Source organism: Vipera ursinii, assembly GCF_947247035.1.
Source record: "Vipera ursinii genome assembly, chromosome: 7".
NCBI lineage: Eukaryota > Metazoa > Chordata > Lepidosauria > Squamata > Viperidae > Vipera > Vipera ursinii.
Window position 1 is genome coordinate 42201266 of NC_139521.1, and position 119892 is coordinate 42321157.

General features: G+C 38.7%; 2 protein-coding genes across 10 annotated transcripts; one reads left to right on the forward strand and one right to left on the reverse strand.

The window, feature by feature from the left end:
* Positions 1-3276: 3276 nt before the first annotated feature.
* LARP1B (La ribonucleoprotein 1B) lies at positions 3277-107016 on the forward strand. Of its 9 annotated transcripts, XR_014493027.1 has the most exons (21): positions 3277-4011; positions 17919-17984; positions 23533-23588; positions 24841-25012; positions 25229-25375; positions 25482-25625; positions 26952-27120; positions 27541-27685; positions 28701-28875; positions 36419-36588; positions 37241-37615; positions 38294-38408; positions 39541-39752; positions 40056-40162; positions 42649-42809; positions 43343-43487; positions 46946-47055; positions 47138-47265; positions 47611-47851; positions 49729-49795; positions 106975-107016. XR_014493027.1 is itself a non-coding variant. In XM_083367314.1 (20 exons), the coding sequence occupies exons 1-20, from the start codon at positions 3675-3677 to the stop codon at positions 65010-65012; spliced, it is 3069 nt and encodes a 1022-aa protein (XP_083223440.1). In that variant the 5' UTR covers positions 3277-3674; the 3' UTR covers positions 65013-65049. The 9 variants fall into 9 exon arrangements, 8 of the variants coding, with proteins under 8 accessions (XP_083223440.1, XP_083223438.1, XP_083223439.1 ...); XM_083367314.1 differs by lacking the exons at positions 49729-49795; positions 106975-107016 and adding an exon at positions 64978-65049 and having other exon boundaries at positions 47611-47710; XM_083367312.1 differs by lacking the exons at positions 49729-49795; positions 106975-107016 and adding an exon at positions 51782-51864 and having other exon boundaries at positions 47611-47710.
* Positions 52380-69169, reverse strand: PGRMC2 (progesterone receptor membrane component 2). The gene is made up of 3 exons (XM_083367327.1): positions 68774-69169; positions 57353-57508; positions 52380-55748 (listed from the first exon to the last, which is right to left on the reverse strand). The coding sequence occupies exons 1-3, from the start codon at positions 69141-69143 to the stop codon at positions 55651-55653; spliced, it is 624 nt and encodes a 207-aa protein (XP_083223453.1). The 5' UTR covers positions 69144-69169; the 3' UTR covers positions 52380-55650.
* Positions 107017-119892: the final 12876 nt, after the last annotated feature.

Genomic DNA, 119892 nt, shown 5'->3' on the forward strand with positions numbered 1-119892 from the left:
GTCAATCACCTTTAGATATCTAAAACCTTTCATTATATAGGCCATTCCAGAGTTGTCACAGATAATCTTACAGACCCTACTCAAGCAACTCTTCTGTGCTATGTCTTGGATGGGAGAGAGGGAATTTAGGGTGTGTTCACTTATATATTTCATATTCCAACTGGAATCAGTCCAATTCCTTACATCCTTTAATAATAAGTAACTTTTGGTCCCATATTTCCAAGAGAAGCTAGAAGATGCACATCTCTGATGTTACGAACATACTGTTAGTTTTACATATTTTGTTACATAAAATGAAAGCTACTGACAGTTGTTAGGTTGTAAGGAGCATAACTGCAAGGACTCCAGGCAGTCACCAGGTGTCAACACTGACTTGAAGATACCTCCCACACACAAAAAAAATTAAAAGGTGGAACATTAAATAAAAAAGGGACTGAGATAAAAATGAAGTTTTTCTAATTTCTCACTAGCATTTAAACTGAAAGGTTGCTTCAAGTAAAACTACATTTTTATACTACTGTCTTGCTTTTAAAAAGCATTTGTGGGGAGGGGGGCTTGAGAAACTTACTCTTGATTAGTTGTGGAAATCTTGCCCAATATTCTGGTTATTGCCTCTCTTAAAAGTGCAACATCAAATCTGTGTCTGTCACTGGAACCAGAGATGAACTCTTCCGAGCTTTTGGACTCATGTTGGAGCTCATCTGCAGGTAACTTCTCTATACTGGAATATGTGCTTTGGGCTATTCTGTGAGACGTGTATATTCTGAGACATGTATATTTGCCGTCATTCTATTAAAAGTAGTACTTACACTCATACAGAGCACTAGTACCAGTGCACTCTGATTAGATTGAAAATGTTTAAATGCCATCTGTCATAGAAATTAAGCCACCAAAACTGTTTTCATAGTAATAAACATTATTTCTGTAACACTAATTGTTTTGATAGAAGCAGAAGTGTGCTTTTATGCTATACTAGACAACCCATATCCCATTCAATCATTGTTTCAAAGATATTTCCTTACCTAAACAGAATGACCATGTGTGGGCAAAAAAGCAAAAACAGATCCCATGTGTGGGATCTGAAGTGACTTCCTGCTGGCTTTCCCAATAATTTTTTTCATGGGAATCTAGCAGGGAGCATCAGAAATCTTCCTTCCTTCCTTCCTTCCTTCCCTCCCTTCCCTGCCATTCTGTCACAAATTTCCTTACTTGCCTATCTCCCTCCCTAGAATTCCTGCTAGCTTCTCATTTATATTTCTTTTGGGAAGCTTGCAGAAAGTCGGTGCGAAGTCAGCAGGAAGTTGTAAGTGTAAAGCCAGCTGGCAGGTTAGTGGCTGCCATTAAAAGAGGGAGGGAGCAAGGTAGCACATAGGGTTGCAGGTCAGAAAGAGGTGCCACCTCTTTCTGGGAAGTGTGTGTGGGTATGTGCCAGAAATGTGCAGGTCAGGGTGGTACATGAATGGGCAGCATAGGTAAGAAAAGAGTGCCCTGGGGTGCAGTATAGGTGCTGTGCAGACCAGGGAGGGTGACCAGTACAGCAGCAGAAGTGAAGAAGTGTCCCAGGGGTATATAAATGGCTGTGTGGGTCAAATAGGGCATGTGGGGGCTGCATGGGTCAAGAAGAATGTATGGGGGGGATCATGAATGTGTGAGAAGTACCATATAGGTTGGGGAGGGCATTGGGAAGGGTTAGCATGGGAAGGGTACCTGGGGGTGCTTGGGAGTGTGCAAGAGGTGCCTTGGAAGTTAGGGACATGTAGGGGGTGGGCCCAAACAGTGCTGTGTTAGTTGGGAAAGGCACATGGAGGGGGCAGCACACGGAGTTAGCATGGGCTGGAAAGAATGTTAGAGGTTCCTTCTTGCCTGTTCTTTCATCATCCCTCTCTTTCCCTTTCCAGCAGACAGGTAAGTGGGAGCAACTGGGTGGATGAGGGAGTAATGGATTGGGAGACTAGCTGGGAAACTGTCACAAAAGTTTGAAAATGAAAATCACATGACCCCAGAAGCAGCCAGTAACACTGAAGCAGCAACAAAATTTCATTCCCTCAAGTCATTAGTCCCAAATTGTGGACACACTTCCACTGCCTTGGTGGAGCAAGGTGTGTGTGTGAAAGCACTAATAAGCAGGCATATACATAGAATGAAGGCTACTGCTAAGCTTGTAAGCCGCCCTGAGTCTTCGGAGAAGGGCGGGATATAAATGGAATTAAAATAAAAATAAATAAATAAATATGTTAGTTAGCCCATTTGAAGTATCTTGGTTTAAACGTAGTTGCCTATGATGCATCATTCTGTCCAGTTAAAGATCACAAGAGTCATATTTTAGTAGTATATAGATATAAGTATCAGTTAAGTGAACACACACAAAATGTACATTTTGTCTGAATTGTATTTTATATTTTCCAACAACTATAAGTAACACCTCTGACTTATTTTGTAGACTTCATAAAATGGATTACGGTATTTATAAAAAGTGTTTTTATGCTTCTAAACACGTAGGAATACAGCATCTAAATTGTGTTTTTAAGTAAGTTACTGAAAGAATTAGATGGTCTTCTGATGGAACCACCATGATGATCCTGGAGAGATGGCTAGGGAATTGTTTGAAAACTGGTAAAAAGAAAACTTCAGCATTCAATAGTCCAGTCAGTCATTCTAGAGCAGGTAATTAAAAAGAACTGTGTGTGCCTGGAAAAGTGTAATTACCAGAAATCATATATCTAATTTTATCATCTCATCTTTATTTCAGTTAAGCATTATTTGACAAAGCACCCCGTGATTTCGATTCGTAAGCAGTTAAGCGTGGGCAAAAAATCGCATCAGCTGATACCTAACTAGTTCACAAATCGGTGCAAAAGTGGGCCATCCATAGTTCTTTCTCACACCGGAAAGATGTATCAAAAATGCGAGTCCTAGATTCGTTTTTTTCCCAAGGCTCCTTCGTCAGGACAACTTAGTTCCCTCCTTATCTCCCGTTCAGAGATAAGGAGGAAAAAAAAATAGGTTTCATCCCTTTTGATTCAATTCTCCCCCATTTGAGCGGGGGTTGGGGGAAGAGAAACAAACAAAATAAATAAGAACACGCTCCACTCCGCGCTGCTGGCCGTTGTGATGTCACAACGGATCGAAGAGTTTGAAGGCTCCACCTTTCCACGGCGATCGCCTTTGCTGACTTAGTTCTTCGCCTTCCCTTCTTCCTTTTATTCCCTCCTTGTGCGCTTTATCCCCGCCCCTTTCCCACCCACCCTGCCCCTCCCCCGGCGCGAGACAGCACGCGCGCGACAGCTGTGACGGTGTTAACCGGGCCCTCGAAAACTGACTCTCTTAATCGGCCCCTCCTCGTCGGGAACCCTAGTTTGTTGTTTGTTTGTGTGTTTTTTTCCCGCGCGCGCGCTACGCGCGGCCTCTCCCTTCCTCCCCGCCGTAGGGCGGTGGCGGTTGAACCACCCCTTGAGGTGTATGAACGACGCCGCCCCCGGAGGCCGCTGTTCAGGCGGGGGGGCGCTTCCCCTCCAGCCTCAGCCCCCGTGGGGCGGCCCAGGCTCGCAGCAGCACGGAGCTTCTCTCAGTTTCGCTCCGCTCTCTCAGCGCCCCGCTTCTCTCCCTACTGCTGCCCAGCAGGGAACAGAGGGAGAGGAGTGCGCCGGGCAGTGCGGCGGCTCCTCCTTCTCGGCATGTCAGCGGCTGCCTCGCAGCCACCATCTCGGGGTGCGGAGAAGAGTAATGGTGGGGCCTGGTTACTGGAAGAGAACCCTCGGGAGCCCTTCCTGCTTCCTTCCGGCCAAGTAACCGAAGCTTCCCGGGAAAGCGGCTCCGCCGAGGGCTTGCGGTTGCAACGGCAGCAAGAGGACAACGACGACAAGTGGCAACGGGGGAGGCCGCAGCCGGGTCATGTGGTCGAGGCACCGCCGCCGAGAGAGAATCCCTGGACGCGTTGGAAGCCTCCCCCCAACTCCGGTAGTAGTTTATCTCCTTCCAACGCTTCCTCGGGCGGCGAGTTAACTCCGCAGGGTGAGAAAGGCCGCTGCAGGTGGCGGGGATGGGGAGGGGGGGGGGGTCGGCGGCGGCGTTAGGTGGGAGAAGTTGTCAAATTGCGTAGCAGCGCTGCTTTTTTTTTTTTTTTCCTTTCTTAAGCTTAGGGGTGTCGACGGCGTTTCTCTCAAGTTTCTTTAAAGCTCCTCCTCCCTTCGCCTTTTAATATTGAACGCGAGGAAAAGGCGCGGGGCGTTTGTCAAAGCCGACCTGAAGAAATTTTGCCGTTCGAAGTTAACGCACGCGGTCAGATTAGGAAAGTGAGCCTGAAGGGGTGTGGCGTATTTGGGAGTTAGACGAGACGGAAGATTGGAAGGTCTAACTGGAAAGAAAACCGCTAGAGCAGGGGTCTTCAAACTTGGCCCTTTTATGACTTGTGGACTTCAACTCCCAGAATTCCTCAGCCAGCTTTGCTGGCTGAGGAATTCTGGGAGTTGAAGTCCACAAGTCATAAAAGGGCCAAGTTTGAAGACCCCTGCGCTAGAGTTTGTACTTGAGGTTTGGAGGTCTTTGGAAAGCAGCGATCGTCTGCTTAAGTGTTTTTAAACATTTCAAGAGAACCGAACACGCACACATTTTTAATGGGGGAACAGCTTGAGCTTTTTCTTTTTTTTTTAAAAAAAAGAGAATATTGCGATCCAACGCGGTTTTAAGAATATTTGAGATTTCTTCTGACGTTTCATATATTAACAAACCTTAATGATATCCGAGCTTAGTGGCAGGTGGCGATGTATTACAATCATTATTGCAGTCACACTAATTTCATCCCATTTCAATATTTGGTGGTGTAGGCTCAAGGTTGACTCAGCCTTCCATCCTTCCGAGGTAGGTAAAATGAGGACCCAGATTGTTGGGGGCAATTAAGCTGACTTTGTAATAATGCCGCTTGGGGGTGTGTGTGAAAGCCCTAATAAGCAGGCATATACATAGGATGAAGGCTATTGCTAAGCACATTGGTTTGTGCTTAAATTGTAAGCCACCCTGAGTCTTTGGCGGGATATAAATGGATTAAAATAAAAATAAAAAATAAAAATAGTCACTGAGGCAAAGGGTAATGGAATGCTTATCTGAACTTTAATTCAAACTTTAACCATATGTACTGAATGTATTCATTAGCAACAGAGTGAATCAGCTTGCAAAATATTTTTTTAAGGTTTGGAGGAATATTGATATTCTGCGTGAAGCTTAAGAAAATACTTGGAACTATAAATAACTTGATTGTAGATGATGGCTGAGCCAGTAATTATAATAAAGTATGCTTAAGGTTTTGGAATAACTGAAGTCTCTTCTAGTTATCCTGAGTCATAGAAGCTTGCTGAGTGATTTTGAGCTAGCCGTTGTATAGGTTCTATATTTTATTTTGGGGTGATATATGTTCCTTGATTTATTTGGTATTAAGATAGAATGTTTCTAGTTCCTCTTGTATTATAAAGCTACACATTTTTATGGAAATCTAGAATTCTGATTAAACCATTAGGAATTTAGTTCAACCCCTGCACTGCACAGGAAAAAAAAATCAATTAAACCATACTGAAGAGGTGGTTTTCCAGAGACGGAAAGCCTAGGCCCTACAGCCTCCACTGTTGTGAAAATCTAAGAGGTAGGAAATTTTTCCTGACATTTAAATAAAATCTAAGCAGCTCCAGTTTATGTAAAGTATGGCCACGTAGTTTCTGATTATTTTTCCTATGGCACCTTTTTATGTCCCTTACTACTGACGTGTCTTCCTTTGGTTTTTTTTCTTTATATTGAATATCCCAATTTCCTTCTGTCTCCCCATAGAGTATATTCTCAAATCTGTATCTTTGTCACCCTCTTCTGAGTCTATTCTGACTTATCGTTCTGGAAATGAGGTACTCAGTCAGTACCTCAAATGTTTTGCTGATGCAGAGTAAGGAAAAGATTTCATGTGTCTTTCATACAGTATTCTTGCAGTCCAGAATTGCATTAGATTTCCTAGTGTTTATCTCATCCTGCTAGTTCATGTTCAGCTTCCTGTGAATACCTGCACCCAAAATTATCTGCTGATGCAGTTCTTTACTTCCAAGCTATAAATCCTTTATTTTTGTGGTCCTTTTCCCTGTTGAAAAACATTGTATTCTTCTCAATCTAGTTTTCCAATCTGTCCAGATTAAATTACAATCTCTTTCTATCATCCTAGATATTGGCCAAATGTCTCAATGTAATTGTATCCACAAATTTGATGAGCAGCTCACCAATCCTGTTATCCAGGTCATTAATAAAATAAGACTAAGACTGATTCCTGTGAGATCCCACCGGTGACGGCTATCCAAGTTGATGCTGACTTTATGTGCAATTTAGTCAGCCAGTTGTGAATCTGTCTGAAGTGTTGCTCAAACTACCTAACAAGTTATCACTGAGGTCATGTGGAGTCTTGTCCAAAATTTTATGAAATCCAGGTAATGTATATCCACAGCATTCCTCTTATCTATGGACTACTTAGCCTGACATAAGAGATTTGTCCCACGTTATCTATTTTTGACAGTGCCATGTTTTTACTAGCAACACTGTTTTTGAGATGCTTATAAGTGGCTTGATCTATTATTGCCTGTTCTGATATATTTCCAGGATTGATGTTAGGCTCACTATAATTATTGGGATCCTCTTTTTTTCCCTTATTGCAAAGGTGGACTATATTTATCGTTCTTCAGTTTTCTGGCATCTTTCAACTTTTCTAGTAGGAGTCCCCAAATAAAATTATCAGAGATCCTAACTGCTCTTCAACCAGCTCTTCTTTTAGTATTCTGGCATGTATTTAATGTGACCTACGTATTGAAGGCATTCAAATTAGTATAAGATCTTTTACTACATCCTTACAGATCTGCATCTTCTCCTGTTATGTTTATCTCTGCTACTCAATCATTTGCTTTGAATATAAACATAAAGACAGATGATAATTGAGTTCTTTTGCTTTCTCTTGATAATCTACTTTCTTGATTTGCAGTAAGCAGTGAGCCCACACACCTTTATTTTCCTTGTTTTAGTGTATTTCTAGAATCCCTTATTACTGGTTTTGCTGTCTTTAGCTAGCCTAAGTTCATTTTCTGCCTTCATTCCTACATTTCTGAGTAGAAACTTTGTAGACTTATCCTTCCATTTCTAATAAGCTTTCTTTTATAGTCTCAGTTTCTTCTGCAGCTGCCTCTTCAACCATTTTGGCTCATTAGATATTTCCTAATTTTCTTTTAGTGACTAGGAAAGCCTTTGCATTACTTCATGCTGTACTCCAGTTGCACCCTTTCCTGAATCAGGAGTCCCTCTGCTCAGTCACTTATGCCCTGGTCCTCTCACACTTGAATTATTGCAATGCACTCTACATCAGACTATCCTTGAACATTCAGAAGCTACAATTGGTGCAGAGTGCAGTGGCGTGGGCAGTTCTTAGAGCCCATAGAGCAGGGGTGTCAAACTGCTGGCCTGCGGGCTGGTTTCATCATACCAAAGGCACGCCCATGCCTTTGCCGGCAATGCAAAAAGAGTTGCGATATGTCACAACACGTGACATGGCGAGTTTGACACCCATGCTGTAGAGTGTCCCATGTTACACCTCTGTTCCGTGAGCTTCAAGGGCTGCCTGTTTGCCTTCCATGTGCAATCCAAGGTGTTGGTAATCACCTTTAAAGCCCTGCATGGCATGGGTTCAAGCTGTCTGAGGAACAATCTCATCCCAGTGGAACTGGCCAGCTCCATCCATGTCAGCAGAAGGGAGATGCTACGGGCCCCATAGGTCAAGGAATTTTGACTGGTGGGGTCCAGGTGAAGAGCCTCTTCTGCTGTGATGCCTGCCCCTTGATGTAAGAACCGTTCCCACCCTTCTGACCTTCTGTAAGGGACTGCAGACCTGACTCTGCTTGTTGGGCCCCAATGGGATGTATCATGCTGGAGGTGGTTGACAGAAGATCCCCCCCTACCTCACGACATATCCTGCTTCTTTCTTCCTCCCCATATTGTGCCATTGTAATTTATTACTGTTATTAGGAATATTTATTGTTTCATGGTTTATTGTTCATGGTTTTATTGGCTTTTAATGTTTGTAAGCCACCCAGGGTCGCCTCAAAGTGAAATGAGTGGCAAACAAATCAAATAAATAACACAAAGTTGCACAAAGGCCCTCCTGGCCTTTGCTGCCACTCATTCCCCAAACAGGAGGTATGAGTTTAACCATCACTACTACCACCTCTGAGTCGCATAAAGGTTCTGTTAGGAATAGGGATAGGGATAGGGATAGAAAAGAGACATTGGAGGTCTTCTAGTCCAGCCCCCTGCTCAAGCAGAAGCTTAGACCATTTCAGACAAGTGACTGTCTAGTCTCTTCTTAAAATGTCCAGTGATAGAGTGCCCCCTGTGGTACATTGGCACCTGGCAGGTGGTATGCGACCATCCTAGAAAAGTGGTAGCGGGGGGAGGGAATGAGCTGAACCGGTGGCAGCACCACACAACCCTGAGCGAGAGATGGCTGGAGCTGCAGGGCTGTCAGGGCTCAGTAGAAGTGCCAGGATCAGCGCTTCTTCAGGGCTTTCAGGGCTCAGTGGAAGCACCAGGATCAGCGCCAGGCTCCAGCTGGAGCTCGGCACTGATCCTGGCGCTTCTGAGCCCAGAAGAAGCACTGATCAGCTGGAATGTTGCAGCATCTCTAGGGTCTTGTGATTTACATTCAGATGCTTGGCAACGGATTCATATTTATGACGGTCACAGTGTCCCAGGGTCATGTGAAGTGACCAAAACCTGCTGCAACCACCCAGCAGACGGGAATGAAAACCAAACACTCCCCACCCCACCCCACCCCCGCTGCCAATCCTCAACAGAAATGCTCACAACAATGAAAACCTCGGACAGGAGGAAGAGCACCGCCGGGCAGGCAGGCATGTGTCTTGCTCGGCTGTGGCTTGGGGGACACTTTTTCAGTGCCATTGTAACTTCAAACAGTCACTAAGCGAACTGTTGTAAGTTGAGGACTACCTGTACATCACTTTTTTCCTTTTTTGTTTTTTTGGGTCATCAAGTTTTTGACACCTTGCTAGGTGACTGGTGGTACTCAGATGTTGCCATATCCTAAAAGTGGTACAATGGGTGAAAAGGTTGAAAAGCTCTGTACTAGGTTGTATATCATTTTCTTCTCTTTGTTTTTTCACTTTATAAGCTAGCCATCTTCCTGGTTTATTTACATTTTCAAAAAAATTCTGTTTTGCTCTTTTTATCTGCTGTGTCACTTTCTGAGTCCAATAGATTTAGTTTATGTTTTATTATTTCCATTTCTCTTTTCAAAGTCCTTTTCTGCGGATTTTTTTGTAGTTCTGATTCTAACCTTCCAAATGTTTCTTTTAATAGTACCGTAGTTTCCGGCGTATAAGACGACTTTTTAACCCATGAAAATCTTCTCAAAAGTCAGGGGTCAGGGGTCGTCTTATACGCCGGGTGCTGAAACTTTAGGGACAGGGCTGGCTGGAAAACCTGGAGCGGATCTTCCATTTAGTCTGCGCAAGGAAAGCGGGACCAATTGGAGTAGAAGCTGCAGTCTGTGATTTTTTACAGGCTGGGGTCTGGGCGTCTTTCCTTCTAAAGTTGAAGAGCAGCTGTAGGCAGGTGGGGAATGCAAGAACAACTTGAAAGGCAGGTGGGGAATGCTGTAGTCAGAGCAGCTGCTTAGCTCTAAGGACACATTTGACTCAGGAACTGGGCGGGCTGGCTGGAAAACCTGGAGCGGATCTCCCATTTGGTCTTTTTTTTTAAATCCCATTTATATCCCGCCCTTCTCCGAAGACTCGGCGGCTTACAATTTAAAGCACAAATCAATGTGCTTAGCAATAGCCTTCATTCTATGTATATGCCTGCTTACTAGAGCTTTCACCCCCTCCCCCACAAGCAGCATTATTACAAAGTCAGCTTATTGCTCCCAACAATCTGAGTCCTCATTTTACCTACCTCGGAAGGATGGAAGGCTGACTCAACCTTGAGCCTGGTGGGATGAGAACCTGCACTAATTGCAGGCAGCTGGTGTTACTTAAGGCTCTGCGCAGGGAAAGCTTTAGAGTGAATTAGGAAAAGTGAAAAAGTGAATTAGGAAAATAGGAAACGGTTGCTGGAATTGGGTATGTGTAGTTTAACGAAGAGAAGGGTGAGGGGTGACATGATAGCAGTGATCCAATATCTCAGGGGCTGCCACAAAGAAGAGGGAGCCAAGCTATTCTCCAAAGCACCTGAAAGCAGGACAAGAAGCAATGGATGGAAACTAGTCAAGGAGAGAAGCAACCTAGAACTAAGGAGAAACTTCCTGACAGTTAGAACAATTAACCAGTGGAACAACCTGCCTCCAGAAGTGGTGAATGCTGCAACACTGGAAGTTTTTAAGAAGAGACTGGCCAGCCACTTGTCTGAAATGGTATAGGGTTTCCTGCCTTAGCAGGGGGTTGGACTAGATGACCTCCAAGGTCCCTTCCAACTTATTATTATTATTATTATTATTATTATTATTATTATTATTATTATTATTAAAGTTTAATCCACTTGCATTGTTTTATGTTTACATGTTTGATGACAAACAGCCTTATGTTTATAAGTGACAGTTTTCCTACTAAGTACCTGCATGCCATAAGCATTTGAATTAAAATTACCATATTAAAATCAAATCTGATGTTTTTTAATTTTTATTTGGTGTGCGTTGGAAGAGGGGTAGTCTTATACGGCGAGTATAGCCCAAACCCTATAATTTAACAGGAAATGTAGGGGGTCGTCTTATACGCCCAGTCGTCTTATACGCCGGAAAATACGGTACGTATTGCTGTCTTCTCTGTTTATTTTTCTTTGCAGTATATGTTATAGATATGCCTCTAAAGTATGCTTTGGCTGTATCCCATATATACTGCTCAAAAAAATAAAGGGAACAGAAAATAAGACATCCTACTATTAAATACAGTACATTGTGTTGTTTAAGTGTTCGCTTTATTTTTTTGAGCAGTATATTTTGTAATGTATCTTCTTTTTTGTTTTCTCTAAAGAAAAGCTCCATTTCTTTTTTCGCTAATTCTATGAATTCTCTTTCTTTTAATATAGATTGATTTAAAGTCCATCTTGGTCTTTTTTGTATTTCTCTCCATGTCACTTTTAAAGGGTTATGATCTGCCCATGTGCCTATTTTTATCTCAATTTCCTCAATTCAGATGTCATCCAGATCATATCAGTTCTTGACCAGGAGTTTTGACTGTTTGAATAAAAAGTGTATTGTAGTTTTTCTGGATTAATTTTCCTCCAAACGTCTTGTGTTCCAATTTCATCTGTCATATCAAAAAAATGTCCTAGGTAATCTTCTTCAGGTTTTTCTTGTTTTACTGCTTTTATAGTCAATTGTCCCATCAACTATCGCGGTTAAAGTCTCCTACTAAGCAAATATTTTGGCACTCCATTTCTATTATTTTTCTATGTAGGCTTTGATAGAATTCTTTCTGGTTATTGTTTGGTGCATAAATTGCTACTAACAATGTTTGGTTTTGGTGTAGATATATTTCTATCATCACAATTCTTCCTTCTTCATCTGAATAAACCATTTTAGAATCTATTGTCTCTTTAATATATACAGCAACACCTCTTTTTTTGTGATGCACTGATGCATAATAAAGTTTTCCAATTTTGGGGTATTCCAGTAATTTATGATGTTTTTTTCTATGTGTCTCTTGCAAACAAATTATATCTATATTCAATTTCTGTAGTTTCCTAAAAAAAAATTATTTCTTTTTGATGGGGAATTTAGTCCATTTACATTCACTGAGAAAATTCCATTTTCTTTCTCCATTTCCATTTCCATTATTTATATTTAAGTCTAGTCAATCTCGTAATCCTCTGTTCTCTGGCACCTTTACCCTCTTGTTCACCTTTCTCTTTCTGTTCTCCTGATTGTGTAGTTACTTGGCTTGTCTCTTCCGTTTGTTTCTGTTCCTTGCTCTCCTATTGTCGTTGTTGCACTCCATCTAGAATTGCTCGATTTCTTGCTTCAAAATCTTCTGCTTTCCAGATTGAATCCAATCGATACCTTGTATTATTCCAATTTATTAAGATGCCTTCTGGCATTAACCATCTAAAGTTTATGCCTTTTGCAATCAGCTTTATAGTTAAAAAGTGGTAGTGTCTTTGAGTATCTTATTCTCTTAGGTATCTGTTTTAAGACCACAATTTCTTTATTTTTATATTGTAGTGGCTCATCTCTCACTTTTCTCATACTTTACCTTTTGTTGTTTTCTTTATGAATCTTATATGGACTTCTCTTGGTTTATTTTTCCTTGCATAGTTTGAGTTCATTCAAAATATTTTGTCTATCTCCATTTGCATCTCTGTTCTGACTGCTTTCAAAGCTTCTGCCAGAAGTTCAGTGATCACAACTGCTATGTTTTCTTCTCTGTCCTCAGGGATATTTTGAAATCTCAAATAGTGTTCCACCTTCTCCATTTCCAAAATCGCGACTGGTTCTGATTTTTCATTTTCTTGTAATAAAATTTCCATTTTTAATCAATGACATATTATTTATTTTCCATTTTCTGAATCCTTTGTTCATTTTTGACAATCATTTGATGTTGAACTTCAAATTGTGCCTTTATGTCCAAGATTTCTTCACTTAATTTCTCAAAATTACTTTGTGTCTCTTCATGGTTTTTTTGCATTGTCTCTTGAATCAATTTTAGTGAAGCCTACATTTCATTTTGGGCAGTGCTTACTTTCTCACATTGCAACATTGTTTCAATAGATCCCTGGGTTGTTGGACTAGATTGTCCAACAGAGGGTGCAAAAGAGATCTTCATAAGTCTACTAATATTTGATGTACTCATTTTTTAGCCAACGGTCTTAGAGTAAAATCCAAAGTGTAAAAAGAAGTCAGCTGCTTTAGGCCAAATCCACCTCCTCCAGTCGGGTCTCTGATGTAAAGCGTTCACTTTCTCCAAGTAGTTCCTGTTTAGTTATAGCCAAAGTCAACAAATATAGCTATGAGAAGTGTTTTTCCTTGTTATCTCACGCCAAGGCACTTTGTTTCCAGCAGGTGTTGTTCAAGGTCAAATATTTCCAAAGATTTTTTTACTATTTATTAGTACTGTCGTTTCTTCTTTCGCCACTAGATGTCCTCATACACTCATTTATCAATGTCTGATTTAGAAAGTTCTCACAAAGATTTTCTTCTAAAGTACTTTATAAAATATTTACCCTTAAGATTATGTATAGCAAATTTCACCACTGTAGATTAAATAGACCGTCCTTCTTTGAATCAATCAAAATTCAATTTTTAAAAGTTTTTGTTATATTTTTATATTTCTTAAGTATTTTTCCCTTTTGTAGTTGCTCGCCGCTTTTAGATCAATCCTTCTGGGGTCTTTGCTTTTTAGCTTTTCCCCATCAGTAGCTCAACGTCTTATAATCCAAGAGGAAAAGGAAAAAGCACTGGCTCACCCAGCTTTAGCATGCTGTTGACAATCACCTGTTTAACGGAACACCGCGGCTCCTTGCTTTCCTTCCGCCTGGGGATGACTTGGGCTGCCTTGGCTGACCCAGCAGCAGCCTTTCCTCTGTCCTTTCAGAGGATTTCTTCAGTCTGCTCCGATCGACCACCACCTGATCCAAGCTCCTGGAGTGTCCCTCCTTCTTCGTTGCACCTCCAAGGCAACTTTCCAACCCTTTAAGGATCGCTGGGCAAAGTGAAATTGGACTGGGAAGCCGGAGCCCCGGCTTCTTCCATCCGTCTTGTCGGCCGCCCAAACTGGAAATCCCTATTTCTTCTTTTCTTTAGACTACCCAAACCCAATTCTTACAGCCGTTCTTCATACATTTTAGTCTCCAGGCCTTTGATCGTCTTAGTTGTTCTTCTCTGAATTTTTTCCAAAATCTCAACATCTTTTTTGTAATATGGTGACCAAAATTGGCTGCAGAATTCCAGGTGTGGTCTTACTAGGATTTTATAAAGCGGTACTAATACTTAGTGTGATCTTGATTCTATGCCTCTCTGTTTATACAACCCAGGATTGCATTAGTTTTAGCTGCTGCACACTGCTGGCTCATATTCAAGTGATCATCCACTAGGACTCCAAGGTCCCTCTTACAGTTGCTGTTTTTGAGCCAGGTCTCACTTAATCTGTACTTATACCTTTGATTTTTCTTAGCATAATCTCATTTAGAACAAGAGATGAAAAAAATCACCAGACCTTGGGGAACCTAGTACTTAAAAACAGTCTTGCTAAAGTTGAACTGAATCCTGGTATTTCCCATCTAAGCTCCCATTGCTTCCAGATACTGAGACAGCGTATTAAGTGAGCGGCTAGATATGGAGGGGTATAATCACCATACTGATGATACTCAACTATGCCATTGGATGACATCACCCAACAATGTCATGTAGATTTTAAGTATGGACGAAGAGATTATCAAGCTCTGCAAAATCCTGCATTGCAGTGTCTGAGCTGAACCTCTCCTCCCTGATCAGCACTGCCAGGGACTGACCCTGGAAAAATCAGTATAGGGCAATCCATTCCCAACTCCTACCCCAGCAACCAGTCCCAAAGGGAACTATAAGTGATAAGTAAAATCACTATAAATAAAAGACATATGTTATCCACCATTTTGTTACCTTCATTGTCATTTCTAAGACTATTGCTTCTGCCTGATACCATTATATGTTTTTCTTTATATTTTATTTTAGCCCCTTTTTTCTACTGTGCTCTTTGTCTTTTATTACTTAGAGCCTGCATATCCTTTGTATTTTCAGCTATCAGAGTAGTGTTATCAGCATAATTCATGTCACTGAAGTTTCTCCCTTCAATTTTAAAATCACACATCATATTCCAATCCAGCTTCCTTTAATAGGCATTTGGTACATAGGTTGAATAAATAAAGGGAGTATACAGCTTTGTTGCACTCCTTTGACAACCTGGAGCCATATTCTGTCTATATTCTCATCTGCAGTAATGTCTCATTTTCCTCTGCCTTTTGTAAAGTTTGAAATCTGGTATCTCTTTTATCATATAGACCTCTAATCAGTGTTGGATGATCCTTAACATTATTTGCTAACAGTATTGTACTAACGTGGTGTTAAGGATATGGTAAGACAGTTTGCACACCATGTTAAGTTTCCTTTTATGGGGGTGGGGGAGAATTGGAAGGTAGATTGATCTCTTCCAATCTGTTGACCACTGTCTCATTCTACAGACTTGCTGTTGCTGATATAGCTTATTTAGAACTTTACTGATTCTTCTTTTATTGCTAGTCATAATTCACTGGATATTCTGTCAGTTCCTGTAGCTTCCTGTTTGGTAATGACCGGAATGCTGATCTAACTTCATCTTCTAGTATTAGAGGTTCTTGTAATTAAGGAATGTCTTTTAATGTATTCTGAATGTTGGCATCTCTACTATACATTATTTCAGTGTGTACTTTCCAATTTTGTTAGATCTCCTTTGAATTATTTACTATCTGTCAATCAGTGTTCGATTGAAGGTTGGAATGTCTTTTCTAATGTCTCTTCCAACAGCTCTCTCGAACTCTTTGTAAAATTTCTTTCTGAGATTTTTATCTTTACTGGCTTTGGTTTCTTTTCTCTTCTTACCAATTTCTATAATTTGACCTGAGAAGAAGGTTTGAGAAGAAAATTTGCTTTTTATCTGTTTCTTCATGTTTGGCAGTCTCTTCTCATATTCATCCTTAACAACTTCTTTATGTTCATTCCATAATCCCTATCCTCCTGTATCAGTGAGGTTCAGGACTTCAGAGCATTTCTTAAAATGATGGGTTCAAGATTGTGGAAACTGACTAGCTTTCTTCTTCTTTAGCTTAACTTGGAGCTTGCATATAAAAAATTTGTGATCTGATCACAGTGATTACCTAGCCAAGTCTTTGATGGTATAAATTTCTATATGTTTATCTGGTGATGTCCATTTATGGAGGCATTGTGTTGGTTTTGTTGAAGGTAGCGTTTGCGATGCAGAAATAATTGGAATGGCAGAAATTGATCAGTCAGTCTCTTTCTTCATTTCAGTTCCCTAAGCAGTGCTTTTCAACCTGGCAGGTGGTATGCGTACGAAGGGTTGAAAAGCACTGTTAAAAAAAAAAGTGTAACGGGGGGATGAGCTTAAGCGACGGCGTCGTCGCATAGGCCTGTGGGAGAATCAGCTGGAGCTGCCATGTTATCAGAGCTCTGCTGAGCGCTCAGGATCAGCACGGCATTCCCACTGATTGGCACACAGCTCCAGCTGATTGGTGCTTCTGGGAGCAGAGCACAGCCTTCTGGAGGAGGAGTCAGCTGCACTAAAGAGAAAAGGAGGAGGAGGCGGAGAGAGGAGAGGATATTAAAGGAGGAGGTTTTGGTGGGAGAGGGAGAGAAAAAAAAGATGTCAAGGAAAGAGAAGGGGATGGAGAAAGAATGATGGAGACGAGGAGAGGGTTTTTTGAGTTAAGCAGAGGGAGAGAAGGAGATAGAACAGTGCAAAGATTAAAGTCAGAAAAACAGGCACAAGTTTCCCATTAAAAATGTGGTAAGTGAGAGTATAAATAGTCCTCAACCTACGACCACAATTGAGCCAATAGGTCCTAACTTATTCAGGATTATGTAGTGAAAGTAATTTAGATAGGACATTTTTTATTTTGCTTTAGAAAATTTTTGATCAATAACAAAAAAAATTCTTGTGAATGTTTGCTAGTATTACCTTTTGAAAAAATACATTTATGACTATATTTGCAATTGTATTTTCCATATTATTTATTAACATATGAAACAGTGATTTTAAGAAAAAATAAAAATGAGGTTTTTTAATTTTCTCACTTCCTCTTCTTTCAGATGCTTCCCAGACATCTGAAACTGTTTGTGAGAGCCCTAGTAGGTGTAGTGCCATTGAATGGCAGTGGGAGCAACAATCTCTTCTAGGTTTTGGGTCCCCCCCCCATTTTCTTTATACCATAATGTGCAGAAACTTTCATCTTTAGAACATGGATTTGAAGAGCACTCCTCATTTAGCAGCTACCTCAGTTAGTGATCATTCACAAATATATCAGTAATAAAGAACCCATTTTTCAACTAATGTACTTATTTATGACCAAATTTTGTATGCCTGACAGAAACACATGCCAGAGTGAGAGTAATGCTATTATAGTTGTTAAACAACTTTATCTGAATGAGACCGTAGTAAGCAGTGATCTTTTCTATCTATCTGTGTCTCTGTCTCTTTTGAATGGAATACAATTGCTAAACTGAGTCAAAGAAACAAATCATAATTACATTCTATCTATGCATTTCTCTAGAGATTATCCATTGTTTTTGCCTATTGTTCCTAATAGCCTAATTTTAGTGCTTTCATTAATTAAGATTGCTGCATACATGTGCTTTGTAATATATTTGTTTGTTCCCTTTTGAAATACTTTTATAATTCAGTGCCATAAAGAATATAAGATGATAATTACCTTTTTTGCAATGCAGACCTATGTGTCTTTATGCAAACCCAAATCTTGGTTGGTCTCCATGTATTTTAGTTAAGTATGTACAATAGACTTCCTCAACTTGATGCCCACTAGGTATGTTGGATATTGAAATGTTCACTTAGTATACAAACATGGGGAAACAGATATATAACCTTGCAGCTTTAGGTTTAAAGTTTAATAAAATGTATGCTGACATGGGTAAAGAACGTATAAAACTATTGTTAAGTATTTATAAGTACTGTATTTCAGATTTGTTGTTGAAACCATTAATCTTAAAATATATTGGTAAACTATTTCACAAATAAATTATGTACAGATAATTTAGTGCTATTCATACCTGCTAAATATACAGTACTATTGAATTCAATCATTTTAAACCAAGCTTTAAATCAAACTTCAGTGATTTAACTACTTTTCCTTTATTTTAGAACTGCAGTGTTCTACTAAAGTCATAAAAGCAGGAAAGTTGAAGATAAAGAAACCCAGTAAGGCATGTATTGATACAATTTAAGTTCAACATTCTGTTATTAAAAATTCAGTTATTGTGTGTATATTTATATTCTGACTTTGATTATAAAATGTATATATTTATCCTTTATATTCTGACTTTGATTATAAAATGTATATAGTTATCCTAAACAGTTTGTCCACTGTTTTTAATTACAAAAGAATTTTAAAAGGTTTTAAGTGTATACACAAGATTTACGCTTAGGAAAAAGGCTAGTATTGGTGAGTATTTTTATTGTAGCTAAGCGCTAGAATTGTTTTAACCATTTATTGATTGGTATTTTTAGAAAAGTATTACATCCAGGAGTTAGTTTGATTAGAAGTGTGCTTAAAATAGAGACTTACTAAAATAATCTTTACATAGTTAGATATATTCAGAAAATATGGTTCAGGCTATTAAATTGAAGAAGTCAGTCACTACATTAAATCTTTAAAAGTCTAAGAATGTTTGCTCAAATTATTTTCTTGGAATGGGCTTAAACTGGATTTGTCTAATTGTTGCCACTGACTCTTCCTCCTGTTCTTCAAGAAAATTCTCTATGTACCTATAGTCTTTCTTTTGCATCATTGAGGTACAAGAGCATTAGTAGATGCTCAACAAACCCTCCCAAAAGAATGTATACTTTGATTTTAAGTGAACTTTTATGTATTCTGCAGAATACAATAGGCTTTGTATTTATAATCTCATCAATTTTAGAAATATCTGCAGCAAACAGTATGCACACACATAGTATTTTTACTTTATTCACTTTTTTAATGCAAGTATGGCCCTTGTGAACCAAATGCAGTTCATTTAAAGACATGAATTCTAAATTCTGTGTTAGAATTTTAAACTGCATTTAACTGCATTTTTCTGGTGAGAGTAAACTTTTGGTGCTGTTAAGAGTTAATAGATTTGACCTTTTCCAACTGAAAGCTTCCAGAGTTCTATACCTATTAGCCAACACAGTGCTCAGAAAAGCCAACACACTGCTAGGCTGCATTAACAGAGGGACAGAATCAAGATCACATGAAGTGTTGATACCACTTTACAATGCCTTGAGAAGGCTACACTTGGAATACTGCATCCAGTTTTGATCACCACTGTGTAAAAAAGATGAGACTGTAGAAAGAGTACAGAGAAGAGCAACAAAGATGATTGGGACTGGAAGCTAAAACATGTAAGGAACCGTTGCTGGAATTGGGTATGTCTAGTAACTAGTTTAATGAAGAGAAGGACTAGGGGTGATAGCAGTGTTCCAATATCTCAGGGGCTGCCACAAAGAAGAGGGAGTCAAGCTATTCTCCAAAGCACCTGAAGGCAATACAAGAAGCAATGGATGGAAACTGATCAAAGAGAGAAGCAACCTAGAACTAAGGAGAAATTTCCTGACAGAACAATTAATCAATGGAACAATATGCCTTCAGAAGTTGTGATCAAATTTATACACACAGACCAAAATGGCTTTTTGCCCAAAAAGACAGATTAAAAATAATTTAAGAACGATTCTTGATGTCTTATTACGAAATCCATCCAGGGAAACAGATGGCATTAATATTTCTCGATGCACAAAAAGCATTTGATAACTTAAATTGGCAATTTATGTTTCAGCAACTTGTAGAAATGGACTTTGGGAAAAACTTTATAAATACAATTCATACAATCTATGACAAACAGACTGCTAGAATAATTGTAAATGGAGACTATACAGAAAATTTTAATATCAAAAAGGGTACAAGACAGGGATGTCCATTATCCCCACTGTTATTTATATTAACATTGGAAGTACTGAATAGAAATATTAGACAAGTTGTTGAAATTAAAGGACTGGAGATAAAAGATGAAAAATATAAATTTGCAAGCATTTGCAGATGACTTGGTTTTTATATTGGAAGAACCTCTTGAAACAAGCACGAAATTGCTGGAGACAATAGAAAAATATGGTGAAGTGGCAGGCCTGATAATAGAGTGTTGACAAAGAACTTAACAGGAAAACAGAAAATTCAACTTGCAAAAAAAACAAACGTTCAAATAGTTTAAAAAGTTAAGTATTTGGGAATTTACTTAACAGCAAGATGTATAACAGTAAAAGAGGACAATTATACAAGATTGTTAAAACAAATAAAATTGGATTTAGAAAAGTGGAAAAAATCTCCAACTGTCAATGGTGGGAAGAATAGCCACAGTTAAAATGAACATTTTACCGAAAATACTCTTCTTATGCCAAATGATTTCGGTAAAATTAGGAAAAGCTTTTTTTTGATGAACTGAACGCAATAATGAAATTTATCTGGCAAGGGGAAAAAGCACGAAGTAAAGCGAAAATGTTCCAGGAAGCTAGAGAAAGTGGAGGATTTGGACTCTCAGATTGGAGGTTATACTATCAAGCAGCTATTCTAACATGGATTAAAGAATGGATAATGCTTGGAGATAAAAGACTATTATACCTAGAGGGGCATGACCTGCAGATTGGTTGGCATGCCTTTCTGTGGTACGGGAAAAATAAAATACACAGATACTTTCAGAACCACTCTATAAGAAATGTGCTTCTTTTAGAATGGGAAAAAATAAAAGAAAAAATTTATATTAAGATACTTGAATGGCTTTCAACAATGGAAGCCTTTGCTTATCCAAATCTAATTAACTATGACAAACGTGTGACTTATAAAAACATACTGGACAGTGAAGGAAAATTGAAAACTAGATAAGACCTACAACAACAAGGTATTTACTTAGCATGGTGGCCATATTTGCAAATCCAAACGAGATATGAAAAAGATCTGAAAACAACGGGACTCTATACAGAACAGACAGAATTTGACCATATACTGTTAAAAACAGATGAAAAGTTGATTAAAAAGCTCTGCAGATTTCTGCTTAATCTAAAGATGGAAAAACAAGTTAAAGAAACAATGATAACATGGGCAAAGAACTTTGCACATACTATAGAGTTAGAAGAGGGGGAAAAACTATGGGACAGAAATATTAAGTTAACTAAAGCTGTGCCATATAAAGAAAACCTGTATGAAATGTTTTATAGATGGCATATGACACCAGTGAAATTAGTGAAAATGTTTAAAAACACTTCAAATAATTGTTGGAAATGTAAACAAAGGCCAGGTACTTACTATCACATCTGGTGGACATCTCCTAAAGCAAAAAGGTTTTGGCTTAAGATATACTTATGGCTGGAAAAGATGACTAAAAAAACAAATAGAATTTAAACTAGAATTGTTTTTGTTAGGAATGATAGGAGCTAACTATGAAAAGGAGAGCGGATATCTAATATTACATGTATTAACAGCAGCGAGAATTGTATTTGCCCAATATTGGAAAAATGAAAAATTACCTACCGACTGAAGAAGTACTAATTAAGAAAATTTTAGAGTGTGCAGAAATGGATAGATGGACTTTAGAGATTAAAGAGAAAGAACATTCACTCTATTATAGAACATGGAATAAATTTTATCAATGGCTAGAAAAATGAATTAGAGAGAAAGGAATGTAATATGTAAATTTGATTATATATTAGTAAGAAGAATACTATGGATTGAAAAATTAACATTGTTTATGGTAATTAACTATAATCACTATTGCTATTAATTATTATACTTATCACTGTTATCTATATATATCTACCCAGACAATATGCTGTTTTCCAAATATTGGAAATGTTACTGGGGGAAACCCCAATACCAACCCCAACCCTGACCTCAACCTCCTTTTAACCCTAACCCCAACCATAATCCCCCCTCCTATTCCCAACCCTATAAAAACCAACAAAATTAAAAAGAAGTAGTAGTAGTAGTTGTGACTGCTCCAACATTGGAAGTTTTTAAGAAGAGACTGGACACAGCCATTTGTCTGAAATGATATAGAGTTTCCTGCCTGAGCAGGGGGTTGGACTAGAAGACCTCCAAGGTCCCTTCCAACTCTATTATTATTAATATTATTAGTATTAGTATTATCTCCACTGCTGAAAGAGGAGGACATCCTTATCCCTTCCTTAAAGCTCATTCCTCTCTGCTTTGAGAAATGCACCCATAACTTTATTTACTACTTTGAAATGTAATCATGGCTTCCCCTTTTAATTCAATTACATCTGTTGAAGACATGTACATAAATCACCTCTGGGCTATTTTAAATAAGAAAGAAAAGAAACATTGTTCTTATTCTTGATGGTTTACTTCAGATAAACTGCCTTCACCTGAAGCTGTGTATTCAATGCTATCAATCTTTTTTTCTCCTTAATACATCTTTAAAGCAACAAATGAGAAACAACAAGAATAACCCAGTAATTTATTAGGCAGATCAGCAGATGGTAAACTGTTTTTTCTTCTCTGGTGTGCTTAAATGCTTTTCAGTCACAATGTTTCATTCTCATTTCATTCCATCCAGTATAAATTAATGATAAGGATGTGTCTGGTCACTAATGCTGCACTATTTAATATAGAAAACATTCTGAAAAAAAGACAAGCAAATTAAATAGAAAACAGCTATATTCAGAACAGTCAGAAAACGCAAAATGACACCATTCTGAATGGCTGCACTTGGTTTCAGCAGATTTGATTCTGATCTAATAGACCAGGGCTGTCAAACTGCTGGCCGGTTGCATCTTGAGGAGGCCGTGCCCACCCCAGGTCCGGCAATGCAAAAAAAAAAAAAAAAAAAGTCGCAATACGACACATCGCATGATACGGCGAGTTTGACACCCATGTAACAGACTTTTTTTGTTGTCAAGAAATAAGAATGTTGTAATTACTTAATATATTTTTTGTGATTCACAACTGCATATGATTTTAAGGGACTTGACTGCCACTTCTACCATGGCATTTTTTCCAGATTACTATGGCAGTACTGTTAAATTCAGAAAAATTAATTCAATCCTGCCCATCCCCAAACTCTATGTAGAAAATATATGAATTTATGCCTTTTTCAAAAGCGGTTTCAGGTTTTAAGTATTGCTTCAATTCTGTTCTTAAATTCCATATTGTCTCTTTTCCTTCTTAGATATACATGTTTTTAAAGATATTTAACCTTATATAGTAAGGCTACATTATACTTAGGACTATTGCAGCATTTCTGCAGTTGCATTGTCAACATTTGGGGGCTTAGCAACCAGTGGGTTTTTATGACTATTACAGAGCCCTGCAGTCATGTGATTGTCATTTGCATGCTTCACAGCTGGCTTCCATGAAGTAGAGTCAATGAGAAGCCAGCAGTGAAATCACAAATGTGGTCATGTGATGTCTCAGTTAATGACCATGGGTGATTTCCTTAACCATTGTGGCAGAAGTGAAGTTGTAAGTCAGTCATGGACCATAATGTAACTCAACATTTAGTAGTGGAGTTGCCAGTCCCAATTGTGGTCGTTAAGCGAGGACTACCTGTATTTACTGTGCATCTTGTAATAATGAAGACAGTTATTAATAATCTTGTTATCTGTAATTTAATGGTTGTAGTGTGATTTCATTGACAATTATGAAAAGTTTTCTGCTTACTTTTGAATAAATATTGTATGGACAATAAGTTGGCTTTTTTATTGCTGCAGGCAGATTACTTCAATGATGCAACAAACTGGCCAACACCAAGTGAAATTGCAAACTCTGAGGTAAGTTCATTTTGGGGGGAAAATGCACCACAGCTTTAGTTTTCTATGTCATTTTAGAAAGAATTGTTTGTGTACACTTCTAGAAGAAAGTAAGAATATATACTTTTTGCTCTTCTTAGCATGCTACTGGTGGTCCTTCCTGTCTAGAATACTCATAGTTTATTTCTTTAGTTAACCACAGAACCTTTAATTCTTTCATTTTGTGGAAAACTACTGTTTTTTTTAAATCTTAGATGGCAACAGTAATACTTCCACACTGATGGGTTTCCTTTTTCTCTGTATTATACTCTGTTATTATTAACCATATAATGCATTTATTTTGAAAGCATATTTGAAATAAATAGTCATATTTATTTACTTTTAATTGAGAGCCGCCCAGAGTTGGTTATAGGATGTGTAGCTATATTATTTTTAAAAATTAATAAAAATAAAAGATCTGGTATGTTTGAAGATAGCTGAAGAAGCTTCTTCTGTACTTAACAAGGACAATTAGAAATTATAAAAAATTAGAGGTTTCTGTAATCATTTTGCAGCTAGTCTCTAGTTGCTCATCTTGGCACTAGCATTTATTTTCTTAGCAAGAGAGCTGAAGCGTCTATTTTAGAAGTGAACATGAATGGGTAAGAAAGTATTAGTTTAAAAAATGCAAGACCCTAAAGCAGAGGTGTCAAACTTGCAACATCACGTGATGTGTCATGACATATCGCGACTTTTTTTTCCATTGCCAGCAATGGGGTGGGTGCAGTTTTGGCATGACGCATCCAGCCTGTGGGCCAGCAGTTTGACACCTCTGCCCTACAATGTCTCTATGTATCTTGTTCCAGTGGTGGGATTCAAATATGTGAACACTGTGGGGATGCTGCTTCCAGAAGTCCATTCTGGGCCTGGGCAACAAAAAATTAGCTACCAGTTCTGCCGAAGTGGTGCGAACTGGCTGAATCCTACCACTGTCTTGTTCCCACCATGATATGTAAAGAAAAGAATGAATCTTGTTCCCACAATTATATGCAAAGAAAATTAAAATACTGCTCATAGAAAGTTTATACTTAAAGCAGATTTGGAGAAATAATAACTGGGACTTTGTGCAAATTGCCTTTTGGCAAATAAGGGAAATAAGGTCATTTGATTAATAAGAGACAGAAGTATGGATGTAAGAAAATAGGATTTTTTAAAAAATATGATTAATTTTAAAAGGCGATTATATGAATATGCTTAAAATTGAGTTCTTACATCCTTTAATATTTTGTTACAGTGTAAAAATGTAAGTAATCAGAATAAAAAAGCTCCAATAAAAAAAGAGAAAGAAGAAAAAAATGAAAAGAAAAATACCAATAAAATAAAGGAAAATTTGGAGATAAATCCAGATATTCATGGAGAAAATGTTAGTGAAGATGAGAGTCCGATTAACAATCAAAAGAAAAAAGGTTAGTCTGGACTAAATTTTATCTGTAGTTTTTAAGTATGGCAAATGTGCATCCATTTGCAGTTTTTAGCATCTTATCGACTTTATTAATGATTAATTGTCCTGGCCAGAATATTGCTACATGTTTTCCTCTCTGTGTATTTAATTGCAACTAATATTTTAGAAATGATTGTATTAGATCTATATTCTCAACAACATTATACTTTTATATTTGAAGGTAATAAGCATAAATGGGTACCACTTCATTTAGATGATATGAAGCCAGATAACCAAGAAAGGCCAGGATCTCAGAACAGTTCAAGGTCCCAGCCAGAAACCAGCAAGCTTGTGCCTCACAACAACAGACGCAATGAGGCAAGAACTAGTATGTCACTTAAAATTCTGGTGGTTTATCTTGCATATGTCGTTGATGCCTGACTATGAAACTTCAGTTGTGTAACTGCAGAATTTTATTCCTCTGTTTCCAAAAGGCTGGCGAAGGGACAGGGAAAAGCGAGAAGATCATGATGAAGTTTCGAGTGTGAGAAGTGAAGGTGGCAGTGTTAGAGGATTTTACAGAGGACGAGGGAGAGGCAGGGGAAGAGGAAGAGGACGTGGAAGAGGAAATCCACGAAGTATGGAAATAGAAAATAATTAAGAAAGAATGGTATTGAACATATTAAATTGCAAAACTAGCCATAGTTACATGGGTTGCTTATAATATAATGCCAACTCATGGCTTGTTACATGAATTAATTTTATAACCTGTAATAATGAAGACAATTTCAAATGAGCTTAATGTTTTAATTTGTGAACAGAGTGCTTGATTCATGTGTAACAAGCAATTATAATCTGTTGACAGGAAATTTGAAATTTGTGAGTGTGATTTAGGAGAGTTTACACTAATATCTCATCTTAATCTATTTTATTTGTCAGAATATCTAATTTGCAACGTCGTACATTTGCCCAGATTCTGATACAGAATCTGAAAAAGACTTTGTAACATTTCATTTGAGGAGAGAGAGATAAAAGCCAAGAACGTATTGGATACTAGACTAATAATAGTATGAAAAACTTCTCTAGGAATGAAGTTGGGTATAAAATGATATCCCTCCCTTAAGAAAGTCATACTGATCTTTTGTAAAGAGCTTCAGAGCTAGATAATATAATAGAACAAAAAATAGGAATGATTATTGATATACAAAAGCATTCAATATCCCACTTTTTCTGTGCTCAGAAATCTTGGTTCCTCCTCCTCCTCTCCCAGTTAAATAGCCACATGAATTTTATTCTACAAACCAAGCCATGAAACTGAACTGAGTCATATACATTTAAGGAAGCTAGTAAAAAAATCTAAGCCACTAATCCTTGCCCTCTGAGAATAAGAGGAATAGTTGGATATGTATGTATGTATGTATGTATGTTGACGCGGTGGCTCAGTGGGTTAGGACGCTGAGTTTGTTGATCAGAAGGTCGGCAGTTTGGCGGGTCGAATCCCGAGTGCTGCGTAACAGAGTGAGCGCCTGTTACTCGTCCCAGCTTCTGCCAACCTAGCAGTTCGAAAGCATGTAAAAATGCAAGTAGAAAAATAGGGACCACTACGGTGGGAAGGTAACAGCGTTCCGTGCGCTTTTGGCGTCTAGTCATGCCGGCCACATGACCACGGAGATGGTCATGTGGCTGGCATGGCTCTTCAGCTTTGAAACGGAGATGAGCACCGACCCCTAGAGTCGGAAACGACTAAGCACGCATGTGCGGGGGACCTTTACCTTTACCTGTGTATGTTGACAATGACATTATGTCATTGTTAACTCTTAGCAACCAGAAAAAGAAAGAAATAAAATATTTACCATTATACAGATGTTCTGCCCTGTGATTTTTTTTCTCGTGTTGAATCAATGAATAAAAGCATTCAAGGGCACTTCTACTTAGTCTGCTTTTTTCTTCTGCTAATTTTGAAGTGAACCATGACTATTCATGTGGCTACCGAGAACAATATAGTGAAAGGACTGATCCGCCATTTCAGCCAGATCTTAGCACTAATATGATGTATTATTATGATGATGGAACAGGAGTACAGATGTATTCTGTGGATGAAACATTGCTTAAAGAATACATTAAACGCCAAATGTAAGTAGATTGCTTAATGTATGTGGTACAGAGGGGTGAGGAAGCCAAACTTTAAATAAAGTGTCTTTGAAAACCTTGGCTTTTTAATGTATCACTGGAAATCAGTGCTTGTTCTTTTACTCACATTAAGCATTTTCACTGAATTTTTAAGAAAGATGAATCCTAACACTTCATGCTACAAAACTAGTTCTACAATTTTAGTACAAGATAATTTTCTAAAGAGGTTTTGATGGTTAGTTACTATATTGTATTTGAACTGCAAAAAATCAGAATATCTTTTTGCATGGATAGTTATAATTCAATAATCCCAATCATATCAAAAACTAATACTGAAGAAAATCCTATGGATCAGCTTTCAGAGGCAAGGGCTCCCCAAACTTATATTTTGTGCTAATCTAAACATTTTTAACTGTTTTTTAGCGAATATTATTTCAGTGTAGAAAACCTGGAAAGAGACTTCTTCTTGAGAAGGAAGATGGACCAGCAAGGATTCTTGCCTATATCTTTGATTGCCAGCTTCCACCGGGTGCAGGCTCTCACTACAAATGTTAACTTAATATTAGAGGTAAATCAATATTTCTAAAATAGTAAGAAATATATATTATATTTGCACCTTTAAAAGACATCTTAACAAAGCATTTTTTTTAATTTGGATGCTTTCTGGAATTGCAATTTGCATTTAAAATAGATGGATTGAATTAATGATTAAAACAATTATTTTCTATTAACAATGAATTTATACTTCATATTTTTATAAAAAATATATGAGTGAGATGGATGGCATATAAATTTAAAAATAAAAATAAAATCTTGCTCAAGAAAATTCAAGCCTAACTTGTCCAACATACAAGGGACAATAAAAAAAGAGATCAAATACTATTAAAATATATTGATTGCCCATTATAGAAGATCATAATTTTCATTATCCAGGTAGCTCTCGTTTACTGACTACTCATTCAGCATCCATTCAAAGTTCTGATGGTGCTGAACAAGGGCTACTTAACAACTGATCCTCAAAGTTCTAACCTTTGCAGTGACCCCACAATTACATGATTGCAATTTAGGCATTTGGCAACCAACTCACACTTACGATGTTTGCAAAATTCCACGGTCACTTGATCATAATTGATGAGCTTGCCTGCCAACTTCCCCCAGCAAAGTCAGTGGGGAAGCCAGCAAGAAAGATCACAAGACACTCTATTAAGTTCTCATTCTGACCTTCCCATGTACCATGCCATCCCTCCTTCTCTGACAATTACATATTTCATTTAAAAAAGGAATTCACCAAACTATACATCAAATATTGCTTATAGTTCAGGGAAAAACCAGCTATTTCCAAATGGAAATTTCTTTAACAGGTTTTTGCAAAATTCAGAAAATCACATCATCTTGAGAAGTGAAAACAAAAACCATCATGAAAAGGTCATTCTTTGCTTTGTACATATTTGTCTATAAAAACAGAAGTTAAGCAACTTGTATTTTAACCTAATCTTTGTGCGCAAAAGGTAAGGTCCTGTGTTAAGCATCATTGCATTTTATTTGTATGCAGGTTAATTATTATGTTTATTTGTATAATACAGGCCTTAAAGGACAGTACTGAAATAGAAATAGTGGATCAGAAGATGAGGAAAAGGATAGAACCAGAAAAATGGCCAATTCCAGGTCCCTCTCCACGTAGTCTTACACACACAGACTTTTCTCAGCTTATTAACTGCCCAGAGTTCATACCAGGCCAGATTTTTGGTTCACATACAGGTAAGGTAATTTTACTTCTTCAAATTGTATTTTAAGGCTCTGTATTTATAAAGACAAAAGGGACGCGGTGGCTAAGTGGGTTAGGATGCTGAGCTTGTCGATCAGAAGGTCGGCAGTTTGGCGGGTCGAATCCCGAGTGCCGCGTAACAGAGTGAGTTCCTGTTACTTGTCCCAGATTCTGCCAACCTAGCAGTTCGAAAGCACATAAAAATGCAAGTAGAAAAATAGGGACCACTATGGTGGGAAGGTAACAGCGTTCCGTGCGCTTTTGGCATGACCACAGAGACGTCCTCAGACAAGCGCTGGCTCTTCGGCTTTGAAACGGAAATGAGCACCGGCTCCTAGAGTTGGAAACGACTAGCACACATGTGCAGGGGAACCTTTACCTTTACCTTTACCTTATTTATAAAGACACAGATATCCCATTTTTATGCAAATGGCCATTTATAAATTAATATTGGCCAGTATTGCTTCAATTTTCAATTTACTTCCATTATTTTTCCCCACTTCTATTCTTGAAGAAATAGAAAGTAAAAAATATAAATAAACTTGTAAGCTATACTCTTACCTTTTATCTTTATCTACAAGAGACAGTGTCTATATAAAAGAGGTCATGGTATCAGAAGTATCAAAACTTCCAACTTTCTGAAAACTTTCCTCTATGCAATTATCCTTGACTTTTAAGAGAAAAATAAGCACACTTTCAAATTGTACATTGTCTCAACAAGTTTTGGTTGATTGACCCTTAAGGCCTCTTTAAGTATTGGTGATGTACAGGGAGTTATTGTATGAGCTTTGGGGCAGACTTAGGATAGCAAAATAGAAAGAAAACACTGGAATTCTTCTTCATAGATATCTAGTTAGACTTAAAGCAATTGCTCCAGCTACAGCAATTCTTTTCCTGTGTTAAGTTTCTGAGCGTAACTATAAACTGAATTATTTGTTTGAACGCCACCTACTTTTGAAGGTGCTGAGTACTTAACAATCAGACACATCATAAAAAACAACCTCTTCTACAACTTCTATGGAGATTCTCAGTAATCCAGGTCCTAGTTATCCCAAAGATACTTTTTTCATGAGGCAACTGGATTTTCTTGTTTTTTCCTTTGAAGACGTTTTGCTTCTTATCCGAGAAGCTTCTTCAGCTCTGACTGGATGGTGGGGAATGGAAAGATTTATACTCCTTGCAGACAACTGTTCATTTGCATTCTTTTTGTGAGTCATTAATGCTACCTGGAGGCTTATCTGTATCCTCAGGGTCACCTGAGTGGTGCAAATGTGTGTGGAGCTTTCTTGGAACTGTTGAAAAGACTGTATTCTAGACTGGAGATAGATGTCATATCCCACCCCCTCTGTTGAGAGAGGGGTGTTCAATTTTGACATAGATGGCCTCTTTGACCCCTCTTTCAAACCAGCGGTCCTCTCTGTCCAAAATGTGCACGTTGCTGTCTTCAAAAGTGTGGCTTTGTCTTTTAAATGCAGATGAATCTGGTCCTGATGGGTTTGTTCTGCTATGTTGTACCATACATTTATGAAGTTGTTGTTTTGTTTCCCCAATGTACAGATCTGTACATGATTCACTGCATAGTACTACATATACCACGTTGCTCAGTTTGTGTCTGGGTGTTTTATCCTAGGGGTGGACACTAAGGCAGAAGCTTATCCAGCGAAACGTTTTCAAAGAAAAAAACAATAAAATCCAGTTGCCTTGTGAAAAAAAGCATCTTTGGGATAACCCTTTCTACAAAAAAACCAAGCCCGTGCAGAAAGAAGTAACAAAAAGTCCTGACAATATCATAAGGGATGAAGTAAAATAAGAAGGGATCAGGAGCAGAGATGCTGTTTTCATGATGCACCCCTAGTTTCTAATATACAAAACTTACTCCTCGTAGCACTCTTCATGGATGGATGGATTTTATAGCAACAGTTCAAGTAGGAAAAGCTAAATTGTGTTGAGCATTAGGGCCTCAACAAAACAGTGTCATCTCATCGTTTTTATAAAGGCATCTCAGTGCTAAGGAGCCTTCAGTCTCCTTGTCTTTGTAAAGGTCTCCTTGCGGATTTTACTCTCCTAGTTGTTGCCATCTGTAGATGGCAGTTCTTTCATCTTCATTTCAAGGCCATTGAGCCAGTGCTGTCCAAAGACATTTCCACGGTCATGTGGCCAGCACGACGTCACAGACTGCTGTAACTTTCCTACCAAAGTGGTATCCATTTTTCTACTTGCATTTGTATGCTTTCAAACTGCTAGGTTGGCAGAAGCTGAGATGAGGACCTGAGCTCACCTAGGAAACATCACTGTCAGAAAAAGTTTGAACATCTGCTTTGTATGCTTTCTTAGCTGTTTTCCCAATAATATTGCGTAGTATCTGTTTTGCATTGAATTGAATCATAAGAATACAGCTGCTTAGGCAAAGATTCAAAGAGGAATATTGAATTGTATTGAATTAAATTGAACTGAACTTTATTTGGCCAAATATGATTTGATACACATAGAATTTGTCTCCATTACAGAAGCATTCAGTGTACATACAAAGCAGCAGAATCATCATCATCATCATCATAAAAACCAATAAGGGGGGAGTGAAGAAGTTAATAAGAATAAATAATAACACTATAACTAAGCTACATGGTTAAATAGACATTGGCATTAAACAGTACTTTAAGAATTAGGGGTTCATCAGAGTGATGGCTCGGGATGAATTTGAAATTGATTGCCCTTCAGAACTTCCCATTTCTGTTCCAAACGTAATCCCAAGGCTCCCTACGCTAGCAGGAAAAAAAATCCCAGAAAATTCCTGTTTCCGACTGACAAAAAATTGCTGAACCTTGTTCAGTGTAATTTGTGCAAGTTAAACAACTTAGCTCAGCCTCCAGTAATTATAAAGGAACACCCATCCGTTATATTGACAACAATAATGTAATGGTTTGCCATTGCAATATTTGAGGATATTTTTCAACTTTGGAGTTTAGCCTATAGTTTTGAGATTTCCTGGTGGTTTCTCAGCCAAGTGTTACTCAGGCCTGACCCTATTTAGTATTCCATTTCAGATAAGATCATTGAGGTACTGCAAGGTACTGCTTTTGTGTATTGTTTATGAAAATATGATTTATATCCCACCCTTTTAATCTGATGTTTAAAATCTCATATAGATTAAAATTACAAAATATTAGATTCCAATTATTTAACTGTGAAAAGAGGATGCTTTATAGATTTTTGAAGATTGGACATTTGACGGCCACATGCTATTTTTGAAAGAATGTGTTATATAGCCTGAGAATAATGGCAAGAGGTGGCTTGTCCTATGTGCTAGAAAAATGGGCGATTGAGAGAAAGAACAATTTCAAATGAATGAATACTGCAGTTCTTAATAGCAGCATATTGTATTTAAAAATGTTTGGCTTAAGCCAGGAATATACAATTGTCATTGTCTCAACAGGTGCACTAGTATTTTTTGCAAGATGTTTAAGGAAAGACATAAAATATGGGCACTGCTAGTGCCAAAAGTGGGCCTAATTTTTACAGAATGGAAGATTTTAAGAATTTAGATTAATGAGGGTGAACATTTTTTCCCTGAGCTTGAGAGTTGTTTTCCGAACATTTCATTACCAGACTAGGTAACATCTTCAGCGGTGTTTAGTAGATGTCAGTGTTCTCCTTATATAAGGGCTTCAGGATGGGAGTGTCAAGTGAGGACCTTGTGATGGGCCAGGTATCAGAAGGCGGCTTGTGATGGAGAGGTACTTCAGGTAATGGTCGTTGGAGGGTGTGAATTACTGGGTCAGGAGGAGTTATCAGTGGGAAGCTGGTAATGGGTCTTGTGATGGGGAGATTATGTCAAGTCAGGGTCATTGGAAGGTGAACTGCTGGATGGGGGGAGAGGAGTTTGAGGGTTGGTGCTGTCTCCAGATGGCTGTTCGATTGATTTGGATTCTGAGGGGTTCATGTGCTGGTTGTAGATCAGTGGGTCTGTTGATGTGGAATTGCTTGTGGAGTGCCAGGCTTCAATGAACTCATGAGTATGGCGGGTGGTAGCATGGCCGATGATTTTAGTGTTGCTCCAATTGAGCTGGGGTTGTTTGGTGTCAGTGTGGGTAGCAATTAGGGATTTGGGATTGTGGCATTTGACTGCTAGCCGGTGTTTGTGGATCCTGGTTTTTAACTGATGTTTGTCCCATGTAGAAGTGGTTGCACTCATTACAGTTGATTTTGTAGATGACATTGCTTCGTTTAGCCTTCTTTGTCTTTGGTTTTAGATAATTCCTGGTGGAGTGTGGCTGTGGGCTTGTGGGTTATCACTATTCCTAGGGGTTGGAGAATTCTGACTGTTATTTCTGACACTCCTATTGTGTATGGTAGGGTTCGTTTTTGCGTGACAGTCAGCTGTGTGGTGTGTGGTGGTTTGGATGCTGTGGGTCAGAATACAAAGTTTTTGGGATAGCCATTATGGAAAAAGATGTCAAGCAGCCGTTTTTCTTCTGCTTTTCTTAGTGCTGTGGTGCTGCAGTGTGTTCTAGCCCTTCTGAAGAGGGTCCAGACACAGCTTGTTTTGTGTGCAATGCTTGCGAAACTGAGGATCTGGTCCGTGTACGTAGGCTTGCGGTAGACACAGGTTTCCAGTTCTCCATTGTCCAGTCTCCTTACGTCTATGTCAAGGAATGGGGGTCTTTTGTTTGGTTCCTCTTCACATGTAAATTTGATCCCAGGGAATATGTTGTTAAGTAGGTGGTGTGTTTCTTCAATTTGGGAGTGTTTGATATTGATGAAGGTGTCATCGATGTAATGTGTCCAGAATTTTGGTTGGATGGTGGGTAGAGCTATGGATTCGAGTCATTGCATGATTGCTTCTGCTATGATATGGGAGATCCCATCGCTGATGTATGGTTTGTTTAGCCAGGTCGATGACAATCCCGGTGAACAGGGTGGTGACATCGAAGGAGACCATAATTTCTTGTTGATCTTGGTGTATTTGATGCATTGGAGAAATTGTTCTGAGGAGTTTATTGAGTGGGTTGAGTCATTGATCAGGTGTCTGAGTTTCCTCTGCAGGGTTTTTGCTAGTTTGTATGTAGGTGTTCCAGGTAGAGTCACAATTGGGCGTAAGGGGATCCAATTTTTGTATTTTGAGTCCGTAGAACCTGGGTGTGGAGGAATCTTGTGATTGCATGTGCTTTTTCTCTAGTGTTAGCTGTTTTCCTTTTTCCATTTTTCTTAGGGTGTCTTTTGTCTTCTAGCTGTTTTGTAGGATCATTGTGGATTACTTAGTAGATGTTAGTATCACTGAGATGGTTTTCAGCTTTGCAGATGTAGTCAGCTTTGTCCATTACTACCGTCAGTCTGCTTTTGTCTGCCGGTAGGATGACGATGCTTTCATCTTGTTTCAGTGTCTTTAGTGCTTTCTTCTGCTTTTGGCTGAGTGTTTTGTTTTGTCTGTTGTGTTGCACATTGGGAATTATTCTTTTATATCGTCTTGTGTTTCTTGGTCTAGGTCACGGGTCGGCAACCCACGGCTCCGGAGCCGCATGCGGCTCTTTGAGCCGTCTCCTGCGGCTCCCAGTTGCCTGGTACGCGTGCACCACTCCGAACGGGCAGAGGTGTGCGCGCAGCTCTCCAAACCTTTGGAGAGGTGCACGCGCACCTCCGCCCGAACACCCGTTTGGAGACCTGCTGCTGTTCAGGCAGAGGTGCGGTTTGGAGACCTGCTGGTGCTGGTTTGGAAAGCTGCTGCGGCCCGCAGCAGCTTTCTAAACCGGCACCAGCAGGTCTCCAAACCGCTGTTCGGGCGGCGGTGCGCGCGCAACTCTCCAAAGGTTTGGGGAGCTGCGCGCGCACCTCCGCCCGAACGGACAATGGCGCCGCGTTTGGAAAGCTGCCAAATTCCCCGCAACCTCCAGGTGAAAATCCTCCATTTTCCCTCTCACAGCCCTCCCTTAAAAATTCCCAGCGAGACCCCGGGCTTTTAAAAGCCACCAGGGCCCAGCCGCTGTAGGCAAGGACCAGCTTCCTGGCTCGCTCCCTCTCTTTTCCGCAGGCATTATTTGCTCAAAAGTGTTTACGTTTATTGCTCAAATGATGTTTCTAATTAGCGCTTTGGACCGGGTCCCTCTATTTTTGAGGGAGGGGAGAGGGAGGAGAAACTTATTGTAAAAAAGAAATAGAGGAAAAAGACTCCGCTGGAAGCAATTCCTGCTTTACAAAAGCCACTAGTGCCGAGAACTCTGTTCGGGCAGAGGTGCACGCGCACCTCTCCAAAGGGGAAACCCGTCGCCGCGCAGGTGCCTGCCATGTTTTTTGCGCATGCGCAAAATGTTTTTTGCGCATGCGCATGTGTGGACGCACGCGCACGCACTTTTTGCGGCTCCCACTTTTTTGTTTGTGTGATGGAACCGGTTCTGAGTGGCTCTTTTCCTTTTTCCGGTTGCCGACCCCTGGTCTAGGTTATGTGTTTTTAGAATGAATTCAAGACTTGTAAGAAAAGGGACGCAGTGGCTCAGTGGGTTAGGACGCTGAGCTTGTCGATCAGAAGGTCGGCAGTTTGGCGGGTCGAATCCCGAGTGCCGCGTAACAGAGTGAGTGCCTGTTACTCGTCCCAGCTTCTGCCAACCTAGCAGTTCAAAAGCACGCAAAAATGCAAGTAGAAAAATAGGGACCACTACAGTGGGAAGGTAACAGCGTTCTGTGCGCCTTTGGCGTCTAGTCATGCCGGCGATATGATCACGGAGATGTCCTCGGACAAGCGCTGGCTCTTCGGCTTTGAAACGGAGATGAGCACCGGCCCCTAGAGTTGGAAACGACTAGCACTCATGTGCGGGGGAACCTTTACCTTTACCTTAAGGAATTCAATGGGGTCAGAATCTTTGTGGTTGAAATTGAGGCTGTATGTAGGCTTGATTAATTAATTGGAATTAATTAATTATGCCTACAATTCTGTTCATAATACTCCCCACTACCACCCTCGCTGTTGAAGAGGCCATATATTTGGCTCTGTCCACATAGTCCAGAATGGGATATTAATGGACAGGGGGATATTAATGGTTTACAAGGCCCATATCCTTATAGGGTAAGAAGGAATACCAGCGTGGACAGGATTTTTAAAATGTGAATTTAAAAAAAAAAAATCTTGGTTATTTGATGGAGGTACAAGGTTTAAGATTATTGTATGCCTTTTGCAGCTAGCTGGGACAAATATTGTATAGAAAGTACTGGTTTATTTGGCTAGTGATTTTATATTTCCACAACACACTATTGGAAACATGCTCCGTGCTAGAATATAATCTGCATGACTGTATAACATTCAGTGTGCCAATTGGATTGTATCTGTTGTTGTGAGATTCATTTTGTTTTATCCTTGGTGCCATTATTTATTGTATATAAGAAAATTAAAACTGAATCTATACAATCATCATATATCTCTTTGAAGTTTAAGATATTTTTACACCAAGTTCATAGTCACTAGAAAAATATACATTTTTATTAATAAATAGATTGATAACAAAAAGTGGGCTGATTTTTCCATGCACAAAAAATATTTTTCCATTTTAGAATCTGCACCAAGTTCTCCAAGAATAGGAAGTCTAAATACTAAGAAAAGCATTGAAACAAGCAATCTTGAAGTAATATCCAAAGGATTATCTACAAGCCTCCCGGATTTGGACTCTGAACCTTGGATAGAAGTTAAAAAAAGACATCGTCCCTCCTTAGTTAAGCCAAAGGTAATGCTTAAAATGTTAATTTTAATGTTTGTATTTTTAAAAAATCCCTCCTGTGAATGTGGAGCAAGTCTAGAGAAAATAAGTCATATTTAGACACGATTCCCAGATAAGGTAAGAAATTTTGTCTATGTTTGTAACTTATGGTTGTCTCATTACCATACTTAAGATATCACTTAAGTATGGTATGAGATTCTTAAGGGTTTAAGAAAAAGACATTACATAAGAGAATTAGAAAAAGTAGCAAACGAAGATCAGTTATATGCAAATGTACCCACTTATGTCCAGCCTGATCATTCATTGCTGGTATTCTTCTTTGAATAGACTGTAAAAAGAACTGTGTTTAATTGCTTCTGTGGATAACAGTTGGGTTAGGTCTGTCAACTGCTTCTTAGAAAGGAATAAAATGCATCTTAAGATGGTAGCTGCACATCATATGTGAATGCAGTTTTGGGAAAAGAGGAAAATAATTTGTAGAATATATTGGCCACAGTACTGACATATTTAAGCCCATTAAATACATTAATTTGTACATTCTGTTCTGTTCTATTTTATTAAGCACGAATGCTAAAATTGCTATTTCTGCTGCTAAATAATATATTATCTCTCCATGTAAATATTTTTAATTTTGCAAGAATATTAAATAATTTTTCAGGAATCTGTGTCTGCACATGAGGAATTGACAAATCAACAACCACCACCATTGTCTTCTGAAGAACAAGAACAGGAAGAACTTGATTTTTTGTTTGATGAAGAGATGGAACAAATAGAAGGCAGGAAGAATACATTCACAGAATGGTCAGAAAGTGATTCAGATTATGAAATTGATGATCAAGACTTAAATAAGATTTTGATTGTGACACAGACCCCACCATATATGAGAAAACATCCTGGAGGAGATCGAACTGGCAATCATGAGTCACGTGCAAAAATTACATCAGAACTTGCCAAAGTTATTAATGATGGATTATACTACTATGAACAGGATTTGTGGATGGAGCAAGGTGAAAATGATTGTATTGCTATGAAGGTAATTATGAGTTTGAACAATGAATATAATATAATTTAATGAATATGGCAATTGACACAACTCTTCAGCACAGTGCATGAAAATATATTTGAAAAATCTGTAACAAATTCTAGTCATAAGTGAAGACTAGGAAGGAAGCTGTTTCAAAATCAAAGCAATAAAAATTCAGTCATATGATAATTGTCTCTTGAAACTGACCAGAGAACTAAAACACAGCTTTGAAAATTTATTGTAAAGCTTTTCCCCCCAAATAGTCATAAATGAGGTATTAACTAGATCATTGGTAGTAATAGACATTGTTTATCCAAATATATATTTATTTCAGATAGGATAAGGATAAGATGGGAGACAAGAACTTTGTAACATTGCTTTTTTTCTTGGATAATTAAGAGGGTCAGGCTTTTGTCTAAGCTGTTCTCTTAATCTCCAATTTGAGTTATTTTCTTGATGAGAGTGATTTTATATTGAGGACATAAGATATGAATTTGGGAAAACTGAAAACTTCTTTCATTATGAGCACTATAGTATTTCAGTTCTCTGTTGCTGGGTGGAATAATTATTTCATGTTTAAAATTTATTTTGTAGAAAACACTAAATATTATTAGCATTAAATGTATTGTTTATTTTTCATTTTTCCTATCGGCTATTCTTGTTATAGTAAAGTTTTACCTATTTCAGCAGGAAGTTGAAAATTTTAAGAAGTTACATCTTATCAGCAAGGAAGAATTTGACAGTCTTACTCCTGAATATGTAATGGATTCAAATCAGGATGATCCTCCTGGTCCTTCAAAAGGTATGTATGTCTGATATTACAAAAAAAAAGTTTACACTATTAAGATGACACTCAGTACGATAAAATATGGGTAAAATTTTAATCTTTTCTCCAGTATTAACATGGTGTTTAACATATTGCTAACTGATTTTTATCCTGTTCAATTACAAGAGCTTTCTCTATATATGTATTTAGTACATATGTGTGGAAAGGTTCTTGGTGGAATATTTTATAATTTTTTACAAAATAATTTTTTGATTTTCAGTACTTTAAACTGTTAAAAAGAATTAGAATTTTTCATAAGCCTGTTGCTACTAGACAAAACAGTGTTTCATCTTGAGAACAGTGTAGGAGGTAAACTGTGTTAATTTATGGCAGCAGAAAAATCAGAAGTCTTAATATCTTCCAGCTGTAACTTTCATAAAAAGGCACAAACTTTTACAAGCTGCATTTCATCAGATACATACAATATTTCATGGCAGTACATAATCAGAGAACATAAATGTGAAGTAATGTATGGTTTTTGTAATTTCCATCATCTATTTTGTTCTTTGAGGACATAGTGCTCTCTGAGCTTGCTTGTTTTCTTGCAGATATTTCATTACCCTAACTAGGTAACATCATCAGTACTCAGTTCAGCATAGATTAACTCCAAGGTCACCTTCAGAACAGCAATCTAATAAGCAATACCCCAGTCAAGAAACTGCCAAAGAGCCATTAGTAAACAGCCCAACCAAAGAATCCCTAAGACCGCCCCCACCCACACAGACAGGCAAGACACCAGAATATAAACTGACAGCAAACAGCACTCCTTACTAGCATTGATGATGTTACCTAGTAAGGGTAATGAAACGTCTGCAAGAAAACAGGCAAGCTCAGAAAGCACCAAGGACCCCTCACTGAACTTCTGAGTTACAAATATTCTTCATTTTGTTCTTTTTAAATTTAATCTCAATTTAATTTAAACTTCAATATCTGGTGATATATATTACACACAAGGAAAAAAGTTGAATACATAAAGGATAACAGAAATACGCAAAATAAGAGAAGAAGAAATAAAAATAGGTCCAGTGAAATACAGTGCTATTGAGACCACGTAAGATAAAAAGATAGTACTTACTATACATCTATTAATCATAATCTTTCTAATTAGATGTAACTGAAGAGCTGGCTTGTCAATTGTTTGGTGTCCAGGAAATACCTCCAGCAACGATGGCTCGCTCACTGCCAACAGCTGTTCCTGAATCTCCTGGAGTTCAACCTACCAGAACACCTAAAACACCTCGTACACCAAGACTGCAAGATCCTAACAAAACACCAAGATTCTATCCTGTGGTTAAAGAATCAAGAATTATTGATGTTGGGGTAACCAAAACCAAAATGTATTTCTGGATCATAGTAAATTATTGCTATGACCACCAGAGAGCAGTTTTTGAAACACGTCGTATTCCTTGCTAGGTCAAAGCTGCTAAATCTCTTTTGAAAGGCATTGTCAGCTTCCTGTTAAGGCTAGTAGTTGAGTGGTCAGCCACAACCAACTTTATGACCTCATAATGCATATGATGTGTAAAGTGAAATTTTAGGAAACTGGATTTTAATTAGACTGTGATTCTTCAGAAAAGTGGCTCCAGTCACACCAGGGAAATATAATGCTATATTTTATTTTAGACACGAAGGAAAAGAAAAACACGGCATAGTACCAACCCTCCATTAGAAAGTCATGTTGGCTGGGTAATGGATTCCAAGGATCACAGACCAAGAACATCTTCTATAAGGTAGAAATAATTTATATTGTATTAATAGTCTTAATTTGTGTGGGTGTTTATAGTCCCTGATGAATTTAATTTAATTACTTTCAAAAGTAATTAAATTACTTTCAAAATACGAAAAAGTGGAAGATGAGCTAGGTTCGCATCCCACCAGGCTCAAGGTTGACTCAGCCTTCCATCCTTCCGAGGTAGGTAAAATGAGGACCCAGATTGTTGGGGCAATTAGGCTGACTTTGTAATAATGCCGCCCTGGGTGTGTGTGTGTGTGAAAGCCCTAATAAGCAGGCATATACATAGAATGAAGGCTACTGCTAAGCTTGTAAGCCGCCCTGAGTCTTCGGAGAAGGGCGGGATATAAATGGAATAAAAATAAAAATTAAAATAAATAGATTTTCCTAAAAGCCACATATACTCAAAAATATACTCAAGATTCGACCATGGATATTGCTAGAAGTAAATTTGGGCATTATATTCCAGTTAATCTGTGGCAGTTGTAAAGCTAGCAGAAATGAGATGTGGCAGTTGTTAATTCCCTTTCCATCCTTCATTTGAAGTGTCCTTAGAAGAATGAAAGTTTACACTATTAGGTGTACAAACAGATAAGGTTTCTTTGGTTCTTTTTTCCTTTTTTTATTATTTATCACTTTTATTTTTAAAATGCTTTTCACAGCAGAAGAGGGTTAATTATTTCCTGCATTGATCACATATTATATGACCCATGGGCACTCCACAAAACACTGTAAAAAAGAAAGTTACCGGTATGTTCACCTAGAACATTTTTTAAAAAATGGATGAAAAATAGATGTTAAATCCCACAATCACTTTGCACATTTAAGTAAATGCAAACACCTAACCCCCACCCACTGCCCCTGTACATTTTACACAACTTTTATCAATTATTAATGTAAAGGAATTTTACAAAACTGCACATCACTTGCTAGATAAGAAAAATTGCTGAAGTAAAAAATAAGTTTCTACAACTCTAATATTTATATTTGAGATTTGTAACATAAAATGATAAATTATGGTGGCTTACAGTTATAAATTATGTAAGAAGAATGTGAACTATAACTAAAAACTTTAGCATACAGTAGCTGTTTTGTTATGAAATAGTTATGATGTTGCTATTTTGTAATGAAATGTTTATAGATGTTGACTTTCATTACAAGTTCATTGGAATTGGATGTTTTGAGGGTAGCAGTTGAGTTGCAGTCAGTGTGACTGAACATTTTTGGAGCTAATGCAATATCACAAAGGCCACATAATTGCATTCAAGAATCTAATTCAGTATATACTTCAGTGTTTTCTGGGGAATTGTATTTATCATTCAAATGGGAAAGTTATTGAATTAGATTCAAACTTGGTAGCTATATTGAAATCAACAATAATTAATACTAACAAGTATAATTAATTTCAAAATATATATCATTATTTTAAAATCTTTATCAAGGTACTATGAATTGCAAAAATCAGTGAAAAATTTTCCAGCCCAGAAAATTGACAATGCACATTTTATATGCATATGCTAATTTGCATTGGAAAATTTTCCAATTAACACTTAAAAATTTCCATATGATTTTTCCCATGTCATAAAGTTTTCCCATATCAAAAGTATTGCAGGTGTCTTCATTTAATGACCAGTTGCTTAGTGACTGTCTGAAGTTATGACAGATCTCCCCACAAACACAACCTATTTTCAAAGTTCTGACAGACACAAAGAGGGAGACAGACAGACACAGAGACACACAGAGAGAGAAACAGAGATATGTGGTCATGTGGTCTCATTTTGGGTGCTTGGCAACCAGGTCACATGTACATCCATTTGCAGCATCCTGTGGTCACATGAATATGATATTTGGAGTCTTGCTGGTTTCAAGCATTTACTTCAGTTTCCATTAAAAACTGACCATAGTGTTTGCTTAATGACAGTCACAAAAACAGTCATAAAAATTGGGCATGTGACCTGCTTAATGATTGCCATGATTACTGGGCTCAATTATGATCGTAAGTTGAGGACTACCTATGAGTGGAAAGCAAGCATGTTGGGAAAGAGCAAATGTTGGGTAAATGCTTACATAGAGAACCAGTTTGATGTAGAGGGTAAGGAATAAGGCCAGAAACTAGGAGACTCTGAGTTCTATTCCTGACTTGGGCACAAAGCCACTTCATTAATCTTAATCAAGTCACTTTCTCTTAGCCCTATGAAGGAGGCAATGGCAAACCACTTGTGAAAGACCTTGCCAAGAAAACCTCAAGGCTTTGTCCAGGCAGTTTCTAAGAACTGTACCTGATTGAATGAAAGAAAGAAAAAAATCATTCACATAAACTCATGACATAGTTGTTTGCTCATTCTGAAATTTCATTTTTACGTTGTATTTTGCGAAATCACTATTAATGTTAGAAACTGAAACAATCTGCTGAATTATGTTACTTATAGCGTAACAAAAGGGATTTTTTAAAGAAAAATCTGAGACTTGTTTTATTTCATGTAGCAGTTCAAATGCATCACCACTAGAAGGTGCTCCGTTATCAGGAAGTTATGGATGTACTCCTCATTCACTTCCCAAATTTCAGCATCCTTCCCATGAACTTCTGAAGGAAAATGGTTTTACTCAGCAAGTGTACCATAAATATCGCCGTAGATGCCTAAATGGTAAAAATCTAATATTTGACATTTTTAATTGGAAGAAAGAACATAGTTATTGTATTCATTTATTTATTTAATGTATTTAGAAAGCACCCATCACTCTCATAGTGTTGTATGAGTAAATAGTGTAAATGAACTAGTGTTGTATTATTTCCAAAAACTGCAGCAAGTTCATTTCAACAAAATGTTGTAAAATTCACTAGATGAATAAACATTAATTCATATCTGCTTCTTCACTATATTCCAATGTTCCTTTTTTATTTATCTCTCAGTACTATGGACATATGTAATTAAATGAAAAAAATTCATTAGTCAATAAATCACAAGCTTTGAATTACTGACCTTGTTGGAATAATATTAGTTTTAATGCACTCATAGATGAATGTGATACATGATTTTAACATTCAGATAATTATTTTCAAATTATTAGCTAGGTTGCTGCCTTTATAATATATTTTAGTATTTGTCAATTTGAAGAAATATACTTTAATTCTAAACAGGTTATCTCATACCATTATCTTTTTCCCCCTCATCTCTAGAAAGGAAACGGTTGGGAATTGGCCAGTCTCAAGAAATGAACACACTCTTTCGTTTTTGGTCTTTTTTTCTCAGAGACCACTTTAATAAGAAAATGTATGAAGAATTCAGGCAACTAGCTCTAGATGATGCAAAAGAACATTATAGGTAATGCTAAATGTTTTGTAGTTTTCTAAAATTATACAGAGTTCATAATTACATATAGAACAATATTAGTAGTACTGATGGGATGTTTTAGTATTAAAATAGAATAGCTCTTCCAGCAGAGAAAAGTAACGAATTATTTTCCACATTACACAAGCTATGTGTTAAGTCAGGAATAATAAAAATAATCTGATAGACAATTGGATCTCACCTTGCTCTATTTTGCTCCTGACTAGCATTTTTTTTAAAAAATACAAGCAGTTGAATCTCAAAGTATAAATATGTTAAAGAATTTGCCTTGCTTTGAGCAAAAAATAGCAAAACGAAACATTTCCTGGTTCTAACTTTTCTCTTCAGGTTTACTTGTGTTAATCAGACAGTTGGGACTAAATGGCAAGGATCTGTTTTCTCTTTTCTAAGAGAGATTACCAAGGTATTTGGGGGCAATGGATATATATAGGAATGAAATGGTCATCTCTTGTTTATGAAGGGAAGCTAGAAATGTATTGCTTCCCAATATTAATGTTCTAGCTCCTATGGCTGCGAATGTTTCTAAACTTATTGTTCATATGTTTGTCCAATCTTTAAATTAAGGGAAATTCAAATACTGTATATGAACATTATTCCTCATCTTGCCTTCTTGCTCAATGCTGTTAAATTACCCTGTTGTTAGCATTTTAATCCTGTAAGAGTGATGTTTTTTCTCTCTATTTATATACATTAAGGCCATTTATAATTTTACTTTTTTCGATTTGTGTTTTTTAAATGATTCTTTAATTTTTGAATATTTTTTCTTTTTGAATTCACTAGTTCTATAACCATAACTATTATAACTAATTCTATTTGTCAGAAATGTTATAGATTTGTCTGAAATATTATAGGGTTTCCTGCTTGAGCAGGGGTTGGACTAGAAGATCTCCAAGGTCCCTTCCAACTCTGTTAATCTGTTATAACATTTAGAAATAGGTTGATAAAATAGTATATGGTATTCCTAATGTATTTACATTATACTTTTATATAAAGGCATTCTAGGGCTGATACATTTTATCATAAAGTTGTTGGTATGCAACAATAGCTGTCTTTCTTCTACTATTGTAACTGAATTAATGTTTTCAACAAATCATTCAAATTTTTAATTCCTAGGTTCAGAACTCTACTACTAATACACTTCATGTCTAGATTATCCTGCCTAATGTGCATAACTTCATTTTAAATCTAATTTGCTGTAAATGTTATAAATTATTCCCCTATAAGTCATATATTCAGACTCTGAGCAATACTACAGATTCAAATGTGATTGTAAGAATCCCAGTCCTTTTTTCACTCCATTTTGAAAATTCAGCTGATCAATTCCCACACTGTGTTTTCTTTAGCTGTTCAACCAGTTGTTACCATTCCTCTCCTGATGTCTTGGCACAGAAATGATGCAACACACACACACAATCTTTTCCTTAAGTTATAAATTTGCCACCTTTTCTGAAAGCTGTCATTTTTAACCCAAAGGTGTTTTCTTTCAAAAGGCAAGTAGACTTTTTTGTTTTGCTTGAAGACATTTTGCTTCTCATCCAAGTAGCTTCTTCTCATCCAAGAAGCTTCCTGGATGAGAAGTGAAATGTCTTCAAGCAAAATAAGGAAGTCTAGTTGCCTTTTGAAAGAAAGCATCTTTATGACAACCGTGACTTGGATGACTGAGAATCTCCATAGAGATCTATCATTTTTAAGCATCTTTGTGTATTAGTATCATCTTTTAAAATATAATGACCTGCTTTCCACATAATTTGAAGGCACAATGAGGGTTCATAATGCTAAAGATTGTCTCAGCCTTCCATCTTTCCATGGTTGGTAAAATGAGAACCCAAATTGTTGGGGATAATATGCTGACATTTATAAACTGCTCAGAGAGTGCTGTCAAAGCACTATGGAGCGGTATATGAGTTTAAGAGCTATTGCTAGCACTATTGCTAAATCATAATGTGATTAATTTGTAGTAGAACATTTTACATATGAACATGATATAGGTTAAACTAGAATTAAAAAACAGGGACTTTCTTTTGCAACAAAGGAATTAAGATGGCAGTTTTTAATGCTCTAATATAGTCCCCCCCTACCCCCAGATTATGGACCAGTACTGGTCTGCAAAAGGGACGCGGTGGCTCAGTGGGTTAGGATGCTGAGCTGGTTGATCAGAAGGTCGGCAGTTTGGCGGGTCGAATCCCGAGTGCCGCGTAACAGAGTGAGCACCTGTTACTCGTCCCAGCTTCTGCCAACCTAGCAGTTCGAAAGCACGTAAAAATGCAAGTAGAAAAATAGGGACCACTACGGTGGGAAGGTAACAGCGTTCCGTGCACCTTTGGTGTCTAGTCATGCCGGCCACATGACCACGGAGACGTTCTTGGACAAGCGCTGGCTCTTCGGCTTTCAAACGGAGGTGAGCACCGGCCCCTAGCACGCATGTGCGGGGGAACCTTTACCTTTACCTTTACTGGTCTGCAGTCCGTCCCGAGGGGGCAGGTGAGCCCCCAAATCTTCATTTGCTTATGCGCGGGAACTTGGTTGCACACGAGATCATCCCTTCCCCCACTCTCACTACTGCTGCTGGTCCATGGAGCCAGAAAGGTTCGGAACCACTGGTCTAATATAAAGCTGCCTTGTATTCTTTTTTATTCCTTTTGATGAGTAGAATTTAGCAGATTGTAGTGTTTGATTTATTTAGCAAAACTGGAAAAACTTTATTGGTCGTTTTCAAGTTTGCTCTATTCTAAAACCTATCAACTTATTACATGAATGTTTAGCTTTGTTCAGGTCTTAATCAAAATTTATGGAAATCCTGAGTATAAAATATGCTTGTTACCTGTACTTACATTGTAACTAAGAATAAATGGTAAAAGGATGGTGTGGTGAAACATACTTTTTGGAGGAATAAATTAATTTTTCTTCCGGCCCCTAGAGTCAGAGACGACTAGCACGCATGTGCGGGGGAACCTTTACCTTTACTAACTAAAAACTGTAGTTGGTCTACATTGTAAGCAAGATATACAGTGCATTCTGAAAGTATTCAGACCCCCTTCACTTTTGTCAATTTTATTATGTTGTAGCCTAATTGTAGTCAGTGACAAAGTAGAAACAAAATTTTAGAAATGTCTGTAAATTTATTAAAAAGAAAAAACTGAAATATGACATTGGCATAAGTATTCAGACCCTTCACTCAGTACTCGTTGAAGCACCTTTCAGACACTACGCTTGATATTAGCCAAAAGGCCAAGAAGCAATGGAAAGCTTAAGACCGTATTGTTTGGAACATGCAGAAGAGGCCTTCATCCTGCAATGGATAGACAATTGCTAGAATAAAAACAAATAAAAAGAATTGTATGCTTTTCTGCTTGTCTGCGTTGTAAGAAAGCAAGAAAAGAAGTCACGTGGAGTCAAATAGACTATTTATCTCTTTATTCCTTGTTTTTTAGGTATGGCCTGGAATGCTTGTTCCGTTTTTATAGTTATGGGCTGGAAAAGAAGTTCAGGCAAGAGATCTTCAAAGATTTCCAAGAAGAAACAAAAAGAGATTATGAATCTGGTAATGTGTTTTTATATTTTTTCCCATGATATTGTTTAACTTCTTGCTTCATATTTTTATATGCTGATCTATTCTTTTTTAGGCCAACTTTATGGGCTTGAAAAATTTTGGGCTTATCTGAAGTATTCACAGTCTAAAAGTCTACCTATTGATCCCAAACTTCAGGAATACCTATGCAATTTTAAAAGATTGGAAGATTTCAGAGTTGATGTAAGTGTTGACATTCTCTCAAATGACTTAATTTAAATAAACTGTAAGCACGATCTGTTTAAAAGAACAAAAAGGAGAAGGACCAATGTATCTATAATCCATCCAGAACAAATGTGCATACCTGAAATACCAGATGGAGACTATTGTACAAGAACAAAGAATGACTTAATGTGTACAAATATTAAATTTTTGATATTTTTCTCATTGTGGCACTAGGCTGTGCCTTCAGTTGTTTTTGGTAAATACATTAAAATTCAAAATATTGAGAATTTGAAAATAATATCATAATGAGTTCTTATAGAGCATTCTGGTAAATTGTAACAAGATGCACTTTCTCTGTTTTAGCCTCCCATTAATGAAGAATCTGGGAGAAAAAGGCATTTACCTGGTGAGGAAAGTGATCATCGCAGACATCAATCCAACACTGCTTCCAAGATCCTTGCTGGTAATTCCACAGCTGTGTCTCAGACGTGGGTCCCAATAAATTTTCCCACTACAAATACTGTACAGGAGTTGAATAACAGCATACACCAGAATAGTACTGCCACAAAATCAAGATGTGATATAACTGAGCAGTAGACTTTCAGTAAGCTTGAACCTTAAGATCAACTCCTAATGCCAGTATTTTAGCTCAAGGATCTTCAGGGAGAGCTATTTTAAAGCTTGATTAAAAACAAATGTATAGGAAAAAAATTGCATCTGCTTTCTGACAAGATTAAATTCCAAGTAAATTCCCTTTCTTCAGTTATATTGGGTTCAAGCATCATGAGAAATCCTTGGGAAATACCTGTTAGTCTGTGTTGCTATCCCAAGTTACTGTTTACAGCAGCAGCATTCCAATAGTATATACATAAATACTTTGGAATGTCTTACAATCCAGCTCATATTTTTTTGAGGAAGTTATATTCTTTTTGTAGCATAGGAATGTTTTACTATTAGGTTTTCTATCATTAGTTCTACCTATAAAAGCCAAAAAGAAAATATTTTTGAGAGACATATATAATATATGCATTTAAATTGATAAATGCATTTTTCAGTAATAACATACACTTCCAATACTAGTTCTGAAATCCATTTTGCTTTCTGTTTCTTTTTTTTCAGGGTTTTGAGTTTTTAATTTAGGCACAGGTTGTTTAGTTTTAAAAGTTTTAATGCTGATTCTTATTTCTACTTAAGCAAAGTAGTTTGCAAAGAGGATGGATTATGACTGTATTGTCATAAACATATATATATATATATATATATATATATATATATATATATATATATATATATATATATATATATATATATATATATATGATTCAAATAGGTCTCTGATCATCCTCCAGCTTGAAGAAATACTTGTATGTTTCTGTTTAATTTCTTTATTGTATAAGTGCATTTCTAGGAGAGATTATTTAAGCCATTTAATTGTATTTTAGTATTTCACACAGTTTTAATTTAAAAGGGATTTAGAAGAAAATGTACTTAGGCTAAAATAATTAATGTCAAAATGGCTTTAATATGGTTAAAATCCCTTATTTTACCTAAGGCCAACTGTACTGTAATTGGCCAAAGTGTCACTTTCTTTAAATATAAATGATTCATTGAATATACATTATTTATGTCAGGAGGTGAAAATTAAAAGGAAGCATCCCTGAAATAACTAATTGTAGTTATTGTGATTTAAATACTTAAAATAAGGGAATTGGAATCATTCTTCCATAAAATAGAAGAAAGTGGTAGAAATAGGTGCATTTGTATTAGATACAGCAAAACAGATACTTATCAGTCTTCAGGTTACTTTCACAAATAAAGCCTATTACTGTTGATGCCTTATTGCTGGGAAATATTCTAAGTGATCCAACATGTAGATTTCTGTGCTGGAAACTATATGAAGTCCATTATATAGTCCTGAAATATTGCTTGAGAATCTGAATTTAACAATTATGAATATATGTGCATATTTAATATGAAGATAAGTGGATTTCCCAGCTGTTTCTAATGGAAGCTAGCCTTTAAGAACTGTTCTATTTTTTGAAGACACTAGGAATTCATGATACCAGTTTTATATAGCATCTTTTCAGTTTGCTGAAGTTCTACAACTCATATCTCTGTTCAATCTATGCCACCTCCTCCATGAAAATGATGCAGTTGTAAATTTGGATTTAACTGTATATAAAAGAATTATATTTACATTCATTTCTTTAAATCAAATGTGTGAATATTAGCTTTTAGTATGCATTTTTGTGGTATATTTGCAGATTTTATAAAAATACAAAAAAAGCCTATGGTGTAGTATGTGTTCTTAAACAGTTTTGTTTAACTTAGTATGATAAATTTTTACTATTCTGAATTGAAGTGTGTGGGATTGTTTATGGCAATAAATTAAAATAATGTTGACTATCATGATCATGATTGTGAAAGATCACGAAAAAGAATTATGATTTTCCAGATGTTTTTGTGCTACGATTCTTACAGATTCAAGGGTAAGGACTAGTGATAGTTCAACAGCATCACTGCACTAGATGGATTGCCCATTGTCCAAGTTAGTTATATAGCCTGTTGGCAGTATTTGTTCATACACGTTTCTCCAAAAATTTCAATGAAATGAAATGTAGAAATGAAACTCTGAAGTTGAACTATGTAAATTAAATTTGTTTTTAATTATATTTTTAGAATCACATGAAAGGCCATAACAAATATTAGCTTAACTTTGAGTAACAAAACTGTTTTGTTATTCAAATGATAACAGGAGTGAAATGGGATAGAAGAGACTTTTCTAAGTATATTCTTACATTGAGTATTATAAACTTTGAAAATGCTCAGCTCTTATTTAGATGCTACCAAGGTTCTTGATTTATTTTTCCCCCTCTACTGTATCCTTTACTATGGCTTGGATGCAGACAGTTGCTTTGTGCATAAGAGATGCGTGTATATACTATTTTCCAACATCCAAACAATGACTTGCTGATTTTTTTTAAAAAATAATATCTTTTGAATCAAAATTCTGATGATAATACTGTATAACAAGAGGGAGACTGTATTAAAAATAACATGAACACATACAAAGAGAAAATAAGTCATATTGAATTTACAAGGTTAAAGCAAGGTATTCCAAAATTAGAATACCATTGAGAATGCTCTTTTTTGTTGTATTTCTCTAAGGTGAAAACTATGTGGATGACAATATTTAGATATATATTGGTTTCAAGATATTCACTATTTATCTTGCCTGGGATAAACACAAATTTATTGGCTCTCATTAGGTCCAATAAATAGGCGATATTTAAATAGATTTCTAATCCCTTACCTTTCAAGTTCAAATAGCCAAGACACTACTTTCTCTCTTTTTGCTATATATTGCCCTACAGATCTAAGTGAAATTAAAATTCTAATATTGAAGAAATATAATACATGGAATGCTGCCAGTGTTAGACAATTTTACACACAATTATCTTTTTATATAAAGTGTAGCATAGAACTAGTTTTTATTTAACTTCCTCTACCATTATCTATTACAGTATTTCATATTCAGCAGGAAAGTATATAACAATCACAAGATGATGATCCTCATCTCTCTCTTTTTCTTTGCAGTCTGTTAGCTAACATTAGGGTGGTTGTAGTAGTTGTATAGCTGTCTAGCTTCTTAACAATTATGTGCTTAAGGATCAAAATATCTGAATAAAGAATGGGATTCATCCTGTTTTTTTAAACTGGAATTTATGTGAATGGCCTCTGAAGAATCCATGACTCCAAAAAGCCCCTGCAAGAAAGATCAGACTGCAGTTTATAGATATGGATGGGTTAGGGGTTCTAAGCTATAAATGCATACTTTTACATTATTTTGAACTCAAAAGATCCTACATATACCCCCTCCCAATTTCCAGGTTGTAAAAGGAATTAAAAAGTAACATGGAGGACTTATCTAATTTTGCAGTTTAGGTCATCTCCCAAATCGCAAAGAATCTGACTGAAAATATTTGCCCCCACTCGCTCCAGTAATGTCACCAGTCATTTCCCTTGGTCATAAAAAAAATCCCTCAAAAAGATACACTCATCTGGTTAAAAATAATTGCCTCTACCGATTTGATGGGCTCATCAAAGAGGGAACATTATTTGAAATCAAATTTTATTTTTGTATTGGGTAGAAAGGGTTAAAGTGCTTAAATTTTCTAGCAAAATGTTCATGTGACATATATTCAGTTAATATCCCTGAACATTAGGTATATGCTTCAATAAAAGTTGTAAACTAAACATTCCATAAACAAGATTAGCAATAAAGGATCACAGAAGTGTCTGGATTTGTTGTTGTTGAAAATAATCATTTGGCAGTTGTAGCTGAGCAAATGGCCTAGGTTTCCTCACACCTTCTTTTGATAGGCAAAGGTTTTGTAAAATGAACAGTAGCTGGGTAATTTTTCATAGAAAAATTGCTCATAGGCAAATTCTGGAAATGCTTCTTGAGAACTTATGTTGGGAATGACTGTGGCGTCTCCTGAAAAATATATTTATGGTGTCATATTTGTCCTAGGAAATTGGAATAGCCAACTTCTTAAATCATTTGGATTTACAGCTATTGAAAGAACTCTAGAATTATAAAAAAAGAACTGCCTAAATGAAAGAAATAAACATATTATGGGATGCATCGGCTGTACAGTATACAATGACATTAGGTAGGTTTTTTTTTAGTGATTGTAAGAAAACCATTTAATTGAAATTTTTGCTGATGAGAATTAACACATCTGGTCATCCTTGATTCACTAGGTTTCCAGGATTGAAACAGCATAAAAACTATAATAATTTAATTTAATTTAATTTAATTTAATAATTTGATTTCTATACCGCCCTTTTCCCGAAGGACTCAGGGCGGTGAACAGGGCAATACACAATAAAAATATTATACAAAAATTAAAAAGTCATTAAACATTATGCCCTTAAAGTTAATACATATTACAATTAAAACTATTTATAAAAACCCAACCCCATCCCATCAGACCAGGCCAGCTTGTTCGAAAAAGAAAGTTTTGAGATCGCGCCGGAAGGAGCGAAGGTCGGGGGCCATCCGGAGCTCAACCGGTAAGCTGTTCCAAAGGTCTGCCGCGCCCACAGAGATTTTTTGTATTCAAGATTTTTTGTAAAAAAAATACAACCATGTGTTTAGACCTTTTTTCTTTAAAAGGGAGCACATAAACTTGGCAGTTTTTGAAGAAATTAGGGTTCAAGGGGCATACAAATTTACTATTCATAGTATCCATGGCTGGGATGTATGGGCCTTTTGGATCAGACCTGGGCATTTTATGGCCCATAGGCCACATCTAACCTGTGGGTGGTTCCAATCTGGCCCATAGGGTGGAGCATGTGGTGTCAGAAGGGGTGGGGCAGTGGTGGAGGGCAGGGCAGGAGTGCAGCATCAGAGTGGGAGGCAGGGTGGCAGCAGCCCTCCACAACAGTCCATTTGTCATATGGCCCCTTGGGAAAATTGACCACCCGTTCTGGACACATTTTTCCACCTCTAGCTGTGAATGGGGTTGCAAAACTGGTGTGTAATGTGGAGATCTTTTGCATCTGCTCAAACAAATGTGTTATTTGCACCCATTCCTGAAGCAGGCCTTTCTCGTGATCATTCATGCCTTATTACCTTAGAGAGGGACTACTACAATATGCTCTATGTGGGGCTATCGTTGAAGACCAATTGGAAAATTAAGCCGATCAAGAAGTGGCAATGACGAATTATATTCATGCCAGATTAAGGTCACATAGCATTAAAACTGGGAAGGGCTTCAGGGCTGGTATCAATTTTAAAGGCAACATGAAACAAACCAATAAAATTGTCTGCTAAATTCAGTAGTGAAACATCTCCATTATTCTACTTTGTAAACTGCACTTGTTAGCAGTAGTATTACAGGTGTAATTCAAAGTACTGGTTATTACCTACAAACCCGGTTCTTATAGCATATGGTATAGTTATTTAGAGAAGCCATGTCTCTCTCACTGTCTCTGCCCACCCTGTAAGATTTGACTTGGCATGTTCTACATCCCATCTTTTGAACAATGTAGCCAGGATGCAATAAGTATGTCTTTTCTGTCACAGCATTGCTGTGGAAATTTGAGTGGTCCATACCCCACTCTCCATTATAAATGAGTTTTGAAAACCTTTTTCCTCAAAATGGGCTGTAGATGTTTTTATTTCTGGGATGATCATCTTGCTTTTTTCATTAGTTTGATGTTGCATTTCTTTGATTTTACATTTGTACACCACCAAGAATAATTGAGAAATTGGGCAACTTTAAAATGTGAAATAGTTCAACTTCCAGGTTTCCTGTTATTACCCTTTGCTTATAAAATTGTTATGAAAATCTCAAGGAAATTCAGCACTGTTTACACACTTTCAATTCATTATGTGAGCATTTATGTGAAGAAATATGCATAATGGCTGGAGCAGAGGGCCTTCAGAGATGTTAAGCAAAGCGAAGCCTAACAAAACAATTTTAAAATTACATTTTAAAAGCACAACATTCATTGTCTTGCTTATTTGTATGTACAAATGCACATATTAAAATAGGCAAAACAGCATGAAGAACAATTATAAAATAACCCCATACTATGAATGAGCCCCAAACTTCCTTATGATACTGTTTTCCTATAAGGAAATGAGAAGTACAACACACTAACGATATATCTACAGAACACTTTATTTTTTTATAAAAGAACACAAATTGTTCATTTCTCAAAACATCGCATAATTTCAATTATAGAATAAAATTTTGGAGTGGAAGAATAACTGGCTGATCAATGGAGGCTTAGACATTAAAATAAATGCAACAAAAGGTTCACATCAAAAAAAGGGAGGAAAAGTATTTTTCTATAGACACTGTATCAATAATCACCACTTACATTCCAACCTGAACAAAGGCCAGAACTATTTGGTCATTTGGAACCAGATACTTTTCACATATTTTTGTGGAAAATACTCTTAACAGATGGACTGAAGATCACATTTCCCTCTTGCCAGACTCACTGTTTTATTGCATGCTTTTTCTTTTTAATGCTGGATGCCACAACTGGATGCAAAACCTGGAAGAAAATTTCCACTTCAGAAAGTACTTGAAAAAAATTAAGAAGTGTTGCAGTTAATAGGATAGGAAAGGAGAATGACATATTCACTAAAGCATTTTCAGATGTATGTTCTATGCAGATATATGCCACTGTTTTTATTCACCGAAACTGTTGTATTTTATGTATTACAATTAATGATGAAATTATTAAAAAATATCTGGCCAATGGTTTTATTTAATACAGTGCAAAAATATTAAATCATTTTCTTTTTTTTTCTGAAACACAAAAGTCCTAGCCACCAATACTAGCTTTTCAGCATCTACATAAAGTCTGACAGCACATTTGGTATTTTACATGCTTTATTAAAATTGTATTTGTATTTACAGTATCTGTAGGAACCATCCTCCCACTTTTTGTACTCAAGCACCCACATCCATGCGTATCCTCATTTCACAATGATATGAGGTTAGGCTCCTAACCTTTAAGGAGCTCCCTGGGGATGAAAAACGTACTAATTGAGCTTATTTAAAAAGCAAAGGGAGAATGCATTTGGCCATTACACTCTTCAAAGTTTGCATGTGTATGTATACAGACGCACACACACACATTATTTATATATCTATATATATGTATATATATCTATATATATAACACTGTATTTCTTTATATTTTATATACAAAATGACATCAATTGTTCCAGTTAACTGACTGTTCTAGCCAATCTTCAATGCTGCTTTTAGTGACTCATATTTTGGGTTTTCCTCTAAAACAATTCAAGTCTAAGTGAAATAAGGCACAAATATTTTGATTCAGGGGAAAAACAAGCATAGAAGGCAGACGTCAGATGATAATGTTTGCAAATAAATTCTCTTCTATTCTTTAGAGAATTTTATTTGAAACTCTGTAATCTGCAGAGCTGAAGTAGTTTACTGTCTGAGCAGTCCCATTTATGTTTCAGCCGCTATGTTAACTATGGATTCCTTAAAAGAACTAGGTTTTCTATTTAGAGCTCAGAGTAGAAATTACACATGAAACATATAAGCCTGTAAATAACAAACTGTTCAAAGGCTTCAACATGCTGCAAGAAATTACTTTCTTTACATTTTAAATCCCTGGCCCCCATTAATGAAGCCTAAATTGAAAAAAAAGGAATAAAAAAAGAATACATGTTTGGCAGCACAAAGAATGCCTACTAATCAAATCAAATCTTCATCAGGAAAGGATCATATATAAAACAAATCATTTTCTGTAGTAGATGAAGTGTATCCAAGGTATAGGGCATTCTTTGATGGGGAATAAAAGATTACAGTTCCAAAGGCCCCTAACTTTGGTGATTTACAAAGTTCAATCTTGTTTAGTGTGATCCTTCGTATCTTCTTCATCTGTATATTCTGATGGTTCCTCTCCTGGCTTTAGGAGTCTACCTACATAGTCATATTTTTCTGGAAAAGACAAAAGTATTTTATAATACATAATTTTTAAAAACCAGTTGATATCATATTATTACATTTGTTGTTTCAAAGCCATCATAAATGTATAATTTCATGGATGTCTTGTTACAGTTTATTTATATGCCGTATAAACAGTATATACCGTAATTTTTGGACCATAAGACGCACTTTCCCCCAAAAAAAGTGTGTGTGGGGGAAATGAGGGTGCGTCTTATAGTCCGTATGGCCAGCCCCAACCTCCGCAAGTGGAAAGCAAGGGAGATTGCCAGGAGCACACAGATCTCGCGCTCCTGCAATCTCCCTCACTCCATTTCAGCTTCCCTTGCTACAAGAGAAAGCAAGCTGAACAGAGCAAGGGAGATTGCCAGGAACGCGAGATCGGCCAAAGTCAGCAGCTCTCCACCCCATTTGGAGAGCTGCTGCCTTCCTCCGTGCGTTTGAAAGAAACACGAAGGCAGCAGCTCTCCGCCCCGTTTGGAGAGAGAGGAGAATGAAAGGGAGGGAAATAGAGGGAGACAGAGAAATAGGGAGAGAGAAGGAAAAAGAAAGGGAGGGAAATGGAGAGAGAAAGGGGAGAAATAGAGGGAAACAGAAAAATAGAGGGAGAGAGGAGAAAGGGAGGGAAAGGGAGAGGGAGAAATAGAGGGAAAGAGAAAATAGGGAGAGAAAGGAAGAGAAGGAGAAAGGGAGGGAAATGGAGGGGGAGAGAGGGAGAAATAGAGGGAAAAATAGGGAGAGAAGGCGAAAGAAGGGGAGGGAAATAGAAAGCGAGAAATAGAGGGAAAGAGAAATAGAGGTAGAGAGGGAGAGAGAGGAGAAAGAGGGGGAGAGAGAGAAATTAAATTAGTAACATGGTTGTTAAGTGAATCTGGTTTCCCCACTAACTGCTTGTCAGAAGGTTGCAAAAGGCGATCACATGACCCTGGAACAAAGTGATCATCATAAATATGAATCAGTTGCCAAGCATCCGAATGTAAAACACATGACCATGGGGATGCTGCAACGGTCATAAGTGTGAAAATTGGTCATAAGTCACTTTCTACAGTGCCATCGTATCTGAACAGTCACTAAGTGAATTGTTGTAAGTTGAGGACTACCTGTACTTTATCATTTTTTTTCCTTTTTGGGGTGGGTCAAGCTTTTGACACCTTGCTGGGCGACTGGTGGTACTCGGACATTGCCTTGTCCTAAAAGTGGTACAATGGATGAAAAGGTTGAAAAGCCCTGTTTTATATACCGGTACTATTTGGTTCAGAATATTTTTTTTCTTGTTTTCCTGCTCTAAAAACTGGGTGTGTCTTATGGTCCAAAAAATACGATAATCAAACACTTCTATATCCCATTTCATCTCTTGATGTGTGGGTTTGGGGCTTTTTTGTAGCTGATAATAGAAATCTAGTAAAGTTGTCTTCCTATTATTTCTTTATATATAAATACACATACATACACAAACACATTCTTGAATTACTCTATTGTAAAAGAAAAGTCACCACTTTTGGGGCAAGATGTGTATATGCTAATTTGAAAAACAAGGTGTAATTTCTATGGCTTGTTTTCCATTTGATGAAAAGAAATCTTTCAATTAAAATAATTACCTTTAAATTGCATTTCCCATTCCCTAACGCTTTCCATTTGCACAGCATTTAAGTCCGATAAATCATCATATTCATCTCTGAGTGCATCTTTATCTAGACAGAAAGTTGCTAGTCCCCTCGAGGCATCTCTCCCAGCAAATATTCCATAAGGACCTTCTGAAAACAGAAAAAAATATATTTATAAAACTAAATATATATAATGGTATACTGTTCACTCTTGTCTATACAGAATGACTAAAGCTTTCTTTAAAATAATTAAATTTGAACAATCTATACATCTAAAAATATAAAATACTTGAATACTCATGCTTTCAATTACCTACTCTCTTAATTCCAGAAAATATTTTGAGAAAGACTAACGAATGTTAAACAAAACATCATTTACTGCAATCATGTAAGATGCTGTCAGCTATTGTTCTATTTTACCTTGATCTAATACCACTTAAGGGATAGTATGCCCAATAAACATGATCCTTCCTCTACAAAAAGGGACCTCCAAGGTCCCTTCCAACTTTATTATTATTATTAAAACTGGTAAAATAAGAGTATCCATACAAAGCAGCCATTACCACTGATTATATAAAACAATATCCTACACAGATTTTGCACCAAAACTCTTAAAAGTTATTAAAAAGTATATGAAGGCACTGAACATTTTCATGTAGGTACAAATTCAAATGTGACGTTATGTTCCTTGAAAAATTGGGATGTTTCACTGTTTTAAAGAAGAAATTTAGCAGTCCAACCAGTATTTATCAAATTATCAAAATAATCTTTGGAAATAGTTTATCTGCAATTTGAAGGTTTTATATAAAAATAATATAAAGAATTTCACATTATAAACCACCTTTTTGTTGAAGAAACTATTTAGAGGTTGTCTTCAACTTACAATCCTTCATTTAGTGACCATTGAAAGTTACAACAGCACTGACAAAAGTAACATGACTTTTTTGCACTTACAACTTTTCCAGCATTTCCTTGGTCACATGATCAAAATTTGGATGCTTGGCAACTGGCTCATATTTATGACAATTGCAGTGTCGTGGGGTCACATAATCACCTTTTGCAACCTTCTGACAAACAAAGTCAATGGAGAAGCCAGATTCACTAAATTTGCGAACTTAACTGCAGTGATCCACTTACCAACTGTGGCAATAAAGAATGTAAAAGTGGGTAAAACTCACTTTAAAAGTGTCTCGTTTAGCAATGGAAATTTTAGACTCAATTGTGGTTGTAAGTCGAGGACTACCTGTATTATATTGTATGTATAACAAGCTACATAGAGTTATTAATGTATCTCTTGATTTCAGTATTTCAGTAGTATGGAATGCACTTGGGTACCAGACTGACTAAATAATATATGCATATATAAATGTGTACTTATTTGCAGCTTCAAGACAGTGTTCATTTCCTGGACTAGTCTTTACAGTTTTCTTGGCATCTTTTTGGAAGTGGTTTGCCATTGCCTTCTTCGTAGGCTGATAAAGGGTGACTGGCACACGGTGACACTCTTGACTTCATGACTAAAATTCGTGGTCCAACAGTTTCTAACCTAATTCCTTAATTACTAATCCAAATTGGGTCATTGTGTGGTGTGCACAAATTATTTGTGCTAAAATGTGAAATGCAAAAATGTTTTAACTGTTTTCTGAAATTGTCTATAATATTGTACAAACTTTGTTTTACAGTAAAGAGGTGTTTCTCAAATTTAATGGTAATTGTGTGCTAAACAATTATAGAACAAATAATGTTAGAATTTATGTAACAATAAGAGAGCTAACATTTAACTCGTCTTAAAAACATAACTTTGGACAAATATAAAATTAAGATACAGACCCCAGGTGTAAGATGCTCAACGTTGCACATACAGATCATAAAAAGTTTCAATGGATGCTCTCAGTTGGTAAGGCAAATAAGAGATCTCTTGCAATTCCCAATGATTTTTACACAAGCATAAAGATTGAGATAATCTTATTATCGAGCAATTGCTTCGGGAATTATAAGTTCACTCATGTACAGAAAGTAGAACCATATCCAACCTGTAAATATATATTTGCAACACATAACCAAGTTTTGAAAAATCAATCTCTGAAACATTTGCCCACATTAAAATGCTAGGACTTCAGAGAACTGCACCTCTTGAGATATAACTGGGTATTTCTTCTGTCATATTTTTTGTATTATGACCAAGTACTTTAGTGATACGTTTTAAGAACGCAGCATAACAATGTTAGCTTTAGTTTTACATACTTCGTTCACATGAAATTATCATTTTTTAAAAAGTCAGCTGTATATTTGGTACCAGATTTCTAATCATCTATCAAAGGGGTGTCCAACTCGCAATGTCAGGTGACGTATCGTGACGTATCACGACTTTTTTCCACTGCTGGCAATGGGGTGGGCGCAGTTAGTAAGCTCTGCTATAATCTAAAAAAGCAAATGCATTTATTCAAATTGTTTATGTCATAGAAATATGGTGTTATCCATGCTGCCATTTTCTGAAACTGCTAATTTTTTCAAGGCTTGGGGCAAGTTCCTTATAGAACACATCACAGTAGGATGGTTAGACATCAATACACAAAGGAAAATACGCAATGCCCAAAAGTTTACACTACTGTAGAAAGGTAGGTAATATAACAATACTCTATTTCTTTAATTGTAGGTAAAAACAATCTTAAATTGCCCCAATTTAGTTCAATATTGCGGAGCTAAGAAGTTTCTCTTCTACATTTTCCTTGCAGAATCCCTACCCATAACTAGAAAGCCCCTCATTAAGAAAACAATTGGAGGTGAAGGAGAGATTCCCCAAACTGCCAGACCATCCACTTTCTTTGCTTTTGGAAAAAAAAACATTAGAAGGGAATGAAGCATGCTGCATCACAGATTAGACTGAAAATCTTGCATGACAGATTAGAAAAAAAAATAACATTTTAGAAATTCAGTATTCATAAATCTTTCTCCAGGATGAAATCTATATTTTGTGCTCTCCGCAACATTTGTGATTTTATCTTAAATGAACTGTCAAAAAATAAACATGAGAAACTACCCAAGTGATTAGTTTATCGGGGGGGGGGATGAATTTTAAGAAATATTAAGTGGTAAAAATAAATGAATTTCTTAAAATAGCTCTTTCACTTCAGTCTGATTAGAGGGATTCTCTTTCCTATTATTATCAATGGAACTGAGGAAAAAATACCTTTGGTTGAACCACATCTCTCTTTACAATGAATTTACAATCTCCAATTATGTTATTTTCAGTGATAGATGATTTATTATTCTGAAGTACAATAAAGCTGTAGATCCAAAATCTGATTATAATAACACATAAGAATTTATAGTTTAATAAGCTTTAGAACATATTGACAAAAAGAAAGAATTTAAAGCATTTTCAGTAAAAGAATCGGAATATATTGGCCCAATACATTTAGCCTGTTGATAAAAGCTAAAATCCCATAGGTTTCAGTATGTTCAATTGAAATCTGCATATGTATCATTGCAGAAATAAACATAACTCCTGGCTTTGAAATTGTCATGGAAAGCTCAGAAGATTTTGAAGGGAATGCTATCTGTGTTGTATTCTAGAACAGGGCTTTTCAACCTTTTCACCCATTGTACCACTTTTAGGATATGGCAATATCAGAGTACCACCAGTCGCCTAGCAAGGTGTCAAAAACTTGACCAAAAAAAAAAAAGGAAAAAAGTGATGTAGTACAGCTAGTCCTCGACTTACAACAGTTCGCTTAGTGACTCTTCAAAGTTACAATGGCACTGAAAAAAGTGCCCCCCCCAGCCACAGCTAAGCAAGACACCTGCCTGCCCACCCAGTGGCGCTCTTCCTCCTGTCCGAGGTTTTCATTGTTGTGAGCATTTCTGTTGAGGATTGGCAGCGAGGGTAGGGTGGTGGTGGGTGTTTGGTTTTTATTCCCCCCCTCTGCTGGGTGGTTGCAGCAGGTTTTGGTCACTTCACATGACTCTGGGACACTGTGACCGTCATAAATATGAATCAGTTGCCAAGCATCTGAATGTAAATCACAAGACCCTGGAGATGCTGCAACATTCCAGCTGATTGGCGCTTCTTCTGGGCTCAGAAGCGCTGGGATCAGTGCCGAGCTCCAGCTGGATCAGTGCCGAGCTCCAGCTGGAGCCGGATGCTGATCCTGGCGTTTCCGCTGAGCCGACAGCCCTGCAGCTCCAGCCATCTCTCGCTCAGGCTTGTGCAGTGCTGCCACCGGTTCAGCTTATTTCCCTCCCCCGCTACCACTTTTCTACGATGGTTGCGTACCACCTGCCAGGTGCCAATGTACCACAGGTGGTACCCCGTACAACTGGTTGAAAAGCCCTGTTCTAGAACATTAAGTAAAAACAAGTTTAGATTTAAGACAGGTACCATGGTAATAATAAACTCTTCAAAAAACTAGCTTTGAATATTTCACAATTCTAACTACTGTTATCAGGATGGATTTGATTTAAATCAAGTCGATTTAAATCACGATTTAAATAACGAGTAAAAAGGCTTGATTTAAATCAACTCAATTTAAATAATTTTTAAAGAGCAACGGCTCCTTTCTGTCCTGCAGCGGCTCCTCTGACCCGCTGTTGACTCACTGATAGGACGGCTGGTGATAAGGTAGTGACACAACAAGGTGAGGACGTGGCGAGCAGCAGGTGAGTGGACACCCGCTAACAGGTACTGCCATGATAGATCTGAAATGACAGGTGCTCTTTAAATGTAAGGACTCATTCTGGCTGGTAATTAGAATCTTTTTTTGCAAGCAAAATGAAGGTTTCTCATTTAGAATAAGCTGTCAGGTTAGTAAAACAGCAATATCAGAACCAATTTAACAGGTTAATAGGTTAATCACACACAGTTGGAGAACTACTCAAATGCTTTTAAATTAAAACACTTAGAGCCTGGTACAGATGCATTTCTCTTCAAACAATCATACAGTTGGTAGTGTACATAGATTTGCAAAACAATGGGATAAAAGAATATTCCTGAACTTTGTTTTATGATTTATCTCATGGTTACTGTGAAATTGTTTGACTGCATCAATGCAGTGCAGGTTATCTCAGCTTGCAGAGCTTGGATTCATTGAATGAGTTTTCCAAATATGTAAATATTGCAGAATATACAGACTCCATTTCATGCTGAATAAACTAAATTATTAATGTATCTTAAATAGAAAACTAGATAAGATTTTTGCTCAAAAAGCATTTTATTAAAATAAATTTGATAAAAATAAAAAAATCGATTATTATCCACCCTGTTATAAATAACTTAACTTGGTATCAAAACCAAACTGTAATTTCAAACATGCTTACAATAATGTATTACAATATATTAAGGGAATCATTAAAAAAAATCTAACATACTAAAAGGAAGATTGTTAATTATCACATTCTCTGGCATTAAGCACTTCCTGCAAATATAATACAGTAGTTTTTTATATGGCCACACCAGTACTCAAGAGACAAATATTAAACTAATGTATACTACTACCCACAAATAGCTTTATCGTATCTGCTAGACTCCCTGTATTACATTTTTAGAATTTTAATTTAACAAAATTAAATGGAATCCGATATGCTGTAAAAACACTACTCTCAAGTCTCTCTGTTAATAGGCATTCTTTTTAAACTAAATGGAAAAAAAACCAAAAAATAGTTGTTGCTATCTGGTGCTTTGGGGGTTACGGGAGACACCTTCTCAGAGAAAAAGACAAAACTGAAAGAAGTAAAATTCTGAAATCCTGAAAAATAAAAGCAGTTGTTTACCAACATGCCTTCAGGGAAAGAGATTTTGTGATTATTAACTAACTCCATGGCATGTACTCTCAAAATAAAAAATGTGCCTATTTATCCCAGTGTTATATGCTCTACAGTCTACACAATACTAGATTGGGGTGGGGTATTTCCAGTGGTTCATCAAAACGTTTCTTGATTGACATATGTAAGAAATAATTCAGCTAAAAGGTGAACAAACAAAATCTTTATGCATCTCAAATGCAACTCAGCTATAATCCCAAACAATCTACAGAAAAACCTGATAGGTGAACAGGAAATGCTCTCTTGATGAATCTCTTGTACAGTTTACAAATATCACATTAGGTATGCTTACTTCCACTTTTTGAATATATTTCTCAGTCAGGTCTTTATTTTTCTTCTAATCATATACCTAATTACTCCATTGTACAACAATTTCTATTACTGAAGAAAATATATGAATAAAACTAATATGAAATCTTAAGTACCAAATTAGTTGTCCTTTTCCTCTTCATTCACCTATATTTGTATCTCAGCAGATTGTTTACAAGCCAATTCCACTTCAAAAGCAAATTCTGATACACCAAAAGAATTATTTAAGAAACGCATTTAGGCAACCTGATACCTACTCAGAAATGTTATTTTTTCCATTTAATAACTTTTCTTGTCCTACCTATATACAATTACATTTCTCCTGTTTGGCTCCTTCAATTAGCCCAAACAGTGCATTTATAGCAAAACCGTTTTTGAATCAAGATGCCTCAAATCCACTAACTTATAAAGAATGTGTATAAAATCCAAGACTCATTACACCATGTAACTGATATTTCAAGGATCTATATTATCAGTTGCATTTGTAAAGTGTGGTCACTATGGTCAGCCATGGTCACAACTGTGATTTCTGATGCACCCTGCCAACTTCCCACAAGCAAAATCAATGGGGAAGCCAGAGGGAAATCAGAAGTCACTCCTGTTCCCACGGCTTTTTTGTTAGCTCTTAAATCATTTGGTTTCTCTGTTAGGAAATATCTCGGAAAGGATGATCCAATGGGATCATGGGTTGTCTAATTTTGCTAGATCTCAGGAAGAGTTCCAATCCAGCCACACCTAAGCATTTTTTAGTCCCTGGGAATTCAGTAGGAGTTCAAGGGATCAATGTGAATAAACAGTACCTCAGTACTTGTCGTTAATTGGTTCCGGGAGGTTGGACAAGTACCAAACAAACCACATGACTTATCACATGACCCTCTGTTCCACTGGGAAGGACTTCCTGTCTGCTCCTTTTTCTATGTCAGCAACCTTTCCAGCATAGACAATTTCCTGTCTGCCCTCTGTGGCCATATCCCTTTTCCTTTCACAGCATGTTGAGTACCAAACAAGTACTGTGACATTTTCATGTCAAAATGTGTCGAGTACCAAATTCAACGAGTCAAGCAGTCAAGTACTGAGTTACCACTATATAGCTGAAATCAATAGAACTAGAAAATGTACCCATTTAAACATTCCATATCCAATATGGGACGAGTGACATCTTGCTTGCCAACGTTATTTTGCTCTTGGATTCAGTAGTTTAGAATTTACCTTTCTAGCATTTATTTCAATCTCAGATCAAGAGGCATATTATTAAATGCATGCCATTTCCAAAGGATCACAGATGTGCCCATAATTATATTTTGAGATGGTACAATTTTGTATTAAGCCCACAGACTACATTACAGATACTGTAGTTTCCCATCAATGATAGATGACAACCTTGAATATGTATAGGTAATTCTCATTTAACAACCAAAATTGGGACCAGTAATGTAGTGATTAAACGAACTGTGCTTAGGTTTTTATTTTAACTTTCCTTTGCTTTACAGTGTCAGAAGGACATGATCCCAAACAGCCGGGTTAGTCCAAGCAGCAGGGAAGGCTTCTGGAACTTTGTCACTAGGAGGCCAGGTAAAAGGGCAAATTGTATAGCCCTTTTCCCCACTCCCTGGCCCTTTGAAATGCTCATCCCAGTGGTGAGATTAACAAGAGAATGTTTCTATTTACATTCATTGGAGAGGAAGGAATTGCAAGAGTAAGCAGACACACAATTGGGAATAGGCACTGGAAAAAATGCACTAACACCAGTAGTTTGCCTAGCAAGTAACTTAGGAGGCAAAAGGAAGCTTTCAATCTGAAACTGATTATGGTCTAGTCAGTTACATGCAGCAACTGTCAGTCCACGGTTCTAATTTAGTAATTAAGGTCATAGAGCTGAATTTATTAACTTGTGTTGGCATTTTTTAGGGATTCAATACTCTACCCAGAAAAGTAGCTGAAGGAGAGATACCTTCTTTAAGCAATCTGCTCTGTGAGGGGGAGAAAAAAAACCCAAGACGATGCATACTACCTGACAGTAATAGTGAACACATTACAGATGGACGCTGCAAATATCATTAATGCAGGCATTTGTTGCAAAGTTACTTTTTCACCGTCACAATTGCAAACAGTTGTTGTCCGAGGCACTCACTAAATAAAGACACTTTGTTTATGGTACATTCTAAAGTGCCTTCTATTGTACATTCTGAAGCACAGCAGATGTTCTTCTTGAGGAGGGCAGAACCATATATTGTCTCTGGCCAAATCTGATTTCTGCACTATTTAATTGTTCACTAAATCCATGCCTTTCAGGTGGCTGGAAAAGTGAAGTTGATTTGGGAGAGATTAACTCTTTGAATCAAGAAAGAAGTAGCCAATCTTGAAAGGGGCAGTAATATACTCCCTCTTGAAGGGATTTTTTTAAAGTCATCTACTAAATACTGCCACCTAATAGAACCCAGATGTGTCTTCTATTTTGTAGCACTCATCCCCAGGCAGGCTTAAGAAAAGTCCTAAGTCCTGGTTCCCTCAGGTACTAGGCCAGGGACTTCTATAACTTTGCTGGAATTATATGAGGTATTTGGCTCCCAACACAATATATTTTATATTTTGTTTTACCTTTATTATTTTCCTGCATTGAAGTTTTCAATCCTATAACAATCTATAGTTGCTTAACAAGTTAACATATAAATTTAATAAATCACAGTGGACAACTTTATGCAATTTCCTCTTTGGGGAGATTTTAAAGGTGATGGTGAGGATTCAGCTTCAGAAAATCCTACAGGAAAATATATTATGTAGACCCTTTCTATTCAAAGTTCAATCCTAGAATGGGACAGGAACAACACTGGCTGTTCTGGTTAATAACCTCTACTAGGACATGAGTGTTCTCCTGAACTTATTGGACCTCTCAGCAACATTGATATAATCTACCATATCCTGCTGGACATTCTAATAGGAATAAGTAATGGGCACTATTTGTGGTGGTTCTCCTATCTGAATGGATCATTCCAAATGCCTGGAAGAAGAGTGGGTCAAGTCCTTGGCTCCTCCACTGAGGGATGTCACAGAGCGTTCTCCCCCATGCTTTTCACTAACTATACAAAAGTGCAGGGAGAGTGACATATCATCAATATATTGATGATTACTACACACTGCTACCCAAACTGAGCCAAATATGTTGCAGAAATTCTAACTCCTGTTTGGAAGCTGTAAGAATTTAATGGCCAAAACAAGGTCCGATGCCTTCATGCATGATAGAATTATCTCTACATAATCCATCTGTTTTGATCTCAATCACTATTTTGGCTCTAGAGACTTCTGCATTCCCTCTAAAAGAGGACTGCAACTTGGAAGTCCTTCTGGAATTGTGGGTATTGCTTAAACAATAGTTGAAAGCTGTGGTCAGGAAAGCTTCTTCCCAGTTGGGCTGATGAGCCAGATGTGTAGAACTTTTTTTAGAAGGGATCCCTTAAAACAGTGATTCATATCCTCATCATTTTGAGGCTAGTATATTGCCTTTTTCATGGCACTGCTCTTGAAGATGATTCAGTAGCAGCAATTAGTTCAGAACATAACATTTAGTAGTATGACACCTATACTGAAATGACAACACTATTGCTAGCAGGCTTTCAATTCTAATTCAAAGTGCTGGTTTTAACCTTATATAGTTTGTCACCTATGTATTTGCAGGAGCATCTCTCCCAGCCAGAGTCTTTGCTACTCTGTTTATATTCCCAAAGTATTAGAAATCATTTTATTTCAAAAGGGCTTTTAAGAGAGACAATATGTTTGGGACACATTATTTTAAATTCTGTTGAAATACACAGTAAAGAACGTTCATGGAAGACTTAAAGACTCTAAACATCACATGGGAAGACACTGAAGTACTCCCCAAAATGCTGGAGATCCGTTGCTGCTCATATGCTACACAGCATGGGAGGATCTAATGCTAATAAAAATGTAATTATTTATACTTTTGAGTAAACTGTCTTAAGTATAAGGACTGGTATAGAAATGTTATAATTGATGTATTTAGATTTTATAAACAGTTGTAAAAGTACTGTTACTCAATATTTACAATACCGATAAACCAATCTCTACTGTGTAGTTTGTACTGTGGTAAGCGTTCATTCTGATACATTAATTTGCTGCAAACTACTATTCTTATGTTCTCCAGAATTAATCAATATCTAGATTAGCAAGATCTAATAGTCCCATGTACAAATTACACATAATTTAAAAGAATTCTGATAGGTTAAACTGGTGTCTCAACTACCATGCTGGCTTTCAAACTTTATTTACAATATAAATAAAAAGCTACTAGAGGCCGCTATTTTTTAAACAGCATTCACAATTTTTTTCACAAAGAATTTTTTTAAAATATAGCAGCCACTACAACTTTGTATCATTTAACAATATAGGAATTTCAATATAGGAATTTCAATGCATGCTATATAAAATAACGTTAAGTTCTTTATGATCCTAAGTATTTAAAAATAGCAGTAAAATTAGTTGATCTACCTATTTTACCTACTAAAATGCTTACCTAAATTAGAAATGGCCTGACTTACGCCATGTTTTCTTTTACTACACACTACATGTTTCTTTGCAGATGTCTGCGACTGTTACTACAATTCTGTACTAATTCATTCACAATAGATTTCAACTATCAAGTTCATTGAAATCTAAATGAGACTAATTTTCTTAGTTATGAATTGTAATGCAAAATATCAATAGCGCAATTCTACGCTATCTTAAAAAATACATTCAGTTCATTTTAACTGAAGGCTAGGGATTTCTCCAAGGTAACTATGAGTAGCTATTACTAAAAAACTATAAGATCAAAACTGCCTACTCATATTCAACACAATGTAATAGGCTGGACTACGGCCCGTATATAATTCCAACTGTTGAAATATATTCAATTAAGATGACAAGGCAGTCTTAAAAGGAATGACAACACTACCCAGAACTTTGACCTGATTTAAGACTTCTTTCTGAAAGAATACGTTTCCATCCACTCACGCAGAAGAAGAAAAGAATGTCCATACCTCTTTTATCCAATAAAATAAAGACGCTGCTTTTATCTAATGTTATCTGCTATTAGTGGGTTCAAACAATGTAGTAAATCCTGGTTCGGTTAACCACAGACTGGCTTAATCTGTGAATTAGTTGAAAAGACCGTCCTCCCTTCCCCCCCCCCCCGAAAGGCCTTTCTAAACCCCAGCAATAGTAAGACACGTTATGACCCCCAACTGCGTTGAGTCGGTAAGAAAAGCGACACCCCTCTGTTCCTCCCCTCACCGGGCCCGTAGAACTTGCTGCCTTTGGTTACATCGAAGACTTTGCAGTTGACGGCCAGAAGGATGCGCGGCAACCGCGCGCCGTCGTACTCGCGCAGCTGCTCCAGGGTGAAGTCCCGCCGCTTCATGCGGGGCAAGGCGTGGGCCTGACTTTGCTGCGCCGCGCCCCCAGCTCCGATCCTCTTGCCCCAGCGCTTGTAGACCTGATAGGCCAAAAGCGTCACGATTACCAGCGTCAAGATAAATAGCATGTCGAACCAGGTGCCCCAGAGCCAGCTTCCGGACGAGGCACCCGCCGTCTCCGGCGGAGCGCCGCCGCTGCCGCCGTCGCCTTGTTTCGTCCTTAGCTTCCCATTCCCATCGTCCGCCATCACTGCCTAGCCAGCGCCTGCCTGAAAGGAACCGCTCCGCCCCCGTCGGGGAGGAGGGGGGAAAGGCGGAGGCGGGGGCAAGCCTCCGTGTGTGTGTTTTTTTTTCATTCCTTGCTCCGATTGGCTGCGATTAAGGACACGTCACCCAGACTAGCTCGCGCCCAGCAAAAACGAATTAAAAAACAGGTGCACGCGGCTACCCAACGGTTGAATTCCACCTTATGGCAGGCGTCGTCGGAGAGGGCGGGAGAAATCACGAACTAGAAAAAACGCGCCTGCGTCTGTCCTACCCGCCCCCCCACCCCCTTATATTCACAAAAACCTTCCCTCTTCAGTTGTTGTCGGTTTGGGGTTTCGTGGGTGGTTGTAGCTGTTGAAATGTAGGCGTGGTTGATGGACTCTGACGTTGCTGCGGGCTGAGCTCGTATACCTCGAATGCTTTTAGTTTTTATCTTCATTACTATAAATACGCTTCAGAGTCCCGCCCTGCAGCATAAACCGGACGGCACATAGTTGCTTATTCGGGCCAGAGTATCAGTGTCCTTTCTCCAGTGGAGAAGATGTATAATTTCCTTCGTAAGTCAGCCTTATCCAACCAGGTGCCTTCCGGTTGTTTTGGACTTCAACACCTATAATATTCGGTGGAATTGGCTAGGGGTTGTGACTGGTGATCTCATTAGTAAATGAGCTACAATTGCTGTATGAGGACGTGAATAATGATTAGCAGCTCTTGTCTGCATCATCCACATAACACGCAAAGGACTAATACTGCTTAATACCCCAAATTTACTCAGTCATAATTTCCAGAGACTTTTCATTAAGGCTTGCTAAAAGATCTATCTGTTGCTGCATACAAGCAACTGTCAACAGAATTCAAAGATTTTTCCCAGTAATGTATGGGACGCGGTGGCTCAGTGGGTTAGGACGCTGAGCTTGTCGATCAGAAGGTCGGCAGTTTGGCGGGTCGAATCCCGAGTGCCGCATAACAGAGTGAGCGCCTGTTACTCGTCCCAGCTTCTGCCAACCTAGCAGTTCGAAAGCACGTAAAAATGCAAGTAGAAAAATAGGGACCACTACGGTGGGAAGGTAACAGCGTTCCGTGCCCCTTTGGCGTCTAGTCATGCCGGCCACATGACCACGGAGATGTCCTCGGACAAGCACTGGCTCTTCGGCTTTGAAACGGAGATGAGCACCGGCCCCTAGAGTTGGAAACGACTAGCACGCATGTGCGGGGGAACCTTTACCTTTAATGTTAGAGGACTGCTTCACACTGTACATAAAAGCTGTGTATGCTTTTATGTAAAACAAATGAGTTTGATTAAAAAATAATGTTAAAGAGGAAGTGTACTAAAGTCATTGTGTAAACAAACCTATTCCTGTCCTTAGGTGATCAAGGTAGCCATAATCCTGTTAGCGTAGCTGCACATATTCCCCTGCAACTGTCTTACGCAAACTCTTCTGATAAGAATGTGTAAAGTTTAACCATGTAAGGAACAATGTACAACTGGGAAATAGGGGGGTTATAAATATGTCTGTTCGTACACCCGTCGGGGATCAGACCCTTTGCTTTGTTTAAGCTCTCTGAACCTGCGCAATAAACCTTTCCTTTCCTGAAGAGCTGGCATGAGTCTCCTCTTTCTACAACGTTATAGTGCTTTTTTTTTTAAATGAAAGCATCTTTTATATCAAAATATTTTAAAATTGCTTTAAAACAAAGCTATATTAAAAAAAATTAGTGATTAATTTACAGGAAAAAAGTTATAGCCATTAGACTCGTGTACAATTTTCAATAAATTAATGGATGGCTAATTTGCATATTGTACATTGAGTTTTGCTGCCTGATTTTTAGGAAGCTACAGCTTGAGATAAAGGACATATGTCACATACACCAGGGGTCCCCAACCTGTGGGCCACAGCCCAGTGCTGGTCTGTGTCCTGTTGGCCCTCGGGCTGCGGGAATGGCTGGCATGTGTGTGCACTCCTCCCACTTGCTCTAACACTGCTGTGAGGGGGCTAGCTGCCGCACAGGGACTAGTGGCCCCATTTACCCATTTGCATGAGAGCTAGCGGCCCCATTTGTGCATGCACATGGGCACTAGCAGCCCCATTTCTGCATGCACATGGGCATTACTGTCATCAGTGTCACGTGGGCCCTAGCAACCCATTTGTGCATCCGCGCAGATGCTAATGCTACTGCCAGTGCTGCTGTGGCTGCATATGCTCCATTTGCGCATGCACATGGGCACTAGGATTGCTGCACTGTGTGCAGCCTGTTTGCGCATGTGCGGGTGTGCACACGCAAATTTGCCTTTTCCCTTTCTCTCCGGGCTGCCAAACTGGAAAAGTTGGGGACCTCTGACATACACTATATGCAGGGCTTTTTTTCTCATAGAACGCTCAGAACGGAGTTCCGGCACCTTTTTTGGATGGAACCTTGTAGGGTAGGAAAGGCAGGTTGTATGACATGTGTGAGTTCCGGCACCTTTTTCTTTTACAAAAAAAACACTGACTATATGTATAGACACTGAGGATGAGACCAGATTCTACAAATCAACGATGTCTTGTGTGCTGCTTGGTTTTTAGAAGATGTAATGTGGAATTAGCAGACATGTTATCTGCTGACCTTCTGGCAATTTGAAATGGTTTCACATTTTTTGGGACGGGTTAGTGTATGCAGCTTGGCCTCAGACATTTCAAGCTCAGGTGGCAGGTAAATTCTTTCCTTAAATAAAAGAATAGCAATAGAATAGTTATTATCATATATTGTTTATTATTGTAATTGTTTAGCAGGTCTTCGACCTAAGACCAGTGACCGTTAGAAGTTATGACAGACTCTCCCGAAACTATGACAACTTATAGCTGCTACAATGCCCCTGTGGTCATTCGCCTTTATGACAGACTGCTGCAGTGCCTGTCTGCCTATCTCCCCCATTCCCCCATATGGGTCTCTGTATGGCTTGGGTCTATGTCCCTCTCCACCAGGCCCCACACTTTCCTCTTCATCTTTCAAAGGTCTCTGGAGCTTGGATTAAGGAAGGGAGGGCAGGCTGCTCCATTTCTAGGCTATAGGGTGTGATCTTGGAAGCGGTTACCAGAAAATGGTAGCTACTTCTAGGATTGTGTTGTGCAGCCCAGGAATAAAGAGCGATGTTCTGCTTCCCTAATACAGGCTCCAGAAAGCTCCACAGTGATCTGCAATGGTCTGGAACTCACGTTAAGGAAGCAAAACAGACCCACCACATTTCAGGGCCATGTGGCATTATCTCAGAAGAGGCTGCCATTTTCTGCATGCCCTCAATTCAATGCAGCCATCCAGAAAATAGTGGCTTCTTGGATTGCTCCCATCCCCGAGAGGCAGCTGGGACTCCCCTCTCTGCTCCACTGAGCTCAGCCCAGAAGCTGCCCCACACGCAGCCGGGCACCCCCCAGGAAGCAGTGCCAGGCTGGGTTGTGGAGTTCTTGTGCCCCGGGAGCTTGAGGGCCAGCCTAGGCGCCTGTCTACCTGCTGCCCAGAGCCCTAGGCAGCCTGCGCCACAATGTGGGGACCGCTTGTGTGGCCCAAGAGGTATGGCTGATGAATAGTGCTTCACACAACAGCTACCATGATTTTCAATTGTGTTGGACAATCTCCACTATGGTCATAAATTGAGGACAAGTTTCAACAAAAGATGTTCATAAAACTCTAAATATATAATCAACAAGAATACAGTGATATTTTAGAATTTAAAAGGAGTATGATTTCTAGTCAATAGTCTGAAATACCAGAAGATAAATAGCAAGTCATATACTGGTAACTGTGAGAGTTTTCTAGATTCACCTAGCCATCACTTAGGTGATGTAAGCTTGTCTTCATCATGCAACATAATTGTGTTTTTGAATAAGGTTTTTGTGGATTAGTTTTTGGTTTTTATTGTTTGTTGTTATGAGCCACCTTGGATAATTATGTATAATTATACGATAGGAAGCCATAAAATGAATAACTTATTAGCATAAAAATAGGATGACTCCAGGAGTGCAGTGTCCTGGAAGGCTGGCAGTTTGAGACCCAAGTACTGCATGATGGGGGGAGCTCCCGTTCCTGTCCCAGCTCCTGCCAACCTAGCAATTCAAAAGCATTCAAATGCAAGTAGATAAATAGGTACCACTTCAATGAGAAGGTAATAGCATTCTGTGCACCTCAGCGTATAGTCTTGCCAGCCACATGACCATGGAAGCATCTTCAGACGATGGTTACCTCAGCTAGGAAACAGAGGTGATCATTGCCCTCTAGAGTCAGGGGAAACCTTTACCTTTTAGGATGACTTTAGAAGATGCTATAAATGACTAGTAAGAGAGTGGCCTATGACAACATTCTTCTCATAGTTAGCAAACGTTAATAATAATAATAATAATAATAATAATAATAATAATAATTAATAGTAATAATAATAATAATAATAATAATAATAATAATTAATAGTAATAATAATAATAATAATAATAATAATAATAATAATAATAATAATAATAATAATAATAATAATAATAATTTTATTTATATACCACCCTTCTCCCGAGGGACTCAGGGCGGTGAACAGGGCAAATATATAAAAATACAAAAATACAAAAGTTAAAAAAGAATTAAACATGTGCCCAGCTAAGAACAATAAATACATATAATAAAAGGAGAATAAAAAACCCAAACCATCCCCCATCAGGCCAGGCCGCCTTGTTCAAATAAGAATGTCTTCAGATCGCGACGGAAGGAGCGAAGATCGGGTGCCATCCGGAGCTCAACCGGCAACCGATTCCATAGCTCCGGGGCGCCCACAGAGAAGGACCTCCCCCTGGGAGCCACCAATCGACATTCTCTGATCGGTGGCACCCTGATGAGGCCCTTTCTTAAAACCTCTATGGTTGCATGTGCACAATTGATGGTTCTTGCCATAAATGATTTTTCTGCCTCAGAACTACTTGCTCTTGGCTTAAGTCTCATGAGTGCAAACTGAGATTGGTTGGGGGGTGGTTCGTCAGTAGTATAAGTCAGGGATTGGATGTCATGGTTAATGCAATAATAATGTTGCAGCTATTACTTGGTATTTAGAATTACGACTATCATGTAGAATCAATAATAATATTGCAGTATTGCTGCAGCATCATATGGGTAATAATCTGTGAAAAGCTTGGCATTATTTTAGTGGCTTCTAGTAATTGTTAACAATGTATTATTTAAAAAGTTAGTGAAATGTGTTAAAGAATTGTTTTGCTCCCTGTAAAACAATGCAAACAGTTTGGAAAAAAAACTGACTACTATTAAATTGTGTAAAGAAACTTGACTCATATCCAACAATTTCCTAATGTAGAGTTAGCTGAAGACATACAAGCATAAAACTTGATAAGGCTGCCTTGCATTTCATTTAGGAACTAGTTTTTCAATTGTTGTAAAACATGCTAATTATCTGGGTGTGGAAATCTGGAATTTCTTCAATAATTGACAAAGCATGGTATTAATGCATTTTGTAAATTAGGACGTAGCTCAAACAAAGGATGCTTCCTGTGTAAATAAACTAACATCTTCACTTTGAAAGTCTATTTAGACATTCTCAAATATTTGTTTAACTCCCAGATGATAAACATATAAAAAGTTCCAGGGATTTCATTAAATTGTCCCTTTACATTGCAAGAAGTCTTAGGAATTTTAGGCTCCCACCATTGGCCACACCCACTTCGCCTCCAGTCACCTGCCTCAGCCCATTCCCAGCCAGCTTTTCTCCTCCACTGGCCATTCTCCCTGACCAATGGGCCCCTGGCCCTCTGCTCCTTGATTTTCGGCCCAGCCCATTCAACCACACACCCTTTGTCCTGAGTGTTTCATTCCACAGAACAAGAAGCTGCTAGCCAATCAGGTGGCAACAATGGCACTGGAAAAGGAGAGCAATGGGGTGTAAGGGGGATGCTATTGGTGACAGGTTATGGAAGAGAGCAAGATCTGCAGGAAGGGCAGCAGGCTGCGTGCTGCTACTGGGGGTGCCTGAGGGACGGCTGGCCATTGGTGGTAAGTGCTGCTACTGCGGGTGCCTGGGTGGTGGTAGTAGGGCATTGACAGTGCTGCTGCTGGGGTTGCCTGGGGTGTGTGTCAAATGGTGGTGACGCATGGGGGGGAGCTGAACTTACCATTTGGCATCAGGCCAGCAGGACTGGATACAGGGGGAGGCGGTGGCAGCTGAATTGCCTTTTAGGCGTTAGGCCAGAGTCCAGGTGCAGAAGCAACAGGGAAGGGAGGTGAAAATGGGAACCCTCTGTGGGCAATGGGCAGGCAGCAGGGGGTGGGGGCTTACCATTTTGACCTTCCCCCACTGCTGTTGCCTCCGCTTCTGGACTTCAGCCTAAAACCGAATGGGCAGTTTGGCTGCCGCCCCCCTCACCCGCTATCTGATACTGCTGGCCTTCACTTACTGCTGATGCCCTGATGCCCCCCCAGGCAACCCCACCAGCCACACTTACCACCAATGATCTGCCACTCCCCTGGCATCCTCAATAGCCGTGTGCAAACAGTGTTTGCCTGCCACCCCCCACAGGCACTGCCAGCAGCCACGCGAAAGCGGCCTGCTGCCCCCCGTGTGGATCTTGCTATCTCCCGTAACCTGTCACCAATTGCACCTCCCTCACAGCCCCCTCGCTCTCCTTTCCCATCATTGCCACCTGTCATCTGATTGGCTGGTGGCTTCTTGTCCCATGAAGCGAAACATCCAGGACAAAAGATGTCTGGCCGAATAGGCGAATAGTGCCAAAGGGCAAGGGGTGTAGGACCAGGAGCCCATTGGCTAGGGAGAATGCCCGGGGGAGGGCCAGTGGAGGAGATAAACTGGCTGGAAATGGGCTGAAGCAGGTGGCTTGAGGTGAAGTGGGTGCAGCTAATGGTGGGAATCTAAAGGACCCATTCCATTCTGGAGAAGTTTGTAATGCTGTGAAAGGTGGGGAAAAAGAGGAAAGAGGATAATCAGGGTGCATGCTGGTTACATTTGTGAGGGGTACACCATTGGAAAATCTGAACGACTAATTTGATGACAAGTCATCTTGGAAAAATCTGTGTTTGCTAAGAATTGATATCAATGAAGGCTCATTATCAATATAAATCAATTGTAGCTTTAACAATAAGAAATAACTTTTTAAAATGCAAAAAAAGATTGCTGAAGAGTAAATAATAAAATGTGCATAGCAAATGATACAGTAGACCTGCAACATAGGTGGCTTTTCCTTGTAGGAAGAAAGTGACTCTAGTGTAATGTTTCATCAATAAGAAGTTAAAAGATGTTCCTCAATCAGCAGTTCCTCATCAGCAGTTCTCTTGCACTTTCTTTAACTATTCATGTTAGAGAAATAAAAAAAAACAAAGAAGCACATAGAATATTTTTTCACTAAGAGGATTTGCTAATGAAAATATTCTTTGCTGTTGAGGATTTTCCATTCATTCCTATGGTGACAACTAAAATATATGGGCAAAAATAGTGCAAAACAAAATTACTAGTATCTCAAGAAATCATTTGGAAATGTTATACAGGTGGTCCTTGACTTACAACAGTTCATTTAGTGACTGTTCAAAATTACAACAGCACTGAAAAAAGTGACTGACAGTTTTTCACACTTACAACTGTTATAGCATTCCCATGGTCACATGATCAAAATTAAGAGACTTGGCAATTGATTCAACAGATGGTTGCAGTGTCTCGGGGTTATGCAATCACTTTTTGTGAAACTCTGACAAGCAAATTCAATGGGGAAACCAGATTTACATAACAACTGCAGTAATTCACTTAACAACTGTGGCAAGAAAGATTGTAAAATGGAGCAAAATTCACTTAACAACTGCCTTGCTTTGCAACAGAAATTTTGGGCTGAATTGTGGTCATATGTCAAAGACTACCTGTACACTGTATTTTTCCCCACAGCCTGTTGGTATATATTTGAAAACAAAAATTCACAGTGTCTCTATTATTTTGGTAATTATTTTCTATGTGCAATATACCATTTTAATTTCCATAGTCTGATTGTGCATTCTCTAGAATCTGGCACAATTTTATCTGTCTCCAAATAAGCTAGCTGTCAGGACCCACCCCAATCCATGTCTTAGCAAAACAAAAACTCTTGGAGTCAGTTCTAGTCCAAAAGGAATTTTTACTGGGACATGCTTGGTTGTGGAAATACAAGACAGGACGTAATATTGTTTTACAAATTGAAACTTTATAAAGGGTTCCCGGTTCAACCCCCCTTCCCTAACCCCATTTGGTCAGCCCCCATCATTTTACTTCGTGTCATCCCTTTCGTGGGGAAAAAGGAACTTCAAATCTTTATGGTTATTGCCTTCTTCCTCTACAGATTTAAATGAAGACACAGGCCAGATGCCCTCTTCTCTAACCCTCCCTTTTGTTGCCCCAGTTCAAAAGGTTTCCCTTGGTCTTTGAAATAACCTAAGGCAGGCTGAATCCACATGCGCTCCTCCTTCCTTGGGAGATGGCAGAATCCATGGGGGGGATAAATGTTTAAACAATTTATGAATGTGATATAAATGGATTCTGATAGTCCGCTCTCCTTAAAAGAAAGGTATGTCCATCTGTAGGGAAAGAAAAGAAAAAGAAAAAAAAACATATATAAATGTTAACCCGGTTTGTTTGGATATTCTGTATGAAATCTCTTAAGCAGCTTTGGTGCTTTAACGTGGCGTTTGCTGACCCATTCATTTTTCTGAGGAGGGGAGGTGTTTCCAAGGCACTAAATATTGGGTCGTTCCATGATGTTTTCTGGAATCCAAAATTTCTTTCACCTCAAAATGTTGTTCCCCTTCCACCATGATGGGAGGTGGTGGTGGTGGGATTTTTGTTCGTAGGGGAGATTGTTGTTCTCTCTTTATTAGGCTGCAGTGAAAGATTGGGTGTATTTGTCTAAGATTTTTAGGTAGTCCCAATTCACCTGTCCCTGGGGTCTCATGAGGAAGACATAACATTTATAGTGGCCCCAGGCATGGAATACCCAATGATTTTAGGACTGGAATGGCTGAAGAAATGGAACCCTGGGATAAACTGGAGGACAGCAGAACTCAACTTCCCAAAAGGGGAGCAGGAAAACGTAACCCCCCAAAGCATCCCCCCAACCGGAAGGGAGGAGACAGCAGCAGTGGGAAAAGAGAAGGGGTTACCAGAGATACCGGAGGAATACAGGGACCTTGCTGAGGTTTTCAGTGAGGAGCGGGCAGATGAGCTTCCCCCCCACCGCCCCACAGACTGCGCCATAGAATTCAAACCCGGGACAAAACTCCCAAAACCCAGGATGATGCCATGAGCCCAAGGGAAATGGCAGAAATGGAAAGATTCATAAAGAAAAACTTATAAAGAGGGTTCATCGAGCCTGCCAAACCCAAAGTGGCAGCCCCAGTCCTGTTCAGGGAGAAGAAAGATGGTTCTTTCTGTTTGTGTGTGGATTACAGAAATCTGAACACATTTAGTGAATGTAATCTGTACCCTCTACCCCTAATGAAGGATATGCTATTCCTCCTATCAAAAGGAAGGATTTTTACTAAGCTAGATCTGAGGGAAGCTTATTGCCGTATTAGGATTAAGGAAGGAGATGAATGGAAGACTGCATTCAACTGCCCAATGGGGTGCTACCAATTCAAAGTATTGCCATTCGGACTGCAAGGGCCCCCCGCAGTCTTTATGCAATTAATTAATGACGTGCTAAGGGAGCACCTATATAAGGGGGTCCTGGTTTACCTGGATGACATTCTTATCTTCATGGAGACCAAAGAGGACCATATCAAACTAGTCAGAGCAGTCCTGAAAAAGTTGCGAGCTTCCCACTTATATGCTAAATTATCGAACTGTGAATTCCATCAGGAAAAAATTGACTACCTGGGATATTGCATATCTCCAGAGGGCATTGAAATGGATGCTGAGAAGGTCAGGGCAGTATTAGAGTGGGCACGCCCCTGCACACAGAAGCAATTGCAAAGTTTCCTGGGGTTTGCAAATTTCTACCGCCAATTCATCCCCGCATTTGTGCCAAATAGCCATGCCCCTCATAAACTTGTTGAAAACGAAGCCCCCCCCCCGTGAAATCCAGCCAGCCTCTAAAATGGACAATGGAATGTCAAGCAGCATTTGAGAGGCTAAAGAGACTCTTTTCTGCTGAACCTATACTAAAACACCCAGATCCCGACAAACCTATTGTAATACAGGCAGATGCGAGCAATGTAGCAGTCGGAGCCATATTATTACAGGAAAATGATGAGGGGACATTGCAACCTTGCGCATATACATCCAGAAAACTCACAGAAACAGAACAACGGTGGCCAATATGGGAGAAGGAAGCATTCTCATTAATGTGGTCGTTATTAACATGGCGACAATTTTTGGAAGGGAATAAAATACCTTTCCAGGTCTGGACAGACCACAAAAATTTAGAAGCACTCCTAAGCAAGCCCGCTGGTCCCAACACTTTCACCGATTCAATTTCACTCTCAAACACTTGCCGGTGGGGGGAAGAACTTCCTGGCAGACGCATTATCTCGCATGCCCCAATATAACAGCACACGAGTAACTGACTTTAAACCACTTGTACCAGAACAACAACTGGCAGCACCAGTCACCACCAGGGCACAAGTAAAAATGAAGCCGGAAGTGAATAGCCAAACCAGAATAGAATTCCGAAAGTCCTTGGAAAGCGATGAATGGTTCCAGAAAAATAGGTATGTGTGCACAATTAAAGATGGGTTACCTTGGGTGGGTGAGAAGTTATACATACCTACCACCCAGAGGATCAATTTCATGCAACTGTGCCATGATACAAAATCAGCAGGACATTTCGGGTTTGTAAAAACCTTACACTTAACTAAAAGGCAATTTTGGTGGCCATCTATGAAAAAAGACATAGAAAGCTATGTGAGCAGTTGTCAAATTTGCACGATGGCTAAGGTTGCAAGGGAAATCACCAGGACTGTTACAACCGGTGGCGAATCCCTCAGCCCCATGGAAAGAAATAGCCATGGACTTTATCGTAGAACTACCAGAAAGCAACGGAAACACCGTTGTCTGGACTGTCACAGATCTATTCTCTAAGCAAGTTCATTTCATACCTTGCCAAAAAATTCCAACTGCAAAAGCATTAGCAAAACTTTTTGTACAGCATATTTACAGATTGCATGGGGCACCACTACGCATCATATCTGACAGAGGGGTGCAATTTACCTCGGCATTTTGGAAGAATTTTTTATCCCTGTTAGGAACTACCCAAGGATTGACATCTAGTCATCATCCTCAAGCTAACGGGCAATGTGAAAGATCTAATGCAGTACTTGAGCAATATTTAAGGTGTTATGTAAATTTTCAGCAGGAAAACTGGACAGACCTACTGCCTTTCGCAGAAGTGGCATATAATAATGCAGTCCACTCCAGCACAGGTTACACTCCTTTTCAAGTAGCTACAGGCCAAAGCTTCAACCCCATACCTGAACTAACCCCAAAAGAACCGGTAATTCCAGAACTAAAGGAATGGATTGCTCAATTACAATATATCTGGCCTATTGTCAGAAGAGCGTTAACAGATGCTAGACTAGCATACAAAACACAGGCAGACAGGAAAAGAGCCGATCCCACACCGTTCAAAGTGGAAGAGATGGTATATCTGTCCACAAAATACCTTAAATCACTCCAACCCTGTAAAAAACTAGGACCAAAATTTATTGGACCTTTTCCAATTAAAAGAATCATAAACCCAGTAACAGTTGAATTACGACTACCTAAAAATCTTAGACAAATACACCCAACCTTTCACCCAATAAAGAGAGAACAACAATCTCCCCTACGAACAAAAATCCCACCACCACCACCTCCCATCATGGTGGAAGGGGAAAACATTTTGAGGTGAAAGAAATTTTGGATTCCAGAAAACATCATGGAATGACCCAATATTTAGTGCCTTGGAAACACCTCCCCTCCTCAGGAAATGAATGGGTCAGCAAACGCCACGTTAAAGCACCAAAGCTGCTTAAGAGATTTCATACAGAATATCCAAACAAACCGGGTTAACATTTATATATGTTTTTTTTCTTTTTCTTTTCTTTCCCTACAGATGGACATATCTTTCTTTTAAGGAGAGCGGACTATCAGAATCCATTTATATCACATTCATAAATTGTTTAAACATTTATCCCCCCCCATGGATTCTGCCATCTCCCGAGGAAGGAGGAACGCATGTGGATTCAGCCTGCCTTAGGTTATTTCAAAGACCAAGGGAAACCTTTTGAACTGGGGCAACAAAAGGGAGGGTTAGAGAAGAGGGCATCTGGCCTGTGTCTTCATTTAAATCTGTAGAGGAAGAAGGCAATAACCATAAAGATTTGAAGTTCCTTTTTCCCCACGAAAGGGATGACACGAAGTAAAATGATGGGGGCTGACCAAATGGGGTTGAGGGAAGCGGGGTTGAACCGGGAACCCTTTATAAAGTTAGTCTAATCTATATTATTATATACTGATTATAGTATATTATTATATACTATTATATACAATTTTGCATGTCTATAGCATTCCTACCTTGCATCAAAAATATTAACTGATGCAAAAATGTTTTGAAGATGAGTGATATTTTTTATCCTCTAAGTCAGAGTTCCCCAATCTTTTGGGGTTGGCTGCCCAGATCAGGGGAGAGGGGGGGAAAATGATGTTTTTGTGGAGGGGTGAATTCATGTGCATGCGCTCTTTTGTGCATGAAAATCCATTGCTTGCACAAGTGGGGTTGTGTACTTGTGCAATTGGGGCCACAAATGAATGGGCCCACAAATGCCCGTGACACTCACAGCGGTGCTTGAGCAAGTGGGGCCGCGAACACCCGCAACATGGTGACACTTGTGCGAGTGGGGCTGAGAACACTTGCGGCGATGCTCATGCAAACAGGGTCACAAACACCCACAATGCTCACACCAATGTTCGTGCAAGTGGGGTCACGAATGTCCGCAATGCTTGCGGTGGCATTCACATGAGTAGGCACCAATTATTTTGTCTGACTGCTAAGGCTTTTTTCATTTGCACCTAGTAATGGCACAAACATAACCAGGCATGCTATTTTTCCTACAGTATTTTCTTGATAATCCTTTTCATGTTTCTCAGTCTATGTGATAAAATGTGCACCTGGAGGAGCAGTGAGGGAGAGTTTTGGCAACACAGAGTTTTCCCAGAGCGTAGCCCAGACTAAGACACTGCAGTCCCAAGCAAGATGAAGGAGGGGGTCAGGATAGTCATACTGTAGAATCTCTCACATTATATCTGGCAGGTTAGAAGTTTATAGATTTAGGTTGGCAAGATTCTATCTATTAGGTGTAAGCAAATATAGGATTGAACTTCTTTAGATTTCACTGTGCCACTGTAGGTGACAAATAACTAAGGGTGGTGAACGTATGTTGATTATAGATAATAGATTTCATATATTATGGATATAGTTAAGAAAAACAGGTACAGGTACGGTAGAGTAAAAATGTACCAACAGTGTAACATGTCCAAATGTCATTATTCTTGTTCCATGATTTCTGAGAAGAAAATTTTGAACATTCATCCATAGCTATATGATCTGTTATACCGACTGAAATATAAGATAGAAAGCAAATGTCAACAAAGTTAATTGTTTTGATTGCTCATAATGAATTCTCTATTTTGCTTGTTTTTGTTTTCCTGTTTGTCTGTGTTTGTGTGTCTGTGTCTGTGTGTTTGATCTTTGTTGCTTTGGTAACAAATCTCTCTTTGTCAAGGTCATCCTCTTTATTCTCTATAATTACTTTAGAATTAACTTTTATTTGGTCTGTATATCAGTGAACTTCTCATAATATCAATAAAAACCCAAATCTACAAACAGTAATGTATACTAGATGCCTATATTTTAATTATAGTTCATGAGATTCCTAAAATTATATGCAAGTTGCAGACAAATGTGCAGATAGGCTACAATTTAAAAAATTACTTTTTCTCCCTGTTATTTTAAGGGTCCAATATATGATAAATTAGGAAATGAAAATGAAACATTGATCCATCTAAAAATGAATGGTCACCAATTTCATTATGCTGGAAGTGTAAATTGAGGGAGGAAGATCTTATCCATATGATATTTGATTTGGTGCATTATTGTCCTATATTCTTTTAATACCCAGAAACTGTTAATACATTTTAATAGAATAAAATGAATCAAATACAAGAATGTGCTTTTTATTTAGATACCGATAATTTGGAATGCTTTTATATATGAAAAACTATGAATTGAGGTGCAACCAAAAAAAAGCATCATCCTGGGTTTATAGCTTTAGACTGATGATATCTATCTGTTCACTGCTTAGAAACTGTCTCTTTAGCAATGTAGTATAATATTTTAAAATGAAGCTTTTTATGCATTATATTATTTCTTGATTTCCCCCCTGCCTCCTCCTGAAATTCAACTGTTGAAACTCTTTGGTGCCATCTCATGGTTAGTCAGATTTTGTAGTCCAACTTTTATGCTCATTCTTGTCTTGTTCAGTCAGGCCTTTATAGAAAAAAAAAAGAATTTTATTATCTACTGTTCATTATTTTATGCAACATCATATGATGAGAAGAACTTGGGACATAGATAAATTTGCCTGCCAAATAAAAAAAAATGCAAATGAATATTCATAAAGTTGAATTTGCTGGTTGAAAACCACTCAGATATTTCTAGAAGTAAACCAAACCAAGCAAAACAAAACAAAACAGATGACGCAGAAGCTGAATAGCGTTCCAGAAATTTGTAACACCAGATAAACTATACTAATTATCTGAGACAGAAATGCTGAAGTTGGAAATAAAATAGCATTTGGAAGAACAGGAAAATTGTCATTTTACAAAATAAAGCAGGAGACAAACTGTACTTTTTGCTTGAATAAGTACAAAGGTAGAGTTACTGAGAATATTTAGGGAAACACTTTATATGGCAAATAATATAATACTATGAAATTGTCATGTGCAAAGAATCAGGAGCACACGTTAAATTCCAGTTAAGGTGATTTATTGCTCATGTCTATACACAAATATCTAGTTAACTACACCATGTCCATCATATTCCTATGGTCAACTATGGCATTCTAACAAAAAAGGAAGATCCGACTGGTTTAACACATCTTATTTTTTGTTACATTCATCTGGTTCTTTTCAAGCAATGTATTATTTTCAAAAGACCCTTAAACTAACTTTTAAATAATTTATTCCTGACTTTTTAATAATTTATTCCAGTAACAACATCAAGCTGGCCAGTCTGCAGTTACCTGGCTTCTCTCCCTTCCCCTTTTAGGAGAGAGAAATAATTGCTCTTCTTGAATCCTCTGGCAATATGCCCATGCTCCAATTTCCCCCCCCCCCCAAAAAAAATATCAGGTTTGGTAGCTGAAACCTGTTCATTTAGCAGATCTTCCCTAGCTATTTTTTACTTAGCTTAAGTTGATATTCTTTCCTTGCATTGGTTATTTATCCTACATCTGTTTGAACATAGAGCCTCTTCAGAGAGAAGAATGAGACAAAATAGGCATTACTCTGCCACACGTTACATTTTGCTATCTTGCCATCTCCTTCTAGCAGTTGGTCAAGACCTTTTTTTTCTTTTTAATTAGTGACATAGCTGAAAACAGTTGCTTTCAATTTCCTTTATGAACCTTTAGATATTAGTCACTTGGTAATATATCTCCTTGGTAATTGCATCCATTTTCCATTTCCTATTCATATCCCTTTTAGTCCCTAGCTCAGTTAAAAACTTAATAAAACAAATCTTCCTAATATGCTCCCTGTTTTGTTTTGTTTTTTGCTGCAGGAATCATGTTCAATTGCACTGCCAGTATTTTATTCTTGAGAAATACCCATCCCACTTGTGCTCCTTTGATCTGAGAATTTCTGTCCATGGGATCTCTAAGTTAGTTGAAATTTGCACAGTTAGGACTGTGCTCCAAATTTCTTTTACTGTAGTTAGTATCTTGAACCTCAAGATGATGTCTTTTAACATGATCACAGCAGTAACAAAGCAGAGCTAAAGTAGCAGCAACCCGGCAGCACTGAAGCAGCCACAACTTCCGCAAATTTCATTCCTTTGGGAGTCATGGGTCCTAGATTTTGGATGCATTCTGAAAATTAGCCCATTTGAGATAGTTGTTGCTCTACGACACACTGTTTCCCCAGTTAAAGATTATGGGAACAAAAGTTTTGGTAGTATACCTTATAGATTTTCCCTATTTCCTTATCTATCATTCAGTAATTATATTTGGTTCTTTGTTTCTATTCATATGACTGCTTATTATGCAGACTGTTTGCATTTCTTTGCTGATATTAATTGTGCCTCTATTAGCATGACTCACTGAATCACAAGTTAACCAATTGTATTTTAACTAAGTGTTCTATATGAATGGAGTTCATGTGATCACTTTATGATCCAGCTCATCATGTAAATTCAGACAATCTGGTAACCTGAGTATATCATGGTCAAGATTAGCATGGGCAAGTGTGTAATGAAAACAGAACCTCTGTATTTAAAGATGTAAGGTCTTACAAAAATCAGAGGTGTAAAACAATGTCTAGAACAAAACAACTCAGTAGTTTATTAAGACAACATTTGGGATCTTCTTTCAAGCAAGATGTTTCTGAAAATGACCAAAAGGCGGCAGCACTAAGCACTGCAAAGATTTTCAAATGTATTTTCTATTCTAAAATGTTTGGCTTCTAATGTTTATAGCTTCTAACTGGAGCAGAACCCAGTGTCATGTAAAATCACTTGATTTTTAAGAGTTAAATCTGCATTAATACCACATTTAAAATGCTAACATGCATAAACTGTAATCTTTGCTTAATTCTTGAATCCCATATCACAGAAACTCCTGGAATGTCATGCATATTTTTCTTCAGACCTTACATTCTTGCCAAGGAAGGAAGGAAGGAGGGAGGGAGGGAGGGAGAAGAGAGCGAGAGAGCAGACTAATGGTGCAAAAAAAAATTTTTTAAAATATTGGCAGTGTTTGCTTCTCTTAATTTATTTTTTAAATGGTTCTTGTACATATCCAAGTAGTTAATGCCACAAGGCTTGGAAGCTGGACTGTAATTGCTGACTGATTTTTGCTCCTATTGTTCAGTCACTTGTACTCCTGATATAGCTGTAGCTAGAGCTAAAAGCTTTTTAGCTTTTAGGGTTAGGGTTAGGATTCCTTGCTATATGCAGGTAAGACATGTTCTTGCTGGAAAGCATTCTGCTATAATGGAGTTGCACATCATGGTTCCTGATTTTTTATATCATGTGAACTAAGATATTCTGGTTGATTTTACAAATCCTAATTAATTAAACCATGACAGCATAGTGTTGAAAACTAAGTCAAAACCTAACGAATAACATGTCTTAGCACACAGAAAGTGTGAACACAGCAACTATCACTGTTGTCTTATAGAAGTCATGATGAAATTATACATACACATGGTACATTTGTGTCATTGCACAAATATGCAAATCACATTATCCACATCATTTGAGTGATGAAGCTAAGACATACATTTAGTCTTTTCTCCCCTGAAACCACCCATAACCATTATGTAGCAACACGACTCCAAAGGCTTTACTAAATAGAATTGTATTGGCCACCTAAAAGTGAGTATTGACTAAACCTGGCTACTCTGTTTTAATAGGAGCTTTCTTAATAATGGGATTAGAGTTTTATATATTTATCGAATTTAGTCATCTCAACTGGGCCTCCCCTTTTGAAATCCAACTCAAGCTAATCTGAATAATTTTATCCACCAAAAAAATTCTTAAATTGACCCTGTGGAAGTTTATTGTGTTCCTTTTCTCTCCAATAAGGAGCGAGTTAGTTTAAGAAAGGGCATTTGTTGTCTTTCTGTATATGCAACAAGAGCAGAAAAACACTCCATCTTATCGTTTATTGCCACAGCATAATCCCTAATACGTATTTTTTATATGTTTGATTGGATTACCCAACAGTGCTGTGGACATCTCATCTGCCATTTTGCCTCCCTGTGCTTTTCTGAAAACCAGGGATCTATGGAATACTAAAAGTCACCCTGAAGCCTCTGAAACCTAATACATATTTGGTTATATTTGGTTATATTTTATCGAATTATAGGTATTTTTGTTTTTGTTTTTAATGTCATTAAGTATCTCATTTCCTTCTTTATTCATATTTTCTACTAATTTGTGCTTTTGGAATATACCTATTCTCAAATGCTGGGTGGAAAAATGTTATTTAGATGGAAAAATAGAACCTTTAAATATTCAGGGATTATTTTCTTCTGATTGTTCAGTTTTAATCATAACAATTTTAATAGATCAGAACTATTGCCATTTATTATACATAACAAAAGGAAGAAGGCTGCAACTCGGACCTGTCTTTATCAGTGTAGATTCTGGAGATATGTGTTATTAGATTATGTATTTTGGATCAACTATACGTCAGCATCTCTTTGTGATTCAGATTTTGATTCTTTCATTGGATTTTGGCATCTTAGCTTGAGGAATTACACTCAAGGCATACTGTTGGTGAAAATTCTCAGCCAATACATTCTAAGGTATTGCTGTCTGGAACTTGAGTCATGGCAACTGGACTTCTTTTCTTATTTGGTTTGAAACATTTCACTGTTTATCCAAGTAGCTTCTTCAGACTGAGTTGCTGTGACTCAACTTCCAGTCAAAGCATATGGCTGTCTATGTGTGTTCTGGTATCATAAATGAATACAAGTATTCAGCTTATGACCACAATTATAGCTGGAATCTCAGTCATTGAGTGAAGCCGTTATTAAGTGATATGTCCATGTGACCACTTTGCTCAATGACTGGAATCCTGGCACTCCTGTTTGTGATCATTAAGCAATCTTCCAGGTTGTTAAGTGGATGGAATCCCAGGTAAGGAGCAAGGAGTGCCCTGTCGGTAAAATGAGGGAGGTCCTGGGAGGGTCCACAGAAGGGAAACCCTTTATAAGACTTCAGAAGATTATCCTGATGATTTTAACTCCATTCCTACGGCCCAACAAAGAATTTCCCATCTCCTCTATACACTGAGGAGAAATCCTTTGCTGGTTACAGAAAAGGAGTTTAAAAATCCTGAAGATTTTATAGCTCTATTCCTGCAGCCCAATGAAATATTCTGTCCCTTTAACCACGAGGGGGGGAAGAGAAACCTTCAGGAGAGGAGAAATACTTAGTTGGGCTGGAAATCTCATCTTTCAGTCAGTCCCTAGAGACGAGAGAATTTTCTTGGCAAGTGGCAGTAGCTTACAACCTTTCCTGCCTGTTTCTCCACTGACTTTCCGGAGAAGCTGGCAGAGAAGATTGCAAATGGTGATCATATGTTCATAGCTTGCTTGGGCTTAAGTGTACCAAGCACAAAAATGGCAATCACATTACCATGGGGGGGGAGTGAGGTGCTTTATAACAGCTGGACATGCTTATGGCTCATTTTGTTGTTGTTAGTTGCGAAGTCATGTCCGACCCAACGCAACCCCATGGACAATGTTCCTACAGGCCTTCCTGTCCTCTTTCATCTTCTGGAGTCCATTTAGGCTCACGCCTACTGCTTCAGTGACTCCATCCAGCCACCTCATTTTCTGTCGTCCCATTCTTCTATTGCCCTCAATCTTTCCCAGCATTAGGCTCTTCCCCAGTGAGTCCTTCCTTCTCATTAGGTGGCCAAAGTATTTGAGTTTCAACTTCAGGATCTGGCCTTCTAAAGAGCAGTCAGGGTTGATCTCCTTTAGGACTGACCAGTTTGAATGCCTTGTAGTCCAAGGGACTCGCAGCAGTCTTCTCCAGCACATAGTTCAAAGGCTTCAATTCTTTGACACTCAGCCTTTCTTATGGTCCAACTTTCACAGCCATACATGGCAATGAGGAAAACCATGGCCTTGACTATATGCACTTTTGTTGGCAGAGTGATGTCTCTGCTTTTTAGTATGCTGTCTACATTTACCATAGCTTTCCTCCCCAGGAGCAAGTGTCTTGATTTCATGGCTCCAGTCCCCATCTGCAGTGATCTTGGAGCCCAGAAAAATAAAATCTGTCACTACCTCCATTTCTTCCCCATCTATTTGCCAGGAATTGAGAGGACCAGATGCCATGATCTTGGTTTTCTTAATGTTGAGTTTCAAGCCAACTTTTGCACTCTCCTTCTTCACCTGCAACTAGAGGCTCTTTAGTTCTTCTTCACTTTCTGCCATTAGAGTGGTATCATCTGTATATCTTAGGTTGTTGATATTTCTTCTGGCAATCTTAATTCCAGCTTTTGATTCATCTAGCCCTGCCTTTCTCATGATGTGCTCTGCATATAAGTTAAATAGGCAGGGTAACAGTATACAGCCTTGCCAGACTCCTTTCCCAATTTTGAAGCAATCAGTGGCTCCGTGTCCGGTTCTCACTGTTGCTTTTTGCCCCGCATATAGGTTTCTCAAGAGACAAATAAGATGGTCTGGTAATTTAAGAACTTGCCACAGTTTGTTGTGATCCACACAATCAAATGCTTTAGCATAGTCAATGAAGCAGAAGTAGATGTTTTTCTGGAACTCCCTAGCTTTCTCCATGATCCTTTTCGAAATCCTGCCTGTACTTCTACTGTAGTAGTTCTCGATCCACATATGCTGGAGTCTAGCTTGTAGGATTTTAAGCATAACTTTACTAGCATGTGAAATGAGTGCAGTGGTGCAATAGTTTGAACATTCTTTGGCATTGCCTTTCTTTGGAATTGGAATGTAAACTAACCTTTTCCAATCCTGTGGCCACTGTTGAGTTTTCCAAATTTGCTGGCAAATTACTGCATCATCTTTTAAGTTTTTGAATAGCTCATCTGGAATACTGTCACCTCCACTAGCTTTGTTGTTGCTCAGCTTTCCTAAGGCCCATTTCACTTCACATTCTAGGATGTCTGGCTCGGGGTCAGTGACCACCCCATGGTGGTTATCTGGAACATTAAGCTCATTCTTGTATAGTTCTTCTATGTAGTTTTGCCACCTCTTCTTAATCTCTTCTGCCTCTGTTAGGTCCCTGCCATTTTGGTCCTTTATCATGCCCATCTTTGCATGAAACGTTCCCTTCATATCTCTAATTTTCTTGAAGAGATCTCTGGTCCGCCCTATTCTATTGTTTTCTTCTATTTCTTTGCACTGTTCATTTAAGAAGGCATTCTTATCTCTTCTAGCTGTTCTTTGGAATTCTGCATTCAATTGCGTGTATCTTTCTTTTTCTCCCTTGCCTTTCACTTCCCTTCTTTCTTCAGCTATTTGCAAAGCTTCCTCAGACAGCCATTTGCTTTCTTGCATTTCTTTTTCTTTGGGATGGTTTTGGTTGCTACCTCTTGTACAATGTTGTGCACCTCTGTCAATAATTTTTCAGGCACTCTGTCTATCAGATCTAATTCCTTAAATCTATTTGTCACCTCTACTGTGTATTCATCAGAGATATGATTTAGTTCATATCTAGTGCTTTCCTCTACTTTCTTCAATTTAAGCCTAAATTTTGCAATGAGAAGCTCATGGTCTGAGCCACAGTCAGCTTCTGGTCTTGTTTTTACTTACTGTATAGAGCTTCTCCATCTTTGGCTGCAGAGCACATAGTCAATCTGATTTCTGTGTTGGCTGTCTGGTGATGTCCATGTGTAGAGCCATCTCTTGGGTTGTTGGAAAATAGTGTTTGCTTTGACCATAGTATTCTCTTGACAAAATTCTATCAGCCTGTGCCCTGCTTCATTTTGTACTCCAAGGCCAAACTTGCCTGTTATTCCAGTTATCTTTTGGCTTCCTACTTTAGCATTCCAATCCCCCATGATGATAAGGACATCATTTTTTGGTGTTAGTTCTATAAGGTGCTGTAGGGCTTCATAGAACCGGACCGGTCAATTTCATCCTCTTCAGCACCAGTGGTTGGGGCATAGACTTGGACTACTGTGATATTGAATGGTTTGCCTTGGATTCGCATTGAGATCATTCTGTCATTTTGGGGGTTATATCCCAGTATTGCTTTTCCTATTCTTTTATTGACTATGAAGGCTACTCCATTTCTTCTGAGGGATTCTTACCCGCAGTAGTATACCTGATGGTCATCTGAATTAAATTCACCCATTCCTGTCCATTTTATTTCACTGATTCCTAAGATTCGATGTTCAGTCTTGTCATCTCTTGTCTGACCACGTCCAACTTGTCTTGATTTATGGATCTTACATAGAGAATAAATCTTTACAGCATTGGACTTTCCTTTCACCACCAGATGCATCCACAGCTGAGTGTCCTTTCGGCTTTGGCTCAGTTGCTTCATTCTTTCTGACGCTACTAGTACTAGCCCTCTGCTCTTCCCCAGTAGCATATTGGACACCTTCTGACCTGAGGGGCTCATCTTGCAGCGTCATATCTTTCTGCCTTTTGGTACTGTCCATGGGGTTTTCATGGCAAAGATACTGAAGTGGGTTGCCATTTCCTTCTCCAGTGGATCACATTTTGTCAGAACTCTCTGCTATGACCAGTCCGTCTTGGGTGGCCCTGCACAGCGTAGCTCATAGCTTCATTGAGTTACGCAAGCCCCTTCACCATGACAAGGCAGTAATCCACAAAGGGGTATGGCTCATTAAGCACCCTTTAATTTCATAGGATAAGAATATTTTTTATTATTAAGGTATGTATTTATACTTGCAACTTAGGCATCATAAAGTTAATCACCATTACTATCATATGCATGTATCTTGTTGGCTGTATCAAGGTTCAGCACAATATACTGTATATAGCACTTACTTCATAAACTAAGTTTCCAGCCAATGAATGGGGAGTTAGTAAGAAAAAACTGGATATATAATTCCTCCAATATTAATCCAAAAGGTTATTTAGAAAGTAAGTAACTAGTTCAGTTCACTGATCTAAGAACTTGGCCTTCCCAAATAATATTTGAACAGATAGATATTTTTGTCTAAAAATGCTTTTGCTTGTCTCATCTTGTCTTGTGTCAGAAATGCAGGAACTATACTTTCATTGTTTATTGTATATTTGGCTTTTTCTTAAAATTCATAGTATATGCTTGATATTCTTTTTCTGTGAAGCCAATCTAACAAGTGACAATGGCTATTTCTATAATTCTCCAGGCTTTATAGATGTTTTTCACAGTCAATTTACAAGAGAGATATTGCCAAAGAGAATGTTCATTATCAGTGAGCAAGAAATAAAAATGAAGAAAAACTAAAAGTAATGTCTAGGAAGGGAAGATAAAAAAATCAAGATGTAAAATAATTATATTGGTTTAATTCCTGTTCTTACATCTCTGTCCTTTGATTATAATACTTCTCCAAACAAAAAAAGTAGTTTGTCAGCTTTTCTGTACATTTAAACAAATTAGACATGCATCCATCCCAAAAGGTGTGATGTGATAATTAAAGTCCATTTTATATGCTTTGTAAAGTTTTCTCCTGTGGGCACTCCTAGCCATGTGTGTACATGACAAGTTATGCCCGAATTGATTTTCTAAGTTATATGAACCTGACATAGCTAAAATCTCTTCAAGAATTAGGAAAAGCCTGGAGGATATATCATAAGATCAGCTTCAAGCTGTGCTTATGAGTAAACAATATTAATCTCTCTAGAATGGTTTATTAAAACCATTTCCTGAAGACAGAGAAAATGTTGTGAGTTATGGATGGTTGCCTCCATGTTCAGAATAATTAGATGTTTCTCTTTCCATTATTCTGAATTTGAATAGTCAAGGATAAGAGGGAAGAAAGGTTATATACACAAAATAGACAATTGCAAATAATTCCAGGATAAATTAAGCAGGAAAAGATCAGAAAATGAGCAGGGAACATAAAAGGAATTCATAAAAAAGAGTCAGTCCACCTGCCAATTCACCTGAATAATCCTCACTAAATAAAAGATCTATACAAATGTGTGGTTTCAATTCACTAATAGAGTGGATTGAGTTTCCTAGTTATTATTTATATACCTCATTGCAGGAAGGGTTGATGCTGGCAGCTTTTAAGGAAAAATTGGTCTTCCTCTTCCTTAAAAGGCTGTCTCTGGATCCATAGGATTAGACATCTACTGCCTGATCTTCAACTTTCTCTTTGTGGGTAGGTGGTGGTGATGCAGGGCCAATGAATGAACACCCAGCCTAGATGATGCAGTTTATCTGCACTCCTATCCATCAAAGTTCAGGTTTCAATGGAGAACAGAGATGCCATTGGTCGCTTTGGTTGATGACTTATGTCAAGACCCATATAGGAATAGCAAGCCTGATCTGAACCATTTGGATCTTTAAGCAGCTGACACCCTAATTGCCACTCATTTAGACTAGTGCAGCACACTGTGACCCCCTGGAAGCTTTAGTTTGGGGAAAATGTGGTGGCCATAGTGTTCAAGGAGTTAACAGTTCAGTACATTTTATAGCTGGTTTATGGATCCTGCAGCAGCTTCCTACTAGCTTCCAAATTAAATTTAAAGTGCTGATATGAATCTATAAAGCCTTTATGACTGGTGCCTAGTATCTGCAGGACTGCATACTCCCACTAGAGTCAGCTCATTCATGTCAGGAAAACAGCCAGTTCTCTCCCCATTTTTGAGATGTTAAGAGAGCCAAATTCTTGAAGCCCTGTTTTTTCTGTGATGGTGCTGATCTTCTGGAATGAGCTCTGTTGGATATCCATTTATATCCAACACTGGCAGCCTTTTAGAAAAGGCTAAAAGTGAAAAGTTTTCAGTGATTTATTTCAGGCTAGATATATCTTAACCTTTTTATATTGATTGTATTTTTGTATCTTGTTAGCTACTAAGAGTCTTATGATTATGATAGCATGCACATTTCATAAACAAACAAACAAACAAATAAATAAATAGGAGTTCTTATTAGATACTGTTAGATCCTAGTTTAAAGCATACAGCCATTTCCCTAGAGATATGTTTTTTTATAACAGTTTCAGCTTACTTCCAAGTTGCAAAAGTCTTAATGTGAGAATCTAAGATTACAGTTTTTCTTCGATCTTACTGCTTCCTCAGTCATGCTTATCATGTAGATATATAAGAAACCAATAATACACTGGTACCAATATAGGGGACAAACTAGGATTAAAGTAAAGGTAAAGTTTCCCCCGCACATGTGTGCTAGTCGTTTCTGACTCTAGGGGCCGGTGCTCATCTCCGTTACAAAGCCGAAGAGCCAGCGCTTGTCCGAGGACGTCTCCGTGGTCATGTGGCCGGCATGACTAGACGCCAAAGGCGCACGGAACGCTGTTACCTTCCCACTGTAGTGGTCCCTATTTTTCTACTTGCATTTTTTACGTGCTTTCGAACTGCTAGGTTGGCAGAAGCTGGGAAGAGTAACAGGTGCTCACTCTGTTACGCGGCACTCGGGATTCGACCCGCCAAACTGCCAATCTTCTGATCGACAAGCTCAGTGTCCTAACCCACTGAGCCACCGCGTCCCTATAAACTAGGATTAGCCTCTGTGAAAACAAGTTAATTGATATAGTATTATATTCCTGGTAATTGTGCATTTTTCTAAAACAACTTTATTTATGTAAGGCTTCTTGGTAATGTATGTGGCCAAGAAGTCATTAACATTCTTTTTGTATTCTCAGTCATTGAAGACATATGTGATACTGTTATTTTGTTTGCCTTTTAGAAAGTTGTTGGTTAATATACTCATTTATACAAAGTTTTCTATATTGCCATATTTTACTTGACTCACAGATGTTAAGGCAACAATACATCCATTAAAACTGTGAAATGTACACTAGCCCCACCACTTTTGTTCCTTTCCATGCAATATCAGATCTGACTCGGCCCTTGAGACAACGTACATTGTCTATCTCTATAGATAGACAGACAGACAGATAGACAGATGAGAGTGGGAGGGTTTTTCATAATATCAACAGGAATTTTCAATGTGATGCAAGTGGTGGTTTTTTTGTAGTTAGCGTTAATTCTTTTCCCCCTGTATTCTCCACTTATTAGATACATAAGGCTGCTCAGGTTTTCCTGGGGTTCTGCCCTGTAACAAAATTAGTGTGTCCAATCACCTTTGTGTGATTGTCTGTTTTTTCATATTGTTAGTCATGCAGTAAAGAGATGAATCTATCAAAGTTCATTTTGTTAACAGGTTATATACTTTCACGTTTAATGCAAAATTGACATGGATAAGAAAGAAATTAGCTTTTTACTACCAAATATCTAGATGTAGAGAGTAGATAATTAATATTTGAAGCTAGAATTTGTCCTCTAATGCTGTCGTTTTTCTTTCTTAAGTATCCATAACAAAGATTTTCCCTATCAATGAGCAGTTTACCTTGTTTGTAATTTCACATGGCTTTACATCTGGTAGATTGATTAACCTAGACAAAACTGTGGGTAATTGGACTGTTTTTTTTAAAAGACTGGAAGTATCACTTATGTTAAACTTGTCTTTGAATTCTATCAATAATGACATACTATACATAATAAAAGCCAATCTTTATGGAATAATGTCGACTTTGTATCTTTGTATCTGTATTAATTAAACATTTTGGTAGATTAAAATTGGGTTTCTGAATTGCTAGATTATATTTTAATCCTGCTCATGGAAAATGATTTATCTGGAAAGCAAATTATCTTCTTTAAAAAATGAGACTCTATAAATTCCTAAAGTAATAAGAGGCATTTTTCTCAGAGAACCTGCATCCTTTGAATCCAATTGTTTTTGTTAACTGACTATTTAATTGGTGATGAATTTAAACTAGAGAAATTTAGACAAAATTGCATCCCAGTTGGAAATATGTTTTTGTGTCTGTGTATAGTTTTGTATTAATCATCTGTGCAGATGTATTGGATAAAGTTATAATGGATCTGATACAAATAACCCTTTCCATGTGAAATAGATACATGTTGATCACTGAAGAATATTTAAAACAGAAGCAATAATACAATAATGTAATCACCAAGCTATTTTTAAAAAATGGTATAGCTATTATTTTGTGTCTATTAGATATATAAGAGATATAGTATAGATATGGATATAGATATAGATATAGCAATCTCCATAGGAAATGCTACTTCAGGTAAATCCTACTCTGGAAACTTCAGAGGCATTACTGTCAGTTATTTCAAGCTATCATTGAAATCTATCTTATATGGTAAGTCCTATGCACGGTGGCTCGGTGGGTTAGGACGCTGAGCTTCTCGATCAGAAGGTCGGCAGTTTGGCGGGTCAAATCCCGAGTGCTGCGTAACAGAGTGAGCGCCTGTTACTCGTCCCAGCTTCTGCCAACCTAGCAGTTCGAAAGCACGTAAAAATGCAAGTAGGAAAATAGGGACCACTACGATGGGAAGGTAACAGCGTTCCGTGCGCCTTTGGCGTCTAGTCATGCCAGCCACATGACCACGGAGATCTCCTCGGACAAGCGCTGGCTCTTTGGCTTTGAAACGGAGATGACCACCGGCCCCTACAGTTGGAAACAACTAGCACGCATGTGCGGGGGAAACTTTACCTTTACCTTATGCACATATAGTATTATGATAGAACCCATATATATGTTTATTAAGAAAATGCATGTTTCTATAAAAAGGCAAACCCAAAGACTGAGAACCCACCCCTTCTTTTTTTAAAGTGCCTTGTCTGTTGTACATAGAAAGAACAGAATGTATTGAAGGGGAAAATGTTTCAAGCCAACTATTTAAGAATAATTGATTTGGTTCTTCTAACTTTTGGAAATTGTGAGTAGTGATAATTTCAAAATGTCTACCCTTTCACTTTGGAGTATAAATCAACCTAAGAATATCAAAGCTCTGGAAGCTCAAATAAAGGAAAGATAAAATGTTTGTTTTCTTGTAACTAATGTAACTAATGTTACAGGAAAGGAGAATCAAGCAAGAAATAAATCCTTTGGAGATGATGAATGGGAAATCTACTTCCTGTGGAATTGTTGCCAATGGAAAGAAGCTGCTAGTTTGACCCAAATGACTATCATAATATGGAATCATTAAAAGATGTATAATTTCTGTGCTAGAAGTACAGAGAATTGGGCAGACTATCTACCTAATTTAAAATATGGTATAGTATCCGAAGTAAACACCAACCCTATAAATATTTATTGGATATACTTCATGTGTTCAGATTTATTTGTAGCAAAATTTACCATATGTCCATTGACTTGCCATTATTTATCATGTAACATGAATTCTGAATTATTTTAAATGGGGGAAAAATACAAATAGGAGTATGTTGATGAAGATTCTCAGTCATTCAAGTAGAGTTGTCTGAAAATTAAGTCAATGCAACTGGAGTTACTTTTAATGATTTTTATTAATCAATTAGTTATTTTTTAATTTTGTTACAAAAATAAGCCCAATTGAAATGACGTAATTGTCATATAACATACAAACTTATTTTGTACATAACTATATTTATCTATCTTTGAGATGCCCTAAAGGCTCTGATTTGCTCCATAATGTTTTGTCACTCCACTTTTTATTTTGAATTATTGTATGTTCTATAAATTGGAATGTATTATATGGTTATAATATCCTCTTAATCATTAAATTTAAATTTAAAATATACAATTTCCTTTGCCTAGAAATTCAACAAGCTTCCAGTTTCTTTAAAAGTTTTCTGTAAGCTACTAAAAAATAATCTAGAGAACATTTGGATAATGAATTAATGTCAGTAATTCAATTTTTCTCAATGTTTAAATGTTTACTGCTGGCTGCTTATATTCATTTGTTTTCTTTGTGTATTGCTAACATTTTTATTGTGTTATTCATACGTTCATTTTTATTTATTGCACTATGAGTATTTTATTGTATTGTTTACTTACTGTTGCACTGAAAACTGCCAAGGATTTCACTATTCTGGCAGGCATACATTGAATGAATAAATTAGTCTCCCTATATTGTCTTATATAATGGTAAATAATATTAATAGGAGCTACAGCTAATAGGAATATTTACCAATTATAATTATTATGTTATTGGTCACTGAATGTGGAACTGTATTAAAAGCTGCTTTCCCCCATATTATGTTTAAAACAAAACACTTTAGATTAATTTACACTAATGTAATAGAGCCAGATAAGATTTGTTAATCTGTTTTAACTTTTCATTCTTTGGACTGGACGATTGTTTGAAATCTATTTTCTTGGTAAATATGATAGTTATCAAACAAGAGTTATAAAATGATAATGAAAACAAAATCTTATTCATGGTTTTTAATCTGAAAACACCACCACAGGATGACTGAATTCCTACTTCATGCAAAATCATGTTATTTATTTGGTTTTAGTTTAGCAAATTGGATAAACCTAGTGTTATGTATTAGGCTTAAGGGAACACCGTGAGCGCTGGCATAACAGATACCACCAGGTGGCGCTGAACAGAAACTGTTGTGGCCGGGATCTGTTTTCGGTGGGAAACAAAGGTTCTGTTGTGATTCAGCGTCAGCCTGTGGTTTCGGCAGCTGAGTCGGACAATTCTGAAGAGGAGGAGGAGGAGGGGTTTGGAGAGCCTTTGGTTGCAGAGGAAAGTTCTGATGCACCGCAGAGGTCTCAGCCAGGCCCCTCCCATCTTGTTCCTCCTCAGACCCAGCTGTGTGAGCCTGAAAGATTGGAAGAAGGCGATCCACAGCTGGCTCTGTTCAGGGACGCTCGAAGCAGGAGGCAGACTAGCAGAAGTGAACAAAGAAAAGCAATGAGGCACCTCGGGAGAAGGCAAAGAGAAGCCACGCCTTGAGACTGCTGTTTAAAAGGGGAATGTGTGGGAGGTGCTGGTTGCTGAAGGCAACCGTTTGAAGAGCTTCTGATATAGTCTCAGTCTGTATTTGTTTAACTCTGTTTTGAACTGTTTCGTTTCGTTGTTGCAAATAAATTTGGTTGGCTTAATTCCAGCCTATTGAATATAAAAAAGGGGTTGTCCCTGACATTCCAACAGGGCCAGTCGTAGGCTGGAACAGAACAATTTGCCTTCAGCCCCCCACCCCTTATTATTATTATGGAACAGCTACGTGCTGAGAATACCCAGCTCACCCAGCAACTCGCTTTGTTGGCAGCTCAGGTGGCTCAATTACAAGCACAGGTCCATGCTGCACCACCACCATCACTACCACCCAGGAGAAAATGCCAAGTTGCGATGCTGGATAAATTTAATGGCAATCCAGAGATGTCTCCAGCTTTCATGGGACAAAGCCAGCTATTTATCAGCGTGAGAACAACTGATTTCCCCACTGACTGGGATAAGGTGGGGTTTGTGTTAAGCCTTCTCTCTGGTGATGCAGCTCGTTGGGGCACACCTCTGCTGGCCCAACCTAGTCCATTGTTTGACAACTTTGTGGGGTTTTGTAATCATATGAGTCTGATGTATGAGGACCCCATAAAGACACAGACTGCTACCCGACTCCTGAAAGCTCTGAGGCAAGGTCAACGTCCCCTACAGGGCTATATCAGCGATTTTCGGCTGCTTAGCCAGGATTCAGCCTGGAATGAGGTTGCGCTTATGGATGCTTTCCAGGATGGATTGTCGGAGGAGATGTTGGATGAGCTGGCCCATGTTGATATTCCCTCAGACCTTAGTGGGCTGATCCATCTCTGCGGAGCGATACTCGGTTGCAGCAGTGAAGGAGTTGCCGTGCCACGCCAAAGACCCCTGCAGCCCCTGTTGTGCTTGAGACCCCAGGTCAAAGGGAGGAGTCACGTTTTCGCTTCCCTCCAAGGTGGTGCCATATTTGCTAAGCTAGATCTCGCGTACCAGCAGCTGCCGGTTACCAGGGAGATGGCAGAAGCACAAAAAATTGTAACACACAAGGGAGCCTTCAGGATCAACCGCCTGCAATTTGGTGTCAGTGTAGCACCAGGAATCTTCCAGGAGGTAATGGAGAAAACTCTTAAGGGCATCCAAGGGGTATGCCCTTATTTTGATGATGTCCTCATTGCAGGGGACACAGAAGAAGTGCTGGCAGACAGACTGAGGGCAGTTTTAAGTAGGTTTCATTCTGCAGGTCTCAAATTAAAAAGAGACAAATGCAGCATTGGGGTTGCAGCCACAGAGGTTTTGGGGTTTAAAATAGATGCCAGTGGGATCCATCCTGCAGAATCCAAAGTGAGGGCAATTAAGATGGCCCCCACTCCCAAGAACAAGACTGAACTGCAAGCCTTCCTTGGGCTGCTAAACTTTTACCATTCCTTCCTACCCCACAAAGCAGCAATAGCTGAGCCTTTGCACAGGCTCCTAGATAAGAAAGCTGTATGGAGCTGGACCAATGTCCACAAAAAAAGTTTCCAAACCTTAAAGGCCCTACTTTCAAACAAGTCTACAGTCACCCACTTCATCGAAACAAAGCCCATCTGCATTGCTTGCGATGCTTCACCCTATGGAGTGGGCGCAGTACTAAGCCATCTAGAGGGAAACGGGGAACAGGTGCCCATCGCATACTACTCCGGAACCTTGTCAGGGTCAGAGAGGAACTACGCCCAGATAGACAAAGAAGCCCTGGCAATAGTGGCTGGGGTCAAAACATTCCACGACTACCTGTATGGTAGGGAATTCACAATATTCACAGACCATAAGCCGCTATTAGGGTTATTCACCACGGACAAACCCCCCAAATTCTCTCCCCTAGGATGCTTAGGTGGTCTATTCTTATCAGCATACAACTTTAAGTTGGTTCACAAACCAGGGAAAGAAATGGGCCATGCAGATGGGTTAAGTAGACTACCCCTAGAAACCACAGAACCAGATCTGGCACCTGCTGCACAGATACTAGCAATCCAAGAGCTACCGGAATGCCCTCTCCATGCAAGGGACATAGCGACTGAGACAGCATCAGATAAAATCCTGAGCAGGGTCCAGTCTTGGGTATTCACAGGGTGGCAAGATAGGAGTCCAGGCCCGGAGTTCCAGGCATACTTCGTAAGGAGACATGAATTGGCTGCCCATAAAGGATGCCTGTTGTGGGGTAGTAGGGTCTTCATACCAGACACACTGAAGGATAGAGTCCTACAATCTTTACACGAGGGGGACCCTGGCATAGTTCGAATGAAGGCGTTAGCTAGGAGTTATCTTTGGTGGCCAGGGTTAGACAAGGCAATAGAAGAGCAGGTACACAGGTGCTACACTTGTCAAAGGTCCAGACCCAAGATGCCCCAAGCACCTGTCAAGAAATGGGAGGCAACACATACACCCTGGCCCAGGGTCCACTGGCCCATTCTAGGGACAGCTCTTCCTGATAGTGGTAGATAGCCACTCCAAATGGTTGGAGGTATTTATTTATTTATTTATTTATTTATTTAATTTATATACCGCCCTTCTCCCAGGGGACTCAGGGCGGTGAACAGGGCAATACATAAAAACTAGATAAAAAATTAAAATTGTTAAAACATGATTAAACAATGCCCATAAAATTAATACAAATTTAAAATTAAAATCGTTTATAAAATCCCACCCCGTCCCATCAGGCCAGGCCAGCTTGTTTAAAGAGATGGGTTTTAAGATCGCGCCGGAAGGAGCGGAAATCGGGCGCCATCCGGAGCTCAACCGGAAGATGGTTCCATAAATCCGGTGCACCCACAGAGAACGCTCTCCCCCTGGGGGCCACCAGTCGGCATTCTTTGACCGGTGGCACCCTGAGGAGGCCCTCTCTGTGGGAGCGTACTGGGCGGAGGGAAGTTGACGCCGGCTGCAGGTGCTCCCCAAGGTATTCTGGACCCATGCCATGAAGGGCTTTGTAGGTCATTACCAACACCTTGAACCTCACCCGGAAGACAACTGGTAACCAATGCAGCTCGCGGAGCAAAGGTGTAACATGGGAGTATCGGGAAACTCCCAGTACAACTCTCGTGGCTGCATTCTGTACCAGCTGGAGCCTCCGAGTGGTCTTCAAGGGTAGCCCCATGTAGAGAGCATTGCAGTAATCAAGACGAGAGGTCACGAGCGCATGAGTGACCGTACGTAAGTCATCCCGGTCTAGATAGGGCCGCAACTAGCGCACCAGGCGAACCTGGGCGAAAGCCCCCCTAGTCACAGCTACAATATGGTCTTCTAAGGAGAGTTGTGAATCTAGGAGGACTCCCAAGTTGCGAGCCCTATCTACAGGAGGTAATTACTCACCCCCCATAATGAGGGGTGGGATATCCTGAATATCCCGAGATGTCGGTACGCACAGCCACTCAGTCTTGTCAGGGTTGAGTCGAAGCCTGTTCCTCTCCATCCAGACCCAGACCGCCTCCAGGCACCGGGACATCACGTCGAGGGCATCACTGGGGTGGTTTGGGGTCGAAATGAAAAGTTGGGTATCATCAGCATACTGATGATACCCAACTCCAAAACCACGAATGATCTCACCCAGCGGTTTCATGTAGATGTTGAACAGGAGAGGCGAGAGGACCGACCCCTGAGGAACTCCACAAGCGAGAGGCCTCGTGGTCGACCTCTGCCCCCCTGCCAACACCGACTGCGAGCGTCCCAGGAGATAGGAGGAGAACCACTGAAGAACCGTGCCTCCCACTCCCAATCCCCTGAGACGCCGCAGCAGGATACCATGGTCGATGGTATCGAAAGCCGCTGAGAGGTCTAATAGGACTAGAACAGAGGAATATCCCCTGTCCCGCGCCCTCCAGAGATCATTCACCAGCGCGACCAATGCCGTCTCCGTGCTGTACCCGGGCCTGAAGCCCGATTGGTACGGGTCTAGATAATCCGCTTCATCCAGGACCAGAGGGAGCTGATGCGCCACCACACTCTCAACAACCTTCGCAAGAAAGTGAAGGTTGGAGACCGGACGAAAGTTATTCAAAACAGCCGGGTCCAAGGCAGGCTTCTTGAGGAGAGGTCTTACCACCGCCTCTTTCAAGGCGGCGGGAAAACTACCCTCACTCAGAGAGGCAGATATAACCGCCTGGAACCAGCCTCGTGTCCCCTCCCGGGCTGCATAAACCAGCCAGGAAGGGCACGGGTCCAATAAACGTGGTGGAGCTCAGCCTCCCCATGATCCTGTCCACTTCCTCCGGAGTTACAGGATCGAACTCCTCCCAGGTGACATTGACAAGACCGCTCGTGTCCTGATCGTCCGATACTGCCCAGTCGGAGTCCAAACCGGTCCGAATCCGAGCGATTTTGTCTGACAGATGTTGGCTAAATTCCTCGGCACGTCCCTGCAAGGGTTCCTCACTCACCTCCTGATTAAGGAGGGAGCGGGTCACCCTAAACAGGGCAGCCGGGCGATTATCTGCGGACGCGATGAGGGCAGCGAAGTAGTTAGACCTCGCTACCCTCATCGCTGCGAGATAAGACCTAATATGGGTTCTTAGTCGCAATCGGTCGGATTCAGATCGGCTGGACCTCCAAACGCTCTCTAGGCCCCGTCTCTGACGCTTCATCTCCCGGAGCTCCGCGGAAAACCATGGAGCCCATTGGGATCTGCGCCGGGTCAGGGGCCGCAAGGGTACAACTCGGTCAAGTGCCTCTGTAGCCGTCCTTTCCCAGGCTTCCACTAAGGCATCCGCCGAGCTGTGAGCTGAGGAAGCAGGTGGGGACCCCAGTGCTGCCTGGAACCTCTCAGGGTCCATTAAGCGCCTGGGGCGGAACCATCTAGTTGGCTCAACAACCCCACGGTGGGGAGTGGCAAAACGGAAGACCAGCCGCAGGAGATGATGATCAGTCCATGACAGGGGCATAACAATTGGGGAGCCCCCACCAAGATCATCTAACCACCGACCAGATAAGAAAACCAAGTCAAGGGTGTGGCCTCCCTCATGAGTCGGTCCATGAATTACCTGCGTCAGGTCCATGGCCGTCATGGAAGCCATGAACTCCCGAGCCAACTCAGATGCTCCTCCCAGGGATGGTAGATTGAAGTCTCCCAAAACCATAAGTTTGGGAAACTCAATCACCAGCCCTGAGAGGATATCGAGAAGCTCAGGCAGGTAGTGCTAGTCCCCAATATGACCACGGCCACAACAATCCAAGTGCTCAGGGGACTTTTTGCCACACATGGTCTGCCTGACATTTTGGTATTGGATAATGGGGCTCAATTTACCGCTGCTGAATTTCAGGCCTTCATGACAGCGAATTTGATTAGACACATCACATCTGCGCCCTTCCCCCGTGGACTAATGGACAAGCTGAACGCAAGGTGAGAACGACCAAGGACGCACTCAGGCACATCATCGTCGGTGACTGGCATCACAGGTTGGCGGAATTCCTATTATCCCAACACACCACACCATGCACAGCCACGGGGAAGAGTCCAGCGGAACTTTGTTGGGGCAGATGCCTCATCACCAGATTGGACAGACTTCACCCCGACAGAGTGGCTTCCGGGATGGAGCAACCCAAAACCCCTAGGGAATTACACTCTGGTGACTTGGTTTGGGTCAGGAATTACGGTCCGGGACATTTGTGGATTCCAGGGGTGGTGGTTGACAAAACCGGGCCTTTATCCTACATAGTAGGGGTGGAGGGGGGTTGTCAGGTCAGACGGCACATAGACCAGGTCAGGAAACAGGTTTCTGAACGGTCACAGAGCAACCACCCAGAAGACCACCCATCATCGACATCAAATCCCCCCTACCAACAAACAACAGAACCTGAGCCCGAGGAGGACCTCACTGACCCAGAACTGTTTCCAGACAGCCGTGTCCGGCCGGGACAACAACAGGCCCAGGACTGCCGTGACAACCTTGCCACAGGGTCAGACTCTGGGGTGGGTCAACCAGAAATGGTCAGCCAGGACTTAACCACTGACCCTACCATCCAGGAACCCCTAAGATGTTCATCCCGGACTCACAGGCCACCCGCCTACCTCGCTGACTATGTGCGCAAATGAGGGGAGGCTGAGGGTCATTGTATTCTGAGGCATGTCGTTATTATTGTCGAATTATGTATGTATACACCTGTATATAGAGACGATTGTTTGATCTCAAAGGGGGAAGGGGTGTTATGTATTGGGCTTAAGGGAACACCGTGAGCGCTGGCATAACAGATACCACCAGGTGGCGTTGAACTGAAACTGTTGTGGCCGGGATCCGTTTTTGGTGGAAAACAGAGGTGCACCCTGATTGGTTGGAGGTGTACCTGGACAGGTATATAAAGGGCGCAGGTAACCCCTATTCCCCCAGTACAGTCCCTTCACCTAATAAAGAGAGGCTATGCTGTACTTATTTTCTCTGTGTCCTTCCTGCTCTCCAGAACCCACAACACAACACCTAGTATGTTACAAAATCTGTGAACTTCACCTAGCATTTTTGCATTGGGAATATTTTGAATATACTGTTTTGTAGCAACTGAGATTTTTTAGTTCATGAGAAAAAAATTCTATTGATCTCTTTCATTTAATAAATTCCTCAACAGTACCTCAGGATATGGCATGTATAGCTCTACTAATTAAAGCTGTTTTGTTTTAAGTTGGGGTTGTTTTTTTGTGACCTCAACTTTATGGTTTAAATTGTTGTATTGTTTTTAATCTTGTGTGGTGCTTTGAATCACTGCCATGAGATGGACAACCATACAAAAAAATAAAATATTTAAAATAAATGAATTTGTCAACATTTTATATTTGCCAACATTTCATATTGGCAAATATGTTTGAGAAGGAGCAAAACATTTATTTGCAATGACAGTCAACCATGCATATGAAGCACCTCTTTCAAAGTAGCTGCATTTTCTTCCTTGGTTGTGATCTCCTGCAGTTTCAGAAGGATCTCCTTCAAAGGATTTATAGGAAAGAAAACAGCTTCTATAACATATTCATATTCATGCATCTGGAAAAAATATATTTGTTTTAACAATTCAGAAAGAGATGCTTAGTGTGTTCTCCTGCAGATTCTCAAGATTCTATTGCAATGATTTATGCAGTCCTGTTGCAATGTAGTGGTTGATCTCAATAACAATATTTCTTTCCTCTACAGCAGACTGAAACACAAGTTAGCCAGCAGCAGCTTCACTACTGTATATATTTAGATTTTAAATAGCACCTTTAATCAAAAGAAGTGAATACATATGTAACCCAATATACTTTTTGTCTGCATTAACACCAAAGTTTCTATTTCTGTTTTTTTGTGTGCTTTACATGCTGTATATATCAATATAAATGTGTGGAACTCATGTAAGAAAAATACATCCAAAAATAAATACAGCAGGAAGACTATAATTTCACACCTGCACATTTCTAATATGCCTGTTCTGCCCACTTAAAGATCATATAGTGATAATAGAATAATTGGCTCAACTGATCATGTGTTTGCAAATAAAATATTGACTCTAGCAAAAAGAAATAAGTAAGTATTAAGGAAGATGTTCACCTTAAAAATCCCTCGAGGCAAACTTATGGAATGTTTGTATAACATCATATCAGTAACTACCATTACAAACATTTAGGAGACAAGGTGCAGATTGTAAGAGGAGGGAAACAAAGCTTGATATATGGGATGATGTTACTGCCTCACAGGGTCATCAGCTTCTTTCCAGGGGTGGCTTGTTCTATCTCTGTAGCTTAATGCATCAGCCTGGGGTAATTGAACTATTTCCCCTAGAAACCCAATTATTTGGGTGTGGGTGATAGGTTTTTGCCTTTTGTGGATCTCTGTGGCACTCATAACTGGTGTGGGGCTGTGGAACTTTCTCTATTTCACCTGTCTTTTTTCTGGCCATTGGTAGGAAAAGTACATTGAGGAGGGCTGCCTGGTGTAAGAGAATGCTTCCTGGTAAGGGCCTGTGGTGTTCATGGATGGTGGAAATGTCTCCTGGCATTATATTTCCCTCATTTTGGTTTGGGTTGCTTTTCCTTTTGTTGTTGTTGTTGTTGCTGTATCTGTGGTTTGAATTTGTCTTTGTTGTTTTTGTTATGATTCAAGATGGAGAAGGTTGAATGCCCACTTCATTTATTTGCTGGGTGAATGTGAGTGGCCTGTATCCAGACTGCCATTTCTAAATAGTGGACCAATGAGAGGTATAGAGGAGTGGAATGGAATGGCTAGAGTGGAAATTCTCTGGTGAATAAGATGGAGGAAGAGGACTAATGTCTGCAATACTTGATTTTGTTAAACTGGGTAAGTATGCTGATAGTATCTTTTTCTGTTCCAGTGACCTGTTCTTGGGAATCAACTGGCTGGATTGTTGGGGCACCTGGCCTCAAATTGGTGCTGATTAATATAAAGTTTGTTTCTTTCAAGACCATGCCCGTTTATAATTTGGTGATTTATAAACAGGCAGACCTCTTATGGATCACTGAAACTTAGCTGAGAAAGTATGGTGATGTGGCTCTCTTGGAAATTTGGCTACATGAATTTTAGGTCTTATAATGTCCTCAGATCTTTCAGTGCCAGGACTGTGGAATTAGTGTGGCATTGATCTATGTTTTGAGCTCCACTTGGGCAGAGCTTTGTAGAGTGACTGAGGGATTGCCTTGACAGGTTATCTGGTTTCTTTTCAGACTGTGATGTCTGAGAAAGTAGACAGGGATATATAAGATGTTTTTACCACCAAGAGATTAAGCCCTTACCATCCTGGCTTCATGGGTAACTGGTCTGGGAGTAGTTTCCTGCATCTGGAAGATTGTGAACATCTCTTCACAAAAGGGGTCAATACCAACAGGTCTATAGGAAACTTTTTTCCATAGCTGCCTAATAAGACCCATATGAGTCATGGTTCAGTTCAGATATAGGACAAAAATGCCTCATATCTGTGGGACCCTGCACTCCCTCTAGAGTCAGCCTGACACTCCACGCAGATTGGGAAAAGCAGCTTGTTGCCCTGCATTTGTGAAAGATTATGAGAGGTGAATCCTGGAAGCCTCATTTTTCTGTGATGGGGCCCATCTCTGGAATGAGTTATGTTGGAAATCTGTTTGTATTTCATATTGTTTGCCTTCTGGGAAAGACTGAAAACAAAGATTTTCCAGAGGGCTTTTAGGCCTGATGTCACATATTTTGTTTGGGCTTGATCTGTCTTAAGCCTTTTGCTGTTTATTGTATTTTTACATCTTGTTAGCCACTGAGAGTCTTATTAATCAAATGAGTATGCTGCAATAACCATAAGTAAATATAATGAATAAAATGCTAACATTTTAATGCATCATTTCCTGCACTATATTATCAGTTCAGGACACTTAAGTGAGAAAAATAACATAAAAGTAAGGTAAGAAAGGAGGGTAGCAAAAGCTTCCAAAAGATGCTAAAGGACTGCCACAAAGGACCTGGTATTTACCAATATCATTGTTACTGCTTTTACCCCTCCCGTCCTGCTTTGTTACATAAAATATAATAATTTCTTGCCTCAGTATACTAGGCCACATAATTATTATTCTCTTTTTGTACTGTATTTTCAGGATGCATAGAAAAAAGACAGTCAAAGAGCAAAGGAAACACTGTATTTGCAGAAATATTTTATCCATAGAATTGAATGTTCATTGAACCTTACGCACACAGGGCACCTTGGCGTTTTTCCTTCTCCTTTCTACTCTCCAATAATGACCAGTTTGTATTTTTTTTAAATTTTGTCTCTATAAAAACTATCATGGTCAGGGGAAAAGCAAGCACAGGGATGCTTACTGTCTCTTGGTTCCAAAACTCCTCCACTGGCTCTACGTTTAATGATTGGATATAAAGATTTCTTCTTTTCTAATAGCAATTACACACAAGATAAATCACAATCCTAAATAAAAATAAATAAAAATAGATTTTTTTTCTACTCTAGTCTAAGGCCAAGGAGCCAGTAAGCCCCTCCCCACTTTTTGCAGCTCTGACATCCATTCCAAATCAGGCCATCATACTTTGGCAGCAGATCAGTGAATTTCAACAACTTGATCGCTAGCAAGAAAGTAAAGGAAATAATTGTGCTCTCTCTTTCTCACTATTGATGAGCTTAGCACAGCTATTATTGTTAAATACCAACACCAAGCTTCTCCCAATAGCTAAAATATGACTCTACCTCCAACCACATCATTTCACCATGTTCCCTGCAGCCCCTGCTTCATTTCAGTTTACCTTTCTTTTTATTTCTGGACATCCAGGTGCCATCTTATCTTTCAAGGATGTTTCTGTAGCTCAGAGACATAGAAAGAAGAAAAAGAAGGAAAGAAAAAGAAAGGAAGGAAGAAAGAAAGAAAAGGAAGGCAGGAAGGCAGGATCTGAACACTGAGGTTTCATTTTACAGTAGGCTATCCTCCCAGCTTAATTAAAACATGTCATTAAAAAAAAGAAGGAATAAAGAGCCTGCTAGGCAGGAAGATGACTTGACATAAGAGCCATTACTCTGGATATGCCATAGGCAAAACCTTGGTTGTGATCAAGGCTTATCTTGGACTGAATCAGACATGAATAAGAAACTCATAGAATTGCTGAAGTTTTCTCTTGTTCTTTTAATCAGAAGTGAGGTTTTACATTCGAGCAAAGTACTTGAGTTCCCCACACTCATTTTTGAAACTGCAGTGAAAAGGAGTGATCTGAAACCTGGGAGGTTTCAAGTAGCTTCAGAGAGGGCTTGGGAGGGCTTAAATTAGGAATGCAGCATAGACAAAAGAGTTTCACACCTTTTTCCCCTAAAACTATCACATTCATCAAAGTTGTTCCTCTCATTCCTTTGAGCTAGAGTTTCCTAAACTACGAAGTGTACCCCTCTTGACAGAATCCAGAGCAGATGTGAAGAGCCTTTTAATTATGTTGTCACAATAAATCTACCTTTCATAAAGTTTCATAGTATTCTTTTTATTGTTCATTTTTGGATTTTTTAGGAGAGATGTGTCCATTAAGGGAAGGGATGTGTCCCATCCAAGGGAAGGGATGTATGGGATGTATCCCTTACACCAGACGTGTCAAACACAAGGCCCGGGGGCCGGATCCGGCCCGCGGTGGTTTCATGTGGCCCGCGAAGCCATCCTGGAAACAGTCAGGGAACGGCTCCCACTGCCTTGGCCCTGGCCCAGAGACCCTTCTTCTGCCAGAGACCCTCAGATCTCTCCCACTCCTGCCCAGGCCCCCATAGGCACCCTTGATGCGAATGATGTAGAGCTGGCCACGCCCACCCAGTAGGCCATATGCACTTTAGCCACGCCCACACAGTAGGCCACGCCCACCTGGTCCCATGAGGGCAGCCGCAATGCTGATGCGGCCCTCAATGAAATTGAGTTTGACACCCCTGCCTTACACTAAAGGGAAGTATGAGGGCAAAAAGTTTAGGAATCTCTGCTTTAAACACTGGAAATTCTATTACAGAAATCTCATTTAATGTGACAGGTTCTTCATAAAATAATCCAGCCCTTGTTGAAGTAGTATAAAGTCTATACTATTCCCGTTATTCTGGTATAATGTTGGTTTGATGACTTTAGAAGATGCTATAGGTGATACTTAAATACCAATGATTTTCATTGGGTTGGAGTCAGCTATACTAGGAATTATTAAAGCAACAAGTAAAACCATTCATTCATTCATTCATTCATTCATTCATTCATTCATTCATTCATTTCGGATGCTGCCTGACTCCAACCAATATCTAAGAGTTATGGTTCTCATTAGAAGTATGAAGAGAGAGATCTCTTAACAAGGCCATATTAATACACATTTTCCTAGAAAAAAAGCATTTGTAGACCTTTGAGAGAAAAAAGTTTAAAAATTCTCCCAGAGTCAGTTGGACAATATTGACTGGTCACCAAAAAACAGTGGACTCTTCACTGCCAGCATATGGAAGGAAATACAAGCATTGCTTACAAAGCTGAAAGAGCCAAGTTCCTTTTGAATTATAACATGGAGGAAGCAAATGGATAACTTAGGAGACATAAATCATTTAGATGGTATTTATTCCTGCAAACACTTTAACAAAGATAAAAACAAAAAATCATTTAATGATAAATACAGCACAAAAGTCCATTGGCTGTAATCAGCCTGTGCAGTCAAGACCACGTTATCATACCAAGTTCCGTTGACTAATGTAGCATATTGCTGAATAAGAAATCTAATAAATTGAAGAGGGGGAAAAGGACTTGGAATTCTAATTAAAATATTACAAAGAGCCTTGAATTTAATTGTTCTTAATATTATACGATAAGGGATGAATTAAGTAGCAAATTGTTGGTCTAGCAGTCTTTAGGGCACTGCGCATACAAAAGAACTAGGCTTTGTGTGAATTGTGACCAATTTAGCTGCATTTGTTTTTATTTCCTGCAGTATGAGTTTAGAGAGATCTGTGCCAATATGTGCCAAGATTGAGACATAGATGGTAGTAATGGTGCAGCTTGTTTATTACACTATATCTCATCTTTATGCTAAGAATTCAAAGAAATCCAAACAAGTTCTTTCCATATTTTATCTTGACACAAAGTAAATTAGATACAATTGAAAGAGACAAACAAGTCCCAAATCACTAATTTTACTCAAGGTCAACTCTCCATTGATACAATCTCCTTACATTACATTAGGCATGACACAACAATATTTCTGCCAAAGCAAAATTTAAAACTGCTTATGATCAAAGACCAGAAAAAGCAAACAAATACAGTGGATGCCTTCAGGATGCATCATCTGTCATATTCTTGAAGCTAGATAACAATATTTGCCAGTGAATAAGTGACCTGAAACTTCTTATTGTCTAATAGTAAGGCTATATAATAATAATCTCATTGCTCTGGCATTATTACCATATCTTTCTGCCTGGTTTTTCCCCCTGAAATCCTAACCCAACTTCCTCTCCTGAGGGCTTTAGTGGATAGGGCACCAAGAGTAGTATACAGAAGGGGCAGGTAGAAAAATGCAAAGAACTAAGCTAGAATTATCAAGACCAGGGCTTTTTTTCTCATAGAACGCCCAGAACGGAGTTCCGGCACCTTTTTTGGATGGAACCTTGTAGGGTAGGCACGGCAGGTCGTACGACATATGTGAGTTCCTGCACCTTTTTCTTTTACAAAAAAAGCACTGATCAAGACAATTTATCCTGTGAAAGAGTGATTGAGGTCAGAGGAAGCATCTTCTTGCAGGTAGGATTTTAGAAAGAGTGTCAAATAGATGCTAGCATGTAATTGCTTATGGACATTGTGTGAAAAGAATTCAAACCAGCTGACAAAGTTATTTGTGTCAGTATCCTTCTGTTTGCTTGCTGCATATTTTGATTAATGGGCATTTTTTCTGAAGTTATCTCTTTTGTATTTAAGATTTATAGCCACGTAACCTTCTATCATGAATATGTTTTCCTGCACAAAAATGCCCTACATCTCTATCTTACCAGACTTTTTACATTAGCTTTGAACATATGTTCTTGTTTAACTAACATGAAACAAGTCTTACATTTTTTCCTATTTGGAAGTTAAAAAGAAAAAGTTTACCCAGAACAGTTTGTTGTAAAAAGGTATGTTTATTTAATTACTATAGGCCTTCAAAATAAATTAAAAAAATAATATTTTTTTCTTTTTAATTACCTCATCCTGGAAGCATCTCTTAACAAATACTTTGCAAATGTATCCAAATGCATATGGAAATGATAAAATAATAGGACACTTTCCAGTCTGCGCCAAATATTCTCCCAATTCATTTTTCAGATTAAAAATATTTCTAAAAACTCATTTTCCTTTTTTTAAAAAAAATTATGCAAATGTATTCTAAAGTACTGGGGTTTTAGTTTCCTTATTCTTATTTTTCATAGCAAATGTGATATAGTTATCCTAGCCAACATTAATGACATACCTTCCATTGAAATCTCATATATTTACTGTCATAATGTCACAACACAACAAAGTGAGACTAAATTAAAGTTGATCTTGAAGAGAGCAACAATGCCTGCTAAGACCAAAAATATAAAAATAATATTCTTGATTCTCAAGAGTCACATATTAATGGGACAAAATCACAAAGCTATTGGATTGAGCTATAGCAGCACTTCTTAAAGTATGGTCTGCACACCCTTGAGGATTCTTGAGATCCAAAAGGAGGTCTGCAACCTTAAAACTGTTTTCATTATTATATTAACATATATAACTTTTTCACTCTCATTCTCTCATTATTAAGGGGAAGACCTTTTTCTACAAGTACTAAAAGCAAGGCAGCAACAGTTAACAGAGTAAAATGCAAATAGCTATAGGGAAGCAGCAAATCATAATAGTCATAACAGTAGTAAAGTTGGAAGGTACCTTGGAGGTCATCTAGTCCAACCCCGTGCTCAGGCAGGATACCCTATACCATTTCAGACAAATGGCTGTCCAGTCTCTTCTTAAAAACTTCCAGTGTTGGAGCGTTCTGGAGGCAGGTTGTTCCACTGGTTAATTGTTCTGTCAGGAAGTTTCTCCTTAGTTCTAGGTTGCTTCTCTCCTTGATTAGTTTCCATCCGTTGCTTCTTGTCCTGCCTTCGGGTGCTTTGGAAAATAGCTTGCCTCCCTCTTTTTTGTGGCAGCACCTGAGATATTGGAACACTGCTATCATGTCACCCCTAGTCCTTATTTTCATTAAACTAGACATACCCAATTCCAGCAGCCATTCCTTATATGTTTTAGCCTCCAGACCTTTGTTGCTCTTCTCTGCACTCTTTCTAGAGTCTCAACATATTTTTCACATTGTGGTGACCAAAACTGGATGCAGTATTCCAAGTGTGGCCTTACCAACGCATTGTAAAGTGCCTTGCTAAGCACATTGAGCTTTAGATTGTAAGCCGCCCTGAGTCTTCGGAGAAGGGCGGGATATAAATGGGATTAAAATAAAAAATAAAAATAAAAAATAAAGTGGTATTAATACTTCACGTGATCTTGATTCTATCCCTCTGTTAATGCAGCCTAGCACTGTGTTGGCTTTTTTGGCAGCTGTAGCACACTGCTGGCTCATATTTAAGTGATTGTCCACTAGTACTCCGAGATCCCTCTCACAGTTACTACTATTGAGCAACGTACCCACTATACTATACCTGTACATTTGTTTTTACTTGCCTAAATGTAGAACCTTACTTTTTTCACCATTTAATTTCATTTTGTTAGATAGAGCCCAGTGTTCAAGTCTGTCCAGATCCTCCTGTATCTTAAGCCTGTCTTCTGGAGTGTTGGCTATTCCTGCCAGCTTGGTGTCATCTGCAGATTTGATGACTTCACCATCTATCCCCTCGTCCAAATCGTTGATGAAGATGTTGAAGAGCACTGGGCCCAGAACAGAGCCCTGGGGCACCCCACTACACACTTCCCTTCATGTAGATGCAGTTCCATTGAGGACCATACGTTGAGTACGGCCGGTCAGCCAGCTACGAATCCATCTGGTGGTGACGCTGTCTAACCCACATTTTTCTATCTTATCAAGCAATAGGTTGTGATCTACTTTATCAAATGCCTTACTGAAGTCCAAGTAAATTATATCCACAACATTCCTCTGATCCACTAATTTTGTCACTTGGTCAAAGAATGCAATAAGATTTGTCTGGCATGATCTGTTTTGACAAACCCATGTTGGCTTTTAGTAATGATTTTGTTTGCCTCTAGGTCAGGGGTAGGCAACCTCGGCTCTTTTATGACTCATTGATTTCAACTCCCAGCTATGCTGACTCAGGAATTCTGGGAGTTGAAGTCCATGAATCATAAAACAGCCGAGGTTGCCTACCCCTGCTCTAGGTGCTCGCTGATTCGTTGTTTGATTATTTTTTCCAGAATCTTCCAAGGTATTGAGGTCAGGCTGATAGGTCTGTAATTTACTGGATCCATTTTTTTCCTTTTTTGAAGATGGGAACTACATCAGCTTTTTTCCAGTCCTCTGGTAGTTCCCCAGTGCTCCAGGATCTTTGAAAAATATAGTTCAGTGGTTCTGAGATCTCATCTGCCAGTTCCTTGAGAACCTTGGGGTGTAATCCATCTGGTCCTGGTGATTTGAAGTCATCTAGGCTGGACAGGTGCTCATCATTTTCTTGCCTATCTTAGCTTGTGTTTCTATTCTGTTTTTATGGCACTATTTTTGATAGGTTGGTCTTTGTGTAAAGACAGATGCAAAAAACAAGTTAAATAGTTCTGCTTTCTCCCTGTTGCTTGTCACCTTCTTGCCACTTTCACCCACTAATGGACCAGTCATTTCTTTAACTTTTTTCTTGTTTCTTATATGTTGAAAGAAGCTTTTTTTGTTATTTTTTACTTTGGTTGCAAGCCTTAGTTCATTTTGAGCCTTAGTTTTCCTCACTTCGTCTTTGCAGGCTCGGGCTATTTGCTGATATTCTGACTTACCGGTAGTTATGTGCCCCTCTTTCCACTTTCTATACTTGTCCTTTTTATCTTTCAATTTATCAGAGAGTTCTTTATGCAGCCATGCTGGGGGTTTTTGAGAGCTATTATTTTTCCTCTTTGTTGGTATTGTGCTAAACTGGGCTTTTATTATCTCACTTTTCAAAAATTTCCCAAGCTTCTTGAGTTGTTTCCCCTTGAGGATTCTCATCCATGGAATCCTTCCCAAGCTCTCGCTAAGTTTATTGAAATTAGCTCTCTTAAAATCCAAGACTCTAGTTTGACTGTATTCTATTGCTTGTGCTTCCATAATGTTGAATTCCAATATTGCATGATTACTTCCTCCCAAGATTCCTGTGGCTTCAACACCTTCTATCATTTCAACTCTGTTAGTGAGAATTAGATCCAAATTGGCTAATCCCCTAGTTCCCTTCTCTACTTTTTGGGTGACAAAGTTGTCTGCTAGGTTTGTCAGAAATCTGTCTGATCTTCCACTTGGTGCAGAGTGTCTCCCAGTTGATATCAGTGTAGTTAAAGTCCCCCATTACTATTGTGATGTGTTTCCTACATACCTTAGTTAGCTGACTAGCAAAAAGTTCATTTATTTCCTCTGTTTGGTTGGGTGGCCAATAGTATACACCTATGGCAATGTCATTTTTTCTCCCTTTTATATTGACCGAAATGCATTCATTCATTTGGGTCAATAAAACTACAGATAAGAACTTAGCTTGGCAAAGGCAATTTCCAAATCATGCAATCCAAATCAAGCCAAAAATTTACAATGACAAAATGAAAGAGGGACAAAGTCTTAGTCAGTTAACAAGTGAGGGTCATGGATAGGATAGGATAGGATAGGATAGGATAGGATAGGATAGGATAGGATAGAATTCTTTATTGGCCAAGTGTGATTGGACCCACAAGGAATTGTCTTTGGTGTATAAGCTCACAGTGTACATATTAACAGCAAGTAATAGCTCATAGGTCATAAATCATAGTTACAATCATTAATCATAAGTTACAAACAACAATTGATAATCATAAGAAACCAGTAGCAGAAGATAGTAGGAAAGATGAGAAGATGAGAAAAGATGAGAAATGAGACAGTGCTAGGGGAACTAAGTGTTCACCTGAGTGATGGCACAAAGGAAAAAACTATCTTTGTCTCTAGTTGTTTTGGCATGCAATGATCTACAGTGGTGTCCTGAAGGGAGAAGTTGAAATAGATAATGTCTAGGATGTGAGGGGTCTGAAGATATTTTCTCAGCCTTCTTTCTGGCTTGTGCAGTATACAGAACGTCAATGGAAGACAAGCTGGTTGCGGTTGTTCTTTCTGTAGTTATAACTATCCATTGAAGTCTGTACTGGTCCTGTTTTGGTTGCTGTGTCAAACCAGGCAGTTATTAAGGTACAAATGACAGACTCAATAATTCCTCTGTAGAACTGTGTCAGCAGATTCTTGGGCAATCTGAGCTTTCTGAGTTGATACAGGAAGAACATGTTTTTGTGCCTTTTTAATGATGGTTCTAATGTTATTTCAGATCTTTGAAGGTAACAGAACCTAGAAACTTGAAGGTCTTTACTGTTGATACTGTGTTGCCTAATATTGTAAGAGATGGTAGAATAGGAGAGCTACTTCTAAAATCTACTATCATCTCTACAGTTTTAAGGACAGTTGATCTACCTCTAGTCCAGACATGTCAAACACGAGGCCCGGGGGCCAGATTCGGCCCGCGAAGTGGTTTCATGTGGCCTGCAAAGCCAACCTGGAAACAGTGAGGCTTCTCCAGTGGACCATGCCTTGGCACTTGCCCCAGTCCCATCTCCTTCTGCCAGAGACCCTCAGATCTGTCCCACTCCTGCCCAGGCCCCCATAGGCACCTTTGATGCAAACAATGTCAAGCTGGCCACGCCCACCCAGTAGGCCATACACACTCTAGCCACGCCCACCCAGTAGACCATGCCCATCCTGGCCACACCCACCCGGCCCCTGAGGGCAACTGCAATGCTGATGCGGCCCTCAATGAAATTGAGTTTGACACCCCTGCTCTAGTCTATATGCAGACTATTGTCTCAAAGGAGATCAATGACTGTTGTATCATCTGAAAACTTCAGAACTTTAACAGAAGGAATCGCGTTTGGGGGCTCCTATGCTAATTGAATGGGTATTCAATGTGATTTTCCCTAGCTTCACATGCTGCTTCCTATTTATTAGAAAGCTTATAATCCATCTACAAGTGTGGTCAGGCACAACTAGGTGAGTTAATTTAGAGAGGAAGATTTCAGAAATGGTGGCGTTGAATGCCAAGCTGAAGTCCACAAAAAGGATCTTTACATAATTCTTTGGGGATTCAAAATGTTGTAAGATATAGTGCAGTGCTATATTGACAGCATTATCTGACAATCTATTTGCATGGTAGACAAATTGCAAGGGGTCTAGCAGTAGATCTGTGATGGCTGGTGGGCCAACACTAACCTTTTGAAGGTTTTCATAACTACAGATGTCAGAGCCACCGGTCTATAGTCATTCAACTCCTTGATGGAAGGTTTCTTGGGCACTGGGATGAAAGTAATAACTGGATAGTAATAGTAAATAACTGGATTCCAAAAAAGCATCATAATATACAAAGCCTGATACCTAAGTTGCTTTGAGCAACAGAAAGCTGTTTCTTTGAAGCTTAAATCAGCTTCCCGCTGACGTGCATAGCTGTTGCCGATCTTTCCTTAAGTTAGTTTAGCATCTTGCTCATGAGTCACTTGCTTTAACAAAGTGCAGAGAATTCCTGGAGGAATTGCTAGGAGGGCCAAGTGAGTGCAGCCCATGTTCAGCTGAGTCTAACTCTGAGGGCATGACAGTCAATGAAATACTTGTTTGTGTCTTCTTATGTTTTCTAGAATTTCCCTAAGATATTATTTTAGGGTATCAATATGCACCTTTTCAGGGATTTATTTAGTTTGTTATCAATACTTCTACTGTGCTCTTACTAGCTAACTTCTGTTATTGCTGGTGTAATCTCAGTAAATTTATTATCATAGAATATATCCTCATTTTGAAATCTTAAATTTTTCTTTGTATCCACACAAAAAATGTTGAAAGTAAGGAAGATGACCTTGAAAGAGATAGGACAGATCTGTTACAAGAGCAACAATTAGAACAACATAGCTTAAGCCCCAAACAAGCCCAAAATCTGTATAAGTGGCTCAGACAGATACTTCCCTTGTTCACATAGATGTAACAAGGAGATGATTTCTAGCACAACCAGAATTGCAAGCTTTTGGTATTATAGCCATTCTCAATAAATATAGTCTAAATTTCCTCTGGCGTTTGATCTTTGGCTTGGTCTAGAGCTGATGGGGTTGACAGAAACACAACAGAAATATCTATACTTTGTTGCCTTATTTTACAATAGCATAAAAAAGCCCTTTGTTTTCAAAAAATATTTTTCTAAAATATATAAGCATTTATTTATTGAATTTATATGCTGTCCATCTTACTTATCCAAAGTGACTATCCAAATATTATTCATTAATAAAATAAATTAATAATCATTTAATTGACTAATATTAAAATGAAAGAAATATATTTATATTTTTCTTATATTTAAGGATGTTGGCATAAAAAGGATTAGAAGATTTATTTTCTCACCCACAGCTGTACTATCTATATCTCATGATGCTGAAAAAGATGAAATTGTTTATATCAGAGAGTTCTCTGACTCGTGGAAAGGAGAAATCTACTGTTAATAAACTGGGAGAAACTTATAAACAGTTCACAAAAATATCATGAAAGCTATCTTTCTCTTGGCTTTATTGATTTTAATAATTTACTTTATTATGTCTTGTGCCCAACAAAATATTTTCAACAAATATAATGGTGCTAGTTAAATTGAGGTGTCATTTTGAGATCAGAATTTAAAGAAAAATAAAGAATATTTCATATGTAAACATAATTTGCTCTTTAAAAGCCAAAGATCATTAGTTACAGCATTTCAAACTGTACACGAAAAGCCACTGAAGCATCTTACAGAATAAGTTATTGTATAGCATTGGCTGGAGAAGATTCATAATAGTTGACAGACTAATAAAACCTGATACCCTTGACATTCCTGAATGCCTGCTGGATGAAAAGTCAGTTAAAGAAGTCATGTCAGTGCCACTTTCTAATGATTCATTAGCTCAATGAATTAAAAACTTAGCTGCAAACATGACTGAGTTAATACTTCATCTGCAGAATTGCACTTTTGCCTTTCAAAAGGACCAATTGCTAGACATGGCTGGACTTGCTGTTTTGCTTGTATTTCATTGATAACAGCACCAATTAATTATTAAAGATTTTTTATGTGAATGCTTGGCAACAAAAGCAAGTGATGTTGGAATATTCAAGGTATTGGAAAAATGTTTCTGAATTTCAGGGTTATTCTGGATCTGCAAAAGTAATGGTGGGTGAACCGGCTAGCACCTTAACACAAATCAAGCCAGTGCCACCAAATTGTACTGGTAATCACTGCATTCTTCACTGCCATGCACTCACAGTTAAAAAAAGGGGGGGATGAGTTTCACTTAAGAATGTCCTTGATGAAACAGTAAAAATGACTGATTTTATTAAATCTTG

Excerpts from the sequence above, each read along its gene's own strand:
- LARP1B (XM_083367309.1), top strand. The coding sequence starts at position 3,675 with ATGTCAGCGGCTGCCTCGCAGCCACCATCTCGGGGTGCGGAGAAGAGT. Across the intron at positions 4,012-17,918 it reads CGGCGAGTTAACTCCGCAGG|AACTGCAGTGTTCTACTAAA; the intron begins GTGAGAAAGGCC and ends CCTTTATTTTAG. Across the intron at positions 28,876-36,418 it reads GATTTTTGGTTCACATACAG|AATCTGCACCAAGTTCTCCA; the intron begins GTAAGGTAATTT and ends TTTCCATTTTAG.
- PGRMC2 (XM_083367327.1), bottom strand. The coding sequence starts at position 69,143 with ATGGCGGACGATGGGAATGGGAAGCTAAGGACGAAACAAGGCGACGGC. Across the intron at positions 57,509-68,773 it reads CAGCAAGTTCTACGGGCCCG|AAGGTCCTTATGGAATATTT; the intron begins GTGAGGGGAGGA and ends TTCTGTTTTCAG. Across the intron at positions 55,749-57,352 it reads ATGGGAAATGCAATTTAAAG|AAAAATATGACTATGTAGGT; the intron begins GTAATTATTTTA and ends TGTCTTTTCCAG.